The following is a 144,179-nucleotide window of genomic DNA, read 5'->3' on the forward strand; positions in this document are numbered from 1 at the left end:
CTTCAACACATCTTTGTAGCACAGCTTCTGACCACCTCTGCTTCGTCTACCAGATGCCAGCTCACCATAAACCATAAAAAAATGTTTTGGGCAGTCTCTCATCTGGCATCCTTCTAACATGGCCTGCCCATCTCAGATGAGCTGTTGTGATCAGTGCTTCAGCACTGACTGTCTTAGCTCGGCTCAACACATCCACATCGGGAATTCTGTCTTGCCACCTGATATGCATGATTGCTCGTAAGTGACGCAGCTGGAATCGCGTGCGTTTTTTGATGTGGCATCTATAGAGAGTCATTGTGTCAGCTGAGTATAGCAGGGTCGGCAACACAGCGGTGTTGAATACTTTAATCTTGGTTTGTAGCTTAATATCATGGCAGGACCACAGTCATCTGTGTAAGGCTCCAAAAGCTTTTGTTGCCGACTGTATTCTTCTCTCAATTTCAGCATTCGATGAGTTGTTATTGGTAATTGTGCTCCCCAGATATGTGAAGCTGTTGACACTTCTCAAGACCTCTCCACTGACAGTTATGTCCGGTCTGCCTAGGTTCTTGCTGTCTGGGGGAGGCTGAAACAGCAGTTCAGTCTTTGAAGTATTTATCTTTAATCTGAACTGTGTTACAGCCGCATGGAATCGGTCCACAATCTCTTGGATATCAGCAGGATCTGTCGCAACCAGAGCAGAATCATCCGCATATAGTAATTCTCTGATACAGATGCTTCTTGTTTTTGTTTCAGCCCTCAGATGTGCCAGGTTAAAGAGTTTTCCGTCTGTACACGAATGAATATAGACACCTTTGGTGAGGTTTTCAGACATAGTTTCCAGGACAGCAGCTAGGTAGAGTGTGAAGAATGTTGGCGCAAGTACACAGCCCTGTTTAATGCCATGGTTGACCTGGAAAGGCTCACTGATGTCACTTCCGATCGACACTCGTCCCGACATTCCATCATGAAACTGCCTGGTCATATTGACAAACCTCTCTGGACAACCATAGGCTTTGAGTACCTTCCACAATGTTTCCCTACTGACAGTGTCAAAGGCCTTCGAAAAGTCCACAAAAACAACGTACAGGGGTTGATGTTGTTCTGCTGCTTTCTCCTGAAGTTGTCGAAGGGAGAATATCATATCTGCTGTAGATCTTCCAGCTCTGAAACCACACTGGCTTTCTGGGAGAATCCTCTCAGAGAGTATTTTTAATCTGTTGAGCATGATCTTTGCAAGGACTTTGCCAGCAATTGAAAGAAGAGATATGCCTCGGTGGTCACCACAGTCACTCCGATCTCCCTTCTTTTTGTAGATGGTGACTATAAGGGCATCTTTAAAATCCTGAGGAAGTTGTTTTTGCCAGCAGGTGTTGTACAGTGCGAGTAGTTGGTTCTTTAGCACCTGGCCACCTTGTTTCAGGACCTCTGAAGGGATGCCATCTTGACCTGGGGCTTTGCCTCTTCTGGTCTCTTTCAGTGCCTTTTCTAGCTCTTCCATGATAATGGGAGCACACAGCTCTTCTTTTGTGGGACGAACTGGGAGATTGATGACAACATTTCCGTCAGCAGTGCCCTGTTGATTAAGCAGGTTTTGAAAGTGTTCTTTCCATCACTCTGCGATGTCTTTCACGTCAGTCAGCAAGGTACCATCAGTGGATTTTACTGGAGCTATGGCATTAGTTCTTAGGCCGTAGATTGCTCTCAGGGCTGAGAATAGGCCTTGGGAGTTATTCTTATCTGCAAGCCAAACGTTGTAGCTCTTCAGCCAAATGTTGGGCAGTTGGGGCAGTTGGGCAGTTGTGGGCAGTTGTTCCACCAGCTGTCTTTCATGGTACGTACCATTCTCTGTACCCTGGCTTTGGCTGACAGAAAGACTGCTTTACTTCTGGTTGTGTTTTCTGACAGGTGTTGTTGGTAGGCTTTGTTCTTTGCAGGAAGAAGTTCTTGGATGTCCTTATCATGTTCCTGGAACCAGTCCGGAGTCTTGCGCTTTGGGATGCCCAAAACCTCTTTTGCTGTGTTGTGGGCAGTTGTTCTTAGCTTGTCCCACATCTCCTCAATGTTACCTGGTTCCTCCAAGTTGGTGTTTTGCAAAGCCAGTTCCATTGCCAAGAGAAAACACTTGTGGTAATCACTGCATTCTAACTTTGTGATGTCAAGTTTCTTTGGAGCTGCACTGGGGGTTTTTCTCCTTGGTAGTGAAATCTTGAGTTTCACCTGTGATCTAACTAGGTAGTGATCCGTGGAGCATTCTGCACCCCGCAATGCTTTTGTTGAAAGAACTTCTGGCAGGTCAGACTTGCGAGTGATAACGTAGTCAAGCAAATGGAAGTGCTTGGAGCTTGGGTGCATCCAGGTGTAATAGTTCTTATCCGGTTGTTTGAAGTAAGTGTTGGTAATACACAAACCATGCTGTGTGCAAAAGTTCAGCAGCATCTCGCCACTGGAGTTCTGGTTGCCCTTACCAAACTTGCCGATCACATCAGCATAAGTAGTGCAGTCTCTTCCTACTCGAGCATTAAAGTCCCCCAGGAGTAGTAGTTTATCAACAGGGGAAACAGCATCGACAACTGCAGCGAGTTCTTGGTAGAAGGCTTCTTTCTCTTCATCAGTGTAAGTCATAGTAGGTGCATAAATATTGATCAAAATGCTGCTGCCAGACTTTTGACATGAAGCAGAAACTTTGACCACATTACACCCATTTTGGGAGCTCTTCACAACTTTTCATGACTCATCATCAACATATTATCTCAGTAATAAAATTATGGATCATTACCCATATTGTCAAAATCTGTCAAATTTGTACCTGTACATATAAATAAATAAATAATAATAATAAATAATAAATAAATCTGTAAATATTATTCCAGTTGTTTGTCTTGTGTTCCATTGAAGACAAATTTTTTAATCAACCGTATACAGAACTTATGACTTTCAGATCAAAGTCTGATTAGTATTGATCATAACATGATCAGGTTTCTGCAGAAATATAATTATTTTGTCTTGCTTTAAGAGAGGCCTGCTTTAAGTGTGAATAAATGATTAGTGTGAACTCCAGTGCAGCTTTCAAGGCCGCAATATTTTATGATTTATATTTTATAATATTTTATGATTCAAGCTGTCTTTTTCTAATCTCTGAATATGTTGCAGTCTGGGCTAATTTAAATTGGAACAAACTCAAATGGTTTATCCCTGATGGATCCTGTCGCTTACCACAGAACACTGTGACCATTCACTGATGGTTGATTCAGTGCAATAATTTCATCAACACCCAACAAAAATATAAAATGCAACATCCGCCTGGCTGGCATACCATAGAAAGATATTAATTAACGGTGTACCTTGAACTGCTTACAGTAAAAGGCCACTCTAAAATGGGCATGGATGCCTGGAGGTGGACGGATTATCTTGGCAAAGGTGAAAACCTCACTGCCAGATTTCAACACATTTTAAGCAAAATTAGATGAAAATACACCCGGTGTTCACCCAAGAATTGTTAGATAGTTTGCTTCAATTCATGAAAAATGGGAGTGAAAACACAAGCTTTGCATTTATATTTTTGTTTAATATACATGTTTTTCATTTCTTTTTCATTTCTGCATCAGTGTTCAGCTGAAAGCACCAACATTTTAGGATAGAAAGAATGATTATCCATCACTGTGATCTGAGAGAGAAATGGGGAGTTATTCAAGGTCTGACAGTTGCCAGACAGCTGTGTTCAGACAAAATTGTAGTCAATACAGAAACAAGATGTCATCATGGTGTGATGAACAGAAGCAAGTAAATTCTCTTGCTGTGGGCTGTGCCATCTTTCAAGCATGTACAACAGGAAAATCTGGAGCCCATTTTTCTTGTAGCACAAGATGCCAGGTATTGTTCTTGTGACTCGGTGATACCAGTTCTGTCAAGAATGTAGCCAGAGTGTATTAAAGAATTCAACATTTTGATACATTTGGTGCATATACACAGAGCAGTTAGCTAAGTGGATAAGGAGCTACCTTGCCAATATGTAGGCTTAGGTTTGAATTCTGCTCATACTGCGTGTCTGTGTCCTTGGACAAGGCAGTTAATCTACACTGTCTTCGTCCACCAGGCTATAAATGGATACCAGCCTTGGCTGGGGAAGTAATCTGCATTGAACTGGCATCCTGTTGAGGGGGATTCATAGACTGTAGATGTTATGGAATCTGGAGATAAGTACAGCTGTCAGTGACCAAATGCTCCCCCCTGAAAAATGGTCTCCCTGCCTTCACTGTGCATGCGTCATTTTGGAACATCAGCAACAATTTACCGATTATCGCTTCGTTTCTGCTTAAAACTGCACTCCAGTCATCATCTATCTCAGCAACAGATATCTGAAGCTTTTGGACAACAATCATTTCCACTTCAATTCAGCATTATTTCATCATAAAAGATGGGAGAGTAATCAGCGCACATCTGAGCACATCTGAGTCTGACTCTTTGAGTCTCACTCCCTCAAAGCAATCAAAGGGAATAAAGTGATTATTAAAGTAGGCAGTTTTGTGCCCCCTCGGTCCCCCCAACACATGGTGTACATGTGGTTCACGCCCCCTGCAGGTGAGACGCCTCTCATCTGCTCACAGAGTGAAACCTTGGTTTGTGCGCTGACCGGACAGGGGACATGGCTGGCTGTCTACAGCAGCAGTTGTTGACATCTGTGGTCCTGGACATCACAGCTGCAGAATACGTACCGTGTTTTGATGGACACGCGAATGTGTGTGCTTGCTGCACCTCATGTGAAATTACATAAAAACATATATCGCTTTTGCGATGGGCTGGAGAGCATGCAGAGTGCACACATTGACAGGCTGTCCCAGGTCAAACGGGCTGTCAGTTCATGTGGACATGCAGCAGGCGATCTGAATGTCACGTCTGACAGCACGTGTCCTGTGAGTGTTGCACCGCAGGACTACATGACAAGCCAACAGTGCGACAAATACCCCACTTTCAGTCATGTATCAGCAGAAATACGCCGTAAAAAATGCTGTTTGGTCAGTTATCACGGCGCTTTTTTCTCATTTTTTTAACAATACGTTTATCTCTTTGTTGATTTTAGCCATTTCATGCTCCTCTTCTAAAACAGTGATTGTAGCACAATGGTAAATTTTCCATCTGGTAATCAGAGCTTTTGGAAATTACAAGTTCAAATCCCGTGGGTGGCATGTATTTTTCTTTTTTTTCACAGCAACTGCGCAATGTGGTTACACATGCTGCGGTTCGATGTTTTGTGGTTCACTCATACGAGCTGTTCCGCCATGATTTGCCCTAATTTGTACTTATTCGTACTAATACTAATATTCGGCCCTAATACTGTAACTACTTATTTTTTCCTCTTGGTGAATCATTTGATGGATTTTTTTACAGCCAGCAGAAAGCTGAAGAGCTGATGGCAGTGGTGAAAGACTGTTAGCACAGCAATCTGTAGCGTCAGCTAACAAGCTGTCATCACGGCAGACAAGACCAACTAAATATTAAATGAATCCTTTCCCCACATTTCTGTACAGTACACATTCAATTTTGATTCATCATGTGGATTTGTGGATTTTTTTTCAACTGCTGTGAACCTGACTGCACCAAACCAAAACACCTTGCGTGGAATGTGTTAATATATTAATGAAAGGTACATGAAAGTTTATGTGGACTCACCGTCCATTTTTTTTCCATGATTTGTAGAATCCAGAATTTTTCTATGCAGCGCTACAGTCCAGTTGGAAGAGGAAAAAAGTAAGTTTTTTGAGCCGGACAACATTTGCATTACTTTCTTTCAGTCCCCAAAATGGCCATTTTTCTGCTGATTAGTTTACGCCATCTGCTTGAATGAGGGAGAAATGTGTATGGACATGCACATACATGCGTACACACAAGATAGATCCAAACTGAAGCGTGGAAAATAAAACATTTAATATTCAGCGTTTTTAGCTGGTACATTCTCTCTTTGTCTATCTCCCTCTCTGTTGTTCTCCAGCTGTAGAAAGTCCAGTGAGTGATACAAAAATGCACGTGCACACTCACACAACTTACAGTACCACATACAGGCCTGTCATATGTACTACAGCTTTTATGGAACACTATTTGAAAACAAAGATGGTTTTGTATCCATGTGGACAAGGCCTAAGTAAAATTTAAATGACAGCTCCACGCAGATGTCATTTAAAACAAAGATGCAATGTTTACTTCAGCTCAGCTTTGAATGCAACATTTCATCTTTCAACTCATAGAAACATTATTTCTATTGGACTCATAAACATTTATTATTTGCATATTATATCACGGCTGAGTGGATACTTGTCATTTGATTGGTGCTTTGTACAACCCCTGGCAAAAATTATGGAATCACCGGCCTCGGAGGATGTTCATTCAGTTGTTTAATTTTGTAGAAAAAAAGCAGATCACAGACATGACACAAAACTAAAGTCATTTCAAATGGCAACTTTCTGGCTTTAAGAAACACTATAAGAAATCAAGAAAAAAAAAATTTGGCAGTCAGTAACGGTTACTTTTTTAGACCAAGCAGAGGGAAAAAATATGGACTCACTCAATTCTGAGGAATAAATTATGGAATCACCCTGTAAATTTTCATCCCCAAAACTAACACCTGCATCAAATCAGATCTGCTCGTTAATCTGCATCTAAAAAGGAGTGATCACACCTTGGAGAGCTGTTGCACCAAGTGGACTGACATGAATCATGGCTCCAACACGAGAGATGTCAATTGAAACAAAGGAGAGGACTATCAAACTCTTAAAAGAGGGTAAGTCATCACGCAATGTTGCAAAAGATGTTGGTTGTTCACAGTCAGCTGTCTCTAAACTCTGGACCAAATACAAACAACATGGGAAGGTTGTTAAAGGCAAACATACTGGTAGACCAAGGAAGACATCAAAGCGTCAAGACAGAAAACTTAAAGCAATATGTCTCAAAAATAAAAAATGCACAACAAAACAAATGAGGAACGAATGGGAGGAAACTGGAGTCAACGTCTGTGACCGAACTGTAAGAAACCGCCTAAAGGAAATGGGATTTACATACAGAAAAGCTAAACGAAAGCCATCATTAACACCTAAACAGAAAAAAACAAGGTTACAATGGGCTAAGGAAAAGCAATCGTGGACTGTGGATGACTGGATGAAAGTCATATTCAGTGATGAATCTCAAATCTGTATTGGGCAAGGTGATGATGCTGGAACTTTTGTTTGGTGCCGTTCCAATGAGATTTATAAAGATGACTGCCTGAAGAGAACATGTAAATTTCCACAGTCATTGGTGATATCGGGCTGCATGTCAGGTAAAGGCACTGGGGAGATGGCTGTCATTACATCATCAATAAATGCACAAGTTTACGTTGATATTTTGGACACTTTTCTTATCCCATCAGTTGAAAGGATGTTTGGGGATGATGAAATCATTTTTCAAGATGATAATGCATCTTGCCATAGAGCAAAAACTGTGAAAACATTCCTTGCAAAAAGACACATAGGGTCAATGTCATGGCCTGCAAACAGTCTGGATCTTAATCCAATTGAAAATCTTTGGTGGAAGTTGAAGAAAATGGTCCATGACAAGGCTCCAACCTGCAAAGCTGATCTGGTAACAGCAATCAGAGAAAGTTGGAGCCAGACTGATGAAGAGTACTGTTTGTCACTCATTAAAGTAGACCTGCATTGAAATAAATGTGGTCAGATTTCATAAAGAAACAGCTGATATGTATTTATAAGACCCTTGTGAATGCAGTAAAGTAAATCTGTAAGCCCAAATTTGTAATTCAGCGGAGAAATCTTCGTTTAAAAATGGCAAATTTGCAGTTAAAATTTAGCCCTCTGTGAAAACATTTTGTACAGCCGTATCATTTCCATGATGTCAGGGACAAGACGATGCGCTCCCGCCTTCAGTCCGATCCCGCATTGAAATTGATTTTATCTGTTAGTAATGTTACTTATACACGTCCTGGTTTCAACATCCAAAAGTAAGCTGCAATGAATGTGAGATACAGATCTGTGTGCTCAGATCAGCAACGACATCGATAGCGGGCGCCGTTCTTCCTCTCCCGCTCTCTGCCTCCGCTGCGCTTATTAAGTCTGCGGGCTCGTTAACGAGCTCGTTAACTGACGCAGGCCACTCACACTGCCCATGTCTGCTTTGCAGCCGGTGTTGTGCCAGATTCAGCGCACAACACCGGCATCACCTCTCTTTCTACTGAATGGAGCTGCAGCACACTTGGCACAAGTCCTGAGATTACGCTCGCTGTTTTAATGCGAAGCGGCCGGTACACCTGTTGCTGCAAGGACAGACATCTTGCGGCAAAATCCACAGCACCGCACGTCTCGGCAATCGGAGCCCCAGAGCTCCATGGACGCTGAGAGAGGTTTATACATTTTTAATGACTGGGATTCTTTGCAGGTCTCGCCTCCATATCCCGCGATGGTACCGGAGGCGAAAGACAGTAGATTTTCATTGCGACACCACTCAATCAAACGGGCGTATGAAAAAGTCCCCCAAAATAATTTTCAAGCACAAATAAAAGAAATGTGTACTCACCAAACATGCCGCAAGACAATATGAAGTTTTAAAAAAAGTAGATCCTTCCGTATAAGACAAGAAACAGGTGCAGATGCAAACTGACGTAAATCCACAAATTACAGTTGGCGCGCAATGCATGCCTGGGAGAGAGGGTCTTCTCCGTGACGTCTCGGCAGCGTCCATGATGAGAGGGACAGTTTTGCGGAGGGCTAAATGTTAGCTGTAAATTTGTCATTTTTAAATGAAGATTTCTCCATTGAATGACAGATCTGGGCTTCCAGATTTACTTTACTACATTCAGAAGGATCTTATATGTAAATGTAAGTCATTTTTTGGTCCAAAGATCTGACTGCATTTATTTCAGTGCAGGTCTACTTTAAGTCCATGCCTCAGAGACTGCAAGCTGTTATAAAAGCCAGAGGTGGTGCAACAAAATACTAGCGATGTGTTGGAGCGTTCTTTTGTTTTTCATGATTCCATAATTTTTTCCTCAGAATTGAGTGATTCCATATTTTTTCCCTCTGCTTGGTCTAAAAAAGTAATGGTTACTGACTGCCACAATTTTTTTTCCTGATTTCTTATAGTATTTCTTAAAGCCAGAAAGTTGCCATTTGAAATGACTTTAGTTTTGTGTCATGTCTGTGATCTGCTTTTTTTCTACAAAATTAAACAACTGAATGAACATCCTTCGAGGCCGGTGATTCCATAATTTTTGCCAGGGGTTGTAGTTTTGAGCACTGAGTTTAAGCTGTCCACAAGACTGTCTACTGATTGGGTATTTGCCAAATGTGAAGCTAAGACATCAGGCAGTCAAGCTTCGAGTTCAGTCTTAGTTGAAGAGTTGATGCATCGCCGTAGTGATATATAAGGTTGTTGATCCACTAAACATGGCAGCGACACTGTAAACTTAATAAGTGAGTGATCAGAGACCACTGATGTAAGAGGCATGATGTCAGTATTCGTGATAGCAATGCCACGTGTGAGAAACAAATCCACAATTTCCATAAATGATTTGCAGAGGGGATCAGAAGGCTTATTTATATGAATGTTAAAGTCACCAATGATCAGAATGCTATCTGCACTAGTTGACAATTTAGAGATGAACACACCAAATTCATCCAAGAATTCAGAATATGGGCCAGGAGGCCTATATACAGTGACAAAGTAATACGGCTGATTTTTGTTCTTCTGACCTTGGCAATGCGTAATATCCTGGGGAGAGCGGAGAATCAGATGCTCAAGCAAGTTATATTTGTGACCCCCAACAACTAATAAGCTAAATCTAGACTTGTAAATAAGAGCAACACCCCTGCCTTGCTTCCCATCACGAGGGACGTGACAAATATATATGCTGGTGGGCAGGCCTCATTTAAGGGGAGGACAGCTGTGGGTTTGAGCCAGGTTTCACATAACCCAATCATATCTAAGTGATGATAAATAATTAGATCATTGATCAACAATGATTTTGAGTATAGTGATCTTATGTTAATGAGACCCGGTCTAAGTACCTCAGTGAGGTTGACAGTTGAACTGTTTGGGTTTAGGGGTGGTTCCAGAGTAGCATACAGTATATAAGATGATGGGATGCAATGTCTGGAGCTCTGGCCCAGGAATACATTTAACATCAGCCGGCGTCTGTAACCTGACTTTGCGGGTGATAGAATCCCCTATCACTAAAGTCCGGCGTTTCGGCCTGGAGACAGGAGTAGAAGTCATTCGTGGGCTCAGAGAATTGACATCACACAAATCCAAGGGGAAGAACCAATTCGCCGTTCACAGTGGCGATTGTGATCAGGGTACCACAACCAGGCACTAAGCCCTATGGAGCTTCCTCCTCCAACCACAGTCCGAAAGCCTTCCTCCACATCCGGTGTTTCTAGGCTGATGCTAATGGGCACGCTAGCCAGCCCAACACTAACCTCATCTGCAGTCCATGTAACATCTAACTCCACCGAGCTAAGAAGCTGTTCTAAATTACGGGCAGGGCTCTCTAAGAGAGCCACCCTATCTTCCAACATCACACAGGATTTATGGAGGGAGTAAAGTAGTGTACTTTGTGCACTAGGAAATTCAAAGGTATAGCCAAGCAAGCACGACCTAACCAATAATGAATAAGCTAACCACTCCTAAGGCTCACACAGGATTCATACAGATGTAAATAAATTAATTAAAAGTCACAGCAGTTGCACTGAAAAAGTAGCAGAAGTAATAGACTTGTAGGAACAGTAAAAAACAAACCCCTCCTTCGAGTGAACCACTCCTAAGATTAACACAAGAGTAAAGTACTAAGCTAAAATCCACAACAGTTACACTAAAAACTAATAGAAGTATTAAAGAAATGGGGGGAGGGGTCGAACTAGCTAACGCAAGCTAACCACTAGCAAAAATGCTAGCCACTCCTAAGATTTACACAGGAGTAAAATAATGACCTAATCTTCACAGCAGTTACACTGAAAAACTAACAGAAGTATTAAACAGGTAAAAAAGAAACAGCTATAAAAGTAACGGTGGGGGGGAGTCGACCTAACTAGGGGAAGTTAACCACTAGCAAATGCTAGCCGCTAGTGAATGCTAACCACTAACGATTCACAACAGGACTGTAGTTAAATAAGATTCAGAGTAGATACACTTAGCAACCAGAAGAGTGCTAAACAGAAATAAAAGACATGTATACAACCGTGTAAAGTTAAGAAGAGTGTCACAACAGCAAACAATCCACTGGAAGCCACCGGTATGGTGGCTGGGAAGTGCCAAACAAATTAACATTGATTAACAACCAGTACAAAACACAATGTCATTAATGACGAAGATGGTAGATTTAATATACAGATCGACGGCAGAGCAGAGTCCGCTATCGCATCTCGATCGCTATATTAACAAGATGGTGGATTTCATATTTAGATCTGTGGCAGAGCAGAGTCCGCGATCATCTTGATCATTGTATTACCAAAATTACACAAATTACAATTTGTATTCTAACAATGATAAATAACAGTTACTCACTTATATTGCCACTGCAAAGGCTGCAGGCAAACAGCTAAAGGAACAGTTAGCATCTGCAGCTAAAACATTTGTCTCGCTACAGTGCAGAAGAAGAATAACTACCTGTCACCCCACCTCCTGTAACTAGGTATTGGCTGACACAGACTACTGGAACAAACACACAAACAAATGAACTATAACCTCTACAGTCCTGAAAATGGAACTGCAAATGTAAATATAATCAGTTCCAACACAGCTTATGTTCAAGTAATTTCTTAGTTTTTGTTTTGTTTTGTTTTTAATAAATTTGCAAAGATTAAATTAAAATAAAAAAAAACACTTTTCCATGTTGTCATTATGGACTAATTCTGACGAGAATACATAACAAAATGTGGAAAAAGTGCTGTTAATACTTTCTAGATGCACTGTACTGCCGGTGATCTAATGCCTCAGGTGCAGTATTTCCAGCCCACTGATTCTGCTCTTCTCTCTATCCGATGCGGTAACAAGACCTTCAGCGGATGCTGGCCCTACACCCCAGGGCACCGGACTGTTGCACCAATGACTGGAAGACCTGTTCATGACTTACCTATTCTAATCCAATTACATTTTTTCCGCAAATCTGATTGGTTAATTCTGTGAGATTTCAGACCATATAATATCGGGGTAACAGTGACAAAATATTCAACCGTTTCAAATTTGGATGTATTACTCTGCACCCTGAGCAGTGTGCTGACGAGATGTCATTCCTGTCGATAGGCCAGCCCTCCACGCAACTGTGCATGCATAATGTTGTTGGGAAGCGGAACTGTCGATTTGTGCAACGAGACACACAATTCGACAGAACACTGGCTGTGTGCACTGCTACATAGATGTCATAAAGGCGTTGTTAGCTGAGAGCGAGAGAAAGTTGCATACTGCCACGGCCGCCAAAATGGGTTAATTTAAGCTACCATACGAAAGTACTGATGTGGATTCTGACACAGAACATTACCGTTTCCCATTTGATGGATTGGATGGATTTTCACATTTGATGGATTACTCCAAGGCCTAACCGCTTTTGGAGCATCGCTGCCTCACGGTAAGCCTCACCAACTGAATTACCTATAGAAAAATAAACCATGCAAACAATGGAGTTGGATTAGAATGGGAATAACCCCCTTGTGTCTGATGATTTGTGGACATTCATGCTGTTATATGGTCGCAAATATCCATTTTACCGGCAACGCGTTAGCTCAGTTTGCGACTATATAACCAGCATGAATGTCTGCATATATCAGACACAACAGGGTTATTACTTAATTCTGGAATTGGACACATAGAGATTAAAGACCCAAGACAGACTGTTTCATAATTTCAATTAAGGACAGTGTTTTTTTTGTGTTCTTCTGTCTTTTCTGTGTCTGTTTTCTGTTTCTTCCGTTTGTTGAGAAATTCTTGTAAAATTTATAAAAACCTTTGTAAGTGTTAGAATGGCCTAAACTAGACCTGGGCAAACTGCGGCCACATGCGGCTCTTTGCATGTCACCTGCCCGGCCCTTATGAGGTCTGTGATTATTATTACATATATTAAAAATGTCAAGCTTGTTTGTTGCAAATCATTAGAGAGGTTTATTTAGGTATATTTAAATATTTACATATTATTACAATAATAAATATTACCTATAAAAGCTATTAAATAGGTAATTTTTTTTGTAAAATTTGTAATGGGAGACAGCCGAGTTATCGATGGTGTGGCCCTCGGACATAATTCAGGCTCCCTATGTGGCCCCTTGTAAATTATAATTGCCCACCCCTGGCCTAAACAGTGGGTCCCCCCTCTGAGTCTGCTCTGCTTGTGGTTTCCTCCATATTATCATCAGTTTTTTCTTACCCCTGGCACTCGTGTGCTTGCTCAGTGGGGTTGGTAAGGTTAGACCTTACTTGTGTGAAATGCCTTGAAGCAACATTGTTATGATTTAGTGCTATACAAATAAAATAAATTGAACTGAATTAAGTTTAATTTAATTAAACCCAAGATTTCCTCTCCAGGTTCATCAGATTATTCTGTCTTCCATGTGGTACTGCTGGCCTTCAGTGCCAAGTAATTTCTCTGTTGCTTAATTCCTATGACTGAGTTTTCAAGATGTAACACAGTGGTAAACATACCACTGCCCCAGCTTTTTTGAAATGTGTTGCAGGCATCCATGTCAAAATAAGCAAATATTTGCACAAAAACAATAAAGTCTATCAGTTTGAACATTAAATATCTTGTCTTTGTGGTGTATTCAATTGAATACAGGTTGAAGAGGATTTGCAAATCATTGTAATTCTGTTTTTATTTACATTTCACATGACGTCCCAACTTCATTGGAATTGGGGTTGTATGTAAAGAAACTTGTGATCTGCTACAGCAATGTCATCGCTCTCTAAAAACGATATTATATGACAATATGATAGACATACAATGCAGTAGACACTATGGTGTTAGTCAGTATAACAGAGTATGGCGTCAGGTAGAGGATAGAACAGCTTACTTGCGCATAATTCACAGCACAGTTTTTAACAAAGGCCATCAAATATGGCCATCAGGTATTGCGAAGGCTTTGCGTCCGTCCATCTGTCTTTCCATCTGTCTGTGCTCAGCATAAGTTCAGTCCTATTATTGCCACAGTCTTCAAATTCACCAGGAACATTCTTGGGACACAGACCTTGGACAAGTTCAAAGATGGCTAACTTTGACCTATTTTAAGAGGTATTTTAAGAGGTTAAAATGTCATATTCTGTTTCAATCTGTTCTGTTTTGTTTTTGAGTGGTGGGGGTGACACCCAATCAAAGTAGAGCTTCTCTGTGATGTCATTGGCTGGCCTCTCCAAAACTGCATTAAGTTTGTTTATATATTTATGTCTCTCATATATTATGTAAAAGCTAGTGAAAAATAAACACTTTTTAAACTGAAAAATGCCATTTTTAGAATCTAATGACTTATTTACAAGACATTTCACAGACATTAGCATGGTGGCGTCACAGGCTGGTAGCTAACTGCACAACTCTGTTTCATTTGTGTGTAAATATACCCTCTTTGTCATATATTATTTAAAAGATAGTGAGAAATAAGCACTTTACAACTGAAAATGCTGTTTTTTTTTAACCTGATAATACCTCTGAAGTAATTTACAAGACATTTTGCGGCATTAGCGTACATGTTAAAGCTAACCTCCAATGGAGTTAAATTTGTCTCATTAATACATGCAAATGCACAGAGGCTGATGTACAAATATTCCTTGATTTACATAACTTCCAGTTTTGTCAAAAGCTCTTGTACACACACACAAGGCCTCCCGCAGACACCGTTAAAATGTAAAAATTGTTTTTGACTGATTGATTGAAAGAGGGTCTTTCTTGAACATGTACAAATTTTACGTAAGGAACAGGATCTTAATAATTAATTAAACAACTGCAAATTATAAAGAACATAATGCTCATATGGCTGAGGGTATTTTTGCACTGTGTTATATTTTCATTCTGTCAGAGATGCGCTCAAATGGTATCCTGCATAGATGCTTCCCAGGAGCCGAGCAGCCTAGCGTAGATAGGTTCATGAAATAGATATTGAATGAATAAATGATGAATTTGTATACATGACTGATATATTTTTGAAAATAAATGTCCATATCAGTATCGAAACAAACTTTTACAGCAGACGTCTGTGTCCTGCACAATGAAAATCAATCAATCAATCAATCAACTTTTTTCTTCTATAGCGCCAAATCACAACAAACAGTTGCCCCAAGGCGCTCCAAAATGCCAAAGCAGCAACTTATTATTGTTTTCCATTCGTGACATCAGTCTGTAGAATAGTTCCTATGTAGAATTTTCATGCAAAATTACATTTTCATTAAAAGGGAAGTCATTTTATGTGTTTGTCTTTTCAAGAAGTGCAGCACATTTTGCAGGTTGTGTGTGCCTCTGGGGTTTGTGTGTTAGGTTTTGGCAAAACTAATCATCCTTTCAGAGATTGTACAAAATTATATAATGTGAAACACTAAATGTGTCTGTCCATAGTGAAATCCCACTGTGAAACCTGCAGAATTCAGTACAGCTGTTCACAACATCTGGCCTCTCTATTCCAGATGGCCCCAATCATTAGTGGCTCTCACAGGGCCTTAACATCTTCCATGAGTTAATAAGATTATACGCTGCTGCCAGAACACCTCAATTAAGTTAGGGTTTTAAAGCAGTTATTTTGTGGTTTATAAGACACTTCAGATGTTTCAAAGATCAGAAAGAAAAGTCAGCAAAAGATTAAATTTTGTTTGTCACATCAATCGATGCTCTTGTGTATATGAAACTATTTTAATTATCCTAATTTGAACTTCTTGCAAATACGAGGTCTATTAGAAAAGTATCCGACCTTATTATTTTTTACAAAAACCATATGGATTTGAATCACGTGTGATTGCGTCAGACAAGCTTGAACCCTCGTGCACATGCATGAGTTTTTCCACGCCTGTCGGTTGTGTCATTCGCCTGTGAGCAGGCTTTGAGTGAGGAATGGTCCACCCCCTCGGCGGATTTTCATTGTCAGGAAATGGCGGAATGATTTGGGCTTTTTTTTCCATCAGAATTTTTTCAGAAACTGTTAGAGACTGGCAGCTGGAAACCATTAGAAAAATTTATCTGGCTTTCGGTGAAAATTTTACAGGCTTAACAGAGAATAAGGACTGTTACTACAGCTTTAAGGACAGCTTTAAGGACGGCTTTAAGGACGCTCGGCGCGCCGTGCTCCATGCTGCCATCGAGAGCCACAAACCACCGGATCATTTCTAAACGGATGGCTCTGTGGATCCGAGACCGTCGTGTGCACTTTCTCTGGTTATCACAAGAGCTGGACATCAGCCATTTTCCGGCAGATTTCACTTTTAACAAGAGATGATTTTGTCATGGAAAGCTGAGTGGAGGCTTCACGCGTGGTGGTTTTTCCATTGAGTGATTATCCGAGAAATTGTGGATGTGCCTGGACATGCCAGAACATGTCCCGTGAGGCTTCATCACGGCGTTGCTTTGCGCCATGCGGCACCACCGTGACGCACGGAATTCCTCCGCACGTCTGTCTCAATGTGCCGAAAAAGTGCTGATGTCCACATCTTTTCACAATTCCTGTGCTAGTCAGACGATGTCCCGGATAAAACACAGCGTCCAGTTTGGAAATGAACGGCACATTCCACTGTTACAGGAGTTTTTGTCATGGAAAGAGGATCAAATCAAATCAAATCAAATCAATTTTATTTATACAGCGCCAAATCACAACAAACAGTTGCCCCAAGGCGCTTTATATTGTAAGGCAAAGCCATACAATAATTACAGAAAAACCCCAACGGTCAAAACGACCCCCTGTGAGCAAGCACTTGGCGACACTGGGAAGGAAAAACTCCCTTTTAACAGGAAGAAACCTCCAGCAGAACCAAGCTCAGGGAGAGGCAGTCTTCTGCTGGGACTGGTTGGGGCTGAGGGAGAGAACCAGGAAAAAGACATGCTGTGGAGGGGAGCAGAGATCAATCACTAATGATTAAATGCAGAGTGGTGCATACAGAGCAAAAAGAGAAAGAAACACTCAGTGCAAGAGGAGCGGAGGCTTCACACGTCGCGGCGGTGCTGCATGGCGCACAGCAACGCCGTGATGAAGCCTCACCGGACATGTTCTGGCATGTCCAGGCACAGCCACAATTTCTTGGATAATCACTCGATGGAAAAACCACCGACAGCTGTCTGAACGCCATCTCAAAGCCGTCCTGTGAGACCAAAATGGAGGTGTTCCTTTGTCTCGCTCCATCAGCAATTCGGTCGTGACGCGCGAAGCCTCCGCTCGGCTTTCCATGACAAAATCTCTTGTTAAAAGTGAAATCTGCTGGAAAATGGTTGATGTCCAGCTCTTGTGATAACCAGAGAAAGTGCACACGACGGTCTTGGATCCACAGAGCCATCCGTTTAGAAATGATCCGGTGGTTTGTGGCTCTCGATGGTGGCATGGAGCGCGGCACGCCGAGCCTCCTTAAAGCCGTCCTTAAAGCTGTAGTAACAGTCCTTATTCTCTGTGAAGCCTGTAAAATTTTCACCGAAAGCCAGATAAATTTTTCGAATGGTTTCCAGCTGCCAGTCTCTAACAGTTTTTGAAAAAATTCTGATGGAAAAAAGCCCAAATCATTTGCCATTTCCTGACAATGAAAATCCGCCGAGGGGGCTGGACCACTCCTCACTCAAAGCCTGCTCACAGGCGAATGACGCAACTGACAGGCGTGGAAAAACTCACGCATGCGCACGAGGGTTCAAGCTTGTCTCACACATGACTCAAATCCATATGGTTTTTGAAAAAAATAATAAGGTCAGATACTTTTCTAATAGACCTCGTATGCATTTATTTTTCTTTCAAAGAAGAAAAAAATCAACAAAACAATACAGGACTACAGATTAACAGAACATTTACAAAGCACAAAAGGTGTAATTGTTCACATTAGTCGATCTTTACAAATGTTGATGTTTGGATGGCTGGGGCAAAGTTGTCACCACAGATCTTTATAATGTGACACCCAGCCAATAGCAGGTTGAACGCCTGCACCATCTGCCACTCTGTGTTTGTGGAAAGGAGACATAGTCAAAAGATTGAAAGGAAATGTTCAGCTGAAGTGAAAGACCAGAAAAGCTTTTAATCAATGAGGACAACGATTACTAAAGTCATTAAAAGATCAAATTGTGCATGCTAGAGCATCTTAAAGACAACATCAATACATTTGGCTGTTTGGGTCTGTCAAATGAATGAAGTCAACAATACACAAATTAGAAAATGACCCGCTTTTTGTTTTCCATCTAATTTACTTTAAACTGTGCCATGCTGCCAATTTGCAGACTGTCTGTATTTTATTCTGCCTGCTGAGCCAGATCTTTTGACTGAGGTTGGTTACGTAGGGCAGTGTGACAAGATGCAGGTCTTGTGGCTCTATCTTGACAACCTATGGCCTGCAGTCTGTGGCACACCGAGCAAGTTCTGATCATAAGGAAATGATGATTTTCTGGGCCCAGTCATCTCAGTCTTCATTCATTTATTTTCTAAACCTTCTTATTCCAATTTAGGGTCACGGGGGAGCTGGAGCCTATCCCAGTAGTCACTGGGCGAGATGCATGGTGCACACTGCACAGGCTGCCACACATAACACGTAACACAATTGAGGCAGAATGGTGCACAAAGGAATATTCGAATGGCACTCGTGGGAAATTGGAGCTGCACTCGAATGCCTTGTACAGCAGTTGTCACATCCATTCGTGCATGGCACATGCACTCTATATCTACATGCCGCTCGCGCCGGAAACCCATTCGAATGGTGGGCAAGATGAGATCGCACTGCCATCTGATCGTGTTCGCAGCATTCGCACAGCATGTCATACGCAGGTCTGACATATTGTGCCATGGAGGAGGAGCTGCACGTACACATCAGCCAACTGTGAACTGTGGCAGAATGACGCAATCGAGGCACTTTGATACTGCAGAGATCACAGGATCATCTACAGGATCTAGGTAAGTAAAGGCCCCCTGACACTTGATCCACGCACTCTGCCGGGCACGAGAGTAAATGCGTTGTAAACCGCTGTAAACTGTGCGCAGCTTCGTGTGTCGCAAGTGTGTAAAGACTATTTTGAAATGTTCAAAATCTCAATGGGGTAACAAAAGACTGAGAAAGTTGATGAATGCTCAAAGAACACCTAACTGGAAATAGGTGAGTGTCATGATTGGGTATAAAACGAACATCCCCAAAAGGCTCAGCCGCTCACAAGCAAAGATGGCATGAGGATCACCACTTTGTGAACAACTGTGTGAAAAAATAGTCCAACAGTTTAAGAACAATGTTTCTCAACGTTCAATTGCAAGGAATTTAGGGATTCCATCATCTACAGTCCATAATATATTCATAAGATTCAGAGAATCTGGAGAACTTTCTACACGTACGCGGCAAGGCCAAAAACCAACACTGAATGTCCGTGACCTTCGATCCCTCAGGTGGCACTGCATTAAAAACAAACATCATTGCGTAAAGGATCTTACCACATGGGCTCAGGAACACTTCAGAAAACCATTGTCAGTTAACACAGTTTGTCACTACATCTACAAGTGAAAGTTAAAACTCTACCATGCAAAATGAAAGCCATACATCAACAACATCCAGAAATGCCGCTGCCTCCTCTGGGCCTGAGCACATTTGAAATGGACAGACGCAAAGTGGAAAAGTGTGCTGTGGTCTGATGAGTCCACATTTGAAATTGTTTTTGGAAATTATGGACGTCGTGTCCTCCGGACAAAAGATGAGAAAGACCATCCAGATTACCAGCACAAAGTTTAAAAGCCAGCATAGATTTGATGCTTTGGTGAAAGAAAATCCTTCTCTGCTCCACTTCATCATGAAGCTGTACTCGTATAAACAGCTTTTGGACAGCACTATACTTGAAGAATTCTATTTTGACAGGAGTAAATTTATGTTATGCTTGCTTTGCACAAGTTTAACTCATGTTTGGAAAGGCATGACCTTCAGCCAGTCAAAAACATATGGTAATACTACTCTACAACACTGAACGATGACACTATTAAGCTGATTCCCTCTGGGAAAACACAATAAACGTAAAGTAAAGTAAACAATAAAAATGAATAGTCATTTCACAAACTATAATTAACAACAGTGAAAGCTGCAGCAGGAGATGTGACTCCAGTGATGCAGTTCATTTCATTTGTTCTGCCAACCACCTGATCTGTGCAGGTCAGCAGTTCACTTGGCATGGTGTACTCCTTGGATGTGTTTATGACTTTAATAACTTGAGTTCACTGACATAAGCTTCTCCCAAATGAAAGTGCCCACTTGTATTGAATAAATGTCTTGTCAGCTGTATGACACAGTTGCACACTTTAAGAGTAGAGGAGGTGCTCAAGAACATCTGTGTGCTAGCTCAAAAAGTGAGTTAATCCCATAGAACCCCATGTTAAAATGTCCAACTTTCAGCAGAAATAAAAATGTTTACAGACTGATTAGAAAAATGTTTTTGGTCTGGTATATACTAATTAAAGTGCTCTTGTGGGGGTCCATCATTTTAATTCATTAGTCTAAGATGTTTTAAGTCACATAGGTTTGCATAAATAAGGGATTAGTCAAATTGAATGGAACCTACTCCACAGGCGCTAGCACAGGGCTAGCGATCAGGTGCTGACAGGCTGCATGTTCCTTTCTGAGCATTTTAATGCATATGAAATAATACGACTTGCTATGTGGTTAACCGTATTGATGGGCCATTTAAGTGTGTGTGTGCTCTGTATTGTCAGTGAGTGATTTTTTTTTTTTTTTTTTTTTGTAGCATGCGGAGAATCCATAAGAAATTGCTGGCCATCATCACCAGTCTATGCACAGATACTGTGAGTGCTAAACAGAGTAAAGACAGAGACTGATATTATTTTTTTCAGTGAAGACTGGCATTTGTCAGATAAATGTTCTGGTTCCTATGCTGTTCAGCACTCCCATGGACTGGTTGTTAGGTAGGATTGCAGAAACCAATGACTTACTTACAGTGCATCCAGAAAGTATTCAAAATGCTTCACTTTTTCTACAGTTTACATTCCAAAATAGAGAAAATTCCTTTTTTCCCCTCAAAATTCTACTCACAACAACCCATAATGACAACATGAAAAAAGTGTTTTTGAAATCTTTGCAAATTTATTAAAAATAAAAAACTAAAAAAAAATCACGTGTGTGTATATATAAGTATTTACAGCCTTTGTTCAATGCTTTATTGGGACCTGTGCCTTAGAAAGAGCTGAATGATGTGTAACAGAGGCACCTTTAGTGATTTGAAAGTAAGAATTGAACAGGACCTGCAATGTGTGGAAGTGTATTTACAAGATAAAAGAGAAAGAATTGTGTGGCATAGGGAATATTTTTTTAATAACACTGGGCAGAGTCAAAAGAAGCATAATTGTGTTTCATGCGTGTCTAAATGTTATGTACTGTTCTGTGAAAAGGCCTGCACAGATAAGATTTGTATCTCAAAGGGCGCCAACACCCAGAGTGTGACGTGTTCTCGCTATGAGGTCTACAGGGCAGTGAGGGTAAATAAGTGCATGCATGGTGTCACGCTGAGGGTGTCAAAGAAAAAAGAGAAAGAAGTGTTATGGAGAGGTAAGCAGAGGCGCGCAGAGACACACACACACACACACACACAGACAGATAGAGCAGATAAAGCCCCTGTCACAGTGGCGTATTCGTAGAGCTGCTCATTGCGGCGTTGTGTTTCATTTAAATACGCCCGAAATACACGCGTACTCAGCCTTTTTCAGTGTTCCTTTCATACTTGCAGCTGCGTGTGTTCGCGTTTTAATGTGTGCACACAGTCGCGTGTACCATGCCGCTATTAAACCAGTTCAGTGCTATTTTCTGCTTCTGTTCTCTACTGCAGGTGTGGTGCAGCTCAAAAACAGTCATTTAACTTTGTTTTTTGTTCGTCTTGGTGCATCACTTTCTTTGTGTCCAGATACCGCTGAGTCTGGCTGAGGTAAAGGCTGCCCTGAACGAAACGCTGTGACTCGTTAAACTTTTAAACCTCCAGTTGCTCCGATCAGGTCCGCTGATTTGATCAGCCCTGATCGATCAGGGCATTTGATGAGCGCACCGACATGCAGCGAGTGAGCTTTTATTTTAAAGAGTCACAGCTCTTTTCAGGTCTGATCAGACCTGATCGATCAGGGTGTTTGATGAGCGCACCGACATGCAGCGAGTGCGCTTCTATTTTAAAGAGTCACAGGTCTGATCAGACATGATCAATCAGGGCGTCTGATGATCGCACCGACATGCAGCGAGTGCGCTTCTATTTTAAAGAGTCACAGCTCTTTTCAGGTCTGATCAGACCTGATCGATCAGGGCGTTTGATGAGCGCACCGACATGCAGCGAGTGCGCTTCTATTTTAAAGAGTCACAGCTCTTTTCAGGTCTGATCAGACCTGATCGATCAGGGCGTCTGATGATCGCACCAACATGCAGCGAGTGCGCTTCTATTTTAAAGAGTCACAGCTCTTTTCAGGTCTGATCAGACATGATCAATCAGGGCGTCTGATGATCGCACCGACATGCAGCGAGTGCGCTTCTATTTTAAAGAGTCACAGCTCTTTTCAGGTCTGATCAGACCTGATCGATCTGGGTGTTTGATGAGCACACCGACATGCAGCGAGTGCACTTTTATATTAAAGTCACAGGTCTGATCAGACCTGATCAATCAGGGCGTCTGATGATCGCACCGACATGCAGCGAGTGTGCTTTTATTTTAAAGAGTCACAGCTCTTTTCAGGTCTAATCAGACCTGATTGATCAGGGCGTTTGATGAGCGCACCGACATGCAGCGAGTGCGCTTCTGTTTTAAAGAGTCACAGCTCTTTTCAGGTTTGATCAGACCTGATTGATCAGGGCGTTTGATGAGCGCACCAAAATGCAGTGAGTGCGCTTTTATTTTAAAGTCACAGGTCTGATCAGACCTGATCAATCAGGGCGTCTGATGATCCCACCGACATGCAGCGAGTGCGTTTTTATTTTAAAGAGTCACAGCTCTTTTCAGGTCTGATCAGACCTGATCGATCAGGGTGTTTGATGAGCGCACCGAAATGCAGCGAGTGCGCTTTTATTTTAAAGTCACAGGTCTGATCAGACCTGATCGATCAGGGCTTTTGATGAGCGCACCGACATGCAGCAAGTGCGCTTTTATTTTAAAGTCACAGGTTTGATCAGACACACAGAAAGAGACAGAGAGAGAGAGAGAGTGAGGGAGAGCGCGTGTGTGTGAGAGAGCGAGCGACCAACTTGCTGTTTCTGTTGTGTTTCTGGATTTCCGAGTTGAGGTTCAATTCCCTGTTCTGAACACACAGGTGCTGTGGGCTGTGTGATCATGTTCTCATGTTCTCCAGCTGATGCATTCAGTTTTTGGTTGTGTACAGAAGCGCAGTGTTGCACAAACATGCATGCAGTAACACTGTGCTGCGCAGACCTGCTTAAAACTGTATCCAGCGCTCTATGCCAAAGAAAATTAAACATGTTTAATTTCTTCCATCCTATGCATGTAGCCCTCAACATACTGCTGCGTAGGGAGCAAAAATGCAACGTAGAGCTGCTAAAAGTGGGCGCAGAGCTGTTCAACTCAGCGTAGACGATACGTTGCAATGAGCAGCTCTACGAATACGCCAATGTGAAAGGGGCTTAAGGGGGAGATGTTACACACACACACACACAAGCAGAACAAGAAAAGGGAGGTGTTGATGCAAGCACGCCACATACATACACACATGAGAACAGTGGTGTCAAAACATACACTCACAAAATGCAGCACACATGGCTGAATTTAAAGGGAGCTGCATAATAAAAAATACGTAAAGAGTTCAATTGAAAACAAATTATTGGGATGTTTATTATTCGTATGTGGAATGACTTGGGGAATCACTGAACACTGGACTGCAGAGTGCGAAAAAAAGATAACCTTCAACATACAAGCAATAATAAAAATAAAGAAAATAAATAGATAAGCAAAATAAATAAAGGAAATTTAGTATATAAAATAAAAAAAAACTATAACATAAAAAAAGACTTTATGAAGAAGAAACTGTAGAAAGTATGATGTATTATTATATGGCTGTGACGCTACGCGCTCTGATTGACTGATTGCCGGTCAGATATTTTCCCGTATCGGACCGGTTTCCATGACAATCAGTCCGAAATGTGTATTTTCTTTACAAACCAGAAACTAAAAACGCGATTAGAAAAAGCAAGTCGGACATGAATGTACTCCATAAATATCTAAACAGCATCTGAAAAAACACACAGATTGAAAGCTTTCCAGCTAAAGACTGGACCATCTGTTAGCAAGTTCCTGCTGAGTTCTGGTGTTCTGTCGGGGCACCGACCGTCAGCTCAGAGGTGAGCTGAGATGAGTCGCTGCTCAGCTCTGCTTCATTGCTCTGAAGTGAGCAGAGGAGGTGAAGTCCTTCTTTTTTTTTTTGGAGGTGAACTTCACCTCTACTGCTGAAGCGAACGGCTTCACTTCTGCTCTGAGTATGAGCTCTGTCCACAAGCGGTCAGCAGCTTTCATATTCAGGCATTCGCACGTTCATATATATATATATATATATATATATATATATATATATATATATATATATATATATATGTATGTACGAGGTCTGTTAGAAAAGTATCGTACCTTTTTATTTTTTTAAAAAAATATATGGATTTGATTCATATGTTTTTACGTCAACCAAGCTTGAACCTTCGTGCGCATACGTGAGTTTTTCCATGCCTGTCGGTTGCGTCATTCGCCTGTGGGCAGGCTTTGAGTGAGCACTGCTCCACCCCTCTCATCGTTGTTTCATTGCAAGGAAATGGCGGAATGATTTGGGCTTTTTTTCCATCACAATTTTTTCAGAAACTGTTAGAGACAGGCAGCTGGAAACCATTCGAAAAATTTATCTGGCTTTCGGTGAAAATTTTACGGGCTTCACAGAGAATAAGGAGTGTTACTACAGCTTTAAGGACGGCCCACAATGGCGCACAACGCGCCGCGCTCCGAGCCGCCATCGAGAGGCAGAAACCACCACATCATTTCTAAACGGATCGCTGTGTGGAGCCGGGACTGTCGTGTGCAATTTCTCTGGTTATCACAAGAGCTGGACATCAGCCATTTTCTGGCAGATTTCACTTTTAACAAGAGATTTTGTCATGGAAAGCCGCGCGTCACGACCGATTCGCTGATGAAGCGAGACAAAGGAACACCTCCGTTTCGGAGTGATAGAGGACAAGTTGGGACAAGCCCAGCTCTCCACAATTTCTCCACAATTTCAAAGCAATGAAAGCCGAGATAGACATGTCAGAGAAATTGCACACGACAGTCCCGGCTCCACACAGCCATCCGTTTAGAAATGATGTGGTGGTTTCTGCCTCTCGATGGCGGCTCGGAGTGCGGCGCGCTGTGCGCCATTGTGGGCCGTCCTTAAAGCTGTAGTAACACTCCTTATTCTCTGTGAAGCCCGCAAAATTTTCACCGAAAGCCAGATAAATATTTCGAATGGTTTCCAGCTGCCTGTCTCTAACAGTTTCTGAAAAAATTCTGATGGAAAAAAAGCCCAAATCATTCCGCCATTTCCTCGCAATGAAACAACGACGAGTGGGGTGGAGCAGTGCTCACTCAAAGCCTGCCCACAGGCGAATGACACAACCGACAGGCATGGAAAAACTCACGCATGCGCACGAAGGTTCAAGCTTGTCTGACGTAAAAACATATGAATCAAATCCATATAGTTTTTGAAAAAAAATAAAAATGTAGGATACTTTTCTAACAGACCTCGTATGTATGTATATTTAAGCCATATAATAAACAAATTATTAACCTCAATTGCCCGGTCTGTACTGGGAAATATCAGACCGAAGTGTAAGTACGGATGTAGTGATAGCGAAGTCCATGCAAAAAACACTATTATTTATGACCTAAATGAAATCACTACTGTCTGGTTTGTAGCAAAGTCCCTCCCACAGCACTACTTGATTTGTTAGACATCAAAAGTTCATCCTGTCAGTTTTGAAGGCTGCTGTCCTACAGACTGGCAGAGAAGGCGATAGCAGTGTGCAGACTGGAGCTGTGTCTGTTGCATTTATTTACTTGTTCAACTTCATAATAATGTTATTTATAGCTCCTTGCACTTTTTGTGTGAGTCATGTTAAAGGTTCTGTGAATTAAACATTTGCTGCAAAACATTTCTAGAAAGATTTGTGTTAAGAGTGTGTTTATACTAAAGTTTGATGCCTTTTTGATACTTTTTCCTGCAAGCAAATATCAAATAGATGAAATAATGATCTAACTTTGCATAATATACATATATAGCCTATTATAAATGCTGATAAAAGGCAGCTGTCAACAAGCTTTCCCTTGGTGTAGCAGTTCATCTTAGCTTAGTCATTTGTAGTTTAACACGTGAAATGATAAAGCTCTAGTTTTGTATTATAGTCAGTGGTGGGTACAGCTAACCAAAAAGTTAGCTTTGATAATGACAGGATTTTCTATATATTAGCAATATGATTATTAAATATTAATGTCTTTACTTTGATTGTTAATGCCTTTACTTTGATGTACTGTCTTTGATCTTGTATTTGATTCTGTTCTCTATTTTCATATATACATATACGCATGTGTGAGAGTTCATGTACCATTATTCTTTTAATTAATCACTCATTGTCAAAGCAACCATATACACTGAACTGTTCAAGTAATCATTAAAACTGCTCACACGAGAGGGTGAACAGATGATCTTTGGCTTAGTGAATGTGCAGACTGTTTAGCTAAAGCTATGTTTTTGCTGAGCGCAGATGTGCGTCTTTAATTAACAGTTCAGCCTTGAGGGAAGAGCGGTGTGACCGGCACACTGGTTCAGGGCTGGACATTGTTATGGGAAGTGTAGGAGACTGAAGGCTTAAAGCCATAACAGTTTTCATATCAATGTGAGACCAGACTCTGTGTCTTTTCCTTGTTTGTGATATTGCCGCTCCTATATGCTTGTATGTAACTGCAGCGATATTTTGTTGCGCTATAACACATGAAACACAGGGGTTTTACATGTAATTGCTTGCATGCAATTGATACTAGTGTTTTAAAAGTGTTTGTTACTGTTAAATTTAGAGAGATATTGTTTATTTGATGTAATCAATTCCAGCTTTAATGTTGTTTTGCATTACACTGCATTGACTTTACCAAATACATTCAGTGTTATATTTTTTGAAGCGTGGTTTGTTTTGGAAACAAAGTGTAATTTATCACTCTGGCCGAAGAGCAGAGCAGAAGGTTGTACAGTGTGTGAACAGTAAGACTGGGTTGATTATTGTAACATGTTTATAGAGCTCGTGTTGAAAGCGTTAATGTTGGTGAGGGTGAACTGACAGCAATGTAGAAGCAACAAATAATAATAATAACTCAATATTTTGATCATCCTGTGTTTTGATTGAAATAATGTGAACTCTCATGTGATGCAACTAACCCCTGCTGCAAATCAAACAAGAAGCTGCAGGCTTTCATAAAGCATTGATGACCAATGAAGTTCTTATTAATTATTATTTGATGTCTGCAGATTAAGTTAGGCTTTAAAGGATAGAGATTGTTGGACAACTTTTCACATGTTTATTGTCCATCCTGACCCATAGTTAGTCCTGCAAACCAAGCATTGTTTATGTATCTGATTCTGTCATTATTTCTATTTCTTTTTGGTGTTTAAGCATTGATTAATCTAACAGATCTATTCTGGGATAAATTGCTAAAACATACTTGAATTCACTTTCAGTGATCCTGCAAGTTTGATGTTCTGTGCAATTACTGCCTCTACTGGTGGTTGGCTCTCACTGTGGTATTGTATCACGTCCTGTTCCGGAGCACAGCGGTGTTTTGCTGTATCTGTTAGCTGTTTAATCTGCGCAGTTAAATTGATCTAGTTACCTAGATAACGATTTGTTTCACAGTGTAATCTTCACGTGCCTTAACTAAAGCACTCCCTCTGCTGAATCACCTCTAAATTATTTACACATTATTCACTTTGTGTGTTTTTAGGAATCCGCTAGCTTAGCGCAGCTACTAGCTCTTAGCCGGTTTAGCATGGCGGCTTCTCCTGTCTCTCCCGCACTTTTCTGTCTGGGTGTGAAATGTTTAGTTATTCCTCGGCCTCCTTTAGCAGTAATGGTACTTGTAATAACTGTAGCTTATTCGTAGCTTTGGAGGCCAGGCTGGACGAATTGGAGACTCGGCTCCGCACCGTGGAAAATTCTACAGCTAGCTAGGCCCCTGTAGTCGGTGCGGACCAAGGTAGCTTAGCCGCCGTTAGTTTCCCTCTGGCAGATCCCGAGCAGCCGGGAAAGCAGGCCGACTGGGTGACTGTGAGGAGGAAGCGTAGCCCTAAACAGAAGCCCCGTGTACACCGCCAACCTGTTCACATTTCTAACCATTTTTCTCCACTCGGCGACACACCCGCCGAGGAACAAACTCTGTTTTGAGAAATGTGAAGTTAGCGACACCAGCAACCATAGTCAATTGTCTTCTGGGGGCCAGAGCAGGCGACATTGAAGGAAATTTGAAACTGCTGGCTAAGGCTAAGCGTAAATTTGGTAAGATTGTAATTCACGTCGGCAGTAATGACACCCGGTTACGCCAATCGGAGGTCACTAAAATTAACATTGAATCGGTGTGTAACTTTGCAAAAACAATGTCAGACTCTGTAGTTTTCTCTGGGCCCCTCCCCAATCGGACCGGGAGTGACATGTTTAGCCGCATGTTCTCCTTGAATTGCTGGCTGTCTGAGTGGTGTCCAAAAAATGAGGTGGGCTTCATAGATAATTGTCAAAGCTTCTGGGGAAAACCTGGTCTTGTTAGGAGAGACGGCATCCATCCCACTTTGGATGGAGCAGCTCTCATTTCTAGAAATCTGGCCAATTTTCTTAAATCCTCCAAACCGTGACTATCCAGGGTTGGGACCAGGAAGCAGAGTTGTAGTCTTACACACCTCTCTGCAGCTTCTCTCCCCCTGCCATCCCCTCATTACCCCATCCTCGTAGAGACAGTGCCTGCTCCCAGACCACCAATAACCAGCAAAAATCTATTTAAGCATAAAAATTAAAAAAGAAAAAATAATATAGCACCTTCAACTGCACCACAGACTAAAACAGTTAAATGTGGTCTATTAAACATTAGGTCTCTCTCTTCTAAGTCCCTGTTAGTAAATTATATAATAATTGATCAACATATTGATTTATTCTGCCTTACAGAAACCTGGTTACAGCAGGATGAATATGTTAGTTTAAATGAGTCAACACCCCCGAGTCACACTAACTGCCAGAACGCTCGTAGCACGGGCCGAGGTGGAGGATTAGCAGCAATCTTCCATTCCAGCTTATTAATTAATCAAAAACCCAGACAGAGTGTTGTGTGTTGGGGGGTGTGGCTGGATGTTTTGGTTTTCTTTTCTTTTCTTTGCTCTTCAGGTGGCATGAGAACTGATTTGTCTGTGGAGAAGGTGCTGGCTGAAGAGTCCTCACCCTCATCAACATCATGTGTAGCACCTGTGACTGGTGCTCACATGCAACCTTAAAGACTTTCAGCTGAAGCAGATAATTGGATGGCGTTCTGCATTTAAGGCATGTGTGATTCAAGCAGAACTGCCGGGAACTCGACCTTGTGATGTCCGTTTGTGAGACGCTGAGGACCGCGCCTGGGTTTGACACATCGAGCCCGTGAAGCAAGGAAGGGTGAGGACACTTGCTGTCAGCACACATTAAAGGTGATTAAGTGTTCGACTAATTGTTGATAGTAACTTGGTGTTTTGTTACGCAGTATACTGGAATTGTGATGAGAATTGTGCAGTTTGCTTCTCACTGCTGTGGCGTGTGGATAAGTGATCCTCCACTTGTTGTGAGAAGCTGCTCATTTGCATAAAGTTAAAAAATACAGACCTGAATGTGTTGCTGATAGCGTGTGTCTTTTGAAAGATATTGTTGTAACTGCTGACTTACCTCACCTCTTCTTTGCTTCACAGAGAGTCAGTTTGTCGTGTCCACCTGGGGGGTGTTTGGCGGTGGTAGTGAGTCCAGGAGCGCCGGGCTTTGATCCTTGTGGGCGCTGGAGAGCATGCCAACAGTCACTCCACCAGAAGGACGCTATTTTTGTTTTTACACTTTTTATGCAGCGGGTGAAATAAATATATTGTTTTTGGAACCGCTTTCTGGTTATTTTTAGCGCTGGGTTCCGTCAGACGCTGGTCCGCTCCTCAACCCGCGTCGACACATAACACAGAGCTTTAATTCATTTGAAAGCTTGAGTCTTAGTCTTGTCCATCCAAATTGGAAGTCCCAAAAACCAGTTTTATTTGTTGTTATCTATCGTCCTCCTGGTCGTTACTGTGAGTTTCTCTGTGAATTTTCAGAACTTTTGTCTGACTTAGTGCTTAGCTCAGATAAGATAATTATAGTGGGCGATTTTAACATCCACACAGATGCTGAGAATGACAGCCTCAACACTGCATTTAATCTATTATTAGACTCAATTGGCTTTGCTCAAAATGTAAATGAGTCCACCCACCACTTTAATCATATCTTAGATCTTGTTCTGACTTATGGTATGGAAATTGAAGACTTAACAGTATTCCCTGAAAACTCCCTTCTGTCTGATCATTTCTTAATAACATTTACATTTACTCTGATGGACTACCCAGCAGTGGGGAATAAGTTTCATTACACTAGAAGTCTTTCAGAAAGCGCTGTAACTAGGTTTAAGGATATGATTCCTTCTTTATGTTCTCTAATGCCATATACCAACACAGTGCAGAGTAGCTACCTAAACTCTGTAAGTGAGATAGAGTATCTCGTCAATAGTTTTACATCCTCAATGAAGACAACTTTGGATGCTGTAGCTCCTCTGAAAAAGAGAGCTTTAAATCAGAAGTGCCTGACTCCGTGGTATAACTCACAAACTCGCAGCTTAAAGCAGATAACCCGTAAGTTGGAGAGGAAATGGCGTCTCACTAATTTAGAAGATCTTCACTTAGCCTGGAAAAAGAGTCTGTTGCTCTATAAAAAAAAGCCCTCCGTAAAGCTAGGACATCTTACTACTCATCACTAATTGAAGAAAATAAGAACAACCCCAGGTTTCTTTTCAGCACTGTAGCCAGGCTGACAAAGAGTCAGAGCTCTATTGAGCCGAGTATTCCTTTAACTTTAACTAGTAATGACTTCATGACTTTCTTTGCTAATAAAATTTTAACTATTAGAGAAAAAATTACTCATAACCATCCCAAAGACGGATCGTTATCTTTGGCTGCTTTCAGTGATGCCGGTATTTGGTTAGACTCTTTCTCTCAGATTGTTCTGTCTGAGTTATTTTCATTAGTTACTTCCTCCAAACCATCAACATGTCTATTAGACCCCATTCCTACCAGGCTGCTCAAGGAAGCACTACCATTAATTAATGCTTCGATCTTAAATATGATCAATCTATCTTTATTAGTTGGCTATGTACCACAGGCTTTTAAGGTGGCAGTAATTAAACCATTACTTAAAAAGCCATCACTTGACCCAGCTATCTTAGCTAATTATAGGCCAATCTCCAGCCTTCCTTTTCTCTCAAAAATTCTTGAAAGGGTAGTTGTAAAACAGCTAACTGATCATCTGCAGAGGAATGGTCTATTTGAAGAGTTTCAGTCAGGTTTTAGAATTCATCATAGTACAGAAACAGCATTAGTGAAGGTTACAAATGATCTTCTTATGGCCTCAGACAGTGGACTCATCTCTGTGCTTGTTCTGTTAGACCTCAGTGCTGCTTTTGATACTGTTAACCATAAAATTTTATTACAGAGATTAGAGCATGCCATAGGTATTAAAGGCACTGCGCTGCGGTGGTTTGAATCATATTTATCTAATAGATTACAATTTGTTCATGTAAATGGGGAATCTTCTTCACAGACTAAGGTTAATTATGGAGTTCCACAAGGTTCTGTGCTAGGGCCAATTATATTCACTTTATACATGCTTCCCTTAGGCAGTATTATTAGACGGCATTGCTTAAATTTTCATTGTTACGCAGATGATACCCAGCTTTATCTATCCATGAAGCCAGAGGACACGCACCAATTAGCTAAACTGCAGGATTGTCTTACAGACATAAGGACATGGATGACCTCTAATTTCCTGCTTTTAAACTCAGATAAAACTGAAGTTATTGTACTTGGCCCCACAAATCTTAGAAACATGGTGTCTAACCAGATCCTTACTCTGGATGGCATTACCCTGACCTCTAGTAATACTGTGAGAAATCTTGGAGTCATTTTTGATCAGGATATGTCATTCAAAGCGCATATTAAACAAATATGTAAGACTGCTTTTTTGCATTTACGCAATATCTCTAAAATTAGAAGGTCTTGTCTCAGAGTGATGCTGAAAAACTAATTCATGCATTATTTCCTCTAGGCTGGACTATTGTAATTCATTATTATCAGGTTGTCCTAAAAGTTCCCTGAAAAGCCTTCAGTTAATTCAAAATGCTGCAGCTAGAGTACTGACGGGGACTAGAAGGAGAGAGCATATCTCACCCATATTGGCCTCTCTTCATTGGCTTCCTGTTAATTCTAGAATAGAATTTAAAATTCTTCTTCTTACTTATAAGGTTTTGAATAATCAGGTCCCATCTTATCTTAGGGACCTCATAGTACCATATCACCCCAATAGAGCGCTTCGCTCTCAGACTGCAGGCTTACTTGTAGTTCCTAGGGTTTGTAAGAGTAGAATGGGAGGCATAGCCTTCAGCTTTCAGGCTCCTCTCCTGTGGAACCAGCTCCCAATTCGGATCAGGGAGACAGACACCCCTCTCTACTTTTAAGATTAGGCTTAAAACTTTCCTTTTTGCTAAAGCTTATAGTTAGGGCTGGATCAGGTGACCCTGAACCATCCCTTAGTTATGCTGCTATAGACTTAGACTGCTGGGGGATTCCCATGATGCACTGAGTGTTTCTTTCTCTTTTTGCTCTGTATGCACCACTCTGCATTTAATCATTAGTGATTGATCTCTGCTCCCCTCCACAGCATGTCTTTTTCCTGGTTCTCTCCCTCAGCCCCAACCAGTCCCAGCAGAAGACTGCCCCTCCCTGAGCCTGGTTCTGCTGGAGGTTTCTTCCTGTTAAAAGGGAGTTTTTCCTTCCCACTGTCGCCAAGTGCTTGCTCACAGGGGGTCATTTTGACCATTGGGGTTTTTACGTAATTATTGTATGGCCTTGCCTTACAATATAAAGCGCCTTGGGGCAACTGTTTGTTGTGATTTGGCGCTATATAAATAAAATTGATTGATTGATTGAATTAAAACTGTTTTGACATGACACCTCTTAATGGGTGTCCCCCCACCCCTTGGAACCCCTGCCCAGTATGGAAGGCTGCAACCCCATGACGGGTAAGATCCCATCTTAAACCCTGGGACAACCTATGGCAGGCCCAGTCACGATTACTCGACCTTGTCTCTGTGACACTCTGACTCACTAGGACATGAGGATATGGCACTGGGGTACTGTGGTGGGGTCAAATTTGCCCGTATGCCTACATGGTAGGCAGTGTATTGATCTAATTGGAGTATTGGGTCATTGTTGGGAATTGAATTGTCATATTAAGATTGGCCTGCACGTAATAATCAATATTAATCAATGCTTATCATTCATCCAATCAATCAGTTTTTGCAAATTAATGCATCACAATGTCCACCAAACTGCTGATGGTGTGTATGCCTAATCCTCAAACCCACAAACAAACCAGTCCTGCCCCGCAGCCTTTTCAAGTGGGCAGCTGTTTTAAGTCATGGACCATGTCACGTTTCTACGGCTGGGATGGTTAGACTGGTTAATAATCATTTTGTGATGTTTGGATTTCAGGCATATGCAAAATATTACTGCAGAGCATGTCTAATTTGTGCAAAGCACAACCCGCAGGGTAATGAGAGACCAAAACTAGGGAAATTTCCAACACCTCAATACCCATTCCAAATAATCCATATGGATTTTATTGAATTGAACCAATGTGAAGGGAAGAAATATTGCCTAGTATTGATTGATGCATATAGCAAATGGGTAAAGGTGTTCCCTGTTAAACATGCAGATGCTCTGACAGTTGCAAAGATACTTTGTAGAGACATAATTCCAAGACATGGACTACCTGAAACAATGTACAGTAATAATGGTACACATTTTGTAAATAAAATCATCCAACATTTGACAGAACATTTGAAAATAAATGCAAAAAGACGTGCTTATCGTCCTCAAAGTGCAGGTTTAGTGGAAAGAACAAATGGAACAATTAAAAGTAAGCTCAGAAAATGCATGGAAGAAACGGGGGAAAAAAACTGGGTTTATTGTTTGGATTTGGTGAAACTGTACACGCATATAACACCCAGCTCAGAGACTGGCCTTACGCCATTTGAAATCTTGTACGGCAGGCCCTACAGAATACCAGATTTACAGAAGATAGCTGGGCCTGATAGTGAGGATGAGGGATTAGTTGATTACATGAGACGAGTATTGTCCCATAAGAACGTTATACATTCTAACACAATACCAGACTCTCCTATTTCTGTGCAGGGCCCTGAGAATCAGATCCAGATTGGCGATTGGGTGCTGATAAAGACTATTAAGGGAAAGAACTGGTCATCTCTGAGGTGGGAAGGTCCATTCCAAGTGCTGCTAACCACCCCCACTGCAGTGAAAGTTGCAGAGAGGTCATCGTGGGTGCATTTATCCCACTGCAAAAGATAGAACGGCTGGAAGGGCGTCATAACAGAGACAGAGAGTGACCAGGAGTGAACAAAGACAAAGACCAGGAGGAAGAAGCAGACGAAACAGCATCTTTGAAAACGGAAGACAAGAAAATCCCGTTCTATTCCTATGCACCTGTGTTTCAAGAAAACGTCAAGAACAGGGCACAGGACAGAGTACATGACACATTATTTTACTTCCACTTGCAGCATGCCTTACACATACTGATGATAGTACAGATTTATGCACTACAGCTGAAGGGAAATAACATAAAAAGAGTTCCTGATTCCCTCAGTCCCTTGCTGAACTGAACTGAGACTGTGAACTGTCACCTTCAGCCCCTAAGCCCAGACAAACTAAACTTTTGAACTGTTATCAAAGAAAGAAGACATCTTCAAGACCAGAACAGTTGTCTCTCTCTGTCTCTACAGAAAAAGAAAAAAAAACTCTTCTCTTCTCCACATCAGGGTATCGCATCCCGCTAAAACTGCTCACCCCATTGTTGTTTTTCTGGACTTACTACGTGTTATGATTTGTTGTATGATTCCTCTTGCTTGATCAATGGCTCAATGGATGATTTCCACCACAGTTGATGGCTTATTGCTGGACCGTTACTATATTGCGTTATTGCTATCAGATGCTGAATTATGTCACCCCATCCAGACGGGGAAAAATGATGGTTAAGTACACTGTAAGCTTTTTGATGTTTCTACAATGATGATGTTGTGAATGCAGACATTAAAATTCGATAAACGGGGGAATAATGACAGGATTTTCTATATATTAGCAAGATGATTATCAAATATTAATGTCTTTACTTTGATTGTTAATGCCTTTACTTTGATGTACTGTCTTTGATCTTGTCTTTGATTCTGTTCTCTATTTTCATATATACATATATGCATGAGAGTTCATGTATCATTATTCTTTTAATTAGTCACTCATTGTCGAAGCAACCATATACACTGAACTGTTCAAGTAATCATTAAAACTGCTCACACGAGAGGGTGAACAGATGATCTTTGGCTTAGTGAATGTGCAGACTGTTTAGCTAAAGCTATGTTTTTGCTGAGCGCAGATGTGCGTCTTTAATTAACAGTTCAGCCTTGAGGGAAGAGCGGTGTGACCGGCACACTGGTTCAGGGCTGGACATTGTTATGGGAAGTGTAGGAGACTGAAGGCTTAAAGCCATAACAGTTTTCATATCAATGTGAGACCAGACTCTGTGTCTTTTCCTTGTTTGTGATATTGACACTCCTATATGCTTGTATGTAACTTTTTGTCAATAAATAGGAGAAGCAAATGGGCAGGGCCCTTCAGAGCTGACGGGATGGTTGGTGATGAGGGTTAAGCTTGTTTGCTCTCTCCTGATCAGAAAAAGAAATTCAGTGTCTCCTGCGTGATCATTTTCGGTGTGTAAACTGAGTTGTTCTTTTCAGGTCCAACTCTGAACGACTCTGACAGATAACCATTAATCCGATAACCTGAACTACACTACCCACAATGCTCCCTGCATTGACCGGCCAATCACGTTTTGTGCTTAATGATGATGTCATCAGCAAGCGAAAGGCAGCCAGTCTGCTACAAACACATAACAGATGAACTCAAATGTTTGTTTTTAGGGTTTACAAATGTTTTTGACCGTTAAACTTTGCTCACTTTACCAGCAAAAAAAAGTTATCAGAACTAAATTTATCGAAAGATAATTGGTCCAATGATGGTTTTAAAACTTATCTGAAAAGCTAATCTGCTTGCAAAAACATTAGCTTTGATAATTATCTGCTATCGGATTAACATAACTGTGCCCACCACTATTTATAATATATTACATACATATATGACAAGTGGTGAACTACTGACAGCTGCCACGGCAGATACAGAATATACTGGCAGCTGCCACCGGATGTGCAGAGACATCATGCCACTGCCACAAAATGCGCTTGCCCCTGCTGAAAATGTGGAGAATGCTCCTCCACCTTTTGTGCAATGCACCAGTACTACTGGCAGCAAAACAACCACAGAGCATGATGCTACCACCACCATGCTTGATAGTTGGTACAGTGTTCTTAGATTTGAAATCCTCACCTTTACTCCTTCAAGCACATCCCTTCTCATTGTGATCAATAACTCAATCTTTGTCTCATCTGACCATAAAACATTTCTCCAGAAGGCGACCAGCTTGTCCATGTGGGAAGCAGTAAATTTCGGTCCAGCTTGAAGGAGTTGATTTTCTGGAGCAGAAGTTCCTTTCTTTGTCAGCACCCTCTCAGTCCATGGTGATGTGAATCTCGCATCACTGTAGACCAGGGGTGGGCAACTTGTTCCAGAAAGGGCCAAGAGGGTGCAGGTTTTCTTTGCAGCCACTGACTCCACCAGGTGATGTCACTGATTAACTGATTCCATCTGCTCAAAGTGATATTAATCAGCAACATCACCTGGCGGAGTCAGTGGCTGCAAAGAAAACCTGCACCCTCTTGACCCTTTCTGGAGTTTGGTTCTTTTGTGTGTGCGCACACACAAAAGAACCAAACTGCACTCTAAATGCAATGCAATGCAAATGGATGAATTAATCCATGTCATGTGACATACAAAGAACCAATCAAATGACAAGGATCCACTCAGCCATTATATAATATACAAATAATGAATGTTTATGAGTTCAATGGTGCAAATATTTCATGAGGTGAAAGATGGAATGTACCATTCAATAAGCCAAAGCTGAGTTGAATGATATGTTCACTGGTGCTTAACAGTCCAACACGAACTTTAAATAGTCCAAAATTGTTCTCAGTAGTCTGTGATGCGGTCCACTGACTTTGTGTACAGACTGCATCTGCTTTCCTTACTCCAGCGTCATAAGTTTGTTCAGTTTTTCATCCTAACAGCTCTTCATGCCTGCAGGTGGCTTATGGCATGGTGGATTTTGTGTGTGTGTGTGTGTGTGTGTGTGTGTTAGAAGAATTAGCAGCATCAGTTAGCTCCTTCAAATCATCATCCGCCAGCAAAACAAACTCTGCCATGTTTAGCTAAACGCCGCCCCTGGTAGTGTGGGCATGTGCAGTGGTCGGGGCATGCAATAGCACATTTCATAGAGCACCAAAATTGCACGCTTTCAACATCCATGCTCTAACAGAAAATGATTAATCCGCTACAAAATAATTGTTTTATATACAGCATCCATTGCACAAAGCAGGTGGGATTGAAGAGCGTGAGAGGACGGAGCCAAAATAGCCAGTCTTGTCCTCGCAGCCGACAGGCGCTCAGATAATGGGATTTTAACAACCTCGTCCTCACTACAAACATGCTTCTAAAATCCTTGTTTGTCCTCGTAGTACCTCGTACACAAATTGCCCCACGCTGTTGTTGCTAAATTTTGAACTTCTTGAAATTAGCACCACGCTCAGAGATGAGCCTCGTTTGCCGGATAATCTGCCTCTAAGAGCTCCCCAGAGCCATTATTCTCCCACGATTGTTGAATAACTGGGCTCGTACCCCCAAAAAACACATGTTACGTGTCTCATTATTCATCCTTCATTATTCGGTGGGACCAGGGCTTGACTCATGTTTGTGAGGTAAACTTTACCTTCTGCAGACAAAGAAGGTTTTCTTACACAGTGCTTTGTTAAAAGTCTGCAAACATGAGTAAGCTGGTATTTTGAGGTGTGGCTTCCTCCCAATATCTTGTGAGTTTTTCATATGTCCAGATTGTTGAGCAGATGTGAACCTGACCATGTGCAGTCAAACAGAAATACCACCTGCTAATTAAAGATTTTCTAGGTATTATTTAATTCTCTCCAGGTGGTTGTAAAATTTCATTATTTTTATTTCACTATTCAGGATCCTCCTCACCCTCACCCCATCATTTTTTGTGGTAGATGATAATTCACATACGTTGCTTGCATGGGTTTTATCTCAGGCCATTTCTGTTCTTAAAATTCCTTGAACCTCGTTGAAATGCTCTTACCTGCACCAGGCAATCACACCCAAAAAGTTTTGAAGATATCAGTCTTGTTTTTTTCATACACAGCTAATTCATCTCAGTGAGTCCAACATTCCAGCTCATTACAATCTGCAGTGATTCTCAACTCGAGTGCAAATGTTGCAGCTGAAAGCATCCAAACACAAACTGCTTAATACTGTCAAAATATAGAGTATGTTATAGCTTGTAGAATGCTGACAATGAAGACAGTGTGCATACAGTCCTCAGGGCAGAAATATGAGGTGTAACAGTTTAAGTAGTTACACGTGCAAGGACCGTTAATAGATTAAGTTCATGTCATACCCGCAGCTGTAAAAGTCAATCAGCAACAAAGCTGACTATGAGCATCAGCAAAACTGTAAATAGTTGGCAAATAGAAGATCAAATGTCATTGAAGACTGACAGCTTCTTGCTGATGCAATGAACATAGACTACAGTTGCATTTGTTTGCAAATCTGATTTTCAAATTATATATATATATATATATATATATATATATATATATATATATATATATATATATATATATATATATATATATATATATACAGTAGAGCTGTCAGGTGATAAAATGTAATTAATTAATTGCAAGCTTTGCAATAAAATAATCTAAATTGCCTACTTATATCATAAAAAACTTTCAAATTGCAAGTAGAAAAATGTGAGGTTCTCAGAAATACAAAAGCAGTGAGCAAAAGACTTCATTCATTAAAACAATTTCAGATTTAAAAAAAAAAACTGTGTAAGCTATGAAATATGCAAAAAAGGCACATCATGAACACACTGAGCATTACTCATTGCTGCACAACAAAGTGTGTATATGGGAAGATTAGATGAGAGAAGATCAAACTTGTGCATCCAATTCTTATTTTTAAATTAATGACATATGCTGTAGAATCATTCCATCCTGAAAAAAGAACATTTCAAAGGCATAATTAAAAGCCCAAAATTGCCATGACATTCATGCCTATGATGAGTGTACGAGGTCTATTAGAAAAGTATCCGACCTTATTATTTTTTTCAAAAACCATATGGATTTGAATCACGTGTGATTGCGTCAGACAAGCTTGAACCCTCGTGTGCATGCGTGAGTTTTTCCACGCCTGTCGGTTGCGTCATTCGCCTGTGAGCAGGCTTTGAGTGAGGAGTGGTCCACCCCCTCTGCAGATTTTCATTGTCAGGAAATGGCGGAATGATTTGGGCTTTTTTTCCATCAGAATTTTTTCAGAAACTGTTAGAGACTGGCAGCTGGAAACCATTAGAAAAATTTATCTGGCTTTCGGTGAAAATGTTATGGGCTTGGTAGAGAATAAGGAGTGTTACTGTCGCTTTAAGGACGGCCCCCAGCGGCTGTGGGGGGCTTGGTAGAGAATAAGGAGTGTTACTGTCGCTTTAAGGATGGCCCCCAGCGGCTGTGGGGCGCGCCCTGCTCCGAAGCTGCCATCGACAGGCTGAACGACCATTTCATTTCTAAACGGATGGCTGTCTGGATCCATGACCATCGTGTGCCATTTCTCTGGTTATCACAAGAGCTGGACATCAACCATTTTCCGGCAGATTTCACTTTTAACAAGAGATTTTGTCATGGAAAGCCGAGCGGAGGCTTTGGGCGTCACGATGGATTCGCTACTAGAGCAAGACAAAACCACCTCCGTTTTGGTCTCAGAGGACGGCTTTGAGATGGCGTTCAGACAGCTGTCGGTGGTTTTTCCATCGAGTGATTATCCGAGAAATTGTGGATGTGCCTGGACATGACAGAACATGTCCCGTGAGGCTTCATCACAGCGTTGCTGTGCGCCATGCAGCACCGCCGCGACGCGCGAAGCCTCCGCTCCTCTTTCCATGACAAAAACTCCTGTAACAGTGGAATGTGCCGTTCATTTCCAAATTGGACGCTGTGTTTTATCCGGGACGTTGTCTGACTAGCACAGGAATTGTGAAAAGACGTGGACATCAGCACTTTTTTGGCACATTGAGACAGACGTGCGGCGGAATTCCGCGCATTGCGGCGGTGCCGCACGGCGCAAAGCAATGCCATAATGAAGCCTCACGGGACATGTTCTGGCATGTCCAGGCACATCCACAATTTCTCAGATAATCACTCGATGGAAAAACCACCGACAGCTGTCTGAACGCCATCTCAAAGCCGTCCTGTGAGACCAAAACGGAGGTGTTCCTTTGTCTCGCTCCAGTAGCGAATCCATCATGATGCGCGAAGCCTCCGCTCGGCTTCCCATGACAAAATCTCTTGTTAAAAGTGAAATCTGCCAGAAAATGGTTGATGTCCAGCTCTTGTGATAACCAGAGAAATGGCACACGATGGTTACGGATCCAGACAGCCATCCATTTAGAAATGAAATGGTCGTTCAGCCTGTCGATGGCGGCTTCGGAGCACGGCGCGCCTCACAGCTGCTGGGGGCCATCCTTAAAGCGACAGTAACACTCCTTATTCTCTACCAAGCCCATAACATTTTCACCGAAAGCCAGATAAATTTTTCTAATGGTTTCCAGCTGCCAGTCTCTAACAGTTTCTGAAAAAATTCTGATGGAAAAAAAAGCCCAAATCATTCCGCCATTTCCTGACAATGAAAATCCGCCGAGGGGGTGGACCACTCCTCACTCAAAGCCTGCTCACAGGCGAATGACGCAACCGACAGGCGTGGAAAAACTCACGCATGCGCACGAGGGTTCAAGCTTGTCTGACGCAATCACACGTGATTCAAATCCATATAATTTTTGAAAAAAATAATAAGGCCGGATACTTTTCTAATAGACCTCGTATATAAACTTTCAACCACAATTGTCTTGCATGTCTATGACAGTAACAGACAAATCAAAAATAGCTGAACGTATTTCCTTCGAACATGGTGTTGATATTACTTGAATAGATATCAAGAGGTGATTATATTTTCGTGTAATTTTGTCAACCCTCTTATGCCTAACATTGGTATCATATCCTTATCTTGTTTTTATTTTTGAAATGTTGTATATCAAAAATATGTCTTTGGTTTAAAGGAGAATGCACTTAAAGCATTCATGCTTAGGGTATCCAAATGGCCACCAGCGACCTTACATTTCATGGTCACACAAACAGTTGTTTGGTGTATCACTCTATATAAAATAGATTAAATGTCCCACTACAAGAGCTGAATCAGACTGCAGCAAACAGAAACATAGTCTGCAAATATAAAGTTGACATAACCTGTTCATCAGTTGACTTTTATCAATAACCTCATATATCTTTTTATTAAAATGAATTCAGTGGAGGGAAACATGGAGAAACAGCCATACTGAGTGTGTATGCGAAGGACATACAAGCAGAGACAGATGCAAGATGACTGACAAAGCAAAGGCCATCAGTCAATTAGAAAAGCCTATTCAAACTGAGTATTGTCTGATCCTTGGCTAACGTAATGTTCGGCTGACCTTCACAGTGGCACTCTGTCTCATTCATGGGGCACTAATGAGACAATAAATGGATGTGATCGAGTGTGTGGTACAAACACATTAGCACTGAGCAGACACTTCTCAACTGAGCACATTCATGCAAAAGAGTTAAAAGTATACATAAAGCAACATGTAGAGTGGACATGTGGAGTGTGTGATATCTGTGGAGACTATATAATAATACTCATTGTATTCATGATCAGGCAGTGTCTGACTCTGCTTTGCAGCTCCTCAGGTTACAATGTAGACAAACGGTGGTTAAAAAGAAACCTTTTGTCAGAACACATACTCAAAACAAACTGAAAAGCACAACTGTGCCTAATAACTTTTTATCATTAATAGTACTGGATCTATTATAAAACACATCCATGACAAGTAAGAAAAAGGTGTACTCCATTCCTGCAACCCTGTGCATTACATGTTTTAAAAGATTTCTTCTTTGGGATTCAGTGATATCACAATATACAGTTTTGTGTAGCCTTGACTGTCATAGATCATGTTTTGGTTTCATCCTCACATTAGTCTGTCTTTATTATTATTTTCTGGGTTATCTGGATGATTTTCTGTTATTACTGTTATGGATCAAATTTTGGTGTTATGGTTTGTCTCCACATGATCATTCTCCATGTATTAATTTTTTTTATCTGGTTAATTTTCCCTTGTAGGTAATAGTCTCAGTCTTACTGTCATTCCTGTGTTTCACTTGTCTCTGGCATGTTATTATGCTTGTGTTTTGGTCTTCTTTGCTCCATCTCTCGCCATCTGGTCTCTGGCTCCCTCTTGTGTCTTCTATTTCCAGTGGTCTACCACATGTGTGTATGCCCAGCCCAGCTGTCACAGGTCAATTGTCAATCCTCTGCCATAGTATGTGAACATCTTGATCTGCTCCAGTCTTAGCTGAATTGTTTAAGCATTGTCTTTGTTTCATGCGACTTTTGTTGCATCCTGTTCTTCCTGATGTTTGGCCTGCTATTGTTGGATTGGCCATTTTGTGTGAACTGAACCTGCAGCCTGTTTTTGGATAACCCTCTGCTGCCTCCCTTGAAAGCATGTCACTTGTGTTGGGACCACTTGTGTCATTTGCGTGTAATCTGAGTTATCATTCAACCATTTTCTGAAATTGATGCTGGACTGTTCCTTTTTTTTTTTTTTTTTTAATAAACAATGCTGGAATTATACATCATCTGTCCATATTTGCTCCAAACTGAGTTAAACAGTCATGACAAATTTTGTTCACACATGGACAGACACACAGGAACAAAAACAATATCCCCACATGCCCCATCTGGGCACTGACTGTAATATGAAATCTACAAAAAATAGCCTAAGAAAAATAACACCAGAGAAAGAAGGTATTTTGCAGAAACTGGTAAATGTTTTATTATTGTTATCAATGCGGTATTCAAAGTAAGTGCAGCAGCTTCAGCATTGTCCAATTAAGGAGAATTTGTGTAAGAAATATACTAATAATTAAAAAATACAGATGAATATAACATATCAAAAATGATTCAGAAATAGGGCTTCTTGGACTCAGAAAGCAGTATTTTGAGGTGCTCTTTGGATGGTAAATGATATATCCAAAAAGCAATAAACACACTTTATTGCAGATAGAGGTGGTGGCGTTTCAACATCAAGCTTTCTCATTTTCTGTACATATAAACCTGTTAAGGTTTCTGCAGCCACAGTTATCGAAGATGTTACACACTTCAGGCAGCTTAAAATTTGAATGCAGGCTGCTTTTTCGCTCCCATTGACAGTCCATATACTTAGATTACAAAATGTCAAACACTTCAAGCCTCACACAATTTTGACACTTTCTGGGTGACAAATCCCTCAAATTTGTTGACAAACAGAACAAATGATAGACCAGACCTGATCTCGTAATTACGAGATCAGGAAAGGTGCCACATTGACGACTGATCAGGTGTTTTTTTTTATCCAATGAAAGTGCACTTTCGTAACCTCGCTAATCAGTGGGCCGCTATCACAGTTAATCTGGGGCCGATGCCGTCATATACAATGGCTAAGACCAAGCTTTACTAAATTATAAATAACTTTTGAATGATATGAGATAGAAACTTCCTTTTTTTTTTTTTTGCTGAAAAGTTAACTCCGCAGACATTCAAGCCAGCCATCGGCCATCTTTGTACTCCTCAGAGAAGCTGTGTGATGACTTGCACAATGTGAGTGTCCAATTGTAATTGGTTCACTGTCACGTGATTTTCCAAAATCCAATCATAGGGCAGATTTAACTCGTGAAAAGCCAAAGATTATTTTCAGGAGTGATATGTCACTAGTTGGCCTGTTTGAATAGCCCCTTGGCTGCTCCAATGAGTACATACTATTAGTACATACTCAGTGTGCCCTGTGCCATTACGTACAGTGATCAGTGAAAGCAGGAGCAGACGGAGAGCCTCTGATGACAATCTCACATGCTCAAAAAAGAGTGTGTAACTATCAGGATTACGTCACTAGTTTGCATGTGAATGTTACTGGATAACTCTGTTGCTTTCTCTGCGTAAAGCACTGTTTAGAAAGGCATAGACCATTTTGTATATACTGTTCAAAATGTGCATTTGTGTTTATTGTTTGAACCTTTTTGTTGTACAGTCTTTCACACAAGACCTCAAATTACCTTTATAAAGTGTCAAAACAGTTGTTTATTATAGTTTGCTGTATGTTTTGAATAAATGTGTGTGGAAAATTATTTTTCGCTTTATTTTTCCTTGCCTATTTTTTATTGTAAACCTTATTACACTTATAAAACACAACAAAAACATATATATTCTGAAAGCACAGGTTGTCCTGAAAAAAAGAGACATAAAACTTGATTGTGGGATGCAGGGAGAGCTGTTAACAGCAATAATAAAATATTTATGCCAAGCGAGTGAACTGTCCAAAAAATGCCCTGGGACCACAGAGGATTAAGACACTGGGAAATACTGATGTTTCTTAAAAAATGAGGATGGTATTAATATTAGTATTTCAACACTGTGCAGGCATCTCAAGTAGTTGGGATTGTTCAGGCAGAAAGCCCAATCTGACGTGTTGGATGTCACTTTCTTTCTGCAGGAGCAGTTGATCCAATACGGGATGCTTCAGGGATACAAACTCATGCATTTGAAATGCATCCAAGCTGGTTTGGTAGTGACTCAGAGAACTGTGCGGCACATGCTAAAAATCCTATATCCTCAAGGAGTACAGCTGAGGCAATGAAACCATCTAAGATGATGCCTGTACACTTGGGATGTGGAGATTAATCGATACGAATCTCTGTTGAGATACAAACGTGAGCGATGTGAGTGTATTGATTCAGTGTGCATCGATTCAATTGTCATCTGAAATCGCAATGCATTGGTCGCTGCGTGCTTGCATCGAATATTTTTTTTTCCTGAGGCACACTGAATGCACCATCAATAGAAGCCTGAAAACACATTTCTACCGCAACAAATCTATTTCAAAATAGAGGCCCGCGAGAACAGCAGCAAACAGTTGAGAGACATTTTTGAGTGCCTAAAACATTTAAATCAGCTGTACGGATATATTAATAATGTACAGCGAATATATGAGGAACAATCACGGATGTATAAAGCATGTATTGAGGAAACAGATCGGACACATTGCGAATATCACGGAAATATTACAGATGTATTGTGAATGCATCGCGCATGTGTGGCGGAAACAGTGATTGTATTGCGCGTGCGCGGCATCTGCATTGCGGTCATAAAAGAAGCGCACTCTGGCCTTTCAGCATCACTATTCACACCAACAATACAGCCTCTGGAGCAATTGCATGTTTCACGGATATTGCAGATGTTTAGTGAATATAAACCACTTTTGTGTGCAATTCACATGCAAATCTTCCTAAACGCCAGTGGGACCAGGTCAGAAGGAATAAAACAAGTCCTCTGCCTCTATTAGAATCAGAAGAAGAATATCATAGCAGCTTAACGGCTTCTTATTTTCTACATTTTTGGTATAATTGCTTTGCATCAGTGAATCACATTGTGAGGAATTGAGTCGCCATCAAATACATATCGACTCGATCGAATCGGGAACAGGGGTGAATCGTATTGCCATTGTCTGTATCGGCATGTATCGCAAGATGTATCATCTCGCTGTAGTGTATCAAGATGCTGTGTTGAAAATCGTTGTCAATGATGAGATCACATCCTACTTACACAAACCCAGGCCCCAACTGCTTATGGCATATTGATTTGTACGAAAAGCTGAAACCATGTGGATATGGCATAACGGTGCAGTTGATGGATTTCCACATAGGTCATGTGTCACATGTTTATACCACAAATAGCACCCCAGAGTTATTTCTGGTTACTTCATTGTTGAAGTAGAAGACAGGATCGGCACTCTCACATGAATCAGGGCAGACCTGGGCACAATGAGAAATGCTACATTACCAATTCAAGTAATCCTAGCCAAAGGGTTGAACAATGGTGGCGATTTTTTAAGACTGTTATGCCAATCTCACGCTCCATTGTCCCCTCAAAAGACCCCAAAGTACTTGAACTCCTTCACTTGGGGCAAGACCTCCTTCCCTACCTGGAGTAGACAACCCATCGGTTTCCTGCTGAGAACCATGGCCTCAGATTTAGAGATACTGATCGTCATCCCAGCCGCTTCACACTCAGCTGTGAACCAATCCAGTGAGTGTTGGAGGTCACAAGCGAGAGTGAAGAGCTGGTTAGTTGTTCCACAGCCAGGTTGGAACCTGTCTTGGGCTTTATTTACATCAAATATGAAGAAATACAAACAGTATGGCACTCTATGGTAAATCTGCATAGACAGTTTTCAAAAACTGAGTGACTGTACAAGAAGGTGAAGAGTGAGGAAAGCCACCAAGACACTCAGACAACACAAAAGATGTTATAGGCTTATGTGTGTGTGATTGGAGAAACTGTGCATAGTCCATGTTTGCATTTTGTATCCCAGCTATATAAATTCCTCCAGAGAGAGGCATGGGGCCCCAGACTGAAAAGCACCCAGGGGCGCCCCTCTCTCATATTCATAACCGGGAACAAAGCGGAGTGCACCCCTGGCAGGGCACATGTCAGTCTTGGGGTCCCATGCCCCTCCCTGGAGGAATTTCATTCATCCAGGAACACCTTAGGGGAAAATCCACACTTTGTATCCGATCACAGCGCACTGTCAGCAGTTACAAATCGGCCGATTTTGATTATGACTCGAGAATTCCTCACGCTTGTCATTACATTATTAGGGAATGGAAAGCAGTGGAATTGCATAAAAACATTTCATCGTGGATGTGCAGTATGTGGTTCTGAGCAAAGCAGTGGCCAGTGTGGCACCATATGAGATGTTTTCTTGTAATTACAAGACGAGGTGCCTATTTTTTTTTTTTTTTTTTTAATCCAGTGAATGCAATGCGTTTCCAGAATTTATTTAACCCTTATAAGGTCTTTGGGTCTGTGGGACCCGTTTTCAGTTAGAAAAAATGATACAAATTATTTTTTCAAACTAAGATGTTGTGAAAGTGTCGTGACACGGACCCACAACAGGGGGCGTAAATGAACGGACAATGGATAAGCCAAAAGTAACAATTTAATGTTGTGAATCGCACAACGTCGCCAGACAAGTAACAATATGGTGACTGTCAATCATACACCAGGTGACGTGTGGGCAGGCTCGACGATAGAAGACGCCTGGTGAGAGAAGAGCCGGATCCCAGACAGCTTCCACCGCCAACGGAGCTGAAGAACACCGGAGCCGCCAAGCCCTGCGCCCCAGGTGGCTGCTGTCTTCAGCAGTCAGACCCGGTACTGCTGGCAGAGAACAGAGACAGTCCTGATGAGTGTGAGGTCGCACACTCAGTAATCCCACAGTCTGTACACAATGAGGAGGGAGAACCTCCACCTCCAATCACACACTCGTGCAGCTCCTGTCTAACCACTTATCTGGTTGGAGTGTGAAGCGAAGCTGTCGCTGATCACACCAAACGCCAATCCCACAGATAAGGAAACCACAGGAAAACGGCTGCAAAGAAGTTCAGATTATTACTCAATGTTTTGAGTCAGCAGAGAAAATTACCTGAATGGTAGCTGATTTCTCGGCGAGGAGGTGGAGTCGCAGTCCGGCCTTTATGGAGATGGTGATGAGTTGACTGAGTGACAGCTGGTGCTGATGAAGAGTGACAGCTGTCACTCCCAGTGGCTCCGGCGCCCTCTCGTGCTTGAAGCCCGCACTCCAAGCAGGGCACCATCTGGTGGTGGTGGGCCAGCAGTACCTCCTCTTCAGCGGCCCACACAACATAAGATTCACTGGCCTTGGCTCATTTTCTGTGAGGAACATAAATCAGAAAACATTTTCAGTGACTCCCCCTGTATAACCCCACCCCTTCACATTTATATTACATACACAGTGTTTGGGTCCACTGGACCCAGAGTTATTGAAAGTTATATTATTGAAATCATAGGTCCTGTGAACCCTCATTTTCCCTTTCTGCTCTCTGGGCCTGTGAGTGAGTGAGTGGGTGGAGTGGAGCGAAGTGAAGCAGATGAATGGGCCCTTGGTGTGACCACCCACTGTTCCCGAACAAGGTTGCAACATTGTGCAGGGACTGCACACACATTCCCACACATTTCACCCTCAGTCCCCAATCTTGGGGACCTGACACTATAAGTAGCTCTGTCAGCATGGTTCCATACCACAACTGATCAAGATGGCAAAACAATTGTCTGTTCAGGCTGCCTTACCACTAAGGCAGGTGGCTTAGCTAACCACTAAATCACCATGCTGCCTCTGTTCAGGGCAGTACAGTGGATTAGTGCTTAGCACTGACGCCTCACAGTAAGAAGGTCATGGGATTGATTCCCAGCCTTTCTGTGTGGAGTTTGCATGTTCTCCCTGTGTCTGTGTGGGTTTCCTCTGGGCACTCCGGTTTCCACCCATAATCAAAAACATGCTTAATTAGGGTCTGCTCCTTTCTCTGCCCCTGACCAAGGCAGCGTCTACATCTGGAGTTGGTCCCCGGGTGGCGGACTGTGGTTGCCCACTGCTCCTAGTGGTTGGACTGTGTCTAAGTGTAATTAGGATGGGTTAAATGCAGCGGACAAGTTTTGTTGTATGTATGTATTGTATGTATGTATGTATATATGTGCAATGACCATAAAGTTTCTGTTCTATTCCTTACAGTTAATATTGGAAGAGACAGAGGGTTTTGATGGTGATGCAGAGGAAGAAGTTTCAGAATGTGAGGATCACATTTCTAAACATTCATCAGACTGAGTTTGTAGAGGAGGATGAGCATCAGCCAGCTCCGAAGTGTGAAGGCGCCTCAAGACCAGCCCTTCCAGCAGCCAGGACTAGTCTGTGAAGTGTGTGGACCCAAGATGGACACAAAAACACAATATACATGCCCCCATTGCAAGAAGTACATATGCAATACACACACAGTGAAACTCTGCCCCTCATGTGTGGTATAGTCTGGTATGAAAATAGCCGAGTTCATTGGAGCTAAGGTGTTGTTCAGACAGGTGTTATATGTAAACTGACCTGAGTAGGTTTAAATTTCTAATAAAATTCAAATAAATAATACATACAGTTTTGGTAAAACCTGCCTCATTTGTTGTATTTGTTAATTATTTTCCAGTTATGTCTGTTTTATGATGCATTTTCTTATTTTCTTACACTTTAATTAATAAATGAACAAAAACGAGTTGCATTTCTATTCATAAATGTGATTTAACAAAGGTAAAAGGCACAAACCTTACATATGTGTTGTTTATATTACTTGCATTTGGAATGAAGTAAACATCTGCTGAGTATTTTAACAAAAAGTGTGATTATGTTGAATTAAAGGCTCCAAAATGCAATGGGTCCAAAAGACCCAGCAGGACTCCCTGTGTAACAAAAAAACGAAGAACCTATGAGGGTTAATGCAACAGAGGAAACGTATTTATTAACCTGTAGACTTTAGCTTTGATAACAATTGTCCTTTTTTATTTACTCCTGCATATAATGTGCGACACATGCATACAATTTATCTGCACAAAAAAGAGCCGTGGGTGTGAGAGAGACTTAGGAAATTAGTGGGAAATCAAAATGGGCTCAGGATGGTGAGTTAATCTCCACACTTAATGGGGTTGTACAGTCAAGGTAGATTTGCTGTATTTGGAAGACAATAACCCCTTTTAGTCTGCAGAAATTCCTTATGTTCAGGTAGTTAATTTACCAAAGAATGATTCCAAGCCATTTTCTGTTCTTCTAATATCTCACAGTCATTAAATTGGTTAATTTACAGTATTTTTTCTGATGTTTAAACTTCACACCCAGACACTGTTGACATAAATGCAATAATACAAAATGCAAATGTATCAGCAGTTGTCTCTAATGGTGTGTCAATCACGTGAACAACATGATTGACACACCAGCAGCCCTGGATTTTTTTCTTTTTGTATATTAATAAGGTGGCTAATTATTTATGGCATTTTTTTTTCTGCAGTGCACTTGAAATATTGCTTTCACACACAGAAAAATATGTCAGTATTTGAGTTTGGAAAACTATTACAAACTGCAAACAAGCACTCTAAATTAAATTCAGTAATCCTGATTGCAAATGTCAGCAGTCATTCATTTGCTGATTAGACCTATTCTGTATTCAAACTTCATAAGCCACTCGACTGATTGCAAATGAGGAAAAAGTAAAGAAAATCATTGAGTTTTTTTTTTTTTTTTTAAGTGAAGGAGATCAAAAGACGGCACACATCACACATTAAATTTAACAACACGGGGTTCAAATGTGAGCCCCTTGAGGATGTATTTCAGCAATAAGACTGTTAGCTGTGATTATTATTGAGTCTACAGTGTGCAGTTACAGCAGAGTGAGTTAAAGTGCCTTCCAGTGATAATCACAGCCTTCAAAACATATGGGCTTTGACTGGAATGTGAAATTTCTCTTTCATGACTTTGGACTTTTTTTATTCTGCAACATCAATATCTTTTCTGTGCATATGGAAAATTTATTAACCCACATGCCATCTTACAAGTTATGTCAAATTATGAAATGCTGTGTGATTGAACACTAGATTGACTTTTTTGTTGGGGGGGAGGGGTAGTTTGTTGTCTTTATTTATGTCTGACTTGAACTTACAAAATTGTGTCACATTGATATTATTACTTGTTTGGTAATTTGGCAATTTTATAAAGTTTGTTGATTTGGTAAACTTCCTCAAACTAACTCAATTACGTATTATTGAGTCTACAGTATGCAGTTACAGCAGAGTGAGTTAAAGTGCCTTCCAGTGGTAATCACGGCCTTCAAAACATATGGGCTTTGACTGGAATGTGAAATTTCTCTTTCATGTCTTTGGACTTTTTTTATTCTGCAACATCAATATCTTTTCTGTGCATATGGAAAATTTATTAACCCACATGCCCTCTTACAAGTTATGTCAAAGTGTCAAATGCTGTGTGATTGAACACTAAATTGATTTTTTTTTTTTTTTTTTTTGGGGGGGGTAGTTTGTTGTCTTCATTTATGTCTGACTTGAACTTACAGAATTGTGTCACATTGACATTATTACTTGTTTGCTAATTTGGCAATTTTATAAAGTTTGTTGATTTGGTAAACTACCGATTAAAGCTATAAAAAGTAATCAATCCTTTTAGTGAGGGAATTTTATGGGAAACAGGCCAATGCTACAACAAATTCCTTAAGAAATTTCTGAACCAGCATCTTGCTAAAGGTGTAAACCAACACAAAAATTTAATTAAACTCCCTTAAGAAGATCCATGACAGCTCCTGGAAGTTGAGGCACCCGTAACCGTATCTTGGTGGGGGGCGGATCATGTCTTAATTAGGTTATGTGTGGTCAAACTAGGGGGTTTTCATGTTTGAATCAATTGCAAGCACTTGCTTTGCACCAAAACTGTGGAAAAAAACAGCCACACGCCTGGGCATAAATTTGTTGGTACCTTTCTGTTAAAGGAAGGAAAAAACCCATAATGCTCACTTAACCCCCTTAAGCCCTAGAGAGCCTATTTCACCAAAATCACATACCCATACATTATAATTGACCATTCACCCACTTCCATATATTTGACCAAAAATACGCAATCATTGTGGAAACCTTGTCTGGCAATAAGTACAACCCCAGTCCAATGAAGTTGGGAAATGTAAAATGTAAATAAAAAACAGAATAACAGTGATTTGCAAATCCTCTTCAACCTATATTCAACTGAATACACCACAAGACAAGATATTTAATGTCAAACTGATAACTTTATGTGTTTGGTGCAAATATTTGCTCATTTTGAAATGGATCCCTGCAACAACCTTTCAAAAAAGCTGGGACAGTGGTGTTTTACCACTGTGTTACATCACCTTTCCTTCTAACAACACTCAATAAGGGCCCGGTCCCACTGCATTTAGGAAGATTTGCGTATGAATTGTGCACAAAATTGGTTCAAATTTGCCAAACATCCGCATCACATCTGCACACGTCCCGCAAGTATCCACAGAGGCATGTATTTCCCGTTGCCAGGATTTCTGAGCTGCACAAAATTTTGGTTACAGATGACAGCCACCTACATACGCAGTACATAATCTATGCGCTGCATATCCACTGATATCCGTAACTGACGGGTATTGCGGCTTGGCAGCGGACTGGTCCAGTGTGTAAAACGGATATATAGTGGTGCCTATCACATCCACATCACAAACTAAAATAGTTGTGGCAAATGCATACAGATTGGTCACGAATAAAGCATTTGTATTGCATCTGCTTTGCATCTGATTTGCGGACAATTTGCGAATGCTTAACAAACAGAAATCGACATACCTGCCAGTCATTGCCAGTCTGGCTGTGGAGACGTACAGATGTAGTTATGGATCCCAAAGACATAGTGTGATAGTTGCTGCCATCCAACAACATACCAATCAAGTGTCCAAGTCCAGCAATTGCTCCAGAGGATGTGGTGTTGGTGTGAATAGTGATGCCGACAGGCCGAGTGCACTTATGTTATGACCGCAATGCAGATGCCGCACATGTGCAATACAACTGCTGTTGCTGCCACACGTGCGCGATACATTCTCAATACATGCGTTATACATCCATGATTGTTCGTCATATATTCGCTATACATTATTAATATATCTGTAATTCATGCTGAGACATTTGTCATTTTTGGCCAATTAATCCTCTCCCCAGTGGGACCGGGCACTAAGCATTTGGGAACTGAGGACACTAATTGTTAAAGCTTTGTAGGTGGAATTCTTTCCGATTCTTTCTTGATGTACGACTTCAGTCGTTCAACAGTCCAGGGTCTCTGTTGTCGTATTTTGCACTTCATAATGCGCCACACATTTTCAATGGGCAACAGGTCTGGATTGCAGGCAGGCCAGTCTAGTACCCGCACTCTTTTACTATGAAGCCATGCTGTTGTAACATGTGCAGAATGTGCTTAACATTGTCTTGCTGTAAAAAGCAGGGACGTCCCTGAAAAAGACGTTGCTTGGATGGCAGCATGTGTTGCTCCAAAACCTGGATGTACCTTTCAGCATTGATGGTGCCATCACAGATGTGTAAGTTGTCCATACCATGGGCATTAACACACCCCCATACCCATCACAGATGCTGGCTTTTGAACTTTGCGCTGGTAACAATCTGGATGGTCTTCTTCCTCTTTTATCCGGAGGACACAACGTCCATGATTTCCAAAAACAATTTGAAATGTAGACTCATCAGACCACAGCACACTTTTCCACTTTGCATCTGTCCGTTTCAAATGAGCTTGGGTCCAGAGAAGGCCGCGGCATTTCTGGATGTTGTTGATGTATGGCTTTTGTTTTGCATGGTAGAGTTTTAAAGTAGACCTGCATTGAAATAAATGTGGTCAGATCTCAGAAGAAATAGCTGATATGTATTTATGAGACCCTTATGAATGCAGTAAAGTAAATCTACAAGCCCAAATTGTAATTCAGCGTAGAAATCTTCGTTTAAAAATGGACAAATTTGCAGCTAAAATTTGGCCCTCCGCGAAAGCTGTTTGTACATCCGGGACATTGCCGTGACGCAAGGGAGAAGACAGAGCGCTAGCACCTTCAGTCCGATCCCACATTGAAATTGATTTTATATGTTAGTAATGTTACTGTTATACACATCCTGGTTTCAACATCCAAAAGTAAGCTGCAATGAATGCGAGATACAGTTCTGCATTGCTCAGATCAGCAGTGGCGACGTTTCTTCCCCGACCCTTACGCCTTGCTCTCACTGCCTCTGATGCGCTTACGAGTCCTGCGGGCTCGGTAAATGCCGCAGCGAGCCACTCACACCTGCACACCCGTGTCTGCTGTGCAGAGCTGCGGCCAACTCTGGCACCACCTCCCTGTCTACTGAATGGCGGTGCGGCCAATTTGGCAACAAGTCCAGAAACTACGCTCACTGTTTTGATGCGGAGCGCTCTGGCAGCCCGCAAGGATAGACTTCTTGCGGAAAAATCCACAGCGCCACACGGTCTTGGTAACCAAAGCCGTAGAGCTCCGTGGCCACTGAGAGAGGTTTGTATCTTTTTAATAACTTGAGTTCTTTGCGGGTCCAGCATCCGTACCCCGCAACGGTAACACCGGAGGCAGTGTGAGCGAGGGGTTACTTCGCCAGCCAGCTCACTAGCGCAGCATGTGAGCGGGTCGTCGCGGTAACCCTGACCCCAGCCCTGCCCCGTGAGAAAATATTGGCTTGCATGGAGTGCCTCTGGGGAAATATGATCGAATATAGATCTAGTCTAAAGGCAAAACAATCATAAACAACCTTGAAATGGCGGTAGGCTAAGACAGTAGATTTTCAGTGCGACACTACTCAATCAAATGGGCATATGAAAAAGTCACCAAAAATAATTTTCAGGCAAAAATAAAAGAAATGTATACTCACCAAATGTACCGCAAGCCAATATGAAGTTTTAAAAAAGTAGATCCTTCTGTATAAGACAATAAAAAGGTGCTTTTGTAAGATATGCAAACTGACGTAAATCCACAAATTACAGTTGGCACACGCAATGCATGCTGGGATAGGGTCTTCCCTCTTATGTCTTGGCAACGTCCCGGATGTGATGACAGTTTTGCAGAGGACCAAATTTTAGCTGTAAATTTGTCATTTTTTAAATGAAGATTTCTCTGTTGAATGACAGATCTGGGCTTGCGGATTTACTTTACTACATTCAGAAGGATCTTATGTGTAAATATAAGTCATTTTTTGGTCCAAAGATCTGACTGCATTTATTTCAATGCAGGTCTACTTTAACTTGCACTTGTAGATGTAGTGACGAACTGGGTTAACTGACAATGGTTTTCTGAAGTGTTCATGAGCCCACGCGGTACGATTCTTTACACAGTGATGTTTGTTTTTAATGCAATGCTGCCTGAGGGATTGAAGGTTCACTGTTGCTTTTCGGCCTTGCCACTTATGTGTAGAAAGTTCTCCAGATTCTCTGAATCTTCTGATTATATTATGGACTGTAAATAATAGAATCCCTAAATTCCTTGCAACTGAACATTGAGAAACATTGTTCTTAAATGGTTGGACTATTTTTTCACACAGTTGTTCACAAAGTGGTGATCCTCGCCCCATCGTTGCTTGTGAACCTCTGAGCCTTTTGGGGATGCTCGTTTTATACCCAATCATGACACTCACAATTAGTGTCCTCAGTTCCCAAATGCTTATTGAGTGTTGTTAGATGGAAAGGTGAATAACATTTCATAAAACGTCCCACTTCATTGGACGTGGGGTTGTAAACAAATACAATAAAACAATAGAAATATATGAGTAAAACTTGCTTAAACCGTCATTGTATAAACCGAATATTCACACTCATGCAAACATAGCAAAGGCCCCAATGCTTTTGTATGTTTTTCCATATAATAAACACCGTATATATTGGATTTTGTATAAAGGATTTTCACTCACATTGGACAAAACATCCTGTCTGACCGCGATGCATTTTCATTAAAAACCCCTTGCAGTCTGGATCGACGTGTACAGTTACAGAGGCACAAAATTAAGTTCAGCACTGACACTCGCCAATTCGAGGAAAGCGCATATCGCATTTCTGTGATTAAAAGACGAGCTGTTTATTTTTTTCTAAATCGTGCTCAGACACAGGACCCGCCTGACCTGCACCTGCTAAATCAAAGATGGGAACGTTGTGATTTGTCACTTTCACTCATGTCCCATCATATCTAAAAGTTTTTGCAGTGCGCATGTCGATTTGGATTAAATATGTTTGGTATAAAAGTCTGCAAGTATGACAACTAGTTTCACAACTTGAAGTTGTTAAATGGTGCTCAATTTCATGGAGGAAATTGTACAAATATAAATGCAGTCCATTTAAACCTCAAACAGACTAGACTCAGGGGGGCAATGCACTGCTTAGGCTAAAAGACGAAGCTATCGATCTACTGGTCAATCTTCGTTCCTACTCTCACCTAAGGTCATAAGGGTTGGGTCATGACTGAAAGAACTACATTGCGGGTACAAGTGGCTGAAATGGGCTTCCTTAGGAGGGTGGCTGGTGTGTCCCTTAAGGATAGGGTAAGAAGTTCAGTCATCCATGTGCAGCTCGAAGTAGAGCTTCTGCTCCTTTAGGTTGAAACTAGCCAGTTGCGGTGGTTCAGGCATCTGGTAAGGATGCCTCCTGGGCGCCTCCCTAGGGAGGTGTTCCAGGCACGTCAATCTGGAAGCAGACTCCAGGGAAGACCCAGGACTATGTGGAGAGATTATGTGGCCTGGGAATGCCTCAGGTTCCCCCAGTCAGAGGTGGTCAATATGGCACGGGAAAGGGAAATTTGGGGTCCCTTGCTAGAGTCTGCCAGATAAGCGGTTGAAGATGATGAGTGTTTTGTGTTATATAGATGAATGATTGCTGTCTCTGCTTGATTGCTGACCTCTGAAGACCTATTGAAGACGTCAGGACTAAATCATCACTTTTAAACCCAGTCAAGCAGTGAATACATGAACCTTTGTAATTCACTGAATATGTCTTGGACTTAATTTGCCTCGATCTTAAAGAAATACTATCAGTATAGTAAATCTATTTCAAGTTGGCAGTTCTCAAAAACTGAGTAATGGTGGCTTGAAGTGCTTTGGGAGGCTGATGATGGCACACATGAAGGACTCTATCGATATCGCTGTGGACCCACACCAGTACACCTAATACAAAAACAGATCAACAGATGACATTGTCATCGTACATGTATTCTACATGACCCTGAGTCATATGGAGAACAAGCAATCCTACGTCTGCCTACTCTTTGTTGACTTCACATCTGCCTTCAACACAATAATACCACAGACCCTGGTGCAGAAACCCAACATAATCGGATTGGGCACCTCCCTCTGCAACTGGATCCTGGGCTTTCTAATGGACAGGCCACAGTCTGTCTCCCTTAGTGATAGGGTGAGGAATTCGGTCATCCATGGCAGCTCAAAGTACAGCTGTTGCTCCTTCAGGTTGAAAGGAGCCAGCTGAGATGGTTCAAGAATCTGGTAAGGATGCCTCCTGGGCGCCTCCCCAGGGAGGTTTTCCAGGCACGTCCATCTGGGAGCAGACCCCAGGGAAGACCGGCCTAGGAATGCCTCGGGATCCCCCAGTCAGAGGTGGTCAATATGGCATGGGAAAGGGAAGTCTGGGGTCCCCTGCTAGAGCCTGCCGGATAAGTGGTTGAAGATGAGTGTTTTGTGTTATATAATGGAATGATTGCAGTCTCTGCTTGATTGCTGTCTCTGTCTCTCTTTTTATCCATTTTCTTTCTTTTGTTGTGCTCTGAATGACCTCCACAACACAGGAACAAAGCAAAGAGACAAAGCAAACATTTCCATTGCAACAGCTCAGTTGAATGTTTTTATGCGTCAACAAAGGATATTGGATTTGCTTGTTGATGTTGTCATGTCTAACCATAATGTATGAAAGAAGCTAAATTACAGAGAAGTAAAAGCTTTTGTGGGCAGTACAGACTGAAATCTTCATTAGGACTTCATCCAGTCATGTCACGCTCCATCTCAGCTTCTCTAATCTCATTACTCAGAGACACCGAAGGATTACGATTTGAATCTGCTGTCAAATCACAGATGTATATCTGATGTAGAAATTGCCGTCTACTTTATTCCCTGAACCTAAAGTTCATTCTTTAGATATCAGATCCCATCAGAAGTACAGAGCATCCCTCATCTCCAATGATATATATATATATATATAGAGAGAGAGAGAGAGAGAGAGAGAGAGAGAGAGAGAGAGAGAGAGAGAGAGAGAGAGAGAATTTGCATGTCCTCATCCTTAATCTCTGTGGTAATTATTGAACTGATAATTAATTGAATTCAGGAAAAGTTGGGGCCACGTGGAAAATGCAAATAAAAAACTAAATAAATAAAAACAAAAAAAAAACTGCACTAATCCTTATATTTACTTTGACTTCTACTTAATTGCAGACCACAAGAAGCAAAGATATTTCAAAAACTGGAACAGAGGCAATTTATTCTAAATATAATGACTAAATCAGAGGTCTTCATCTTATTCCAGAAAGGGCAGAGAGGGGGCAGATTTTATTTGCAACCACACAATTTCAGTGATTAACTGATTCTATTTGCTCAAAGTGATGTTAATCAGTGAAATCACTTGGTGGAGCGTGTGGTCAATATGGCACGGGAAAGGGAAATTTGGGGTCCCCTGCTAGAGTCTGTCAGATAAGCAGTTGACGATGATGAGTGTTTTGTGTTATATAGTGGAATGATTGCTGTCTCTGCTTGATTGCTGACCTCTGAAGACCTGTTGAAGACCTCTGGACTAAATCATCACTTCTACAGCAAGTTTTCTTGAGACAAGTTAAGCAGTGAATACATTTACCCTTTCTAATTCATTGAATATGTCTTGGACTTCATTTACCTCGATATTTTGAAAAATACTCTCAGTGTGGTAAATCTATGTGAAGTTGGCAGTCCTCAAAAACTGAGTGACGGTGGCTTGAAGTGCTTTGAGAGGCTGATGATGGCACACATGAAGGACTCCATCGACATCACTGTGGACCCACACCAGTACACCTAACGCAAAAACAGATCAACAGATGACATCGCCATCGCACGTGTAGTTCACATGGCCCTCAGTCATCTGGAGAACAAGCACTCCTACGACTGCCTACTCTTTGTGGACTTCACATCTGCCTTCAACACAGTCTGGTTTGGGGAGTGGTTCTTGGGCTTTGTATGGTGTTTGTCTTTTCTTATTTTGCGTGGGGTTTTGTGTCACTGCTATCTCTTGTCTGTCACTTGGGTGTTTGGTGGTGGGCGGTTCCCTTCTGTTCCCCATGCCCCGCTTTGGACCTCCCCTGCACACCTGTTCCTCATCACCTCGTTATTATACTCTGCATTTAAGCCTCACTCTTCCCTGTCTTTCCGCCAGATTGTTGTGCTCCATGCCTTCGTTTCCAGCCTTGCTTTTTGTATTTTTCTCATCCTGTTTGCCTCTCTGTGTTTTGATGACTGCCTGCTTGTTTTTTGGACCACGCCGCTGCCTTATGAACCTGTTATTGTTGCTGATTCTGGACTGCCTTTTGTGTACCAAACCCTGCTTGTAACTGTAATAAACCTTTTTGAACAAATCCACTCTGTGTCTGAGCTTTGCAATTGTGTCCAGCTATTTCATGTCACAAAGCCTGATAGATTTACCATACGGTTCCATCCTATTTTTAATGAGTGACATAAATGGAGTCCAACACATATACATTGACTTGGAAATGTTCATGTGTCCATGCCCTGACTTGTCTCTTGAAAACTGGCTGCAAAAGTGATGATTTAATCCTTACATTTAAAATAAATTCCCCCATCCAAACTTTTTTTGGAATGTGTTGCAGGCCTTATATTCAGGAATGGAGGCATATTAACAAATGAAATGAAGTTGACCACAGAAAAACATAACTTTGTTTCATATTGTCTGCAATGACATGGAAGTCAAAATAAATGTAAAGATCACTGCAGGAGGGCGGGGTGTATTTTCCATATTCTTTCAACTTTGTATTAATGGGGAAATAAATTATTTGAATTATGTGTAGTCTGAAATATTTAGGCAGCTCAAAGGTATATGGAAGCGTTATGATGTTGCCCATATACCCATTGAGATATGGCAGAGTGGAAGATTGCAATAAATTTATGCTGGAAGGATGCATGATGGTGTGTTATGTGATTATTTTATGGCCCTGTCACACATAACATGAAGTTGGGCAAATAAGGCCGAAAAAGGCCAAACTGGCGAACCCCGACATATTCCAGCCACTGTCGGGAGGGACAGATTGTCGAGCAGCCCTGTACTGATGCTGTATGATCCCGCGACAACGGTTGTGTGCATGCACTTGAACACAGTGCAACCACTTGAGAGATGTGTTACCACATTCTGCTCACACAGCAGTGGAAGCAATCAAATGTACAAATGTACATAACTCAAAGAAACTGTGTAAGGACCAAATAATGAGAGCACAGAACATTATAAGAACAATGAATGTACTCTTTAAATGTAAGACAATCATGTTACTGGTAATGATGTTTAATTGATGCTTGATGACTTGACAGTCTGTGTTGGAATTGTGGAAACAAATGGATTTCATTTTCTGTTAAAATATTTAAATGCTGTTATAAAGAGCAGAGAATAGAAGAATTAATGTCCTTCTGTTCCTTTCTGTTCATGAACCATGCCCATGGACATAAACAAGGAATTAATGAACTGACATGAATTCATTGGTGCGCTTACATCATGAACACATCAGCCAGCCACATGGAGTGTCCATATGTCCTGCTGTCTTTGGCCAATCTGGGCGCTGCGCAAGAAAGGACACCGCATCATGTGGACTATAACTCACATGGTGGACATGACATTTGCCTCGCCAGCTTGCTGTTCACATGATCAGCTGGATACTGTCACATGGGGCAGCCTGGCTGATGATGTCCAGTGCGCACTGAGGTGCTGGTGACCGTGTTGTAAAGGTGATATGAGTTTTTATTTTTTACCATGTGAGGAGAGCCCACAGATCGCATCACGGTGGCATGTTGAGACGTGATATTCTGCATGGCATGATATGTGTTCTCCTGCTTTGAGTAGTGATGACACAGTGGTGGGCTGCAACATGATGATCGCCTTGGTGAATGCACGTGTGATCATTTGACGGCTTCTTTGCATCCGCGTGCGTTGGTATCATCTGATTGCTTCACTGGGTGCGTCTGGGCCAATATCATCAGCGATCGCATATCACATGATATCGCTGTCCGGTCGGAAGGCGTGCTGATGCTGTGACACACAACTGGAGCAGCTGGGGTTTTATTGTTCTCTCTGTTGTGGTGGTGTGGGTACCTGCTGGCTGGTGATTCTACCTCCAGCAGGACATGGTGGATATGCCATGATTGGTGTTCTACAGCTGTAAACTGTTCCATTATGGACATGACAGCCGCCCAGGTGTGCATGCTCCACTGGACAGCGATCGCACTGCACTCCGGCCACCATTCAAGTCTTCGGCACCTCAGCCCTCTGACCTTCACGCTCATTGCTTCTTCAAGTGCCTTTATCCCTTCCTACTCATTATCTAAGATCCACTGTGCAGCCTACACATTCTCACTCCCATCTAGTCACATTTTGATGTTTTGTTCATGCCCCTTTACATCACAATGTGACGAGTTATATAACTCCTTCCTGTGACATAGTGATCCACGTTAAAATGTGTTTTTTTCAAAGCACCATCATTTCTCTCTGATAGAAGACACTTCTGCATCATCAGGAAACATTCATCTATGTTTGGTTTATAGTTATGGTCATGGTTATGGTTCAGGTTAGTATTTCCTCGTGCAAAATATAGTTTCACAAACAATTAGTCCATGTGCCAGTCATGAATTTTGACCTAATCGGTACCACTTAAGGGGAAAAAACGACACTTAGAATCCAGCCTCAGTGTATCATGGCCTACACAAAAATGTATGATAGCCATCCCTGGGTGGTAGCCTTACCCAGGTAGGGGTCAGTGAAGAATTACACAGAGGTCAAACTTTTAAAATGCTCCAATCATGTTGAAAACCATCTCACATTATTTCTCTTATCATAACAATTCCAAAAAGGTATAGTTTGGACTATCTATGATGGAATGGTCTCGAGTTATGGGTTAAAACAGCAAAAATGGTGACAAAGGTCAATTTCAGTTTGTATAAGGGTCAAACATTAAAGTTGCTCCAATTTCAGCAAAAAAAAATATGCAAATTATTGGTTGAAATAAAAGGATCATTAAATGAAATAGTTGAATGCTTTGTCTCCAAAGTAAAGGTCAAACAAAGTCAACATCCATTGAATTCTATGACATGTGACATATGTTACCCTGTATGATAAACTAAGCATGACAGATGGTGCAAACTATTCCTTTTTAGAACCCATCCATCCATCCATCCATTTTCTTCCGCGTCATCCGAGGTCGGGTCGCGGCGGCAGCAGTTCAAGCAATGCCGCCCAGACCTCCCGATCCACACACACCTCCCCCAGCTCCTCCGGGGAACCCCGAGGCATTCCCAATCCAGCTGCGAGATGTAGTCCCTCCAGCGTGATCTGGGTCTTCCCCGTGCCCGGAACACCTCTCCAGCGAGGCGTCCAGGAAAAGATGCCCGAGCCACCTCAGCTGGCTCCTTTCGACGTGGAGGAGCAGCGGCTCGACTCCGAGCTCCCGAGTGACAGAGCTCGAAAGTACGAGGTATCTTATAAAACTAACCGGCAGTTTTATAAAAAAAAAAAAACTACACTCAACAAAAATATAAACGCAACACTTTTGATTTTGCTCCCATTTTGTATGAGATGAACTCAAAGATCTAAAACTTTTTCCACATACACAATATCACCATTTCCCTCAAATATTGTTCACAAACCAGTCCAAATCTGTGATAGTGAGCACTTCTTTGCTGAGATAATCCATCCCACCTCACAGGTGTGCCATATCAAGATGCTGATTAGACACCATGATTAATGCACAGGTGTTTCAGAGAATTTGGCAGTACATCCAACCAGCCTCACAACCGCAGACCACGTGTAACCACACCAGCCCAGGACCTCCACATCCAGCATGTTCACCTCCAAGATCGTCTGAGACCAGCCACTCGGACAGCTGCTGAAACAATTGGTTTGCATAACCAAAGAATTTCTGCACAAACTGTCAGAAACCGTCTCAGGGAAGCTCATCTGCATGCTCGTCGTCCTCATCGGGGTCTCGACCTGACTCCAGTTCATCGTCATAACCGACTTGAGTGGGCAAATGCTCACATTCGCTGGCGTTTGGCATGTTGGAGAGGTGTTCTCTTCACGGATGAATCCCGGTTCACACTGTCCAGGGCAGATGGCAGACAGCGTGTGTGGCGTCGTGTGGGTGAGCGGTTTTCTGATGTCAATGTTGTGGATCGAGTGGCCCATGGTGGCGGTGAGGTTATGGTATGGGCAGGCGTCTGTTATGGATGAAGAACACAGGTGCATTTTATTGATGGCATTTTGAACGCACATAGATACCGTGACGAGATCCTGAGGCCCATTGTTGTGCCATACATCCAAGAACATCACCTCATGTTGCAGCAGGATAATGCACGGCCCCATGTTGCAAGGATCTGTACACAATTCTTGGAAGCTGAAAATGTCCCAGTTCTTGCATGGCCGGCATACTCATCGGACATGTCACCCATTGAGCATGTTTGGGATGCTCTGGACCGGCGTATACGACAGCGTGTACCAGTTCCTGCCAATATCCAGCAACTTCGCACAGCCATTGAAGAGGAGTGGACCAACATTCCACAGGCCACAATTGACAACCTGATCAACTCTATGCGAAGGAGATGTGTTGTACTGCATGAGGCAAATGGTGGTCACACCAGATACTGACTGGTATCCCCCCCCCAATAAAACAAAACTGCACCTTTCAGAGTGGCCTTTTATTGTGGGCAGTCTAAGGCACACCTGTGCATTAATCATGGTGTCTAATCAGCATCTTGATATGGCACACCTGTGAGGTGGGATGGATTATCTCAGCAAAGGAGAAGTGCTCACTATCACAGATTTAGACTGGTTTGTGAACAATATTTGAGGGAAATGGTGATATTGTGTATGTGGAAAAAGTTTTAGATCTTTGAGTTCATCTCATACAAAATGGGAGCAAAACCAAAAGTGTTGCGTTTATATTTTTGTTGCGTGTATATGGATTTGATTGACATGCGATTACACCAATCATGCTTGAACCCTCGTGCGCATGCGTGAGTTTTTTCACGCGTGTCGGTGATGTCATTTCCCTGTGGACAGGCCTTGAGTGAGATGTGGTCCCACCCTCTCGGCTGAATTCCTTTGTTTCACACGCTGCTCCAGACGGCGCGCGTTGCTTTATCAAAACATTTTTTGGATCTGTGAGGAATATCCAAGTGGATACTATTCGAGAAATTAAGCTGGTTTTCGGTGAAAAGTTTAACGGCTGATGAGAGATTATGGGGTGTTTCTGTCGGTGTAAAGACTTCCCACGGACCGGGACGTTCTGCAGCGCTTCCAAGTGCCGTCGTCGGCCTGTTTCGACCTGAAAACATCCTAATTTAAGGCTTAATTCACCCAGGACGTCGTGAGAGAACAGAGAAGATTCAGAAGAGGCCGGCATGAGGACTTTATGCGGACATTCCACTGTTTAAGGACATTTTTTAATGCTTTTTTCCTGTCGCGGCACACACAGATTCGCCGAGTTGTCACGGAAATGACTCGGCGAATCTGTGTGCGCCGCGACAGGAAAAACACCTCCGTGTTGAAAACCATTTGTAAAATTCAGGCGGCTTTTGATGGCTTTCAACAAGTGAGTAACTGAGAAATTGTTTAATAGCTTGGGCATGTTCCAACTTGCCCGTTAAGGTTTCCAACGGAGGTGTTTTTCCTGTCGCGACCCCCCGCGGTCGGGTCCGGCCCGACATGCGACTCTGCCCGCACGTTCTTTCATTACAAAATGTCCGTTAACAATGGAATGTCCGAATAAACTCCTCATGCCGACTTCTTCTGAAAGTTCTCTGTTCTCTGACAACTTACTGGGTTAACAGAGCCTGAAATTTGGAAGTGTTCAACTTGAAACGGCGAGACGCTGCCGTGTCGAAGCGCAGATCGCCGTCAGGCGCCGTGGGCCGTCCTTAAAGCAACAGTTACAGACCAAAATCTCTCATCAGCCGTTAAAATTTTTACCGAAAACCAGCTGAATTTATCGAATGGTGTCCACTCAGTTGTGCCTTACAGTTTTGAAAAAATTTTGATCAAACAAAGCAGCAGTCTGAGCCATTCCTAAACAATGAAAAAAATAGATGAGAGGGTGGGCGACTCCTCACTCAAAGACTGCCCACAGGCGAATGACGTAACCAACAGGCGTGAAAAAACTCTCGCATGCCTACGAGGGTTCAAGCATGTCTGATGTAATCACACGTGATTCAAATCCATATGGTTTTTGAAAAAATAAGGTCAGATACTTTTCTAATAGACCTCGTATGTGTGTGGGTAAGTTATGTGTGAGGGTGGGCACACAAGCAAATTTCATTGTGCTGATAGCTGTGCAATGACAATAAAGGTGATTCTGATTCTGATCTGAAAAAATGCATTAAAAATGAGACAAATTAAAAATGTTAAAGATATATTCAGTACAATTATAGAAAGTGCTTAATATCACAATCCTGGTTAAGGCCATAAGGCGTTAGAGTTTGTAATGCATAAATGTGGAAGCTCTCTCTTTGTAAGAGCAGTCTGTTGATAACCCCTCCTCTTCTTGGGGGTTTTACCTGCTCAATCCCAATGTATTTTACAGAGGAGACAGGGTGCTGTGCTTCCTTAAAATGAGCAGCAACAGGATTTCTTAAGTCCTCGTTCCGAATACTACATCTGTGCTCTGCTATTCGAGATGTTATACTTACATAACCCAGTCCACAGGGGCATTTTAAGAGATATATGACATTTTTGGTTGAACATGTAATTGTCTCTTTAATTTTGAATGTCTTTCCAGACCTTGGGTGTGTGTAGGTCTTGCATTTGTAAGTAAAATTGCACTGTATGCAAGAGCCACAGCGGTAGTTGCCCGGTGGAGAATCCAGGAAACTAGTCTGTTTTGTTGGAACCAGATCAGAATGGACAAGCATTTGTCTCAAGTTCGGCGGCCGTTTGTAGATCACCTGCGGAGCTTCATTAAAATATTTTTCAATTGTGGATCTGTATTCACAATGTGCCAATGTTTCTTCAGGATGTTTTCAATATCCTTACCCTGAGCTGAGTATTTCAAATAACATCTAGGCACATTTGTCATCCTTCTGTATCTTTTGTTTTTGTGTAACTGAGTCAAATCTGTCTCTTGCTCCTCTTCTCCACTCTTCCCTGTAGCCTCTCATTTTGAAGCAATACTCCAGTTCATCTGTTTGTTTCACATACCGTATTTTCCGCACCATAAGGCGCACCTAAAAGCCTTAAATGTTCACAAAAATCGGCTGTGCGCCCTATAATCCGGTGCGCCTTATGTGCGCACTGAATTCCAAAATCTGTAAAAACGACCGACGTTGTCTTTGACCGTCGGAATATCGGACCATTTCCCGCTGACACAAGGACGTAATACGTAAAGTACGTACGCTAGCAGTGTAGAGTATGTACGCTGCCAGCGATAAACCAATCAGAGAAGAGTCCGTGAGTCCGTGGTACGTACACTTACCTCCGCCACTCCTCCAGTAGTTACCATATACTTCAGGTATCCTGCAAAACAACATTTGTTTGTCTAAGGACCCCTGAAAATGGCGCCAGCGAAGAGACATGCTTACAAGGCAAACTGCAGGCTAACAGTTACGCGGTTGTTCATGGGAATAGAGCAGCTGCGAGAGGAAACAAGAAAATGAACTGCGCCAAGTTAAAAAGACCAAACGGAGTTTCCGCAGAAACAAAGCGAGGTGGCCACAGCTAGAAGACCAGCTGTTCAATTCAGACACAGAAGATGAATCGATGGATTTGTGACAGAACCATAATAAAAAAATAATGTGAGTACTATATTGTTAAATACCGGTAGTTCAAAGTTGTTAAAAAGTTCAAATAAACTCACCGTTTTGCTTCCGTGACCTTTTTTTTTTTTTTTTGTAGACTATATGTTTTAGCGTGCACCCTTTGTAAGGGTTAAGTACCCGCTAATTGAGGCCGCGCCTTATAATCCGGTGCGCCTTATGGTGCAGAAAATACGGTAGTCAGTTTGTTTTGTACAAATCCTCCTGACCCGGTTGAACTGACCAATTAGTAAACTTTTCTTCAGGTGTGGGGGATGAAAAGAGTCAGCATGCAAAAAGGAACATTTATCACTGTCTATTCTATATAGATCTGTGATAGGTGTATTTTGCTCACGTATGATTAAAATGTCCAAGAAGCTTATCTGTGACTGACTATGGCTCAAAGTAAACTTTAAGTGTTGATGAGTTATATTAAGTAATTCATAAAAGTTCATCAGACTTTGAATTGAACCCACATAAATTATGAAAACATCATTAACATATCTTTTCCAAAGTTTTATGTGGCTATAGAATGGATTACTCTGAGCACAAATTCATTTTCAAACATGGACACATACAATGAGCTGGTTTGGAGACATCTTACTTCCTATGGTTGTGCCCTTGAAAGCATGGTTTCTGCCAGTTCCATAAGGTCTCTAGTTCAAAAAGGCTGTAAGTACTTCCAAGCCTCCTATGTGATCCATATTGGTGAATGTCCAATGTAACAAGGTGAGTATCCTTGTTTAGAATATTAACTGTTTTTAAAATATTGATCATATCAATAGAATCTCTGACATAAGAGGGCAGGGTCACAACAATTGGTTTTATAAAAAAATCTACAAACTTGAAATGTTTTCAATCATGGAGCCTGTAGCCGAAACTATTGGTGTACCTGGAGCGTTCTATGAATCGTTGTGTATTTTTGGTAAAATATAAAATACAGGAATTTTGGGATGAGTAACTGTCATATATTCAGCCTCTTTCTTTGTGATTTCTCTTTTTTCCATTACATTTTGCAGTAAATAGTCAACTTCAATTTTATATTGTGATGTCAGAGCTATCTTTAAATTTAAATAATAAGTAGAGTCTGAAAGCTGGTGTTCTGCTTCCTTCACATAGTCTGCTCTCCTCAATATGTACGAGGTCTATTAGATAAAAAAACCGACCCTTTTATTTTTTTTTAACTATATGGATTTGAATGACGTGCGATTACACCAATCATGCTTGAACCCTCGTGCGCATGCGTGAGTTTTTTCACGCGTGTCGGTGACGTCATTTCCCTGTGGGCAGGCCTTGAGTGAGATGTGGTCCCGCCCTCTCGGCTGAATTCCTTTGTTTCACACGCTGCTCCAGACGGCGCGCGTTGCTTTATCAAAAATTATTTGGGATCTGTGAGGAATATCCGAGTGGATACTATTCGAGAAATTAAGCTGGTTTTCGGTGAAAAGTTTAACGGCTGATGAGAGATTATGGGGTGTTTCTGTCGGTGTAAGGACTTCCCACGGACCGGGACGTCGTGCAGCGCTTCCAGGCGCCGTCGTCGGCCTGTTTCGACCTGAAAACATCCTAATTTAAGGCTTAATTCACCCAGGACATCGTGAGAGAACAGAAAAGATTCAGAAGAGGCCAGCATGAGGACTTTATGCGGACATTCCACTGTTTAAGGACATTTTTTAATGAAAGATGTGCGCGCAAATTCGCCGAGTCGTTTCCATGACGACTCTACAAATCTGTGTGCGCCGCGACAGGAAAAACACCTCCGTGTTGAAAACCATTTGTAAAATTCAGGCGGCTTTTGATGGCTTTCAACAAGTGAGTAACTGAGAAATTGTTTAACTGCTTGGGCATGTTCCAACTTGCCCGTTAAGGTTTCCAACGGAGGTGTTTTTCCTGTCGCGACCCCCCCGCGGTCGGGTCCGGCCCGACATGTGACTCTGCCCGCACGTTCTTTCTTTACAAAATGTCCGTTAACAATGGAATGTCCGAATAAACTCCTCATGCCGACTTCTTCTGAAAGTTCTCTGTTCTCTGATGACTTACTGGGTCAACAGAGCCTGAAATGTGGAAGTTTTCAACTTGAAACGGCGAGATGCTGCCGCCTCGAAGCGCAGATCACCGGACCAAAATCTCTCATCAGCCGTTAAAATTTTTACCGAAAACCAGCTGAATTTATCGAATGGTGTCCACTCAGTTGTGCCTTACAGTTTTGAAAAAATTTTGATCAAACAAAGCAGCAGTCTCTCAGCCATTCCTAAACAATGAAAAAATCGACGAGAAGGTGGGCGACTCCTCACTCAAAGACTGCCCACAGGCGAATGACGTAACCGACAGACGTGAAAAAACTCTTGCATGCCCACGAGGGTTCAAGCATGTCTGATGTAATCACACGTGATTCAAATCCATATGGTTTTTGAAAAAAATAATAAGGTCGGATACTTTTCTAATAGACCTCGTATATGGTGTCACCTTTATCGGCTGGTTTTATTACTATATTAGAGTCTTTTTGTAGCTCTAGGATTGCTTCCCTTTCCTTTTTGGATAAATTATTGTAGATTTTATATTCTTTTTGTATATGTACAACCTCTGTCACTTCTCTTTCAACTAGCCTACAAAATGTGTATGCAAAATGCTTCGTTGGAAGCATTTTGTGCGGTTGTGTGGAGGTTTGAGTAAAACGTTTGAGTAAAAACTTCCGCATCTTTCCCAAACTTTTTCCAATCCAATAAAATAATGACTGAAATTCTTCCTGGTTACCTTTTTTCTCTGAATGTAGTCTTCTCAATAAAAACGTGAAAAATAGTCTTCACAGTGATTACTACAATACAGTATGATGTTCCCTTGTTACATTCTTATTATGACACGGCTGGATGAAAATATTGCCCACTCTCAAATATGTATGGGGCTACACACACTTTTGTGATGAGAACGCAAGACCTTCAGGCCAATATCACATTTTTATTAACCATTTTATGTAATGCTCACTAAATTTAGCAACTCTTAACTTTCCATGATTGGTACAGCTGACTGGAAATTTACATAGCAGGGTTCTCCCCAGAAATGTTTAGTATAGCGGTGCTATTGGGAACTATCACCGCGCGCAACGCTTCCACTCGGGGTCCTATCCGACCTTGTGTCCTGAAGCCCTAAGACAAAAATGAAAATCTTCTAGTAATGTTTCTGGTCTGATTAAATGCTGAATTGTTGATTAGTTAATCTAAAATGTTTCTGTTTCATTGACACACTGTATGTTTTGAATGTGCAATACATTTATTTGAAAGAAAAAAGAATGTACGGAAAGACAATTTAAAATGTGGGAAATTTCAGAATTTTTTCACATTTCCCCTGCATAATTTTCAATTTAAAAAGTTTGAATTCCCAAGTCACATCACCAAGCTGGGGGCATTCACTGTGAAAATCTCACCTTGTCCTTGTGATTCAGTTTTTGACACCCCTCTATATTGTCAAAAAAGAAATAGAAAAACAAAAGGTCCAGTTTTCCTCCCCGAGTCAGCAGGTGCATTTCTGGAAACCGTCTTATTACTCTGCATTTTATTCTGCATTTATCAGCATTTCTTGGTGTGTGATGCACATTTTAGGAAAAGCAGAAACATTCCAATTGCTGACAGACAGTGAAACGAACACTACTTCGTCCAGTAATGAAGCTTCTGAGATTTCATTCAAAAGTAAAGGTTCGGATTTACAGAGAGGTTGTACAGAGAGACAGAAGGCAGCACACTTCACCCCAAAACTCTTAATTATTTCAGTCTGATGAATTTTGGATTCTAACATGTGGTGACACTACTGTTTATGTCGCTGGACACTATTTTAGTCCCGCCATGAGCGTGCACACGGATGTTGCCATAACGCTGTTTTTTTTTTTTTTTTTTGGTGGAGCGGACTTTGGAATTCACAAGTGGATGACTGTTCAGGTTTTTTTTCTTCTTCTTCTTCTTCTTCTTCTTCTTCTTCTTCTCAGTGGAGCTGATAGGGTTCATTTTTCTTTTACTTTGAGAGTCTGTCCTGATGGGAGACTGTTCTGTAACTGAGCAGCACTCACTGCAGTTTTTGCACAGTGGAAAGCGGCTGGTTTTACCGTAACTGCATCAAAATGAACAGTTATCACTTAAAAATGAGTCATCATAACATGATATCACACTTATGTAAACTTTGTAATTAATCTGTGGTTCCATTTTTAACGTTAGCATTCAGGTGCACACTGAGATGTTTTCCTCTAAGAAATGCTGTTGGAAACACTCGGAAATGTTATGATTTCAGTGCGACATGTCCTTTAAAACATTGAAGAATGGAAATACTGTACAATGCTATCCTGCCCCAACATCTCAAAGTGTGTCTCTGTACCTGAATAATTTCTAATTCCATTCTGCCGTTTTCCTCATAAAAGCCTCCCTGTTGACTGTCACAGAGGCAGCAGCATTGTTCTTAGCAAAAAATGCAGACTCCTCTGATTATCTGGCTTTGTGTAATGCTTGCATTTTATCAGTGTTTGTGTCATCTGGATGTAAACAGGATAAAATAAAGAGGTGAAGTTGTTTATGTGAAATTTCCCACAAAAGTGGGTTTGCACGCCGTTCCACCAAGTCTCCCGCTAAAACATCATGAGAAGACACCACACTATACCGGCGCTAGATGACCGTATAACGGCGTGGTGCCGTTGATCCATTGTGTGGGGAGAACCCTGCATAGACTTATGTTAGGTACCATACCAGCAGGGCTGGACTGGGGAAATTTTTCAGGCCGGGCATTTTTAACCAAGACCAGGCCACCACCAGGTATCAAAGGGGAAAAAAATTAAGCCTGCTGTGACAGAGTGGTTATTTTTTTGGTCCCTTAACCGATCAATGTGCACCAGGAGACACATACATTTTAACACTATAAGCAGTGGTGGGCACAGATAACCAAAAAATTAACTTTGTTAACAGATAATCAGATGACTGAAAAGTTATCTTCGATAAAGATAAAACAATAAACCACCCAAAAATGTATCGGAAGTTACAGATAACCAATAAATTCCAATATTGTCTCTGGCACATTTGCAACTACCAGTAAAACAAATTTAAGTTTTAATGTCACAATAGCTTTTACTAATATTAAAAATAACAACAGACCCAATGAGGCCACACTTTTTTCTTTGAACATTCTGCCCCTGCTGGAAGCTCTTGTTTACTACAGCACAAAGGCACCCTGAGAGCAGCCGTAACACCAACTGTCTATTAATTACAATGCTCCAGTCAGGCGGAGGTCTTGAAAAATTAAGTCATGCTGACTTATAGTTTTGATTTATAAATAACATTAATACCGATAGAATAACTCCATTAATGTCAGTTCTGTCATTTGTGCAAAGTTAAAATATAGCATATATCTTTTAATGTTGAATAATGCACTAATTCTGAGGTTTTGTGACAAACAGACAGATCACAAAGGATTCTGGGTAAAAGTGCCTCTGCTAAACACTGATTGGTTCAGTATGTAAACCAACACATTAATGTTTTGCATGTGGACAGAATGTGCGCACGTTTTATGATGTTGTAAAACATGCTTTACACTGTGCGAGATGATTTTTCATGCAGGAATTTTTTGGACCGAACCTGTTTGTATTATTCTGGTCGGCCGTTGTGAGGTTATCCTCCTGCTGAAAAGCTACAAGCATCCAACCGCTCGCACTGTGCCTGTGCAAACACTGCAGAGCTGTCTTGTAATGTTATTATTATTATTATTATTTATTTTATTATTTTTTGCTGTTGTTTTGTTTTGTTTTTAAACTTAATTTGTAAAAAAAAAAAAAAAAAAAAAAAAAAAAAAAAAAAAAGCCATTTGCAAAGCCAAAAAGTTGATTTGACAATCATCTGATATAACCGGGGTAAAAATAAATAGAACACTGCCATCTACTGGTTCCCAGACGCTTAGTGCTTAGGGCGAATACTGCCATGAACACTACTGGCCAGTAGATGGCAATAGATGCCTTGAAAACAAAATTCCAGAAAATCCCTGTCTGCTACATTTAAAATGCATGGAATTTAACAAACGTAAATACAATAACAATGTCTATAAACCCAGAGAATATATTCAAGAGAGTTTTAGGCACTAGAGTTTAATGCTGTTGTCCGTGTTGTCCGTGAAGCAAACATGTCTGTTATTTTAAGACATTTTGCAGCATCTGTCTGAAGGGCTACTCTCTTCTGATCCCTGGCTCTTTCAGCGCCACCTTTCCTCTTCTTGCCACCATCCATATCGCTTGTTATCACTCTGTCTGGCACTGGCGCACTGTGTAGCCCAACCGAGGCCAGAGATGGAGGGGTAATTGGCCTGCCCCTCACCTCATTGGTCCAGGCCACAATCAATCATGACTAATGGGCCGATCTACCAGTTTATGCACCAATAGGAGGGTTTATATACCGGTATCCACCTATAGCGTTATGTTTTAAATTATTATTATATTATATATTATACTTCGTAAAAAAAAAAAAAAATCCGCAGGCCAGTAGGCCATCAGGCCAGCGGGCAAATGCCCGGTGTGCAATACTATCAGTCCAGTGGTGCATACCAGCCATTTTGCAGCTCATCACAACGCTGTACATCTTTTGACACATCCTACAAGTTAGTCATCAGAAACCCTACACTTTGGTCTTACTTGTGATAATTTTCACCCCTCTGTATACTATTTTGTTTCATCTCTTAAAAAAATGCATGATGACAGAAAGAGAACTCATGGTTACAGTAAACAAGTTTAGCACACACTAGGCTACGTGTCATTTGCAGATTTAAAACATTTCCACGGTAATAGACAGAGACCTTCACCAATCAGAGTCATCGCTATTTCAATTTAGGATTGTGGGTAGTTCTTTCCCACAAAATTACAAATAAAATGTGTTTTTGTTCAAATAAATAAATATGGTATCTCCATGCTTGTGGCTTCTCAACCTGGTCTCACGGCAAGTCGTGATTCAGCAGCATGAAATATAGATTAATCTATTGGTTCGTGATATTGTGACGAAAAGCGCTTCATTTTCATCACAGCAACACTAATTCATTCCGTGATGGGTGCACGAAATTAAAAGTGAAGCAGGTGGGTCGGGGGTGGTGGGGGGAAAGAGTAAATTAGGTTATGGTTAAGGTTAGTGTTGGGGGTGGGAGTAGGGTTAGCAATAGTGAGTTAAAAAAAGCCCCGTCATGAAATTTTGACTAATTTCGTCACGGGAGCACAAAAAAAAATGTGAGACTGGGCTGGGCTTCTACATGAGCACATACCATTGTTTCACAATGTTGTAGATCAGGGTGAGTGTATTTTGGATGATTACAACATTATAGCCCATAATCGAAATCCCTATGCAGAATATGAATGTGATTTTTACTTTTATAAATGTACTGTTGAGATTGTTGAATCAGTGTCAAACATCAAGTGCTGGAGGTGTTTCTTCTTGCTGTGTTGAGTCCCTTACCACATTATTTATCATTTCTCTGGAGTGTCTCCTCTAATATGCCTAACGCTATGTGCAGTGTAGTATTCAGTAAATGTCATGGTCTCAGCTGTAGTGAATGCCAATCTTTAATAAAGCACTGGACTGCTCCAAACAATCTTAAGGGCCCCTTCACACATAACATGACTGAGGCAGAATGGCACACGAAAGGAGTCGAATGGCACTTGGTGAAAACTGGAGTCACACTCAAACGCCTCATACAGCAGTCGCCACATCCATTCGGGCATGGCACATGCACTCTATATTCGCATGGTGCTCGCTCCAGAAACCCACTTGAACAGCGGGTAAGATGAGGTCGCACTGCCATCTGATCATGTTCAAAGCATTCATGAGGCATGTCATATGCAGGTCTGTCATATCGTGACTCAGCCGATGAGCTGCACGAAATCATTGGCCATGTCGAACTGTGGCCGAATGGTGCAATCGAGGCAGCCTTCATACCAGCCGCCAAATGTCAGTGAATCCCTGACAAATGGCCATTTGACCCACTCTCAGCAGGAGTCGGACACAGTCGAGGTGCCACCCACAAACATCCAACACCACTTGCGGGGCACTTAGAAGGTGGGGCTATTTGTACAGCTGGCATGAGAGCAGAGTGCAGGCGACCATATTCGAGCTGCTGTGTGAATGGCCCCACATTTTGTAAGTGCCTGAGTGTGCCGTTCCCAAGCAACACAAATGGAATGCAAGTGTGCACCCCCCGCAACACAAATGGCGTGTAAGTCTGTCATCCCCCCCCCCCCCCCACACACACACATACACACACACACACACACACACACACAGACACACACACACCATGATCCAACATCGTCAGGTTCGGATGAGGTGGCCAGAGTGTACACCTGGATGACTGCAATGTCCAACTGGAACAGCTGACTGCTGTGTACGCGCAATTCAGCTGGAGAACACATATCGTGCCATGAATTACATGAACAACACTCCATGCAATGCACATGTGTGGGCGGCCTCTCATGCTCTCATGACATGCTGATAATTACGTACAGACAAGATCAAATAAGGACCGGCCAGCAACGTCTGTGTGCGCACGGCATGGTTTGAACGTTGATATCAGCCAGCCGGCCAGACTAATTTCACTTCCAACACATAAATTGTAGTCCATGTGACAGACAGAAAGAGTTCAAAAATAAATAAAACATATGTACAAAAATGGGAAACTGACAGTCAGTCAGTGCACATGGTGTGTTACATTAAAAACACAGAGAACAGACAGAGGCAGGACAAATAAATAAATTCAACGACTACATACATATTGACATAATAAATACATAAAATAAATAATCACAGAACAAATGAACAGACAGTGAGACTTTTTCTGTGAGCAGAGTTGGTCCGCAGAGGTGGGCGCGTCCGCGCCAGCAGCAGCTGTTCAGCACTGTTTACTCGCAAATCATAGCTGGAGACCATTTATCATGCCATGCAGTATATCACCTCACAACACTCCACCGTGAGGCATGTGCATCGGCATGCTGTCCTCACGTGGAAATACATAAAAACACATATCGCCTTTGCAACATGGGCAGCAGTGACTGCATCAGCCCGCACCTCAGCAGCCAGGCTGCCCGATGTGAATATAGCCATCTGATCATGTGAACACTGAGATGGCGATCTGATTGTCATGTGATACAATGTCCTTCGGCGTGCCACTCACTGTACAGCTGGACACATGAGCTGGGTGATGTGAACATGTCAGTCCATTACCTTGTTTACATCCATGACTGTGAGTCATGTACAGAGGAACAGGAGGATGATACTTGTATTGTCTGCTCTTTATTGCAGGAATTAAATATTACAAATTGTGGTGTTTTATTTTTTATTTTTTATTTATTTATTTATTTTTGTTTTTTGGTTTTGTTTTGTTTGTTTTTTTTACAGTGAGAACAGATTCATGACCAGCAGCATGACTGTGTTACATTAAACCATACATGCATTGTTTCTATAATGTTCTGAATCTGTGGTCTAACATTATTTTGCTCTGCTGCTGTGGGAGCGCGATGTGGTGTCACACTTTCCATGTGCTTGCACTGTGTTCGTGCACACGCACATGAGCAGACACAAAACCATCGCTGCCGGATCGTTCATGCCTGTCTGACCGTGTGTCCCTCCCAACAGCAGGTGGAATTTTTTACGGATTGCCGGTTCGGTTTTTATTGCTCTTTTGGCCAGTTCCTGCTGCTTTTGCCCAACTTGGTTATGAGTGAAGGGGCCATAAAGTTGGAATTTGTAAGCTGAATGACTGTGTTATAACTTGGCTTGGTACCAGGCACCAAGGAGTCCTTCCCCCACTCTTGTCCAAAGTGCCTGAAGATAGCAAAACATTTCCTCTGTGAATTTAAGACACCTCAGGAAAACTTCAACAAACAGTCCCTATGGATTGAAACACTCTTGTTCCAAACTACACTTCAGGTTCAGTCAGCGCCAGTTCAAATGGAATTTATTTCATAGTTTAATGAAACCTGTCCAAATTGAGATCTTCCAAATCCAGAACAAGTCCATTCCTGGTGATAACATTTCCATAAACAAAAGATCCCTTATCAACAAACAGCCAGATGTGTCCATGACCAACATAGGGATGGAACGACAGTGCCTCAGTATGATAATATACTTTTTACAAAGAAAAAAAATATGTATTTTCCTGTGTTATTATACTTAACTAAAGGTGGAATTTATACTGCAAGTTAATCCGTTATGTTTCTTTCATATAATGATACGCGTATCCCTTTGCATAATGTGTTATGCACTTGCATGCTTCAATGTCATCTGTTTATTATTAATGAATACCAAATGCTTTATTGGGTACACAATATCTTAACCATTTGTTTCACCCTGTGTGCTCAGTTAAAAGATGATGTTCATTCAGGTATGTGAGTCACAGAAAGAACATATGATAACATGTCATTTTATTTAGTTGGGTTTCTCAAATAACTTTCTAGTTACAGGAACCTGATGCCAAGTGGGCAGAGGTTATGACCATGTGCGAACCCTCTTTTAAAAAGAACCCTGAAACAAAGAATCACTGTCTTAACAATCTGAACCCTCTTAACGCTTATGTCTTTTTCCTTTCTCCTCTTGCCTCTGTAATGATGTAAAGAATCTATTTTTAAATTTTTTTATATATGTGTATATATGTGAACTTCACCAAATCCTTTATGTTTTATGTTCATTTAATGTTTAGAGGCGAGTTCTGGCCTTTTTGTTGTGGTTTCCATGTATTGAGTGTTGCACTGTACTGTCGCTTTAAGAGACTGTGTACGTGACTGCTGCGGCAGCTCCTCCCTCAGTCTGTGTTTCACTACGTGAGAGGAGATATGTATCCCTAATGCTCCTGCCAAATTTATTAGTAATTTGAGCATTTATGTATTTAATTTGCATGGAGAATGAATCTGCTGTGGTACAATGTTGACATGCAGTTCTGAGAAACGTGTGGCTGTGTGGACCATCTTTTGGGGTTTTTCTGGGAGCACATGCAACAAGCTAGCTGCGGTGTTTTTCTATGTGCTAACAGGGGCTGATGAACCGCTGTGTATGGAGAGACTATGTCGACCGGGATTTTGTATCACTTTTCATTTGTGCAGGTATGTGCAACACAATGTACACGGTTTTGTTGTTTTATATGTTATACACTGGGCACTTATTTTATTGTAATTAATTTTTTTTTTTTTAAAGAATATGTTTATTTATAGTGTTGTAAAACAGTGTGAATTATATACACAATTTACTCAGTCTGTGTTTCACTACGTGAGAGGAGGGGCTGATGAACCACTGTGTATGGAGAGACTGTATGTTGACCAGGATTTTGTATCACTTTTCATTTGTGCAGCCTAAGATGAGAGCTCCAGTAAAAGTGCCTCCAGTGTCAACCCGTGTCTGGTCCCTTCTTCCTCTACACAAAGCACAGCCAAGAACACAACGCAGATTAGCACAGGTTAACGGGAGTGCAGCAAGTCAGCAATAAACTATTGTATGGACAGGCACACACCCGTTACAATGGTGCCGTGACCCGGATGGGAGTGAGTTTAGGGGGGGTGAGTGTAACGGAGGCCAGCAGGTGTTGCTGTGCAGATGTAGTAAGTAAACCTCACTCCCAACAGCTCAAAAGGATTCTCTGGTCACAAGGCCAGAGCCCTGGGTTTTAGCCTTCTGGTTAGAGAGTCCGACTCCCATGCCGGAGCTCGTGAGTTCGCGTCCCGAGGGGAGTGAATGGGCGGAGTCATAACAACACAACTCAGAGTGCAGCCGCTACACCTCTTAGCATAGCTCTTGGCTTTTTGTTCCATTACTTTCTTTGTTTGATTCCCATGTTTTTTTTGTTTGATGAACCAGTTTTCCAAATAACATGAGCCAAGCCATCTGAGTTTTGAAGATAACTTCCTAGTTGAGTTTTTCAAATTAAGAACGAATATGCGAGCTAGCAAATTCTTCACTTGAAGGCTTTAAGCTAACTTTAATTTTTCTCCACAATTTTCTTTGCCAAGTCCTGAGCCTTTTAAATTTTTTACAATGACATTAAATTGATTTTTGGAAGCTGCCAGAGCATTTTTGACAGTCAAACACTGATTGTCTTCCTCCTGGGTTATTAACTTCATTGGAGCCACTGAACTCCCATGTTCGATCCTGCAGGAAAAATGAGCCAGATACACACCTCTAGTCATCTGGGAGACCCGTCAGGTTAACCCAACACAGGTCCTTAAAAGAGGCCAGCAAACAGCTGACCTGGAACCTGGACCGGACCAAACCTCTCCATTTCACCTGCTTCAAAGTGATACTTCAAGTGTTTTAATGATCTTTGCTGTCAGTGATGCAAAGTGGCTTTGTTTCATTTTCTGAATAATAATAATCATTTTGTGAACCCAAAATTCACCACTAAAATTCTAACCAGGTTTATTGTTAATTTCCATATTTAGAGCCTCATTCTTTGATTTTCTCCTTGCTTTTCACATCTCATCATCACCTCAGTAACAAAACTATGAATCATTATCCATATTCTCAAAATCTCAGTCACATGTGTTTGTATCTGTAAATATGTAAATAAATGTAAATATTACACCAGTTGTTTGTCTTGTGTCCAGTTGAAGACAGAAGTTTACTCTATTTTATTTAGAATTTATGATTTTCAGATTAAAGATGGATTAATATCGATCTTAACATTCTTTTCCTGTGATTATGGCAGGTGGTGCCCTTTACGAGGTATCAAATTAAATTTCAGGTTTAATTAAATATTGTTTAATTTATAGCCATTACACGGCACACTCAATTGTCACTCAAATGCTCACACTTGTTTGAAGCTGACCTTCAGTCTATTGCGAGGTCTTTCTTCCTGTCTGTGAGGACAATACGTGCCTTGCAGATGGAAAGAGGGAATGCATGAAATGATAAAACAGTTTGTACACTCACTGAAAGAGTTGCAGCCTTTATACCACCAGAGATTTGGTGATTCACAACTAGCTGGAGGATCCGCCACCACAGATGACCAACATCCTGGCAAGAAGGCCAGCCTGACACAGCTGCTCAGAGTTGCCCAGCAGGTCAAAACTACAGAGTCATCCATCAGAACCATGCCTTCTCTTGCTGCTATTGTCATGACACAAAGCACACTAGCACCTGCCACCGACAAAAGTTTGTTTTAATCACAGAATGAAAAAAAAAGACATCAGATTAGCCAATTTCTGTGATTAAACTTTGGAATTTCAAACAAGCTTGGAGCGAAGGGACTAAGATTTAAATCAAACAGAATGGAGGCCTCTCGGTATCGTCGCTGCCACAGCCTGAAGCTGTAAAATCACACCAAAACCATTTAACTTTTGTCTGATCATCCGCGCGTCGGCTCAGCTCTGGAGAGAAAATCAGGACTGGGGTCATTCTCAGACAGATCTTTTGTGTGTGTATGTGTGTGTGTGTGCATGCGCGCGCATGCCCTGGAGTCTGATTCACAGTTTGGCCACGTCATTGGCCATGCCATCACAAAGACTACACATTTCTAAAGGTAAGATATAAACTCTTGAGCTGTCAGCTAAATGTGCTGCCAACAAGAACGTAAAGAGACTTGGACTAAATTGGTCATTTGGCTTTTGTTTTACAAAATACTAAGTTTTGGACACGACGATGATGAAAATACAGTAATTTGGCAGTGCAGTCTTATTTGAGGGCAGGCGCTAAAGTAAAATATGACGCATATGACCTCATTTCTCTACTTCTGTGGACAGAAACATGGCGCTTTCTCTGAGTTTTTGGGCAAATTACACACAAACAAATTGAAAATGCAAAGAAAAAGTGATGATGCGGTGGAAAGTGGACATGTGTTGCGGTTTATTTATGACCCAGAGCTCAAACGTGTCGAGGGGGTTGCGTAGGTAAGAGAACACAGCTACTCTGGTTAGCTGTGTTCTTACAGACACAACATCTCCCATTTGCCTTGTCTTCCCTTCTCCACTGGGAACCTAAAAACTGCACTTTTCGCGACTGCTTCTGTGATTGTAGCAGAAAACAAAAGAGTACACCACTTTCCCCTGTGAAGTTATGTTGTGTGAAAATATATTGCACAACAGGAACGGCTGTCTCCTTAAGTGGTCAAATCCCACGATATCATGCAGAGTTTAAACGAGACCGCGCTGCCTAACTGACATGAGCGGTTGTTGACTTAAGAGGGGCAGATACCAACCACTGACAGCTGAGGCCATGACTCCAAATCAACAAAATCTTGCAGTCAATCACCAGAACAAAGGCCAAGCCCCATTTATGTTGATTTTAAAGTCAAGCTTCCTCTTCAGTCAGTAGACTTTTACAGTGCTCTCTTATTGGTGGATGGTGTCACATCTCTGGTGCCTCTAACTCCTTCATAAGATGCTTTTGATCGGGGGACATCATTTATCAAACATTCATATGCACCAATTTGTATTTAAACCATGTGTATGAACTTTTCAATGCAAAGTATGCAATTTATCAACTTAGATTAAGCTTAAGAATTTATCCTTAGATTTAGAAATGTATATAAATATACAAACAGGTCTGAGCATGTGTACATACAGAATCTAGTGTTAGAACAGGGAAACATGCAAAATCATCCACATACATTCTTTATTTCCTTGAAACAATAACTACACAATTAGTAATCATTTTGATTTAAAATCAGGCATGGAGCCCCACTGATGTCAAAACCTACATAAGACACCTGTGTGAAAGCAAAGGCAGCTTTTGACTTCATTTCAGCATTTAAAAAATAAAGACCTTTACCATCAAAAACACCTCAATGTTCCACTGTTATTACAAGGTGTAAAGACATTTGCTTCCGTCTTGCAATTTTATGTTAATAATTGGCCCACATTATTTTCACTGGTCAAATTTAATTACAAAAAGATTACATCTCTTAAAGATGGCAGCATGGCAACATCACAGGAGCACCAAGGATTGTGGGCTCATGATTATAATAAATTATTGTGGTGTTGTGGTGAATGTTAAAGATTCTTAGAATTGTTAAAATTATGGGCATAAGTGATTTTGTTGTCTGAATTATGAAAAAACAAAACCATGACATTGTAAGTGAACGTTCTTTCCCCATGGTGGGGTTCAAAACAAACAGTTGACATCTTGTCACCACCTCGTGACACATTTATTTGTTTTTCATAATTTTTGTCTCACTGCTGTGACCACACGTGCTCAGCCATCTACAAGACATTTCAATCACAAAAGTTGATTTTCTTTACAGTCTTAGCCATTATTCTGGTGAAGAACACAAGGAACAGCCAGATGTTTTGTTACCATCAAGGTTGGGTAGGATTACTTTGAAATGCAATCCAAAAGTAATCAGATTACAAGTAATCCAAATGTATGTACATACATACATGTAATCCACATGTATTCTTTCAAAGTAATCCTACCCAACCTTGGTTACCATATATGGTTAATTGAGTTATTTTATGAATGCAAATGACCATGAACAAGCATGTGCTAGAACATGTGGAATTTATCAACAGCTGATGCTTAAAGGACACATCTCATATCATTTGATGTGCTGTACAACAACATCAAAGTATTCTTGACTGTAAGACACTGAAGGTCACTGAAGGACTCTACTGTCTGGAAAATGATTATCAGCATTTTTCAGTGGGTGACATCAACTCAGCCATGTGGGGTGAGCAGCCAGTGGATTCTGAGTGCCGGTCCCAAGCCCAGATCAATGAGCAGGGTAGAAGGAGGCAAAGCATTAACCGTGAAGTTTGTCAAATCTCAGCCACATGGGGTGTACACCCAGTACACTCTACGTGACATCCCAAGCCCGAATAAATGAGTAGGTTTGCATCTGGAAGGGCAATCAGCCAAGCCACCTCAACCATGCAGAGTACAAATCGAATTTCCATACCGGATCGGTCGAGGCCCAGTTTAACAACAACTGCCACCAGTGCAGTTGCCCGACAGGGTGCCGTCAGAAACTGGGCTACTGCTGGGCAAAGAAGAAGAAGAGGAGGAGAATGTGTCCACAGACAGAGGGAGAAGAGAAAAACTAGAAGGGTGGAAGTGAGAGTCGGAACTTTGTTGACAGTATGATTGGTAAAGGGATAGAGCTGGCTGACATGATGGAGGGAAACATATTGTGTATGCAAGACACCAAGTGGAAGGGAAAAAGAGCAGGAGCATAGGTTGTGGGTTCAAGTTTTTATATCATGGTGTGAATAGGAACAGAAATGGTGTTGGGGTCATTTTAAAGGAAGTGTATAGTTATGGTTGTAGTTAGAAACAAGCTCCAGAATGCAGGCAGCCAAACTCAAGAGTACGTTCCAATCCAAGGTGATTTATTTACAGGTGAATTCCAAGTTCTCAAAAATCAACAGAGAAAAACAGCATTCAACACCAATGGAGGGAATGCACTTGATGAGTGGCTGAAATAGCAATAATTGCCCAAAATACAAACGTGGAACCACAGGAACCACAGAGATAATGAGTAAGAATGAGAGCATGAGTAAGAATCAAATGGCAAGGAACCAAGAACAGGTGAGGAAATAAATAGCCAACGAACTACTTAGTGCAGGTGCAGTAACTAAGGAAGCTGACAGATGGTTCGGTTAGGACACAAATGCAAAACTCACAAACACAGCTCTGGTTGACAAACTTTAGTGGTGTGACAAGCAGTGGTCGGTACACGGGTAGGCAGTCCAAAAAACACAGCAGCAGTATTATTATCATCAGGCTTAATCATGGTCGGAACAAACGGGCAGGAGGTCGAATACACAATGAGGCAGGCAGGACTATGGAACACAAACGAGAGCTGGTGATGAAGCCTCACAGGACATGTTGGGGCATGTCCAGCTCATGCTCAATTTCGCAGATAATCACACGACTGAAAAGCAACTGACAGCCGTCTGAAATCCACCTGAAAGCCGTCCTGTGAGACCAACATGGAGGAGGTTTTGTGCCGCGTAATGAACAGCTCCGTGGCGCGTCCCTCCGCTTTTCTTTCCATGAAAAAAACTCCTGTAACAGTGGAATGTGCCAAAAAAGTGCTGATATCCATGCCTTCTGCCTTTTTGTGAAAGTCAGACAACGTCCCGGATCAACAAAGCCTTCACATTGGAAATGATCTGGTTGTTTCAGCAGGGTTTGAGCCTGTCGATCGGCGCTCGGAGCGCGGCACGCTCTCAGCAGTTGTGGGCGGTCTTTAAACCATCTGGATCACTCCTTAATCTGTGTAATCCCCATAAAATTGTCCCTGAAAGCCATATTAATTTTCCGAATGGTGTCCACCTGGAGGTCTCTCACAGTTTCTGGAAAAAAATTGATGCAGCAAAGCTCCAAATCATTCAGACATGTATTCGCAATAAAAAAAACGACGAGAGGGGTGGACCAGTGCTCACTCAAAGCCTGCTCACAGGCGAATGACGCAACCGACAGGTGTGAAAAAACTCACGCATGCGCACAAAGGTTCAAGCTTGGCTGATGCAATCACACGTGATTCAAATCCATATGGTTTTTGAAAAAAATAAAAAGGTTGGATACTTTTCTAACAGACCTCGTATATATATATATATATATATATATATATATATATATATATATATATATATATATATATATATATATATATAAACATTTGCTAAAAGCACAACCTGCTTATTTCAATCCTATAACAAAAAACTATTTAAGGATCTGTGGCCCACTCTTGGGTCTACTGTGTTGGAAATTATTAATCTGTCAGCAATCTCTGGATCTGTTCCTAAATGTTTCATATCTGCAGTGATTAAATCATTAGTTAAGAAATTTAATATTGACCCTAGTGTACTGAAAAACTATAGGCCAATGTCAAAACTATCATTTTGGTTCCAAAATTCTGGAAAAAGTGGTTTCACAGCAGCTCATGAACAACCTTGCTGAGAATAATGTCTTTGAGCTAGTGGAGTCTGCATTTATAAAATATCATTCCACAGAGACAGCTCTCACTAAAGTGGTAAATGACCTTCTCCTTACAATGGATTAAGACACCACTACAGTTCTGGTGCTGTTAGAGCTTAGAATCATTTTGGGATTACTGGAAATGTCCTTGCATGGTTGACATCCTGCCTAACCAGTTGTTCTCACTGTGTCTTGTACACCAACACTGCCTCTAACCTTAGTGACTTTAAATATGGGGTTCCGCAGGGTTCAATTTTAGGCCCCTTGCTTTTCTCACTTTATATAGCACCCCTTGGGCACATACTGTGGTGTTTTGTGATTACCTTTCATTGCTATGCTGATGATACTCAGTTATACATGCCAATACCTCCTGGTAACCTCATCCATATAAAATCCTTAGAGGATTGCCTTGCATCAGTGAAAAGTTGGATGTCCAGCAGTTTCTTACTTTTAAACACTGACAAGACTGAAATGATGGTTCTTGGTCCATCAAGTCATCAGCATCAATTTGACCAGCTAAGACTTAACCTAAGCTTGTGTGTCATACATCATATTGGCAAAGTGAGGAACCTTGGGGTATTTTAGAGATATTACAAGGACTGCTTTCTTGCACCTGTGAAATAGGGAAGATTCATCCCATCCTGTCTATGGCTGATGCAGAAACCCGGATCCATGCATTTGTTTCTTCTAGACTGGACTATTGCAGTGTTCCACTTTCTGGTTCACCACAATCCAGCATTAGGGGTCGAAAATTGGTTCAAAATGCTGCTGCCAGACTCTTGAGAGAAAGCAGAAAATGTGTCCACATTAGACCCATTTTGGCATCTCTTCACTGGCTTCCTGTCTATGTGAGATCAGATTTTAATGTTCTGCTATTAACCTATAGAATTATTCATGGACTAGCACCTCCTTACTTAGCTGATCTAGTCAAGCCCTATGTACCGGCCCAGGTTCTGCGTTCTCAGGGCGCAGGGCTACTTTGTGTCTCTAGGGTGAATAAAAAGTCTGCGGGCCACAGAGCCTTGTCTTAGCGTGCACCTGTTTTGTGGAATGATCTCTCCACAGCAATAAAATAGATTCTGTAGAAACACTGAAATCTAGATTTAAGACGCATTTATTCCCCATCTCGTATGGCTAGCATACTGCCATAGCATGGTACTATGCTTCCGATCCTTTTAAATTCATTCTGTTAGTAAACAGAGCAGGTCTCAGCTTCAATTTTATCTAAACTCTGGGTTTGATAGTGAAGCTTAGGGCTAGTGGTCGGTGATCAACAGTATTTTCTCTGCTTTCCTGTTGCTTAATGCTGATTAATTATACCTTAGGTGTAGTTTTTCCTGGCTGACTGATTCTGCTTTTTTCTCTATGTCTGAGGTGTGTATGACAGAACATGATCTATTCATCAACAGTAATATCTTCAAGTAAACGCAAAAGTTTAATGTCTGCTGGCAATACACTGGCTCCAAGCACTGGCACCTGCTTGACTACATCATTGTCCGAAAGCGAGACCAGAAAGATGTCCTGTCCACCAAAGCAATGACTGGCCCAGATGACTATTGCAGGGATGGCCAGGTTCGGTCCTCGAGAGCCACCATCCTGACACTCTTAGTTGTCTCCCTGCTCCAACACACCTGAATCCAATGAAAGGCTCATTAAAAGTCTACTAACGAGTCTTTCATTGGATTCATGTGTGTTGGAGCAGGGACACAACTAAGAGTGTCAGGAAGGTGGCTCTCGAGGACCGAACTTGGCCACCCCTGGACAATTGTCATGAGTTTCAACATCGCCAAGCTCAAAGACCCACAAACAAAAGCAGTGTTTCAACAGGGTCCAATAAAAGAACTCCTCACAAAGTACTCTGTCCTGGATCTTAAAAAATTGTAAGGAGGTCAAGATAACCGTAACAACAGCCTGCCACATAACACTCGGACAACAGAAGACGAAGTATGAATCCTGGATTGATGAGAATGACCAGGTCCTCTATCAACTCATCGATCAAACACAAAAGGCTTTCCTCAACCTCCAAAGAGATCTGACCTCACAAGAGAAAAAGTTGCAAACCCAGCAAAGCAAATCAACTCCACAAAATTAAACTCGCAAACTGCCAAATCAGTGGTGGGTCAAGGTCACTGTAAACCAAGCTCTTGCAGACAGACCTGAAAGCAGGGGCATTTTTGAAGCCACCAAAGCAATCTATGGTCCCTCCACCATAGGAGAAGCACCTCTTCAAAGCAAGGATGGACTGAGCTTGTTGAAGACCAAAGATGACATCAGTGCTCAATGGAAAGAACACTTTGATGACCTCTTGAGCAATAACCCAATTGTTGAGTAGGAGAATGTGCACTTACCAAGACAGGACATTGCTGAAGAAACCAGACTAATCATCAAAATCAGGACTCAAGAAAAATTACCCACAGACCTGATAGACTCAATGATTGTCAAAATCTACAGAGCACTTTTTCACATTTTATGTTACAGCCTTATTCCAAAATGGATGAAATTCATTTTTTTTCCTCAAACTTCTATACACAATACCTCATAATGACAATGTGAAAAAAAAATTAAGATTTTTGTAAATTTATTAAAAATAAAAAAAACTCAGAAATCACAAGTACATAAGTACACTCAACAAAAATATAAATGCAACACTTTTGGTTTTGCTCCCATTTTGTATGAGATGAACTCAAAGATCTAAAACTTTTTCCACATACACAATATCACTATTTCCCTCAAATATTGTTCACAAACCAGTCTAAATCTGTGATAGTGAGCACTTCTCCTTTGCTGAGATAATCCATCCCACCTCACAGGTGTGCCATACCAAGATGCTGATTAGACACCATGATTAGTGCACAGGTGTGCCTTAGACTGTCCACAATAAAAGGCCACTCTGAAAGGTGCAGTTTTGTTTTATTGGGGGGGATACCAGTCAGTATCTGGTGTGACCACCATTTGCCTCATGCAGTGCAACACATCTTCTTCGCATCATCCGTGAAGAGAACACCTCTCCAACGTGCCAAACGCCAGCGAATGTGAGCATTTGCCCACTCAAGTCGGTTACGATGACGAACTGGAGTCAGGTCAAGACCCCGATGAGGATGACGAGCATGCAGATGAGCTTCCCAGAGACGGTTTCTGACAGTTTGTGCAGAAATTCTTTGGTTATGCAAACCGATTGTTTCAGCAGCTGTCCGAGTGGCTGGTCTCAGACGATCTTGGAGGTGAACATGCTGGATGTGGAGGTCCTGGGCTGGTGTGGTTACATGTGGTCTGCGGTTGTGAGGCTGGTTGGATGTACTGCCAAATTCTCTGAAACAACTTTGGAGACGGCTTATGGTAGAGACATGAACATTCAATACACGAGCAACAGCTCTGGTTGACATTCCTGCTGTCAGCATGCCAATTGCACGCTCCCTCAAATCTTGCGACATCTGTGGCATTGTGCTGTGTGATAAAACTGCACCTTTCAGAGTGGCCTTTTATTGTGGGCAGTCTAAGGCACACCTCTGCACTAATCATGGTGTCTAATCAGCATCTTGATATGGCACACCTGTGAGGTGGGATGGATTATCTCAGCAAAGGAGAAGTGCTCACTATCACAGATTTAGACTGGTTTGTGAACAATATTTGAGGGAAATGGTGATATTGTGTATGTGGAAAAAGTTTTAGATCTTTGAGTTCATCTCATACAAAATGGGAGCAAAACCAAAAGTGTTGCGTTTATATTTTTGTTGAGTGTATTAACAGCCTTTGCCACAAATCTCAAACTTGAGCTCAGGTGCATCCTGTTTTCACTGATCTTCCTTGAGATGTTTTTACAGCATAATTGGAGTCCACCTGGGGTAAATTCAGTTGGTTGGACATGATTTGGAAAGGCACACACCTGTCTGCATATAAGGTCTCACAGTTGACAGGGCATGTCAGAGCACAAACAAAACTTGAAGTCAAAGGAATTGTCTGTTGACCTCTGAGACAGGATTGTATCAATGCACAAACCTGGGGAAAGCTACAGAAAAATGTTTGCTGCTTTTGAAGGTCCAAATGAGCACAGTGGGCTCCATGATCTGTAAATGGAAAAAGTTCAGATCCACCAGGACTCTCCTAGCGCTGGCCATCAGTCTAAATTGAGGTATCAAGGGAGAAGAGCCTTAGTCAGGGAGGTGACCAAGAACCCAATAGGCATTCTGTCAGAGACCCAGCATTCCCCTGTGGAGAGAGGTGAACCTTCCAGAAGGACAACCATCTCTGCAGGAATCCACCAATCAGGCCTGTATGGTAGAGTGGCCAGACGGAAGCCACTCCTTAGTGAAAGGTGCATGGCAGTCCACTTGTACTTTGCCAAAAGGCACCCGAAGGACTCTCAGACCATGAGAAACAAAATTCTGTAGTCTGATGAGCCAAAGATTGAACTCTTTGGTGTGAATGACAGGTGCCTTGTTTGAAGGAAACCAAGCACCATCCCTACAGTGAAGCATGGTGGTGGCAGGATCATGCTGTGGGGATGTTTTCAGTGGCAAGAACTGGGAGACTAGTTGGGATTGAAGGAAAGATGAATGCAGCAATGTACAGAGACAACCTGGATGAAAGCCTGCTCCAGAGTGGTCCTGACCTCAGACTGGGGCAACTGTAAATCTTTCAGCATGACAATGACCCTAAGCACACAGCCATCTCTGCTTCAGGACAACTCTGTGAATGTCCTTGAGTGGCCCAGCCAGAGCCCAGACCTGAATCCGAATGAACATCTCTGGAGAGATCTGAAAATGGCTGTGCACCTTCTTCCACCATTAATTGATATTATGTACAGAATGCATGAAACACTCTTCAACTTGGGTGGAGTTAGAGCCAAGAAGAAAATCACCACCACTTCACTCCTGGACTTCCAGTATGCTGACAGCAGCAGAGGGTCATCCTTTATGGAAGAAGGTCTTAAGAAAATTCTTGAAACCTTTGATGAAGCTTACACCAAGCTTTGTCTTCACATCAACCTGAAGAAGGCACAAGTCCTGTATCAGCCTCCACCCAACATGGTCAATCCAAAGCTTCCTGCTGTGAAAATGGATGGACAGGTCCTGGAAAATGTGACCCACTTTCCATATCTGAGCAGCCATGTGTTATCAAATGCCGACATCAATTACGAGATCCAAGTCCAACTCAGGTGTGCATGAACTGCGTGTGACTGGCTTAGCACCCATGTTTTCAAAAACAGAGATCTTCGGCATGAGATGAAAAGTTGTTGTCGCTCCATCTCTGCTGTAAGGCTATGAGATCTGGACCACCTACTGCTGCCACCTGAAGAACCTAAAGTGATTCCTTCAAAACTGCCCGAGGAGTATCCTCCATATCAGGTGGGATTACTGTTTTATCAAAATCAGCATCCTGACTTGAGCCAAGTTCCAAAGCATAGTGTGTATCATCATCGAGAACCAGCTTCAGTGGGTGGGTCACATTATTAGGATAGTTTCAGCTGATTTCCCAAGCAGATCTTCTACCCCCAGCTGAGCAAAGGAAAACGGTCCATAGGAGGGCAAAAGAAATGCTACAAGGATCTCCTGAAGCACAACCTCAAGAGCCTTTCCACTGACTGGAAGACCTGGGAAGAACAAGCAAGGGACTGAGCCAACTGGCAAGCAATGATCCACAGGGGAGTGGAAGTCTTCAGAAAAATGTAGACAAACAACACAGAGGAGAAGAAGGAAGGAGAGTGAGAGCAAGATCCTGACAAGCAGTAGCTTCCTGCAGCAACCACGTGCCGCTTCTCTCAAAAACAATGTGTGACAAGTCTGGGTCTGTTCAATCATCTCCACATCCCATCCAGGAATCAATAATGATCTTCCTCACCACTGAGGGAGTGCCATGACAAAATGATTCACAGAATCTAGAGGAATTTCAGTGCATAAAGAGCAATGGTGCAAGCCTAAATTGAACAGCCATGATCTCCAATCCCTCAGATGCTACTGCATCAAGAACTGTCATTCATCAATAGCTGATATAACCAAATGAGCAAGGGACACCTTTGTCAAGCACAACAATATACAGTTACAGTCAGAAATGTGACTTAAACTTTACTTTACAAAACAGAAGCGTCATCTTAATCCTATAATGGCGTATGTATAATTTTTGATACATACATTTCTTGGGTCAGACATTACAGGATTAACCCTGTCCAGAAGCAGTATTGACTTCTTTGTGCACAGAAGCATCTGAGTTAGACAATCATTTATTGACAGTGGTCAGATGAATCAGTATTCCAGGTCTTTTTTGGAAGAAACGGATGCTATGTGCTCCCAACCAAAGGCAAACAGGATCGTCCAGCAAGTTTTCAGCAACAAGTCCGAAACCCAGAATCTGTCATGGTATGGGGTTGTGTCAGCGCCCTTGGTAAAAGTCATTTACACTTCTGTCATGGTGGCATTAATGCACATCATTTTCTCCCTGAGACACACTCAGCAGTGACTTGAAAGCAGCTAAAATGGGACTGCGATGATGTTGTTAAAGGAGAGGACACAAACAACCTGGGACAAATGAACTTCGTTTCTGCCCAGTCGATTGAGCGGCAAAAAGAAGTGAGAAGACTTGAGCATTAAGGTAAAATGAAGAGGCTGATTATCACTTTGCTGAGAGTACACACCTGAATGAGGTGTTTATCCTTAAATGTCTCTTTAGAATTCAGATTAATGCACACACCTGTCTGCTATTAAGCCCACTGTGTTCCTCCATATCAGTTCATTAGCGGTTCAGCCAAGAGATGAGGTGTATTTAGATCTGAATGCATTTCAGGTGTTGTCATGGTAACTGATAAAGTCTTCAGCCTGTTGGTTCTAAGGGAACGTGAGTCTGGGTGTCGTGTCAATATGACAGCAACATAGACATGCATGGATCACCTGCACTTGGAAGGTTGTCATTGTTACAGGATCATGTAACATCTGGTTCTTCTGTTGGGATTTCACAGTCTCATTTTCTCAAGCATGACAGAAATGTACGTTTCTGCCCTTGTTTTGGTTTTTGGGTTCTTTGTTTGGTTCATCTCTATGAAAAACATTTTATAAATAAAAAATAGAGAAAAGCCTGTCAAGGTTAACTGAGCCCTCAACAGCAGGCAAAGTGAAAATCCACATAAAAAGCTCAGCTCTGTGTGGGTGCACTGTGATCTGTGTGGACCTCAGCATTAAAATAAAATATGCCCACCATTAGATTATTCATTTTAAGCAAGTTTTATAAAAACATAAAGGCTCTGCATCTTCTGTAAAATGTGAAGGACCGCACAGCTCCTTTTTTTTCTGATACTAATGATTGGATAAAATCAATAACCAGAACCAATGCTGGATTAATGCGTAGATGTGCACAGAATGGATACCAGGGGTGTGTCATAAGGGGGCCCACACTGTTCAGTCATTCTCGAGTAAACTGTGAAGATCATAAAAGATAACACTAAAATAAAGAAGTCATACAGTAGGGAGGGGTGTTATTTCAAAAATTTGTAAATCTATAAATGTTTGCATGGAATATGGAAATATACAGTAGTGTTCAGAATAATAGTAGTGCTATGTGACTATAAAGATTAATCCAGGTTTTGAGTATATTTCTTATTGTTACATGTGAATCAAGGTACCAGTAGATTCAGTAGATTCTCACAAATCCAACAAGAACAAGCATTCATGATATGCACACTCTTAAGGCTATGAAATTGGGCTATTAGTAAAAAAAAAGTAGAAAAGGGGGTTTTCACAATAATAGTAATGTGGCATTCAGTCAGCGAGTTCATCAATTTTGTGGAACACACAGGTGTGAATCAGGTGTCCCCTATGTGAGGATGAAGCCAGCACCTGATGAACATGCTTTTCTCTTTGAAAGCCTGAGGAAAATGGGACGTTCAAGACATTGTTCAGAAGAACAGCGTAGTTTGATTAAAATTGTTGACTGGAGAGGGGAAAACGTATACGCAGGTGCAAAAAAATTATAGACTGTTCATCTACAATGATCTCCAATGGTTTAAAGTGGACAAAAAAACCAGAGACGCATGGAAGAAAACAGAAACCAACCATCAAAATGGATAGAAGAATAACCAGAATTGCAAAGGCTCACTCATTGATCAGCTCCAGGATGATCAAAGACAGTCTGGAGTTACCTGTAAGTGCTGTGACAGTTAGAAGATGCCTGTGTGAAGCTAATTTATTTGCAAGAATCCCCCGCAAAGTCCCTCTGTAAAATAAAAGACATGTCCAGAAGAGGTTACAATTTGCCAAAGAACACATCAACTGGCCTAAAGAGAAATGGAGGAATATTTTATGGACTGATGAGAGTAAAATTGTTCTTTTTGGGTCCAAGGGCCGCAGACAGTTTGTGAGACGACCCCCCAAACTCTGAATTCAAGCCACAGTTCACAGTGAAGACATTGAAGCATGGTGGTGCAAGCATCATGATATGGGCATGTTTCTCCTACTATCTTATTGGGCCTATATATCGCATAACAGGTATCGTGGATCACTTTGGATATGTCAAAATACTTGAAGAGGTCATGTTGCCTTATGCTGAAGAGGACAAGCCCTTGAAATGGGTGTTTCAACAAGACAATGACCCCAAGCACACTAGTAAACGGGCACAATCTTGGTTCCAAACCAACAAAATTAATGTTTTGGAGTGGCCTGCCCAATCCCTGGACCTAAATCCAATTGAGAACTTGTGGGGTGACATCAAAAAAGCTGTTTCTGAAGCAAAACCAAGAAATGTGAATGAATTCTGGAATGTTGTTAAAGGATTTTGGAGTGGAATATCAGCTGAAAGGTACCACAAGTTGGTTGACTCCATGCCTCGCAGATGTGAAGAAATCATGAAAAATTGTGGTTATACAACTAAATACTAGTTTAGTGATTCATAGGATTGCTAAAAAAAAAAAGCAGTTTGAACATAATAGTTGTGTTTGTAGGGTCAACAGCAGATGTTACTATTATTGTGAACACCCCCTTTTCTACTTTTTTTTACTAATAGCCCAATTTCATAGCCTTAAGAGTGTGCATATCATGAATGCTTGGTCTTGTTGGATTTGTGAGAATCTATTGAATCTACTGGTACCTTGTTTCCCATGTAACAATAAGAAATATACTCAAAACCTGGATTAATCTTTTTAGTCACATAGCACTACTATTATTCTGAACACTACTGTACACAGAATAAACCATAGTAGGATCAATCTTGGGTCATTTTGTTCCAAAACCCCATATGGACGGAGCCAGTGAAGATATCGGGTTCAAAAATCACCAAAAATATCAACAAAAATGTCATATCTTGAGAACGGCTGCACCTAGAGACTTGAAATTTGGCTCCAAATGTTGCTTGACCCCAAGTTTATATTCATCTTCTATAGTAACAATAAGCCTATGTGGTGTTTTTTAAGAGTAATTGACAAAAAAACTCATTTCAGTACATATGTTCAGGCTTGGGGAGTAACGGAATACATGTAACGGCGTTACATAATTAGGACACCAAAAAAAGGTAACTGTATTCCGCTACAGTTACAGAAAAAAGATGTATTCAGATTATAGGTTTATTTAGTAAAAAGGGGGATTAGTTCGCAGGATTACAATTTTAATGCATTTTATGATATTATCTGTATATATTTTTTTTTCTATGAAACGAAAACGTGGACAGCATGACATCTCCTAACCGGGCAAAATATTGATGAAGTACCCGGATGTTAACGCATTTTCAATGGAGATTCGCAACTGAACACACTCAGAAAAATGCTCTCAAAATATGTGTTAAAAAATGCCATTTTGACCTGGATATCGAGCCAGTAAAATTAAATAACATTAAATTATGTCAGGAAAGTATTAAACTTACTATGACACACACATTCCCAAATATTAGTGTTGAAAGTTACATGGATCTGCGCTGTTCAAGCTGCTGAGCTGAGGCGTCCTGCTGCAGCTGTGTTCAACGCAGCGCGGCTCCTAAAACCATTACAATACATTTATATATATATATATATTATATTTTTACACAATTATCCTTTATTGACCGAGTTTCATTCATGAAGTCAGTGGTGTGGGTACACATCTCTATGTGTGGGTGTGACTGTGAGCGGCACAGCGCGGGTCATTATCATCTCATTATTTTAAGGTGCAAATTAAAAAAAAAAAAAATCCCCCGTCTTGCCGAACAATTTTAATCACTAACGACAAGTATTTTAACTAGGCATTGGTCGAGCAGTGGAAAATCTCAACTAGACATAAGTGAAGAGTTAATGGTCAGCTGTTTATCACCCAAATATCACAGACAAAGTGACAAGAAGAACCAAAACCACTTACTTATGGAAGTAAATATTGTCTCCCTTGTTCCTCCGTTTGTGGCTTTCCCAACATGTGCAGCTTCCGGCATATTCCACCTGTTTCTTGAACTTCTATGTTCGCAAATCACTAACTTGCCCGGAATTAAAATGGCGACCATGCCTCCTTACTGACACTATTTACTTAATGGTTTTCATTATGCTGTTCTTATTTTGAAAGTTCAATAAGTGGACTGATATGTTAAACATGGTGCGAATGCCATGTGAAAGACTAAAGTAAGATAATTTTATGTTTACTGAATAAGTAGCAGAATTTTTTTTTTTTTTTTTGTATATTGTTCTGCAAGTCACTTTTAATTACAAATTCATCCGCACACAGCCTGAGTTTTCATTATCCTTCATTTGTTTGGCATTTTTTGTTGAAAATTTAGCAGGTGAACACTGGGTGTGTTTAAAACAATATTGTGGCGCTCTTAATTCATAATGTGAAGTAAAACAAAGCATGCCATGTAAAAGAAAGTTTTATTTTTGCTTAATAAACTGTACTATGTGGTCAAGACTATTTCTATTTAGTTTCTTTTGTCTGTATTATCATATTTGATATTGGAGTAATCCAGAAGTAATTGAAAGTAATCAAATTACATTACTTTAATATTATGGTACTTGGATTACGTTACTGACTACATGTTTCAACAGGTAACTAGTAACTGTATCGGAATATATTTTTAAAGTAAACCTCCCAACCCTGCATATGTTGCGATCAATTGTAACAAACAAAATCTATGTAGTTTTTATTTCAGGAACATCAGTTGAGTATAATCATCACATGTAAAGAATGACATGGCCACAATGAACTAATTATAAGCAAAAGAGTGGTTTTCTACGTCAACAGCACATATACGACACACGCGTTACATTAAATTTTCAAACGCTCCGTCCATATGGGTTTTTGGAACCAAATGACCCAAACTTTATCCTGCTATGGTTTATTCCGTGTATATTTCCATATTCCATGCAAACATTTATAGATTTCCACATTTTTTTAAATAACACCCCTCCCTACATAGTCTTGCTTATCTGGCTTATCTCTGAGTTTCATAGCATGAAGTGGATGAGAGTGTACGACTCCTCCTAGGGAGGATGTCATTTACTTCCCTAGCCAAGTTCTGGTACACATTTTCATCTCGATGGACTGAGATAATGCTGATTATATGTCTTTTTCAAAGACAGAGACAGGTTTCACAAGTGGCTATCAAACCTACTCCTACATGTTGGTAATTCAACTTTTTATCCACTGCCTGTTTTCTAACACTAAGAACACACAATATAACATACGATAATAAATACTAGCAACTAATAACATGCCAACAGTGGCTAACACGGCAGTAATACGAATAATAATGTTGTTTACATAGCACTTTCAGGCAGCTTCTCCTAAAAATGTATTCAAAACACAAAATGATAATGATTTCATTGGAGACAGTCTGAACCCAAGATAGTTCATGTGTTTTGTTTTTCTGGTAAACTTTAATTTATTAGTTAATTTACATCAAATCCTATATTTAAGGCTTCTACCGTGCATAATACTATTAAACAATTCACACAATCTTACAGTATGCATTCAGTTTGGGCTTTTTGTGTACATTTGTATGTCCGTGTACACAGACACACAGATCGGATCTGGTCACGTGCTGTAGATAGTCAATCAGTGAGATCACATATGCAGCAAATACAATCTGAACTGGCAGTCAGAACAAAGCTTAAGAACAAAAGGCAGATCAGGGTCACTGCTCTCTAGATGTAGTCTATAGATTTTATATGTGTTCCGTTATTTCTAAATAAAATGTTTATGTATGATTATCTTGCTAAATGTGGCAACCTGTGCGTCTAACACTTTAAGTTCAATTACAATTGCATTCCCTAAATGGATCAGGCAAACAGATGGAGAAAAATAAATATTTTTTGCTGTTGCTCTCTATGGCAAGCTACGCCAAACAAATCTCCACTGCTGTGTGCATCAATTCTTCAGACATTTGTTGATTAAATGTTTTCCATTTGTGCAGTCCATTGGTACTGTTAAAAGTATTTCTGTATTCACACCAGACATCTGCACTTCTAAATCCAGAAATCTTTATGATTCTTAATGCAATTTGCATGAGGTTTGTCACTGTACTGTGCCTGAATCAGAGCCACTAATTGACACCTCACAGGACACATTTGGCCCAGCCTACTTTTATGTGGATGTTTTACCAAGAAGTTTGGAGTTAAACTTTGAAAGAAAAAGAAAAAAAACTGCCATGAATTATACAGGTCTCCAGATTAGTCTTGCAAATAGCCTAAAACTTCAGAGCTTCCCCTGGAACCCAACCCCTTTCCTGACTTAAGGTAGTCTCATCCTTTGCACAGTTCAAAACCCAGCAAGACCAAAAAAAAAATCACTAAGGGTGTTGTGATTAAGGTCCAGACGAGACCAGACAAGACTGGATCTTAACCCAAATGCAGGGAGCAAGAAAGAGAGTGGAATGAGCAAAATGAGGATTTTATTTACAATAATCCAACAGAACTTGGAAATGACTCAGGGGGCCTGGAGAATGGAGACACGGCTCGCTCCAGGTGGTGGAAGTAGGGAGGTGCAGTGCAGATGGAATCAGAATGGAATCAGACAGGAGGATATGGGAATCCAGGGCATGAACCGATGCCAGGTGGCCGCTCACAGAGCTGAGGAGTAGGAGGTGAGGTCTGAGGAAGTGAGGACACAGAGGTGAGTTAATGCACTCGTAACGCCGTGCTCACAGTTCAGTAATGCAAGCAGCAGCAGAATGATTCAGTTCAGCTTTGCTGGTAGTTAGTTCAGAAATGTTAAGGGTCAGAATCAGTGACGGTTCTCTCAAAGTCAGAATAACTAACATTTCAGTTCAGGAATGTTAAGGACAGGATAAGCAGAGGATTCTTCCAGGCTGAGCTCAGTAAGAGTGAAATCTCATAAGTGCATAAAATGAGCAGCAATCAGTTGGTTGAAGCAGAGCATGGAACTCTGAAGGCAGGCTGCAGGTGACAGCTGGACACCTGAATGTCCCCAAAATGGCGTGGAAGTAATCAGGAACAACACAGGCGCTGAGTGTGGCGCTCGGACAGGAAGGCGTGTGGAAACACCAAAAATACAATCTCTATTCCGGAAAATAGAGAGGCCAGGTTACTTCATTAGAAACTGTGGAAAACTGAAGGATGAAGTAGGACAAAGTAGAATTTGGCTGTGGAAACTGGACGGCAGAATCTGGCTGAAGAATATGGATGTGGAATCTGGCGATGATGAACTGGCGACCAGAGTTTAAATACACAACTGATCATCAGGTGCAGATGAGCTGCAGGTGTGGTTCAGGTTCCTCAGCTCCACCTGCGCATCACCTGGAGGGCCAGAACAAGACAGACAAGCAGACCATGACAAAGGGCCCTAGGGCAAGGTCCTTAATCCCCTAGTTGCACCCAGTGTGTAGTGAGCGCCTTGTGTGGCAGCACCCTGATGTGTGTGAGTGCGTTTGTATGAATGGGTGAATGCAAGGCATCATTGTAAAGTGCTTTGAGCTTCTGATGCAGATGGAAAAGCGCTATATAAATGCAGTCCATTTACCATTCATTTACCATTTACACTGCCATTAAATAAATAAATCCCAGTAAGAATCTTGAAATTTGCACAAAATTTCATTTTGTCTAGCAACAGGAAGAGAGAGAGAAAAAACTTTTCAGAAGGATAATTAAAACTTCTATTCAATGAACATCAAATAAATAAATACAAAGATTAGCTTTTTGAAATGTTCAGCAGTTTCTTGACAAAAAAATAAATAATTAAAAAATGTGTTGGACCAAAATTGAGCTGTAGTAAGCACTGCCTTATCTGAGTGCAGAATACTGAATAAATTTAAAATGCAAAACATTAAAAATATATAAGGACAACAAAGGGCAGTCATCTGTTGCAGACCGGTGAAAGGTAGGTGACCTTTTAGCCTTTAATATTTGTTGAGCATCTCAACACTGATGTAACATTGTGGTGCCAGTGCCCAAAGAAGTGTGCCACATGGCCAAAATATCACAGCTGACATTCTCTCATGCAAATGGTACGCTTCATCTGAGTCTCCCAAAGTAACAGTATGACAGAAAGTTATTCCAGTGACCTTGTACCAGAGGCTCTCATCACCAAAGGACACAACATACAGGAAAACAAGAAGCTGAAAGTTTTAGGCCTTCACTGAATACAGATAAACATTTAATGGCTAAGTAGGAGTCATTGAATAACTGGAAAAAAAAAAAAACAGAAAAACTCTAAAAAAAAATAAAAAATTCTCAGAATAAGGCCAAAGGGATCAGTATTACCTAAGCAGCATGTATGGAAGCTGTCACTAATTTATAGAATAAAAACTATACAATTTGCAGTACCTCCATCCATATTTTGTTGTGCCATCATACTACCACTCCCTAAGTAGAAAGTGCTGCATCAAATAATCCCAAAAGATAGTTTTTTCTCTTGGGGCCATTACAAGGTCAGTTCTTCTGTAACACAAACAGGATTCATAGGATCCTACCATGTCCTACCATGGTTAACATCCTATTTAACTAGATGCTTTCATCCTGTGCCATAACATCACTTTAAATATTGTTCTTATGAAATATGGAGTCCCACAAGGCTCCATTTTAGGCCCCATAGTGGCAGAAAAGCTTCTGCCACTATATAGCACCCCATGGGCAGATACTGCCATGTTTTTGGATTAGTTTTCACTGTTACACAAATGACAATCAGCTGTATATACCAATAACTGCAGGTAATCTCAAAAGCACCAATACTTTAGAGGACTGCCTGGCTTCAGTGAAAAACTGGATGTCTAGCAACGTCTTACTTTTACATTCAGGCAAGACTGAGATGATGGTTATTGGTCCTACTAGACAGGGACATCAGTTTGAACAGCTAATGCTAAACCTACACCCGTGTGTTGTATGTCATAGTGATAAAGTGAGGAACCTTGGGGAATCTACGATCCCACACTGTACTTTCACCTACACATTAGACGACACACTAGGACTGCTTTGTTCCATCGCCAGAATATTATGAGGATTCATCCTAGGCTGTTTATGGCTGACACAGAGACTCTGATCCATGCCTTTGGCTCTTCTAGACTGGATAACTGCAGCATTCTATTCTATGGCTTCTGAAGTCCAGCATTAGAGGTCTCGAACTGGTTCAAAATGCTGCTGTTAGAACGTTGACTAGAAGCAAAACGTTTGACCATATTTCTCAGACTTTGGCCTCCTTTCACTGGTTTCTGGTCCCATTCAGGTCTGTTTTTAATGTTTGGTTACTAGGTTACAAAATCCTTTACGAACTAGTGCCTCTGGAACTAATGCTTTGGCTCCAACAGACTAATTCTGCTCTCTGTCTGAGGTGCTGTCACCAAAAATGGACTTGGGACCAGGGTTCTTGTCAACATCTGCTGGACCACTTGATGACAAAACACCTTCCAGAGATCACTGTCCTGATGAATATCACAGTGGAACATTTCAAATTAGAATCAGATCTGTTTTGGACTCTATTTTGCATGTTGTATGTTTGCACTGTACTTTGTTTTAATCAATAACTGTTAATGTTAGAACAGCCAAAGGAGTGTGTAACTCCTCTGAGTCTGGTCTGCTTGAGGTTTCTTCCTCAAAAAAAAAAAAAAACACCAGAGGGAGTTTTTCCTTACCTCTGTCGCCCATGTGCCTGCTCAAGGGGTTGGTAAGGTTAGACCTTACCCGTGTGAAGCACCTTGGGGGGACTTTATGATTTGGTACTACAAAAATAACATTAACTGAACAACTGACAAGAGCAAGTTGGAGGAATAAACAGTGTCCACACGTGGAATGAATATAATACTCCAATGACAAAGAGTGTTGCACTGAGATCTCAAAGACACAAAATGGAGTATGGAATCGGAGTCCCTTACTTCCAGTTTCCTTAAATAGGTAAAATGAGGACACATTTGATTTCAAGCGAGGGCCTCTTAAGATAAACCTCCTTTTCCACCACAGATTTCCTTCTGGATTGTTCTCTCTCCGCAGAGAAATGCTGGAGCTCTGACAGAGTGACCATCGGGTTCTTGGTCAAATCCCTGACTAAAGTCCTTCTCTCCTGATAACTTAGTTTAGATGGGTGGCCAGCTCCAGGAAGAGTCCTGGTGGATTTGAACTTCCAGTTACGGATGATAGAGACCACTGTGCTCATTGGGACCATTTTGGAATAAGGGTGTAACATAACAAAATGTGGGAAAAGTGAAACACTGTGAATACTTTCCGGATGCACTGTATTTTCTCAATAATCGTACATTAAGTGGACCTAACGGATGAAGCTAATTCCATTGGCATGCAAGATTAAATAAGACAAGAATTTCATGAAAATATTGCAGCTATTATGACATTAGGACAGAAGCTGGACTCAGCTGCTGTCACAAACAAGATTATACACAACTTTATGGTTTAAAACTACGGAACCCTGGAGTGGTCACTTAAAGTGATATTTTTCTGGCCGTGATCATTTCTGAGCACGTTTTCCTTACATTGAACCCTCAAATTAATAAAACATAAGCACGTTATAGGTGATGGTTGCCTATGTTTTTGTGCACACAATTTCTTTTAATTATTCATGGGTGCATTTTAGTAGATCTAGATCTTGAATATACTATAACGTGCTTATGTTTACATGTGTCAAGACAATACTGAGTGCACTTTTTCCAAATTGTGGCCACGTTTAAGTAGTTTGTGCACACATTTTTTATAACAGCGTTCACAAAATTGTAGTCTCATTATAGTAAATTGTTCCCTCCTTTTAATAAATTGTGACCTCATTTTACGAAATTGGGTGCTCCTTTCAGAAATTGTGCCCTAAATTGTGCATTCATTTTACAATGCTTTGGGCCCTTTCATATATAGTACAAATTTGGATGAATTACGGAGAAACAGCACGAAACAGTTTGAATTAGCGCACCACTAAACATCACACTGATGGGCAGGCGTGCACAATCCCGGTGCGGCGGTTTGTGCACACGATGGTGTCTTTCGAGCAGAAACACAGTGCGAGGTGCTGCAGCTGCTCACACTATGGGACAAGCAGCACCACATAATGCTGCTGATGTGGAGGAAAATATATATACAGGGTGGGCCAATAAAATGTTACCACTTTTTGATCGTACACAAGTTTTTGAAATGAGAACTTATTTGAAAATTTTATTTACAGACTTGTAACAGAAGCATCAAATTAACATTCGATACCAAAGGTTTCCCACTTTGTCTCTTGTTTTCCGCACAGTTCAATAATTGATGACATGTTCAATCCACACTCCTCTTCTTTGGATTACAGCTGTAACACGCACACTGAAGTTTGTGATGACATTGCCACACATCTCAGAGATTCTCCGAATTTCCTGACGGATATTGGTCTTCAGGGCCTCAATGGTCTGTGGGCTGTTGTAATTGCCTACGAATTAAAAAGTGGTAACATTTTATTGGCCCACCCTGTATATATATATATATAATATATATATAAAAATATCTAATGAATATATAAATAATACTTAAAAGGGGATGCAATACAGAACCGCGCGGTTAAATAACCGTGATTAAATAAAAAAAATTCCAAGTGGTGAATGATCTTCTGCTTGCAATGGATTCGGACACCACTACAGTTCTGGTGCAGTTAGATCTTAGTGCTGCGTTTGATAGCATGGATCATCATATTCTACTCAGTAGGCTGGAGAATCATTTTGGGATTACTGGGAGTGCCCTTGCATGGTTGACATCACACCTGACCAGTCGTTCTCACTGTGCTTTGTACAATAACACTATCTCTAACCTTAGTGACATGAAATTTGGGGCTCCACAGGAGTCCGAGTCCCTTTATATAGCACCCCTTGGGCACATATTGTGGTTTTTGGGATTACCTTTCACTGCTATGCTGATGATAGTTATATATGCAGATAACTGCTGGTAATCTCATCCACATAAAATCCTTAGAAGATTGCCTTGCATCAGTGCTCCAGAGATGGAGAGTGCTGCATTGAGATCTCTGTTTACAAACTAGTGCCTCTGGAACTGGATGTCTAGCACTTGCTACTTTTAACCTCTGATAAGACTGAAATGATGGTTCTTGGTCCAGTGAGACATCTGTATCAATTTGACCACCTAATGCTTAGTGTTGGCTCGTGTGTCATACATCACACTGACAAAGTGAGGAACCTTGAGGTAATTTTTGATCCTACATTGTCCTTTGACCTCCACATTAGAGATATTACATTGACTGCTTTCATCCACCTGCAAAATATAGCGAAGATTCGTCCCATCCTGTCTATGGCTGATGGTGAGACCCTGATTCATGCGTTGGTTTCTTCTAGATTGGGCTACTGCAATATTCTATTTTCCGGTTTAACTCAGTTCAGCATTAGGGCTCTCCAATTGGTTCAAAATGCTGCTGCCAGACTTTGGACACAAAGCGGAAAGTTTGACCACATTACACCCATTTTGGCATCTCTTCACTGGCTTCATGTCTCTGTGAGATCAGATTTTAAGGTTCTGCTACTAACCTATAAAAATGTTCACAGACTGACACCTCGCTACCTAGCTGACCTAATTAAACCCTATGTACCAGCCCGGGCTCTGCGTTCTCAGGGTGCAGGACTACTTTGTGTCCCTAGGGTGAATAAAAAGTATGTGGGTCACAGAACTTTCACTTATCATACCCCTGTTCTGTGGAATGATCTCCCTGCATCAATAAAACAGTCAGATTCTGTAGAGACTTTCAAGTCTAGACTCAAGACACACTTATTTTCATAGGGCTAGCATACTCGCATAGTATGTTACTATGCTTTTTATTCGTTTAAATTCATTTTAGTTGGAAACGGAGCGTGCCGCGGCCTCAACATTATCTAAATTCTGGGTCTTTAATGAAGCTTAGAGTTAGTGGCCGGCGATCACCTTAGTATTTCTTCTGTTTTTCTTGTGGCTTAATGCTCACAAATTATACTGTACGAGGTCTATTAGAAAAGAAACCGACCTTTTTATTTTTTAAAAACTATATGGATTTGAATCATGTGCGATTACGTCAGACAAGCTTGAACCCTCGTGCACATGCATGAGTTTTTTCATGCCTGTCGGTTGCGTCAATCTCCTATGGGCAGGCTTTGAGTGAGCACTGGTCCACCCCCCTCGTCGGAATTCCTTTGTCTGACTTCTTCCTGAGAAACTGGGGCTTTGCTTGATCAAATTTTTTTCTGAAACTGTAAGGCACATCCAAGTGGACACCATTCTAGAAATGCAGATGGTTTTCGGTGAAAATTTTAACGGCTGATGAGAGATTATGGAGTGTTACTGTCGCTTTAAGGACTGCCCACTGAGCCGGAAGGCGCGTCGTGCCCCGAGCCGCTGTCATCAGCCTGTTTCAAGCTGAAAACTTCCAAATTTAAGCCTCTGTTGACCCAGGACGTCGTGAGAGAACAGAGAAGTTTCAGAAGAGGTTGGGATCAGCAGTTTATCCGGACATTCCACTGTTAAAGGAGATTTTGTAATGAAAGACGTGCTGACAGATTCGCGCGTCGGCACCCAGCCGCTCATGGTGCCGCGCCACAGAAAAACACCTCAGTGTTGATAACCATTCGTAAGATTCAGGCAGTTTTCGATGGCTTTCAGTCGAGTGAGTATCCAAGAAATTGTTTAACAGCTGGGCATGTTCAAACTTGTCCTGTAATGCTTCCAACGGAGGTGTTTTGCTGTGGCGCCGCACGATGAGCAGGCTGGGTGGCGACGCACGAATCCATTCGCACGTCTTTCATTACAAAATCTCCTTTAACAGTGGAATGTCCGTATAAACTGCTGATCCCGACCTCTTCTGAAACTTCTCTGTTCTCTCACGACGTCCTGGGTCAACAGAGGCTTAAATTTGGAAGTTTTCAGCTCGAAACAGGCTGACGACGGCGGCTCGGGGAGCAGCGCGCCGTCCGGTGCCGTGGGCTGTCCTTAAAGTGACAGTAACACTCCTTAATCTCTCATCAGCCGTTAAAATTTTCACCGAAAACCGTTTGAATTTCTCGAATGGTGTCCACTTGGATGTGCCTTACAGTTTCTGAAAAAATTTTGATCAAGCAAAGCACCAGTCTCTCAGGAAGAAGTCAGACAAAGGAATTCCAAAGAGGGGGGTGGACCAGTGCTCACTCAAAGCCTGCCCACAGGTGAATGACGCAACTGACACACAGACAATCTTCTGTTCATTCTCATTTTGTTCATGTGGACCCACCTCCACAATAGTCCATTTTTCCGTGTCCATCCACCAAATTGCCAATGCCTCACAAACGTATGTTTAAGGTGAACTGTATTGTTGCTAAGCGACACCAATATACATGACAAACTGTCATTTACGGCACTTTGACACACTGGAGGAGATGCTGCTATTTCTCAATTTAGCTACTTGGCAGAACAATGTATTCTTCAGATGTTTATCTACAGCATGAATTAGTCGTTCCTCTAAGGAAATAAGAAAAAACATTTCATCTGCTTTGTCTCAGCCCACCAGCTGTGAATGGGCGTCAGCCTTGGCTGGGGATGGACTGGTAACCCATCCAGGAGTTGTAAACTTTGATCCACTTCACACTAATCTGTAGATGAGCACGGCCTCCAATTGGCCTCAGGCCCTGTGTCAGACTTACTTCAAAGGAGGCTGATTTTACTAATGATTGTTTGATGGTTTGTTAGTAAGACTACTAAAAAAGTAATGAACTGATCATCAAAGCTGGGGAAGGTTTGTGGATTGCTCTTGAATGACTTACCATCGTTATCCAGTTTCAGTCCAGTTTATTCCCCTGCATGCAACAGCGCAAGCAGAATATTGTAATCGCTGCATTTTGTGTGTGTGTGTGTGTGTGTGTGTGTGTGTGTGTGTGTGTGTGTGTGTGTGTGTGTGTGTGTGTGTGTGTGTGTGTGTGTGTGTGTGTGTGTGTGTGTGTGGTTTTGATCATGCAAAAACCAAGGAGAGCTGACATTTGCCGCGTGGCATGCTTATGTATTTTGGGTCAAGGATGAATGCTGTAAAAATGGAAAGTTGATAGGACAAATATTTTTGGAGAAATTAGCAATTTTAGCTAACCAGTAAACAATGGACATTATGCTCAAATGTACCATGGGAGTTTAGGGTTTTGAGGTTTTAAATGTTATTGTGGTTCATGTTACTTGTGTTGTTAGTGTTATACATATATTGCATTTTTGTAGTTCAATTGGTTTAGTCAGTTTAGTTAAGTGTTATGTTACTCTTACCATGAGTGAGTTAAGTCTCATGTTGGTACCATGAATGAAATGTGTAGTGGTTTTAATGTCTTCCGCCACCGTCTAATTTATGGCAAATTAAAAGTGCGTGCGTGCGTGCAACTTTGATCACAGACAGACTGTGGACAGCTGACATTTGCCGCGTGGCATGCTTATGTATTTTGCGTCAAGGATGAATGCTGTAAAAATGGAAAGTTAATAGGACAAATATTTTTGGAGAAATAGCAATTTTAGCTAACCAGTAAACAATGGACATTATGCTGAAATGTACCATGGGCATTTGGGGTCAAGGATGAATTCTAAGAAAACAGAATGTTGACAGGACTAATAGTTTTGGAGAAGCTACAGATATTAGCAAATAACAGCAAAACATTTATGTTTCTAACTACTTTCTGGACTCATGCCATTCCAGCAGAGGGCAGTATTTCATTGTTATATTACAGTTTTTGCTAACTGCTTACACCCAAAAAGTGAATGCTGACTAAAACTTCAAATCCAAAACTTCTTGTAACAATAGCTAAAACACAATATGGCAATACCATAAACACATTTTCTGCTTTGTACTTTGCTTGCAATTCCTCAACACAGTTGTTGCAGAGCATTACACACAATTTCCTACATTAGACACTGAACTCAAAGATAAAATACCTTGTTATTATTGAGAAAACACTTTTAATAATGGCAATTAGAAATACTTATGCACACATCTGAAAACACACACAGAAAACTCACCACCAATGAGTCTGACATTTGGCACTACAAATAGTGCTCACGTAAACATTATGTCAAATCTGCAATCATGGAGGTGGTCACACCCAGAGAAAGAGAAAGAGGACAAGGAAGCAGAAGAGAGATACGTGGACAAGGACAAAGAAGAGCACGAAAGGGAAATCTTACAGATGAAATTCATGCATCTTTGGTGGACCATGTGATGAACCATGGCCTCACACTGAGGGAAGCTGCACTCTAAAAAAGGTGCTGTCTCAGTGAGAAAAACTGATGTAACAATTTGCATTTTTTTTCTTTTGTTATTTCAGTTTAGTTATTTCATAATGCCACAAAACCTTTACTTTTTTTAAATAACTGCATAGTGAAGTTACAGTAAAATTACACAAAATTGTTACATCACTTTTTCTCATTGAGACAGTGGTTCATTTTTTAAGAGTGTGGACAAAGGGTCCACCACACAGTGGGGTAGTACTGTCAAGTGCAATGTCATTCTGATGTTATTGTACCATGTATGTAAACTACAGTACTGTAAACACTTGTTTTCATTGTTTTGTTTTTTTGAATTTGAACTGTACTCTATCTTTCTTTAGGTATTTGTAAGAAAGTTCTATTTCTTTTGTTAAAAAAAATTAAATAAATAAATAAAAGCAAATAACTTAACTGGAGTCCACCTGTGGTAAATTCAGTTGATTGGACATGATTTGGAAAGACACACACCTGTCTATACAGTAGTGTTCAGAATAATAGTAGTGCTATGTGGCTAAAAAGATTAATCCAGGTTTTGAGTATATTTCTTATTGTTACATGGGAAACAAGGTACCAGTAGATTCAGTAAATTCTCACAAATCCAACAAGACCAAGCATTCATGATATGCACACTCTTAAGGCTATGAAACTGGGCTATTAGTAAAAAAAAAAGTAGAAAAGGGGGTGTTCACAATAGTAGTGTGCCATTCTGTCAGTGAGTTTGTCAATTTTGTGGAACAAACAGGTGTGAATCAGGTGCCCCCTATTTAAGGATGAAGCCAGCACCTGATGAACATGCCTTTCTCTTTGAAAGCCTGAGGAAAATGGGACGTTCAAGACATTGTTCAGAAGAACAGCGTAGTTTGATTAAAATTGTTGACTGGAGAGGGAAAAACTTATACGCAGGTGCAACAAATTATAGGCTGTTCATCTACAATGATCTCCAATGCTTTAAAATGGACAAAAAAAAAAAAAAAACAGAGACGCGTGGAAGAAAACGGAAAACAACCATCAAAATGGATAGAAGAATAACCAGAATGGTAAAGGCTCACCCATTGATCAGCTCCAGGATGATCAAAGACAGTCTGGAGTTACCTGTAAGTGCTGTAGCAGTTAGAAGACGCCTGTGTGAAGCTAATTTATTTGCAAGAATCCTCGCAAAGTCCCTCTGTTAAATAAAAGACATGTGCAGAAGAGGTTACAATTTGCCAAAGAACAGATCAACTGACCTAAAGAGAAATGGAGGAATATTTTGTGGACAGATGAGAGTAAAATTGTTCTTTTTGGGTCCAAGGGCCGCAGACAGTTTGTGAGATGACCCCCAAAATCTGAATTCAAGCCACAGTTCACAGTGTAGACAGTGAAGCATGGTGCAAGCATCATGATATGGGCATGTTTCTCCTACTATGGTGTTGGGCCTATATTTCGCATACCAGGTATCGTGGATCAGTTTGGATATGTCAAAATACTTGAAGAGGTCATGTTGCCTTATGCTGAAGAGGACATGCCCTTGAAATGTTTGTTTCAACAAGACAATCACCCCAAGCACACTAGTAAATGAGCAAAATCTTGGTTCCAAACCAACAAAATTAATGCCTCGCAGATCTGAAGAAATCATGAAAACCTGTGGTTATACAACTAAATACTAGTTTAGTGATTCACAGAATTGCTAAAAAAAAGCAGTTTGAACATAATAGTTTTGAGTTTGTAGCGTCAACAGCAGATGCTACTATTATTGTGAACACCCCCTTTTCTACTTTTTTTTTACTAATAGCCCAGTTTCATAGCCTTAAGAGTGTGCATATCATGAATGCTTGGTCTTGTTGGATTTGTGAGAATCTACTGAATCTACTGGTACCTTGTTTCCCATGTAACAATAAGAAATATACTCAAAACCTGGATTAATCTTTTTAGTCACATAGCACTACTATTATTCTGAACACTACTGTATATAAGGTCCCACATTTTGCAGTGCATGTCAGAGCACAAACCAAGCATGAAGTCAAAGGAACTGTCTGTAGACCTTAGTTGGAGAGGTGGCCAAGAAACCAATGGTCACTCTGTCAGAGCTCCAGCATTTCTGTGAAGAGAGGAGAACCTTCTAGAAGGACAACCTGTTGTGGGCTGGGGTGTTTGGCTGGCTTGGTTTTTGTTTTATGTTTCTCCCACCAGGTGGTATGCATTCAGGACTGAGTGGCTGAGCATTAGGACCTCACCCTGAACACCTGAGGCTTGTTTTCACATGCAGGTCATCAGGACTCACAGCTGTGGTGTATTTTGTCTTGATCAGAGATTGCTGCATTTAAACCTTGAATGCACAGTGTGTGATTGCCAGAGACTCGACCTTGTGAGCAGACGTGTGAGATCGACGTCAGGAGAACAATCTCACCATCATGGACGCAGAGACCGCTCCAGGTTTGACGCCACAGTCTGTGAAGGAGGATTGGGTGAGGTCTCACGCTCTTCAGCACACTTCCTGAGGTAATTTGGTTTTGGTAACTTTTATGAAGTAATGACAGTGGATTTGGTGTCCCTCACACGTTGTGTTATTGAGCTGTCACGTTATGCTAATTGTCTAATCAGCTTCTGCTGCAGTGGAGATTTGAACTGAGTTGTTCTGTGCCTGCAGGGTGAGAAGCTGATGTATAGATTTAAGCCAGGAAGTGTTTGCTGATTGCGTGCACCTTTGAGTTGTGTCTCTCTGTGTGGAGTTGGACTCACCTCATGTTTTCTTTCTTCACAGACTCGGTTTGTCGCGGCCACCTGGGGGTGTCGGCGGGGTCCCTGGGTCCGAACTGCTGTGGCTCCGGACCGTTTGCGCTGTTGAGAGCGCACCGTGTTTCCACCTCACCAGACCGCGGACTTTTTAGTTGTTTAGCACTGCATCTCACTGTTATGTTTATTAAATTCTGTTATCCTTTGAACCGTGCTCTGCTTATTTTATGCTGGGTCCTTTCAAATGCTGGGTCGGTGCTCCGACCGCGTCCGAAACATAACAGTAGTCTCTGGCCATTTAACAATGGACCAGCGGAAGCAGAGACGGTATTTTTGCCGGGAAGGCTGCAGCAGATGTTGGTCCGGGATCAGTTGCGGGTGCTCTCCACCCGGGTTGTGCGCGTTGGTGCGTGCATGGCGGAGTTTACAGCTTGGGTCGTGTCGCACCCCGCTGTTATGGCTGTAGCCCTGTCTCCTCCCGTGCAGCTGGCTCCGACGCCTGTTGTAGCAGCCCCGGTGGTATTTGGTTTGCACTTTAAGCTGTTTGTTATAACCTGCTGTTATTTACAGCAGTGTGAATGGGTTTTTACTCTGTTACCACGGGGATTTTCTTATTTGGCACTTTGGCTCCCTCTGTTGGTGACAGTCACATTACCGTTCAGGTTCAAAGGATGGAAAACAAAATGTTTTTCCATTTTTTGCACTTGACGACGTAGGCCAATGTTAGTTTTTTTTTATTGGTCTATTATCTGTTTCTTGTTTTAGTATGAGGTGTTTTTATCAGGGGTTAATTTGTTGTTTTTGTGGGTTTTAAAGCACTGTCTGTGGTCTGGTGGAGTTGAAAATGCAGGCTGTCTGGAGCATAGTTTGACCCAGGTGACTTTATGTTAGTCTGTTGGTCTTTTTTATTTCTTTTGGTTTCACCTCCCAGGGTTTGATGGGATGGTCCTCTGGGGGGTGATGGGGGGGTAATTGGATTGTTTTTTCTTTTTTTTGTTTTTGTTGTTCCCTCTCTTCTCCTCTGGCTCCAGCCGTGTGAGCCGTATGTTGTCGGCGTTGCTGGAGTGGTGCAGTTTGGTTATGCTGGGCGTTTCCCAGGTAACCTCTGCACGCGGGAGGGGGGGGGGGGAGTTTGGGGTATTTTTTTTATTAATGTTTTTTACTTCCCTGTCTTCTCCTCTGGCCCCAGCCGTGTGAGCCGTAGGTTGTCGGCATTGCTGGGGTGGTGCAGTTTGGTTGTGCTGGACGTTTCCCAGGTAACCTCTGCACCGGGGGGGGGGTTTCGGGGGGTGTTTTTTTGTTGATTCCCTGTTCCACCTCCGGCTTCAGCGCGCCTTTGAGCCGTATGCCGTCGGCGTAGCTGAGGTTTGGGGCAGTGGAATATACCCGCAGCTAGTGGCTGGTTTAAAAGTCGGAGGGGTGGCGCCATCTTGTGCTGTACGCCATTACCGCTGTTCCACTCCTCCCGGTTGACTTTTGGGGTATAGTCGTGGTTGGTGACACTGGACGTACTTCCAGTTTCCACTGCGCTGAGGGGGTGGGGTTGGGGTTGTTGTTTTGTTTGTTTTGTTTTTTTTTCCCCCCAGTTTCCGCCCTCAGGGTGTGACTGTGGTGTCCTCTGGGGGGGAAAGGGCGGTGGGTCCATCTAGCCGTAGACGGCCGGGGCTGGGTCTGTTAGTCATGGCGGGGGCGTCTCCTGGGGTTTGATGGAACGGTCCTCTGGGAGGCGCTGGGAGTCCCCATGGGTGACTTTGAATCCCAGAGGGACCTCAGCTGTGGTTATTACTCCTGGAGCTGGCGGGATGTCCTCTGGGGGGTGTTGGTCCCTACATGTTGTCCGGGGAGGGGGGGGTGTTAGCATTTTTTTTTTTGTTTGCAAGCTTAAGTTTGGGTTGTGTTTTTTCTTTTCTCCTCTTCCCAGGGTTTGATGGGACGGTCCTCTGGGGAGGGGGGGTTGGTATGGTTGTTTGTGTTTGTCTTTTTTTTTGGTTTTATGACTAAGCAGACTTTAACACACAGTCGGAAGAAGGCTGAGTGCACAGGTTCAAGAACTCCTGGCCAAAATTATGCAAAGTGAACAACTAAAGCAAGAGTCGACAGGAATGAACGCAAAGGTGGAGACTCTAACAGGTTTGCTAAATGAAACAGAGGGCAAGACTATTAAAGTCAACAAAGGATGTCTCTGCACTGGAGTGTCAGCTGCAGAGCAGTCTGCTGCAGACAGGCTCAGGGTGGGAAAGGATGAGCTCCAGGATGAGAGTGATGGTCTCGGCACGGAGTTCCCTGTTGACAGAGAAGAGGTGGCTGGAAGCGTGCATTATCCAGCTGAGGGAAGAGCTGGAGAGGCTCAACATTGAGATGATCAATGACTGCATGAAGAAATTAACATTGCAGGTGGAGCAGCTGATGATGGAGCTGTCGTCAGAGCACAGTAATGCACAGCTCCTGGAGACGGGCCTTTCCCAGCTGGATCGTCAGCACAAGGAGCCGAAACTGAAGCTGCAGGAGGTGTTTTTTGTTCCCAGCCAACATTCCAGCCATGGTCCCTGGAGGGGGGCTTTGTTTTTTCTGGCCCAGGTCCGTGTGGTCGCCGGGAGGCTTCCCGTGAGGGTGGGGTACTGTTGTGGGCTGGGGTGTTTGCCTGGCTTGGTTTTTGTTTTCTGTTTCTCCCACCAGGTGGTATGCATTCAGGACTGAGTGGCTGAGCATTAGGACCTCACCCTGAACACCTGAGGCTTGTTTTCACATGCAGGTCATCAGGACTCACAGCTGTGGTGTATTTTGTCTTGATCAGAGATTGCTGCATTTAAACCTTGAATGCACATTGTGTGATTGCCAGAGACTCAACCTTGTGAGCAGACGTGTGAGATCGACGTCAGGAGAACAATCTCACCATCACGGATGCAGAGACCGCTCCAGGTTTGACGCCACAGTCTGTGAAGGAGGATTGGGTGAGGTCTCACGCTCTTCAGCACACTTCCTGAGGTAATTTGGTTTTGGTGACTTTTATGAAGTAATGACAGTGGATTTGGTGTCCCTCACACCTTGTGTTATTGAGCTGTCACATTATGCTAATTGTCTAATCAGCTTCTGCTGCAGTGGAGATTTGAACTGAGTTGTTCCGTGCCTGCAGGGTGAGAAGCTGATGTATAGATTTAAGCCAGGAAGTGTTTGCTGATTGCGTGCACCTTTGAGTTGTGTCTCTCTGTGTGGAGTTGGACTCACCTCATGTTTTCTTTCTTCACAGACTCGGTTTGTCGCGGCCACCTGGGGGTGTCGGCGGGGTCCCTGGGTCCGAACTGCTGTGGCTCCGGACCGTTTGCGCTGTTGAGAGCGCGCCGTGTTTCCACCTCACCAGACCGCGGACTTTTTAGTTGTTTAGCACTGCATCTCACTGTTATGTTTATTAAATTCTGTTATCCTTTGAACCGTGCTCTGCTTATTTTATGCTGGGTCCTTTCAAACGCTGGGTCGGTGCTCCAACCACGTCTGAAACATAACACAACCATCTCTACAGCAATCCACCAGTCAGGCCTGTAGAGTAGAGTGGCGAGACAGAAGCCACTCCTTAGTAAAAGGCACATGGCAACCCACCTGTAGTTTTCCAAAAGGCACCTGAAAGACTCTCAGAGCATGAGAAACAAAATTTTGTAGTCTGAAAGATTGAATTCACATTCTCATCCAGTAGATGGCAGACTCATTTCCCATAATGCCTTGTGGGGTGTATGTTGGTTAATGCTCAAACCTTCAGAATTAGTGCATTACTTTAAAAGATATGCGATATTTTCACATTGTAAAAATAACGGAGTTGCCGTGAATGTCGATAAGCTGTCCAGAATTAGTTTTGTTTTTAAATAAACCATGAGTGAAAAATGCCCTGCGTTTGATCTCCTCTGCCACCGTCTGTGTTGTGTGTGAAAAGTAAGTGACATTTCTTTACAGCAGTGGGCAGGGTCCATAAAGATAAAAAAAAAAAAACACTTTGGCTCACTGTTTTGGTTTTGTGATCACCTTTGAATTTACTCAGAAGCCCTTGTGGTGCTTAACTCTCTGGGGTCCTAGGGCATTTTTTGGACAGATCACTCGCCTGGCATAAATGTTTTATTATTGCTGTTAACAGCTCTTCCTGCATCCTACAATCAAGTTTTATGTCTCTTTTTTCAGGACATGTGCTTTCAGAATATATATGTTTTTGTTGTGTTTATAAGTGTAATAAAGGTTTACAATCAAAAATAGGCAAGGAAAAAATAAAGCAAAAAATAATTTTCCACACACATTTATTCAAAACACTCAGCAAACTATAATAAACAACTATGTTGACACTTTATAAAGGTAATTTCAGGTCTTTTGTGAAAAACTTCACAATTAAAAGGTTCAAACCATAAACACAAAAGCACATTTTGAACAATATATACAAAATGGTCTATGCGTTTTGTTGTCCATGATATGGTAAACAGTGCTTTACACAGAGAAAGCAACAGAGTTATCCAGTAACACTCACATGCAAACTAGTGGAGCAATATTGATAGTTACACACTCTTTGTTTGAGCACATGAGATTCTCATCAGAGGCTCTCCATCTGCTCATGATTCCACTGATCGCTGTGTGTAATGGCGCAGGGCACACTGAGTATGTACTAATAGTATGTACTCATTGGAGCACCGAGGGGGCTATTCAAACGGGCCAACTAGTAACATATCACTCCTGAAAATGATCTTTGGCTTTTCACGTGAGGTAAATCTGCCCTATGATTGGATTTTGGAAAACCATGTGACGGTGAACCAATTCCGATTGGACACTCACATTGCGCACGTCATCACACAGCTTCTATAAGGAGTACAAAGATGGCCCATGGCTGGCTCGAAAGTCCGTGGAGTTAACTTTTCAGCAAAAAAAAAAGTAAGTTTCTATCTCATATCATTCAAAAGTTATTTATAATATAGTAAAGCTTGGTCTTATAGCCGTCGTATATGACGGCGTCGACCCCAGAGGTTTAAACTTGAAACTGTTGTAACTTCCGCTAAATTTTTTTTTTTGCAGTTTATCAATTTAGCATTATAAAAGTTAACTTTTCAATCAATCAATCAATCAATCAAATTTTTTTTATATAGCGCCATATCACAACAAACAGTTGCCCCAAGGCGCTCTATATTGTAAGGCAAGGCCATACAATAATTATGAAAAACCCCAACGGTCAAAACGACCCCCTATGAGCAAGCACTTGGCTACAGTGGGAAGGAAAAACTCCCTTTTAACAGGAAGAAACCTCCAGCAGAACCAGGCTCAGGGAGGGGCAGTCTTCTGCTGAGACTGGTTGGGGCTGAGGGAAAGAACCAGGAAAAAGACATGCTGTGGAGGGGGGCAGAGATCGATCACTAATGATTAAATGCAGAGTGATGCATACAGAGCAAAAAGAGAAAGAAACAGTGCATCATGGGAACCCCCCCACAGTCTACGTCTAAAGCAGCATAACCAAGGGATGGTCCAGGGTCACCTGATCCAGCCCTAACTATAAGCCTTAGCGAAAAGGAAAGTTTTAAGCCTAATCTTAAAAGTAGAGAGGGTATCTGTCTCCCTGATCTGAATTGGGAGCTGGTTCCACAGGAGAGGAGCCTGAAAGCTGAAGGCTCTGCCTCCCATTCTACTCTTACAAACCCTAGGAACTACAAGTAAGCCTGCAGTCTGAGAGCGAAGCGCTCTATTGGGGTGATATGGTACTACGAGGTCCCTAAGATAAGATGGGACCTGATTATTCAAAACCTTATAAGTAAGAAGAAGAATTTTAAATTCTATTCTAGAATTAACAGGAAGCCAATGAAGAGAGGCCAACATGGGTGAGATATGCTCTCTCCTGCTAGTCCCCGTCAGTACTCTAGCTGCAGCATTCTGAACCAACTGAAGGCTTTTTAGGGAACTTTTAGGACAACCTGATAATAATGAATTACAATAGTCCAGCCTAGAGGAAATAAATGCATGAATTAGTTTTTCAGCATCACTCTGAGACAAGACCTTTCTGATTTTAGAGATATTGCGTAAATGCAAAAAGGCAGTCCTACATATTTGTTTAATATGCGCTTTGAATGACATATCCTGATCAAAAATGACTCCAAGATTTCTCACAGTATTACTAGAGGTCAGGGAAATGCCATCCAGAGTAAAGATCTGGTTAGACACCATGCTTCTAAGATTTGTGGGGCCAAGTACAATAACTTCAGTTTTATCTGAGTTTAAAAGCAGGAAATTAGAGGTCATCCATGTCTTTATGTCTGTAAGACAATCCTGCAGTTTAGCTAATTGGTGTGTATCCTCTGGCTTCATGGATAGATAAAGCTGGGTATCATCTGCGTAACAATGAAAATTTAAGCAATACCGTCTAATAATACTGCCTAAGGGAAGCATGTATAAAGTGAATAAAATTGGTCCTAGCACAGAACCTTGTGGAACTCCATAATTAACTTTAGTCTGTGAAGAAGATTCCCCATTTACATGAACAAACTGTAATCTATTAGACAAATATGATTCAAACCACCGCAGCGCAGTGCCTTTAATACCTATGACATGCTCTAATCTCTGTAATAAAATTTTATGGTCAACAGTATCAAAAGCAGCACTGAGGTCCAACAGAACAAGCACAGAGATAAGTCCACTGTCCGAAGCCATAAGAAGATCATTTGTAACCTTCACTAATGCTGTTTCTGTACTATGATGAATTCTAAAACCTGACTGAAACTCTTCAAATAGACCATTCCTCTGCAGGTGATCAGTTAGCTGTTTTACAACTACCCTCTCAAGAATCTTTGAGAGAAAAGGAAGGTTGGAGATTGGCCTATAATTAGCTAAGATAGCTGGGTCAAGTGATGGCTTTTTAAGTAATGGTTTAATTACTGCCACCTTAAAAGCCTGTGGTACATAACCAACTAACAAAGATAGATTGATCATATTTAAGATTGAAGCATTAAATAATGGTAGGACTTCCTTGAGCAGCCTGGCAGGAATGGGGTCTAATAAACATGTTGATGGTTTGGATGAAGTAACTAATGAAAATAACTCAGACAGAACAATCTGAGAGAAAGAGTCTAACCAAATACCGGCATCACTGAAAGCAGCCAAAGATAACGATACATCTTTGGGATGGTTATGAGTAATTTTTTCTCTAATAGTCAAAATTTTGTTAGCAAAGAAAGTCATGAAGTCATTACTAGTTAAAGTTAATGGAATACTCAGCTCAATAGAGCTCTGACTCTTTGTCAGCCTGGCTACAGTGCTGAAAAGAAACCTGGGGTTGTTCTTATTTTCTTCAATTAGTGATGAGTAGAAAGATGTCCTAGATTTACGGAGGGCTTTTTTATAGAGCAACAAACTCTTTTTCCAGGCTAAGTGAAGATCTTCTAAATTAGTGAGACGCCATTTCCTCTCCAACTTACGGGTTATCTGCTTTAAGCTACGAGTTTGTGAGTTATACCACGGAGTCAGACACTTCTGATTTAAAGCTCTCTTTTACAGAGGAGCTACAGCATCCAAAGTTGTCTTCAATGAGGATGTAAAACTATTGACGAGATACTCTAACTCCCTTACAGAGTTTAGGTAGCTACTCTGCTCTGTGTTGGTATATGACATTAGAGAACATAAAGAAGGAATCATATCCTTAAACCTAGTTACAGCGCTTTCTGAAAGACTTCTAGTGTAATGAAACTTATTCCCCACTGCTGGGTTGTCCATCAGGGTAAATGTAAATGTTATTAAAAAATGATCAGACAGAAGGGAGTTTTCAGGGAATACTGTTTAGTCTTCTATTTCCATACCATAAGTCAGAACAAGATCTAAGATATGATTAAAGTGGTGGGTGGACTCATTTACTTTTTGAGCAAAGCCAATAGAGTCTAATAATAGATTAAATGCAGTGTTGAGGCTGTCATTCTCAGCATCTGTGTGGATGTTAAAATCGCCCACTATAATTATCTTATCTGACCTAAGCACTAAGTCAGACAAAAGGTCTGAAAATTCACAGAGAAACTCACAGTAACGACCAGGTGGACGATAGATAATAACAAATAAAACTGGTTTTTGGGACTTCCAATTTGGATGGACAAGACTAAGAGACAAGCTTTCAAATGAATTAAAGCTCTGTCTGGGTTTTTGATTAATTAATAAGCTGGAATGGAAGATTGCTGCTAATCCTCCGCCCCGGCCCGTGCTACGAGCATTCTGACAGTTAGTGTGACTCGGGGGTGTTGACTCATTTAAACTAACATATTCATCCTGCTGTAACCAGGTTTCTGTTAGGCAGAATAAATCAATACGTTGATCAATTATTATATCATTTACCAACAGGGACTTAGAAGAGAGAGACCTAATGTTTAATAGACCACATTTAACTGTTTTAGTCTGTGGTGCAGTTGAAGGTGCTATATTATTTTTTCTTTTTGAATTTTTATGCTTAAATAGATTTTTGCTGGTTATTGGTGGTCTGGGAGCAGGCACTGTCTCTACGGGGATGGGGTAATGAGGGGATGGCAGGGGGAGAGAAGCTGCAGAGAGGTGTATAAGACCACAGCTCTGCCTCCTGGTCCCAACGCTGGACAGTCACAGTTTGGAGGATCCAAGAAAACTGGCCAGATTTTTCAGTTAGCAGATTAGTGGTTATCGAAGCTACGTAACTTTTTGGTTAACTGTGCCCAACACTGGATTTCTTACTTTTTTTATTTATTTATTTATTTTTAATAAATTTGTAAAAATTTCAAAAAGACTTTTTTTCATGTTGCCATCATGGGGACCTGTGAGTAGAATGGTGAGGGAAAAATAAATTTACTTCATTTTAGAATACAGCTGTAACATGATAAAATGTGAAGCACTGTGAATGCTTTCTGGATGCACTGTACGTTGAAATTGAAGTATTAAGAATTGCCCATTGCAGTACATGTGAAAGACATTAATATTTAAAATCAACCAATCAATCAGACAATTTCAAATAATTTACAGATTATTTGTAGCTTGGGTTCATGGAAATAATCCATCCTCAGCGTGTATCCAATTAAGTGAGAATATAATTGCTGCACGATATTACACACAGGCACAGAACCAGAGTATGTAATAGACACAATATTAAAAGATAACAACACAAGATTGATTCACTTCTTATGTTATGGTTAGGTGTTCGGGTGGAACCAAACCATTTCAGACTATGGGCTCAAATGCAGGGAGCTGGACACGGAGTGGCGTACAAAAGGAAAATATAGTTACTTACAAGAAATAAAACAAAATGCTGCACTGGGGTGCCTGCAGTATGGAGAGTGGCCTGCCCTCTATCGATTAAATTAGGAGCTGCAGTAGCCCGAGACAGTCTTGAAGGAGTGTGTCAACAAAGGATTCTATAGTCTGGGCCAGGTGGGACGCCCACCTCTACAACCAGGAACTAAGGAAGAAGACACACAGGGTGAGTGAAATGCATTGTAATGCTGGAGCCTCAAATAATCACAGTTCAAAATGGGGTAACACAGGTTGTTTCAGAGTTCATGAAATTAGTTATTTTCCTATGAAAAACAGTTCACCGTTCAGCAAACGTTCACAGTTCATAAGTTGTATCCAAAGGTCAGAGCTCAAGTGCTGCACGTTGAAGCACAGCACTAATTAAGCAGGACTTGATACAGCTGGGACGGGTTCTTCAATTGTTTAATATCAGAGTTCATGCAGTTCTTAAACAGAGTTCTCGGAATAGTTCTTTATCATAGCACAGTCACAAACAGGAACAGATGAGAATGGGATACCACTGAGATGAAGGAGAACTTAACTGGTGTTTGTCGAGATGCTCTCTACGCCGGGAGCCGAGGAGTTCCCAAAGTAACATTGTGGTGCAGGTAGTTAGTACCAGGGTCCAGGTCCGCTTGGGAGCCGTACTAGAATCGTCTGCAACATCAAGAAAAGACAGCTTGCTCTAATGCGGGAATTAGAGGGGGAGACCAGCATTACCTGAGCTTAAGCTGCAGAAAGCTTAAGCTGTGGAAAGCTTAAGCCGCGGAAAGCTTAAGCTGCAGAAAGCTTAAGCTGCGGAAAGCTTCAGCTTCTTGAGCGCACAGCTGGAAAATGCAGTCAAGGTCACAACGCAGCAATCAGGTTTGGTCCTCCTGGTATCTGTCTGGATCATAGACGAGGCTTCGGAAGCTGGTGAGGCAAAATGAGGAAAGCAAGGCAACAGACAGCAAAGGACATGCAACATGCAAGTATCTGGCAATTCTCTAACACAGGGGTGCCCAAGTTCAGTCCTCGAGATCTGCCTTTCTGACACTCTTAGTTGTCTCTCTGCTCCAACACACCTGAATCCAATGAAAGACTCATTCGCAGGCTTTTAATGAGCCTTTCATTGGATTCAGGTGTGTTGGAACAGAGGGAGAAAACTAAGAGTGTCAGGAAGGTAGATCTTGAGGACCAAACTTGGGCACCCCTGCTCTAACAGAAGCTCTGAGTTTATATAGTCTCAAGTAATTAGTCATTCATAAGAGCCAAGTGAGAAATAAAAACTGAGGGCGCCATCTGGTGGGGAGCATAACACATAATGAGTTAAAAACCAGAGTCAAGGGGAGATCCTAGCATTAACCCACTCCCACCCCCAATGGGAGCCCCCTGGCGCCTTCCCCGCGAGTAGAAGTCCAGGCAGGATGGCCGTCGATGATCTGGGCAGGAAGGGGAGCAGGTTCGCGAGGACAGAGATCACTGGACTGGACAGGCTTGAGTCATGACACATGAAAGACTGGATGAATCCGTAGAGACAGGCAGGCGAAGCGGCATGGCAGTGGGATTAACAACCTTGTCAATGACAATGGGACCAATATACCTGGGAGCCAGTTTTGGAGACTCAGTTTGCAAAGGAATATCACAGGATGACAGCCAAACCTCCTGCCCAGGTTGGTAGTCAGGGGCCGGGGTCCGCCTCCGGTCTGCATGGCGATGGTCTGCTCCTGTGTTTCCTTGAGTGCAGACTGAACCTGTTTCCATACCTGATGGCACCGTTGCAAATGCTCTTGAACCGAAGGCACAGAGAGTTCCTCTTCTTGCTCAGGAAAGAGCGGTGGCTGGTAGCCGATCGAGGCTTTGACCAGGGACAGACCCATGGAAGATAAAACTTGGCTATTGTGGGCATATTCTTCCCAGGGCAAATACAAGCTCCAGTTGGAAGGATGGTCAGCGGACACTCACCAAAGGACATTCTTGAGGTCCTGGTTGGTTCTTTCTGTTTGACCATTCGTCTCAGGATGGAAGCTGGAAGACAGGCTGAGAGAAGCCCCCAGGGCGTCACAGAAACATTTCCACAGTTCTCCTGGGAGGTGAACTGTGTCCCTCTGTCAAACACTATGTCCTGGGGGATGCCATGCAGCCGGAGGACGTGTTGAGCCAGGAGGTCAACAGTCTCTGGGGCTGAAGGCAACTTTTCCAGGGGTACAAAGTGAGCGGCTTTAGAAAAATGATCACCGATCATCAAAACCACAGTCTTTTGTTGGGAGACTGGGAGTCCTGTGATGAAATTCATCCCAATGTAAGACCAGGGACAGCCTGGAAGCAGGAATGGGTGGATCATGCCGGCGGGGGAGCCAGTGGAGTGATTTACCTCTGGCACAAACTGTACAGGCTTGAACAAAACTACAGACATCTGCTTGATTAGATGGCCACCAATAACGGCGGCGGATGCGATTAACTTTTTTGTGGATACCAAGATGACATTCCAATTTGGACGTATGAAAGAATTGTATTACAGCTGAACGGGCCTTGGGAGGCACGAAAATACGGCCTGGAGGTCCCCTGCCGGGATCTGGATAGTGAATCAGGACTTCTTGGACTTTCTCGTCCACTTCCCAGGTGAGAGTAGTGACAACTGTGGACTGAGGAATGAAGGAACGTGGTTCCTCAGATGTAGTGGAGGTCGAGTGCTGGAACATGCGGGACAACAACGCCCAATTGGCCTGTCTGGGATTTACCCATTTTGCTGTTTTGATGTATTCCAGATTTTTTGTGGTCTGTCCATACCACAAATGGGACTGCAGCTCCCTCCAGCCAGTGTCTCCATACTGTCAGGGCTTCTTTGTCTGCTAACAACTCCTTATTGCCTACATCATAATCCTTTTCAGCGGGCGTTAAGCACCAGGAGAAGAAGGCACAGGAAGGAATACGATTATCTGCTGTGGTTTTCTGGGATAACACTGCACCCACCCCTAGCTCTGAGGCATCAACTCCCACAAAAAAAAATTGTTTCTCAGGGTCAGGTTGTGTGAGTATGGGTGTGGTGGAAAAGTGACATTTCAATGTGCGAAACGGGTTGTCAGCTGGTGTCCAATGGAAAGAGACTTTTGGGGAGGTCAGAGCAGTGAGTGGAGCTGTAACCTGGCTATACCCGCAGATAAACCATCGATAAAAGTTGGGAAACCCCAAGAAATGTTGTAATTGCTTACGGGTGGACGGCATGGGCCACTCAGTAACACCGGTCACCTTGGCCGGGTTTGGTTCAATACGATTATGTGATATGATAAACCTGAGGAAAGAGAAGGTCAGTCAGTCAGTCAGTCATCTTCTACCGCTTAGTCCAATTAAGGGTCGCGGGGGGCTGGAGCCTATCCCAGCAGACATAGGGCGCAAGGTGGGGTACACACAGGACAGGACGCCAGTCTGTCGCAGGAAAGAGAAGGTTTGCAGATTAAATTCACACTTTCCTGACTTCACAAAAAGGCGGTTCTCGAGAAGTCACTGGAGAACTTAGTAGACATGACGGGTGTGTGACTCGAAATCAGGCGAGAAGATCAATGTCATCTAAGTAGATGAACACGAACCGGTTTAAGAAGTCCTGAATCGTTGACTAGGGCCTAGAATGTTGCAGGGATGTTCGTCAGGCCGAAAGGCATAACCAGATACTCAAAATAGCCAATTGGGGTGTAGAATGCTGTTTTCCACTCGTCCCCCTCCCGTACTTGAACCAGATGATAGGCATTCCATTTGGTTCCATTTAGAGTGCAAATTTGGTTCCATACGTTTGGTACCATTGTACTCTGCACACACACACACCTACACACGCGCGCGCACACACACACATGCATGTACACTCACACACACATGCACATGTGCACATACACCAGCACACAACGTGCGTGCACACACACACACACACACAAAACAAATCCACTCCGCTGTAAGCCATCTGACATGATTTTTTCGCTGCACTGAGGAAGTACAGTCTTTTTTTTGGTAGTACACACACGCACAAGCACCTTCCCACTTGTGTGAGTGCACACCATGCACCGCGAGAATGCTCACAGAAGCTGGGTGGCACTTAGCTTTAAAACAAACATAGCAGAGTATGTTTTGCTGACAGACAACGATTTGATGCAAGGCATGATGGACTTCATCATCAGAATTATTTTTGGACTCCTATTTGAAGTTTGTGCTGGATTGTTGATGTCAAAGCAGTGACACACCAAAGCTGGATTAATTTCTGACAATTTTTTTACTGCACTGAGGAGGTACCAAAATGTAAGTCCCTTTTCTGTTTGTAAATTAATATAATATAAAATGAGAAGGCTGTTATATAAAACAAATAATGAATTCTTTCAATGGAACAAATATTTAATTCGGTGAAAGCTGAAACTTAGCGTGACCCAAATGCACTTGTGAGTGAGTGAAATGCACTTCTAATGCTGGAGCCTCAAACAGTCACAGTTCATAAAAGGGGTAACAGAGTTTATTTGCATCAATGCACAGCAGATTCATCACGTAAGCTACTGTTGGAGCCGTACTGCGAGGGTTGCTGAGAAAACACTTGTGAACACTGCATTAAGAAAGCAACACACGTTTCTACACAACCCACAAATGGTTCCGGATGACAAATAAACGGTGCTGGAGCGGACGATACGCTCGCAGATGATGGAGCTATTTGCGGCGTGGAGGAATCTCCCGGAGCTGTATTGGCAGATAAATCTGTGAGTTGTGCGGTTAACTGTGTGAGCTGAGTGATGCATGTGTAATCTGAGCAGTAAGCTGAGAAATGACTGTGTCAGAGTGCGTGACCTGAGCAGAGAGGGTCTGGACTAGAGTCCCCATGGCGTCCATGGTTTTTGGATTTTCCCCTGAATCAGGGCCTGCTGGATGAGGTCTCCCGGTGGGTGGCCAGATACTTCTGTTATGGTTAGGGGATCGGGTGGAACCGAACCGTTTCAGACTATGGACCCAAACGCAGGGAGCTGGACACAGAGAGGAGTACAAAAGCAAAATATATTTATTCACAATAAATAAAACAAAAGGCTGCACTGGGGTGCCTGCAGTATGGAGAGTGGCCCACCCTCTTGCGGTAAAATTAGGGAGCTGCAGTATCCTGAGCCAGTCTTGAAGGAGTGTGTCAACAAAGGAACAAGTGAGAATGGGATCCCTCTGAGATGAAGGAGAACTTAACTGGTGTTTAGTCGACATGTGCTAGACGCCGGGGAGTTCCCAGAGTGACATTGCAGTGCAGGTAGTTAGTGTCAGGGTCCAGGTCTGCTTGGGAGCCGTACTGGAATTGTCTGGAACATCAGGAAAAGACAGTTCGCTCTAATGCGGGAATTAGAGGGGGAAGCCAGCATTATCTGAGCTTAAGCTGTGGAAAGCTTTGGCGTCTTGAGCGCACAGCTGGAAAAAACAGTCAAGGTCACAAAGCGGCAGTCAGGTTTGGACCTCTTGGTATCTGCCTGGATCATAGATGAGGCTTCAGAAGCTGACGAAGCAAAAAGAGGAAAGCAAGGCAACAGACAGCAAAGGACATGCAACATGCAAGTATCTGTCAATTCTTGAACAGAAGCTCTGAGTGTATATAGTCTCGAATCAGTCACTCATAAGATCCAGGTGAGAAGTAAAAACTGAGGGTGTCACCTAGTGGGGAGCAGAAAACATAACATGAGTTAAAAACCAGAGTTCAGACCAGAGTCCAGGGGAGATCCTGACATCTTAACCAATTCTTTTACTCACTGGCTCATGTCAGTGAGTGTGTCACTGATATTTTTAAGGTGTTTGTTGATCTGTCCAACACCTCGAACAAATTCCTCCTGTGAATTCAACACAGCGCGTGTGAGAACCCTTCCTGTTGGGTGGACCTCAGCACTGCGGAGGGGGGGGGGGGGGCAATGGGAATGGGAGATGATGCTGGAGACAAAGGAGGGGCCAAGCTGGACAGAAGGGTCCGTCTTAGCATGCATTGCTGATTGGAGTGGTGCCGAGTGGGTGCCACTGGATGTCTGTGTTAAATACAAAATACGTTGTATATAATACTTAAAATCACATTAACAAAAACAAGCTAAGGCATTGTGCTTACAAATGAGGAGGTGTAAATTGGCCTAATTGTCTTCAAAAGCAAAATTAAAAACTGTTTATGAGTGGCGCTCCATTATTAAGGCAAGTTTACTCCGTATAGGAAAGTTCGGCTAATAAACAGAAACGTTTGCTTTCATTGCAATCATCCGATGCGTCGGAATTCCCCACACCTGGCAGGACCACACAGATAAGGACAGTGTCCCCAACACCTGGTGGGACCACGCTGAAGATGACAGTGTTCCCCATGACAGCTGCCACTCCCTATTCAAATGGCAAAGCTCCTCCACCCCACTTCCACTGCCTACTTGACCCACTTTTTTTTTTTTTAATGGACTATGAATGTTGCTCAAATTTCATGTGAAACATTTCTCCTTCTTGGTCTTCTTTGTCTTTGTCCTTGTCCACATATCTCTCTTTGTCTTTGTCTTCAGTGGCCTCTTCCTCTGCCTTTTTTTCTGGGTCTTACTGCCTCCATGATTGTAGGTTTGACAAAATGTCTTACCTGAGTACTACTTGTAAGAATAAGAAAGAATTTTATTAATCCCAAAGGAAATTGTTTTGCCAGAGTGTCAAAACAGTAAACAGTAAACATTGCTTTTTTTCTCTCTTTTTTTTTATTTTTTACAGTGTGAACAATGAGTACATGTTTATGCAAATGACTGAAGACACTTGCACAAGATGTTTGACAGTATTACACATAGCTCTGAGTAACTGAAAAACTCGTTATGATCAAATCAAATCAATTCTATTTATATAGCGCCAAATCACAACAAACAGTTGCCCCAAGGTGCTTTATATTGTAAGGCAAAGCCATACAATAATTACGGAAAAACCCCAACTGTCAAAACGACCACCTGTGAGCAAGCACTTGGCAACAGTGGGAAGGAAAAACTCCCTTTTAACAGGAAGAAACCTCCAGCAGAACCAGGCTCAGGGAGGGGCAGTCTTCTGCTGGGACTGGTTGGGGCTGAGGGAGAGAATCAGGAAAAAGACATGCTGTGGAGAGGAGCAGAGATCAATCACTAATGACTAAATGCAGAGTGGTGCATACAGAGCAAAAAGAGAGAGAAAGAAACATTCAGTGCATCATGGGAATCCCCCAGCAGTCTAAGTCTATAGCAGCATAACTAAGGGATGGTTCAGGGTCACCTGATCCAGCCCTAACTATAAGCTTTAGCAAAAAGGAAAGTTTTACGCCTAATCTTAAAAGTAGAGAGGGTGTCTGTCTCCCTGATCCGAATTGGGAGCTGGTTCCAGAGGAGAGGAGCCTGAAAGCCGAAGGCTCTGCCTCCCATTCTACTCGTACTACTACTAGTAAGCCTGCAGTCTGAGAGCGAAGCGCTCTATTGGGGTGATATGGTACTATGAGGTCCCTAAGATAAGATAAATTCTATTCTAGAATTAACAGGAAGCCAATGAAGAGAGGCCAATATGGGTGAGACATGCTCTCTCCTTCTAGTCCCTGTCAGTACTCTAGCTGCAGCATTTTGAATTAACTTAAGGCTTTTCAGGGAACTTTTAGGACAACCTGATAATAATGAATTACAATAGTCCAGCCTAGAGGAAATAAATGCATGAATTAGTTTTTCAGCATCACTCTGAGACAAGACCTTTCTAATTTTAGAGATATTGCGCAAATGTAAAAAAGCAGTCCTACATATTTGTTTAATATGCGCATTGAAAGACATATCCTGATCAAAAATGACTCCAAGATTTTTCACAGTATTACTAGAGGTCAGGGTAATGCCATCCAGACTAAGGATCTGGTTAGACACCATGTTTCTAAGATTTGTGTGGCCAAGTACAATAACTTCAGTTTTATCTGAGTTTAAAAGCAGGAAATTAGAGGTCATCCATGTCTTTATGTCTGTAAGACAATCCTGCAGTTTAGCTAATTGGTGTGTGTCCTCTGGCTTCATGGATAGATAAAGCTGGGTATTGTTAAGGATTTTATATATATATATATATATGTTATCACTGTTAAACATTTGTACCTTTTGTCTTCTTTCTGATGAGAACGGTGTTGTGCTGTTTGCACCTAACCCCGAGAATGTATGTGTTATTCAACCTTGTTTTAGCATGCTGGGGTCAATCTGAACTGGGAATGAGAAGCTGGATGTACTTATTATTATTCTGATTGTGATGTGATGCTTAGTGTTCCAGGCAGATGCAGAACAGCTGATAACTGCGAACGAGATGTGCTGACCTTCGACGATAAGAGTAAAAGAAAGAAACTGTTTTGCTTACAGCTGCACTTATTGACGTGTGTGTTTATGTTACGGGAAGAAACTTGTCTTGCGTCATTCCCCCCACCCTTAGGACAAGTTTTTGTTTATGTGATGAGGGATTCACTAATAAAAAGAGCGAAGCGCAGGCCAGACTTTAGTGTAGCTTTGGTGTATAGCCTGACTGCACTCCACGCGTAAAATTTGACTTTCTGTCTCACTGGTGGTTCTTGACTCTGTTTGTCTTATCAAAGGTTTTAAGAATGTTTGGAGGAGAAAATACCCAACATTGACTGGGGGCTCGTCCGGGATCTCAACAATACCGGAGGTGTCCAGCGGAGGTCGTCAAGTCCAGACGTAAATCCTTGGCCAAGGTCCGATCGATTGATCGTGTCTGCAATTGTCGACCACCGTTGGCATCGTCTGGTTGACGAGATTTTCCCGAAGAAGACAGACAGGAAGTCGAGTCAGTGAGTAGAATTTCTTTGTAAATAGTACTGAGTGAGTGGTGATCAGATCACATAAACAGTTAAATTCCGCAAGCGATGATACAGAATCGTCTGTTAATGCAAAGCAGTTAAACTCTGTAAGGAGGGTGCGGACTCCTCTGTTTATATACGCGTACCGGTAGGGGATAAAAGTGATCACATAAAACAGTTAAACTCCGTAAGCGATGATACAGAATCGTCTGTTAATGCAAAGCAGTTAAACTCTGTAAGGAGGGCGGACTCCTCTACGGTTGCGAGGGACGCACGTAGTTAAATTCCGGAAGGAGGATACGGACTCCTCTGTTTTAATACGTAAAGGAAATCCCGGGTAGAAATACGTGCACTGTAAAAAAGCAGTTAAATCTGGCAGGGACGGCGGAGTCCCCTAATGCAGGACATTAGTTAAATTTCACAGGAGGGCGAGCTCCCCTGGCATAAGAATACGCGTACGATTATTAAAAGTGTTTCTATGTGTAAATAGTGTTTTGTGTAAGTGTAAATAACTGTGTGAAAGTGTAATACTTTGGACAACGTTAGTGACAACCGTGCGTGTGGAAGCAGCAGGCAAGTGATTCCGCTTCCTACGGGGAGGTGAAAGGAATCAACCACACGACGGCAAATTAATTGTCACGTCCAAAGAAAGTGTGAAAACTTCAGATTTAGAACACCCTAGGTGTGCCCCCGTCTGAAGTCCAAATTATAACAAGGGATAATAAAAATGGGGGGTAAGACGTCTATAAATAAGGGAAATTTATCAACTGACGACTGGAAATTTATGGAAGCAAAAAATCCAAAAGCAACAAAGAAATTGGAGACCTGGATAAATAAACATGACTTTGACGGACGACTGAACCTGATCAGTATACAGAAGCTGAAGAAGGAGTTAGAACAGCAACATAAAGGTGATGAGAAAAAGATGCAGAAAGTAGGGGCAGATTTAGTGGCATTTTGGGAGGAGGAAGCAGAGAACAGACAGAAGGGAGCAGAGAAGCGACGATTAGAGAAAGCAAGGAAAAAGAAAGCTGTAGGTAAGGCAGAAGAAGATGAGATAATTCAGCACAGAGAACCAGAACAGCCTCAGCAACCACCGCCGGCTGGATCATCGGTAACAACAACACCCTTATCTCCTCTACCAGAGGATGACGATGTACCGCCACCACAGTATGATTTGGCAGTAAAACCTAAGGTAAAAAGTGAAAAACCAGAAAAACCAGAAAAACCACAAACACGCAGTCAAGCGAAAGTGCCTACAGCCCCTCCCATGGTGGAACACAGTGACCAGGGAGGTGCCTATCCTATGACAGAAGTACCAAATCCTCGTGCAGGAACAGCAGGACATCGATCAACCATGCTCGTATATCGAACATGGAATGCTGATGATATCAAAGCAGCAGTCGACATGATACCATCGCCACATGTCGATATTGAGGGATTTATGCAGGATATAGGAAACATTAGAAGTTCTTACCACCTTAGTGGACCTGAAGTCCAACAGGTGTGGATGAAAGCATGTGGCCCTAAATGGAGTCAGGTACGCGGAGACTGGAATCCTGCAGACCAACAAGGCGTACCACTGACACATGATGATCTAGTCTTAGAAACAAGAGTGGAAGCTATGATTACACGGGCAAAAGGTGTGTTAGGACCAAAGATAAATTATACTGAAATTACCAGGACAACTCAGAAAGAAGGAGAGCCATGGATAGAGTTTAGATGCAGATTTGAGAGTGTATTTAGAGTCCATAGTGGCATATTGCCAGGAACACCAGTGTATGAAAACAAATTGAAAAATGTTTCACCTGTGAAGCTGACAATGACCGATTTGATTCATGATGGCAACTCAACAGCTGTCATAACAGTAACAGGTGCCACTGAAGATGTTTTAAAATTGAGATTCACAGGTATGCCATTACATGTGTCACTTTGTAAACCATATTTGACAGAATGGCAAGAATTGGGACTGACAGTCATAACAGCCTTGTCAGCCACTGATTGGAGCAGAGTTGGACCACGAACGGAGTTCAGTCCATCAACTAAATTGTATAAAGTGCCAGTTAATGTCTCATTGGTGCTGACAGCTGGAACACACATTGATGTGTCCACTTCACAATCCTGAGTGTTTCAGTTGAGTCCTGAAGAGGATGATCTCTCTCTTCTGTACCATCAGGATTGTGGACAACAGGTCCTTCAGACGTAGGACTGATAAAAAAAAAGCACAACCTGTAGTTATAAGACCAAAAACAGAATACAGACCATGTGTAAGACAGTATCCATTGAAACCTGATGCAATTGAAGGAATCAGGCCAGTAATAGAGGATTTGTTAACAGCAGGAGTAATAGTGCCATGTCCAGATTCACCATGTAACACACCCATATTTCCTGTAAAAAAAAGGCTCCGCCCTCAGTGGGGTGGAGAATGATTCAAGATCTGCAGGCAGTAAATGCTGCTGTAGTAAAAAGAGCTCCATGTGTACCAGATCCGCACACACTGTTAAGCTCATTGAGATTAAATTCTAGTTGTTTTTCTGTAATAGATATCAGTAATGCATTTTTTTTTTTTCTCTGTACCAGTACACCCAGATAGTCAATTCTGGTTTGCTTTTACCTTTAAAGGACAACGATATACATTTACCAGATTACCGCAGGGTTACGCAGAGAGCCCAACTATTTATTCTCAAGTCATGTCAGCATGTTTAGCCAATTTTGTTCCACCGGCAGATAGCCAACTATTAGTGTATGTTGATGACGTTTTGATTGCCTCTGACACACGAGAAAACTGCATAACTGACACAGTAGCATTATTATGTTTCTTATTTGATAATGGCCACAAAGTGAGTAAAAACAAAGTTCAGTTGTGTAGGGATAAAGTAAAATATTTAGGACATGAATTATCAGCCACAGGGCGCACGATCCTGTCTGACAGGAAGGAAGCAATTTTACACGCTCCAAAACCACAAACCAAAAAGCAGATGATGTCATTTCTTGGACTGACTAATTACTGCAGGGCATGGATTCCCTACTATGCAGAATTGACTAGTCCATTTTCTGATTTGATGTACAAGGATGATATTTCAATGTCAACCGTGTTGGAATGGAACAAAGATGCTGAGGAAGCTTTTGTAAAAGTAAAACAAACATTAGTGTCATCCACAGTTTTGGCACTACCAGATTATAGTAAACCATTCATTCAAACAGTTGATTGTAAGAATAAGTTCATGACTAGTGTTTTGGTTCAAGTGTATGGCTCAAAATTAAGGCCAGTTGCCTACTACTCATCTAAATTGGATGCAGTGGCAAGTGCTTTACCACCATGCGTACAAGCTGTAATTGCAGCCTCTATGGCTGTTCAAAGTAGCAGTAATGTTGTTCTATTCCATCAGTTGACACTGAAAGTTCCACATGCAGTCTCTGCACTTCTGTTGCAGACAAACATGAGCCTTTTGTCCCCAGCAAGACATCTTTCGTGTATGTCCTTGCTATTATCACAACCACACCTTACGGTAGAGCGCTGTACAACATTGAATCCATCCACATTGATACCCTTACCTGAGGATGGTGAGCCGCACAATTGTCTTGATGTAGCTACGGTCTGTACGAAAGCACGCCCAGACCTCCAGGACACACCCATTCCAAACAGTACAATTGCGTATGTGGATGGTTCTTCCACTAAAAACGCTTATGGACAAACACAATCTGGATATGCTGTTGTCACAAATTCAGAAGTATTGGATTCTGCTTCATTGCCATCCTCATTTTCAGCACAAGCAGCTGAATTAGTTGCTTTAACTGCAGCTTGCTATCTGTTTAAAGGTACGGCTGTAACAATTTATACAGACAGCCAGTACGCTTTTAGCACAGTGCATGTGTTTGCAAAACTGTGGGAAGAGCGTGGAATGGTGACATCATCTGGAAAGCCAGTGACTCATGCCACACTCCTAACTGCACTACTGAAAGCTGTGAAATTGCCTAACCAAATTGCTATATGCAAATGTGCGGCTCACACCAAAGGCTCTGACAGTGTTTCAAAAGGAAATGACGTTGCTGACAAAACCGCAAAGGCGGCAACAGCTCTTTCTATTTTTCTCCTATATGACACCCCTCCGGATATGACCACAAAAGAAACCCATATTGCCAAAAAATATGTTTAAATGGGCAGCTATTATGAGCCATGGCGTGACGCATGTCTCATCAGGGGGTATGATATCGCAATTGCAATCTATTTTTTGTCTTTATGGGTTCGATGCATATGCAAAAACAGCATTGTAGAGCATGCATGACATGTGCAAAACACAACTCACAAGGCAATTTGAGACCCCAAAGAGGCAAATTTCCAACACCACAATATCCCTTTCAAGTGATTCATATGGATTATATACAGCTGAGTAAACATGAAGGGAAGGAATTTTGTTTAGTCATAATTGATGCCTTCTCAAAATGGGTAGAATTGTTCCCTACAAAGCATGCAGATGCACTTACAGTGGCTAAGGCATTGTGCAAAGACATCATTCCATGATTTGGAATACCAGAAACAGTCTATTCAGATAATGGAGCGCATTTTGTTAATACAATAGTGTAATACGTAGGAGAAGCGCTACAGGTCAATCTCAAAAATCATTGTGCTTATCAACCACACAGTGCCGGATTAGTGGAAAGGACAAAGGGCACAATAAAAATAAGATTAAGGAAATGTATAGAAGAGACAAAACGAACCTGGATTGAATGTTGGACCTAGTAAAATTGTATATGAGAATAACACCAACACCATCAGGGTTAACACCATTTGAGATACTTTATGGACGACCATATCGTCTACCAATTTTGACATGGATACTAAAACAGCAGATGAGGAACAAACATTAGCAAATTTTATGAAAAAGACATTAACACAGAAAGAGATAACTTAAACACATTTACTGCCGAATAATTTTGATCTTCCACAGGACGGCCTTCCAGTAGTCTAGCCAGGAGACTGGGTGTTCATCAGAGTCCAGTCCTCGTTGGGAAGGTCTATACCAAGTGCTGTTAACAACACCAACTGCAGTAAAGATAGCGGAGAGATCAACGTGGATACATCACTGTAAGATACAGCGTGTGTTGGCAGCCTCCACAGTGTAAGGGGAAGTCTGGCTACAAAGGGAGTCTATTTAATTAGCAATAGATTGTCTCAATGCCAGTGAAGCAGGGAGATCCTTGCACTATTAGGTGAGGTGGTTAACAACACTGTATCCTAGCAATCATGACTGAACTACAGCAGACCCCGGAGCGGCGTGCTCAGCGCCGCCGCTGCCGGACTGTTGGTAGGGCAGCCGGTTGCGTTGTGATCTTAGTGTGTTTCATGCTCCTCGGATTCCTGGCCTGGTGGTTGACCCAAGAATTGCAGCTCACTGTGGACCAAGCCAGAGAACAACGCAAGCAACGTCAGAAGAGGTTTATTCATAATGTGAATGAGACAGATGGACACCCTCATATATACCATACTAATATGTGGTACAGATATGTTCATTTATTGGCTATGGAATTACGTTACTAATTGTTATGTTTGTTCGCAAATACCTATATCCTCAACACACCCAGCTCTGACGGCTAAACCGTACCCTGCTATGGTGACAGAATGTCTTATCATACGGATGCATAATCAAACTGTATTTCAGGGGCAGCAGTTCTCAGCAAATCTGATAAGATGTAACACCACTTGCCTCAGTGCAACCACTTATATGATAGGGATTTCAACAGAGGACGTACAAGCGTGCCCAAGTGCTGCTCCATTGACTAGACTGAAGGGAAACGCAAAAATATCATCACGTTAAATTGTCATCACAACGGCCATTCCCAAATTGCTTTTACGGGACAGGGAATAAAACTGTAGGTAAAATTAAGAAACGTCTGTGTACCCAAACGTATGTTTTATCAAATAATTTAAGCCTAGCCAAAACATAATATGTGGATGGTACTTATCTTCATCACATTGGATGGGGATGTAATTATACAGGCTCCTGTCCATGGGGAACGGATGAATCATGTGCTTATGTTAGTAAGTTTTTGCTACCACCTGTAAATGGTACTCCGGTGTATGATGACATCTATTGGCTTTGTGGTTCCAGACTGTACATGAGTCTCCCACCAAATTGGGGTGGTGTGTGTGCACCTACCCAGGTGACTGACCATACATATGTGGTAGGACCTCCACAGAGAAGAATGGCAGCACCAGACGGAGGAGATTGATATACCCAGATGTGTTACCACATAATCACATGTGGGGCTCGGATGTACTAAAGGACCAAAAAATTGTGGTCTGTAGGAGATAAAATAGCACATTCATTGTTCCCCTGGATAGGAGTGGGAAAAAAAATTCATTAATGATTGAAACTCTGAATTATCGATTGGGTCTGTTCATGAATGTAACTAAAAAAAATAGTAGCAGCTCAAAACACTGAAATAGATGCTTTACGTACCATGGTGATGCAAAATCGCATGGTTTTAGACTTGCTTACTGGTTCACAGGGAGGAGTTTGTGTTCTGCTGAACACAACGTGCTGTACTTTCATCCCAGACTCCATTCATTCAGTGGATATGCAGGACGCATTGGAAGAGCTGAATAAACTTCGTGATGCAATGCATAAAGACACCCTAGCCGTGAACTGGTGGAATCCCTGGTCCTGGTTGACTTCAGGACCATGTTGGCAGTTACTATTGAAAATGGTGACACCAGTTATTATAGTCCTAATTCTGATTGGACTTTGCATGTGTTGTGTGATCCCTTATATCAAAACAATGGTTGGCAAAATGGTGTCAAATACATTTGTACAGTGTAATCTGGCCTTCCAACAAACTATGCCAAAATATCAAGCATTGAAACAGTCAGACCTTAGTGGAGAAAACTGTAATGACTGTACTGAGAATTATGATGATATTGAAAAGCTCACAACTCCAGTTCAAGCTTGAACTGTTGACGTGATGAGTTAACACACTCTTAGCCTATGAAGCTTTAGCTGAAAAAGTAATAAGACAAGTGGTGTAGTCGAATAATACAGAAAAACGGTTCATTTATACCAGTCGGTAGGAGTGAAGTATGGTGGTGGTGTGGTGATAACAGAATCTTTGACAGACTGCCACGAAATGTGTCAGGTTATTGTGCATTAATATCATTATTGTTACCCATGACCCCTGAAGACGTTACGACATATGCAGCCTCTCTTATTCCTGAGGATTGGCAGAAAGGCATAGCCAGACATAGAGTAAAAGGAGATTGGAAAGGAGTAGGAAATCCAACATATATTGACGCAATAGGAGTCCCCAGAGGAGTGCCTGACGAGTATAAACTGGTTGATCAAATAGCAGCTGGATTCAAATCTTCCATCTGTTGGTGGTGTTCAATTAATAAAAACGTGGACAGAATAGATTAAGTTAATAAACTAACTAACTAAGCTGGGTGATGCCTACTGTATGTTTAACAGGTGATAAACAGGTGGGAAATGTTAAGGATTTTATATATATATATATGTTATCACTGTTAAACATTTGTACCTTTTGTCTTCTTTCTGATGAGAACGGTGTTGTGCTGTTTGCACCTAACCCCGAGAATGTATGTGTTATTCAACCTTGTTTTAGCATGCTGGGGTCAATCTGAACTGGGAATGAGAAGCTGGATGTACTTATTATTATTCTGATTGTGATGTGATGCTTAGTGTTCCAGGCAGATGCAGAACAGCTGATAACTGCGAACGAGATGTGCTGACCTTCGACGATAAGAGTAAAAGAAAGAAACTGTTTTGCTTACAGCTGCACTTATTGACGTGTGTGTTTATGTTACGGGAAGAAACTTGTCTTGCGTCATTCCCCCCACCCTTAGGACAAGTTTTTGTTTATGTGATGAGGGATTCACTAATAAAAAGAGCGAAGCGCAGGCCAGACTTTAGTGTAGCTTTGGTGTATAGCCTGACTGCACTCCGCGCGTAAAATTTGACTTTCTGTCTCACTGGTGGTTCTTGACTCTGTTTGTCTTATCAAAGGTTTTAAGAATGTTTGGAGGAGAAAATACCCAACAGGTATCATCTGCGTAACAATGAAAATTTAAGCAATGCTGTCTAATAATACTGTCTAAGGGAAGCATGTATAAAGTGAATAAAATTGGTCCTAGCACAGAACCTTGTGGAACCCCATAATTGACCTTAGTCTGTGAAGAAGATTCCCCATTTACATGAACAAATTGTAATCTATTAGATAAATATGATTCAAACCACCGCAGCGCAGTGCCTTTAATACCTATGGCATGCTCTAATCTCTGTAATAACATTTTATGGTCAACAGTATCAAAAGCTGCACTGAGGTCTAACAGAACAAGTACAGAGATGAGTCCACTGTCTGAGGCCATAAGAAGATCATTTGTAACCTTCACTAATGCTGTTTCTGTACTATGATGAATTCTAAACCCTGATTGAAACTCTTCAAATAGACCATTCCTCTGCAGATGATCAGTTAGCTGTTTTACAACTACCCTTTCAAGAATTTTTGAGAGAAAAGGAAGGTTGGAGATTGGCCTATAATTAGCTAGCTGGGTCAAGTGATGGCTTTTTAAGTAATGGTTTAATTACTGCCACCTTAAAAGCCTGTGGTACATAGCCAACTAATAAAAATAGATTGATCATATTTAAGATCGAAGCATTAATTAATGGTAGGGCTTCCTTGAGCAGCCTGGTAGGAATGGGGTTTAATAGACATGTTGATGGTGTGGAGGAAGTAACTAATGAAAATAACTCAGAACAATCGGAGAGAAAGAGTCTAACCAAATACCGGCATCACTGAAAGCAGCCAAAGAGAACGATATGTCTTTGGGATGGTTATGAGTAATTTTTTCTCTAATAGTTAAAATTTTATTAGCAAAGAAAGTCATGAAGTCATTACTAGTTAAAGTTAAAGGAATACTCAGCTCAATAGAGCTCTGACTCTTTGTCAGCCTGGCTACAGTGCTGAAAAGAAACCTGGGGTTGTTCTTATTTTCTTCAATTAGTGATGAGTAGTAAGATGTCCTAGCTTTACAGAGGGCTTTTTTTTATAGAGCAACAGACTCTTTTTCCAGGCTAAGTGAAGATCTTCTAAATTAGTGAGACGCCATTTCCTCTCCAACTTACGGGTTATCTGCTGTAAGATGCGAGTTTGTGAGTTATGCCACGGAGTCAGGCACTTCTGATTTAAGGCTCTCTTTTTCAGAGGAGCTACAGCATCCAAAGTTGTCCTCAATGAGGATATAAAACTATTGACAAGATAATCTATCTCACTCACAGAGTTTAGGTAGCTACTCTGCCCTGTGTTGGTATATGGCTTTGGAGAACATGAAGAAGGAATCATTGTTATGTTTCGGACGCGGTCGGAACACCGACCCAGCGTTTGAAGGACCCAGCATAAAATAAGCAGAGCACGGTTCAAAGGATAACAGAATTTAATAAACATAACAGTGAGTGATGATACACAACTAAACAGTCCGCGGTCTGGTGAGGTGAAAACACGGTGCGCTCTCATCAGCGCAAACGGTCCAGAGCCAAAGCAGTTCGGACCCAGGGACCCCGCCGACACCCCCCAGGTGGCCGCGACAAACTGAGTCTGTGAAGAAAGAAAACATGAGGTGAGTCCAACTCCACACAGAGAGACACAACTCAAAGGTGCACGCAATCAGCAAACACTTCCTGGCTTAAATCTATACATCAGCTTCTTACCCTGCAGGCACGGAACAACTCAGTTCAAATCTCCACTGCAGCAGAAGCTGATTAGACAATTAGCATAACGTGACAGCTCACTAACACAAGGTCTGAGGGACAGCAAATCCACTGTCATTACTTCATAAAAGTCATCAAAACCTAAATACCTCAGGAAGTGTGCTGAAGAGCGTGAGACCTCACCCAATCCTCCTTCACAGACTGTGGCGTCAAACCTGGAGCGGTCTCTGCGTCCGTGATGGTGAGATTGTTCTCCTGACGTCGATCTCACACGTCTGCTCACAAGGTCGAGTCTCTGGCAATCACACACTGTGCATTCAAGGATTAAATGCAGCAATCGCTGATCAAGACAGAATACACCACAGCTGTGAGTCCTGATGACCTGCACGTGATAATAAGCCTCAGGTGTTCAGGGTGAGGTCCTGATGCTTAGCCACTCAGTCCTGAATGCATACCACCTGGTGGGAGAAACAGAAAACAAAAACCAAGCCAGCCAAACACCCCAGCCCACAACAATCATATCCTTAAACCTAGTTACAGCGCTTTCTGAAAGACTTCTACTGTAATGAAAGTTATTCCCCACTGCTGGGTAGTCCATCAGAGTAAATGTAAATGTTATTAAGAAATGATCAGACAGAAGAGGGTTTTCAGGGAATACTGTTAAGTCTTCAATTTCCATACCATAAGTCAGAACAAGATCTAAGGTATGATTAAAGTGGTGGGTGGACTCATTTACATTTTGAGCAAAGCCAATCGAGTCTAACAATAGATTAAATGCAGTGTTGAGGCTGTCATTCTCAGCATCTGTGTGGATGTTAAAATCGCCCACTATAATTATCTTATCTGAGCTAAGCACTAAGTCAGAGAAAAGGTCCGAAAATTCACAGAGAATCTCACAGTAACGACCAGGTGGACGATAGATAACAACAAATAAAACTGGTTTTTGGGACTTACAATTTGGATGGACAAGACTAAGAGTCAAGCTTTCAAATGAATTAAAGCTCTGTCTGGGTTTTTGATTAATTAATAAGCTGGAGTGGAAGATTGCTGCTAATCCTTCCCCTCGGCCCGTGCTACGAGCGTTCTGACAGTTAGTGTGACTCGGCGGTGTTGACTCATTTAAACTAACATATTCATCCTGCTGTAACCAGGTTTCTGTAAGGCAGAATAAATCAATATGTTGATCATTATATCATTTACTAACAGGGACTCAGAAGAGAGAGATCTAATGTTTAATAGACCACATTTAACTGTTTTAGTCTGTGGTGCAGTTGAAAGTGCTATATTATTTTTTCTTTTTGAATTTTTATGCTTAAATAGATTTTTGCTGGTTATTGGTGGTCTGGGAGCAGGCACCGTCTCTACGGGGATGGGGTAATGAGGGGATGGCAGGGGGAGAGAAGCTGCAGAGAGGTGTATAAGACTACAACTCTGCTTCCTGGTCCCAACCCTGGATAGTCACGTTTTGGAGGATTTAAGAAAATTGGCCAGATTTCTAGAAATGAGAGCTGCTCCATTCAAAGTGGGATGGATGCCGTCTCTCCTAACAAGACCAGGTTTTCCCCAGAAGCTTTGCCAATTATCTATGAAGCCCACCTCATTTTTTGGACACCACTCAGACAGCCAGCAATTCAGGGAGAACATGCGGCTAAACATGTCACTCGGTCCGATTGGGGAGGGGCCCAGAGAAAACTACAGAGTCTGACATTGTTTTTGCAAAGTTACACACCAATTCAATATTAATTTTAGTGACCTCCAGTTGGCGTAACCGGGTGTCATTACTGCCGACGTGAATTACAATCTTACCAAATTTACGCTTAGCCTTAGCCAGCAGTTTAAAATTTCCTTCAATGTCGCCTGCTCTGGCCCCCAGAAGACAATTGACTATGGTTGCTGGTGTCGCTAACTTCACATTTCTCAAAACAGAGTCGCCAATAACCAGAGTTTGTTCCTCAGCGGGTGTGTCGCCGAGTGGGGAAAAACGGTTAGAGATGTGAACGGGTTGGCGGTGTACACGGGGCTTCTGTTTAGGACTACGCTTCCTCCTCACAGTCACCCAGTCGGCCTGCTATCCTGGCTGCTTGGGATCTGCTGGAGGGGAACTAACGGCGGCTAAGCTACCTTGGTCCGCACCGACTACAGGGGCCTGGCTAGCTGTAGGATTTTCCAAGGTGCGGAGCCGAGTCTCCAATTCGCCCAGCCTGGCCTCCAAAGCTACGAATAAGCTACACTTATTACAAGTACCATTACTGCTAAAGGAGGCCGAGGAATAACTAAACATTTCACACCCAAAGCAGAAAAGTGCGGGAGAGACAGGAGAAGCCGCCATGCTAAACTGGCTAAGAGCTAGTAGCTGTGCTAAGCTAGCGGATTTTTTAGAGGTGATTCAGCACAGAGAGTGCTTTAGTTAAGGCACATGAAGACTACATTGTGAAACAAATCATTATCTAGTTAATTAGATCAATCTAACTGTGCAGATTAAACAGCTAACAGATACAGCAAAACACCGCTGTGCTCCGGAACAGGAAGTGATACAATACCGCAGTGAGAGCCAACCACCAGTGATGATTGCTATGTATTCATCTTTGCAAAAGGGGGAGGACTTATACAGTCTGATTGCCACAGGTAGGAAGGACCTCCTGTGGTATTCTGTGGTGCACCTCGGTGGCCTCAGTCTTTGGCTGAAGGTGCTCTGACAGAACATAGGTGTGGCATGCAGGGGATGGGAGGTGTTGTCATGGATGGCGAGCAGTTTTCTCAACATCCTCCTCTCCAACTCCTCCATCACAGTCTCCAGTTGCACCACCAGGACACTACCTTTGTAGTGTCAAAGGTCGGACTGATTGGTGGAGTTTTCTGTGTGAGTGTCCAATGTTTTTTGCATTTTTCTTAAAGGTTTTTCCCAATGATATCAAGGTATTTTATCTTTGAGTTCAGTGTCTAATGTAGGAAACTGTGTGTAATGTTCTGCAACAACTGTGTTGAAGAATTGCAAGCAAAGTGCAAAGCAGAATATGTGTTTAATGTATTGTCACATTGTGTTTTAGCTATTGTTACAAGAAGTTTTGGATTTGAAGAATTAGTCTAAGCATTCACTTTTTGTGTGTAAGCAGTTGGCAAAAACTAATTTGTATTTTTGGCATCTTTTGGGTCAAATAAAACCCACCGTCTAAAAAGAAAACCTTTGTTCTTTGGCTGCTTGGTCCCTAAAACAGTGTAATAACTGGTGCATAGGTGCATATATTTAGAATTTATAATTTGTGAAAAGTTGGTTTTGCAAACCATCCTCCATGTGATGCTAGGGATCAATTTCATGTCAGTTGTGTGTTGGACAGGGAACCGTTCTTTGTGCCTCTGTGTACATGGGTTTAAGAGGACTATCAAAGCATCAGCAAAACCATTTTAATAGATGGACTGCTCCTAATATCTTAACTTCCTCATCCTGTTCCTTTAGGTCATCTCTCAGAACTAAGGGAATTATGTTGTGGTAGATTGAATGTGACAGGAATGCTTTGTTCAGCTTTTCTTTTTTTTCTTTTTTTTTTTGGTCTTTCATCAGTTTTGTTCTTATAAACTTTCAGCAGTGCTAGTCTGAAGTGCCACTAGTGACTTATTCTTTGAAATTACAGTCCTTCAGTACAGTCATTCACGACCTGAAATCAGAGTTTCTCCTCAGGTTGTACACAGCACAACAACCAGGCAAACCACAGGCTGCTGTTTGTGTGTAACACTTTGAAGCATCACAACAGGTTTGTGTGACCACTGTGGGAACACACACACACACACACACACACACACACACACACACACACACACACACCACAGTGGGATCTGTCAGTGAAGTTTCATACTCTTCCAGGTAGCAGATATCAAGACGTTTACTCTGCATCCCAGTTTCCCAAACTTATTGCTGCAGTTTACAGAATATTTACAGAGGAATCCTTCAAATGGTGATGCAAGAACCAAATTCGGACCCAAATGCTCCTTAGACATTACTCATTTGAAAAAAATGGACCAGCCACTTGAATTGTTAATAGGCAGCCAGGTAGGCGTTAATTGAAGAATTACACAGGGGTCAAAATGCAAAAATGCTCCATTCATATTGATACTATACCACATTATTTGTCTGAACATAAAATATCCAAAAAGGTATAGTTTGGACTGTCTGTGACTGAATGTTATGGAGTTTTGGGGTAAAAACAACTATTATGGATGGATGAGATTTATTGTCATTGTCATTACAAGTGCAACAACAATAAGATTATGTCCACACTCACATTTCCACAGACAAACAGCAATTAATCCACAATTATTACTCGTTTTCCGTAATAATGGCACACATCAGAATTAAGACAACACATATACATTTGACATTGTTTATGTGCACTAAACTTGAAACAGTCCATTTTCCAAATTGAGGCGATGTGAGTGTGTGGTAGCCGCCGCCGCTAGCTTGGGGGGAATGGGGACCTGCGGCAGCTAAAACCGTGCAGCCCCTGCAGGGGAAAGGGGTGGCATGAGCGTTGGCCGGGATGGGGTGTGTGATGGGGGGCAGGAGGGGAGGTAGGAGGGAAAGTGGAGCATGCTTCAGTCTTTGTCCATGTGTGAGTCTATCTGTCCTTGTGTACTGGAGTGAGAGCGATAAGGAGGCAGCCAATCTTCCCAAGGCCGTAGAAATTCTTCTGGAGGAAAAACAATGGGCATTTATCCTTGAGAGGCTGATGAGCCTGCCGTGTTTGTGGTTGAGCAGTGAAAAACACTTTTCCAACTTCACATGAACAAACCAAATCCCAATTATGAAAATTCCCCGGCCTCTGAAATCTTCACCTTCTCCTGCAAGGCACGCATTTGCTCCAAGATGTTATCTAATTTGCATCTGAGTTCAAGGGTTAACGCAGTCTGAGAATGCATCGCCTTGCCCAACTCATTAATCATGACTGACAAGCGAGGGGTCGTGGTTTTGGCGGCAGCTGTCTTGCCAATCTTCCAGTAGGTCAGGGCAGCACATAAGCCAATAGGTACCAGCCCTCCTACTATGAATCCAAATATGAATAAATCCTTGATGTCCTCCACAGAGAAAGGCGCAAAGCATGCGACCCGCCAAGTCTCCCAGGTGTCGAGAACATAGCCCGCAGGGTAAGTTCCATCCGGGCATGCAGGGTCCCCTGGTCCTGATCATCTTATAGAAAAAATGGTGCCAATTATGGTGACAAAGGTCAATTTCAGTTTATACAGGGGTGTAAAGTTAAACTTGCTTCAATTTTGGTAAAAGTGATGCATATTATTGGTTCAGTTAATAGGGTTTGTAAACAGAATGGTTTGAACTGTGTGTCATATACTCAACAAAAATATAAACGCAACACTTTTGGTTTTGCTCCCACTTTGTATGAGATGAACTCAAAGATCTAAAACTTTTTCCACATACACGATATCACCATTTCCCTCAAATATTGTTCACAAACCAGTCTAAATCTGTGATAGTAAGCACTTCTCCTTTGCTGAGATAATCCATCCCACCACACAGGTGTGCCATATCAAGATGCTGATTAGACACCATGATTAGTGCACAGGTGTGCCTTAGACTGCCCACAATAAAAGGCTACTCTGAAAGGTGCAGTTTTATCACACAGCACAATGCCACAGATGTCGCAAGATTTGAGGAAGCGTGCAATTGGCATGCTGACAGCAGGAATGTCAACCAGAGCTGTTGCTCGTGTATTGAATGTTTATTTCTCTACCATAAGCCGTCTCCAAAGGTGTTTCAGAGAATTTGGCAGTACATCCAACCAGCCTCACAACCGCAGACCACGTGTAACCACACCAGCCCAGGACCTCCACATCCAGCATGTTCACCTCCAAGATCGTCTGAGACCAGCCACTCGGACAGCTGCTGAAACAATCGGTTTGCATAACCAAAGAATT

This window comes from Thalassophryne amazonica, chromosome 6 (assembly GCF_902500255.1).
Source record: "Thalassophryne amazonica chromosome 6, fThaAma1.1, whole genome shotgun sequence".
NCBI lineage: Eukaryota > Metazoa > Chordata > Actinopteri > Batrachoidiformes > Batrachoididae > Thalassophryne > Thalassophryne amazonica.